At 42.9% G+C, this 144179-nt stretch overlaps 4 protein-coding genes across 5 annotated transcripts; 2 read left to right on the top strand and 2 right to left on the bottom strand.

The window, feature by feature from the left end:
• Positions 1-2841: 2841 nt before the first annotated feature.
• Positions 2842-16874, top strand: TRMT10B (tRNA methyltransferase 10B). Of its 2 annotated transcripts, none has more exons than XM_063457252.1 (8): positions 2842-3142; positions 4141-4255; positions 4734-4861; positions 7326-7410; positions 9575-9610; positions 12999-13066; positions 14763-14886; positions 16699-16874. In XM_063457252.1, the coding sequence occupies exons 1-8, from the start codon at positions 2930-2932 to the stop codon at positions 16803-16805; spliced, it is 876 nt and encodes a 291-aa protein (XP_063313322.1). In that variant the 5' UTR covers positions 2842-2929; the 3' UTR covers positions 16806-16874. The 2 variants fall into 2 exon arrangements, with proteins under 2 accessions (XP_063313322.1, XP_063313320.1); XM_063457250.1 differs by having other exon boundaries at positions 7326-7478; positions 9532-9610.
• Positions 16875-19358: 2484 nt separating this feature from the next.
• On the bottom strand, positions 19359-22946 carry EXOSC3 (exosome component 3). Its single transcript, XM_063457249.1, has 4 exons — positions 22678-22946; positions 21520-21669; positions 20683-20834; positions 19359-19974 (listed from the first exon to the last, which is right to left on the bottom strand). The coding sequence occupies exons 1-4, from the start codon at positions 22918-22920 to the stop codon at positions 19770-19772; spliced, it is 750 nt and encodes a 249-aa protein (XP_063313319.1). The 5' UTR covers positions 22921-22946; the 3' UTR covers positions 19359-19769.
• Positions 22947-33456: 10510 nt separating this feature from the next.
• Positions 33457-93906, top strand: IGFBPL1 (insulin like growth factor binding protein like 1). The gene is made up of 5 exons (XM_063455273.1): positions 33457-34014; positions 84714-84823; positions 86110-86226; positions 87837-87999; positions 93350-93906. Exons 1-4 carry the CDS (start codon positions 33564-33566, stop codon positions 87993-87995), a joined length of 837 nt encoding a protein of 278 aa, XP_063311343.1. The 5' UTR covers positions 33457-33563; the 3' UTR covers positions 87996-87999; positions 93350-93906.
• Positions 93907-97145: 3239 nt separating this feature from the next.
• On the bottom strand, positions 97146-101576 carry ALDH1B1 (aldehyde dehydrogenase 1 family member B1). Its single transcript, XM_063455271.1, has 2 exons — positions 101500-101576; positions 97146-99322 (listed from the first exon to the last, which is right to left on the bottom strand). Exon 2 carries the CDS (start codon positions 99312-99314, stop codon positions 97758-97760), a length of 1557 nt encoding a protein of 518 aa, XP_063311341.1. The 5' UTR covers positions 99315-99322; positions 101500-101576; the 3' UTR covers positions 97146-97757.
• Positions 101577-144179: the final 42603 nt, after the last annotated feature.

Raw genomic sequence — 144179 nt, 5'->3', positions numbered from 1 at the left:
CGCGCATGACTCCCCAATGATGCTGTCCAGCAAAGACTCTTCCAGACATACACTCCACCTTTGAAGACGTCTTAGCAATCTTGTCCAATCCAATGCTTCTCATAGATGAGCTGCACATGAGTGGCTAAGTGCTACACTCCTACATTCAAGGGGCTGGTTTCCACACTCAGCACTATGTGGAAATGGCTCTGAACAAAGTATCCAATGATCTACTAGCTGCAAAATCTTGTGTTCACAAGTCTAATCTAATTCTCCTTGACCTTTCCACTGCTTTTGACACTGTTGATCATCTACAGCTTCTTATCATCCTTCCTAATCTCGGTCTAGGAGATTTAGCTCTCTCCTCTTGCTCCTTTATACTCTCCCAGTGTTTCTTTTACTGGCTCTGCCTCTCCTATTTCTAACTGAATAACTCAACCTGTCCAAAACAGAACTTCTGGTCTTTCCTCCCTCAAGTGTTGCTACTCCCGTTTCTGTCTCCCTCCACGTTAACAATGCTACCATCAGCTCCACCACGCGAGCTTGATGCCTAGGTGGTCTCTTTGACTCCGACCTCTCCTTCACCTCTCATGTCTAGTCAATCATCAAATCCTGCTGCTTACAAATGCAGAACAAATACACTTGTTTAGTTTTTCAGAAAAATGTTTTAAGAAAAAAAAAAAGACATTGGGAGAAAATAGTTGCAGCAAAAAAGAGCTAGAGGAAGTTGGAGAAGGAGAAAAAAAAAGCTAAACAAGCTGAAAATGCAAATGTAGGTATTTGTCACAAAATATTAAACTTTAGTAAAATGTAAATTCAAATTGAATTTGTGTTCACTATTTCTTCAACGATCATTCGGCCATTTCAATTAAAAACTCCAGACACGAGGGGCGTGGCCTACGACTGAACTGAGCGGACGTCTTTCCACGGAGCTCCGCTCCAACACAGAGAAATATACGGAAAATACCGCAAAATCGCGGCAAACCAACCCGAGAGACAGACACCCCCCAAGCAGAGAGAATGGGGAAGAAAAATAAGAGACACCAAGGTCCGACCAAGCCCCAGCAGCCAGATATCAGACTGGCCTTCGAGAGGCCTGCGACCTCACAGAGGCCCAAGATGGCGCCTGAGGCCCGCGAAACACCCGAGGTATCTGAAGCCTCTCAGGAGGAGGAAGACTCAATGCCCTCTCCTCGATCCTACACCACAGAGTCTGAGGAGGACGAAGCACCTGCCACAAAAGGTGACATCAAAAGGCTCCTGACGGAGATGAGACAAATCTGGAGGAGCGACCTGCAGACAGTGCAGACAGAGGTGGAGGAGGTACGGCATAAAATCAATAGCCTGGAAACAAGGGAAGCCTCCAGGGAGGAACAGATCCAGACCTCAAACCGAGACATACAAGACCTTGCCTCACAGGTAAAACAAATTAGACGCACAATCACCACAATGGAGGTCAGACACCGGCGACGAAACTTACGCCTTAGAGGCATCCCAGAAGAGATCAGCACTGCACAGCTCCTACCCTATACTCACACCCTCCTGACAGCCATGGGAATAACAGATGCACAAAACCTACCTTTGATCACCTCGGCGTTTAGGGTGAGGAAGTCCGCTGCAGCGCCCACCGCGGCACCCAGAGACGTTATTGTGCTGACTCGGGATATCTCCGTTAGAACTGCCGTAATGTCTAAGTCCAGAGAACTAGGAACAACATTGATCGAAGGCCACAGGGTAGCCATATACCCAGACACACCATTCTCCGTACTTGTGGAGAAAAGACAACTAGCACCTGTAGCCAAGACACTAAGGGACGCCAATATCAGGTACCGCTGGGGCATAGAGGGGTCCCTCCTCACAGAAGTTGAGGGAGAGAGATACGAGCTCACCTCAGAGGACGACCTGGAAAACTTCCTGCAAAAAGCTGGTTTGACATGCATGCCGCAGCAAAAGACACCACCTCCCACCGTGAATAGAGTGCACCAAGAGAGAACCATCGGAACATGGCACAGCGCACCACCCAGCAGCACCATAAAGAGATTGACTCCACTTCCCAAGGCTGCTAACTCAAGAACCAACAAGTAGCGGAGACCACGCAGAGTCGGACTGAGCACAAAGACCCTTTAAAGGACACTACTACTACTCAATGGTATACGGGACTTGTCTTTATAGTGTAACTAGTTGGCTATCTAAGACTGATCAAGTATGGCCAGAGTTCCCTATTGTTTTACTTGCTTTATTTGTTTTGCTTGCTTTACCTGATGCCTACAATATACCCATTATGACATAAATATGTACACGTTGTACACTTAAACGAATATAATGGAACAGATGTATATGTTATTCTAAATCGAATAAAATACAAATTTAAAAAAAAAAACTCCAGACACCATACCATCTTCAACTAAATTAAGTTGTTATGGTGCCTAAACTGTCCCTTAATAACCCTCTTTCCTTGCTAAAAGGGGACAATAGCTGCATCACACACCACCCTTGGGGAGGATCTGCAGGATGTTCCTGCTGTAGAGCATAATGTAAGCAGCCGGTGTTCTATCAGCAGCGCGCCCCCTACTGGATCGCTTCGGCTTTACAACAACTCAACAGGCAATCCCTCTTTGAAAGTGTACTGTATACGACTTTCATTTGTAAGGGGACCCCTTTCAAACAAAACGTAACAGAAATGCATCCGTCACGTTTTCCATGCACGTATGGTATGACGAAGGCAAAGACCACTCATCAATGCTCGCATACAGTGGGCATCCATTCCAGGGACAAAGATGGCCGCCACTACACTTCGAACGTAGATTTTCTGCTGCGTCCCTAAGAGATGACGTTAAAGGATGAGCTCCTAACATGACATGCTTGCTGCTGTTCTGCATTGAATCCCATTGATGGTGATTGCTGTCAGTGTTTGAAAGCCATACCGGTTTTCTCAGGTGCAGTTATCGCGATGGCACAAATGAACATGACATGCAGAGAACACTATGCTCTTACTGAAGAGAATGTCCAACCAGATAGAGAACAATTGCATGATGAAACTAATAATGCAAACTGTATTCTGGAAAATGGGGAACCATTATTAGAAATCCTTACCACTCTTCAGATTGACTCAGATGGTGACTGCTCTTCTTCATCCACAAAGGAAAATGGCATCTGGTGCTCAGTAAGTACTTATTAAGGATGGGATGAGAGGTCTAAAACATTGCATCCTGGATTACCTATAAGTGGTCTGATTCCCCTGCTGACAGTTCTCTAGTTTGCTATGAACTGATAATCAACTTACTGTGTTCAGTGGTATCTCAAACAAAAGCAAGAGACTATTTAATATGTAAAATAGACCTTTCCACAAAAGCATCATGTGAGATAGAATAGTCTGAAAATGCAGTCCTTTCATACTGTTCTGTTAAAACTTGCCTGTGTTTTCCATACTATTAGGTGGTGGCCTTGTAGTGTCTGTCTTTTTTTTGTCGACAAATTCTAATAAAGCATAATAAAATTCCAGTAAGGTTCAACAAATAAAATGAATAAACTACTCTCACTAATCCCAGCCAGCAGATTGTCTGTACTGTAGATAGAAATTGACTCTGTAGTCCTAATCAAACATATGACCTCTCATATGTAGTTTATATATTCATGTTGTATAGTGAAAGCACCATATGTTGTTTGCCTTTTATAGGACGGGTAGCTAGGTCTGCTATGTTAAAATATATTAACATACCGTCCCCTTCTTTACTTACAATTTCCCTTCAGTTTATCACTTTTCCGACTCTGAGAAACTGATATCTTTTTATCTTTTTTTTTTTTTGTAATATTTTTTTTTTCCCTTTTTATTTATTTTTAATTATTTTAAAATTGTCTATTTTATCTGTATCTTTAAAATATTTCTAATCTGACCATTGTAAAAGCTAAATTTCTTTGAGGGATGGTGGGGGTGGAAATGTATTTTCATGTTTGTCCTCCAGAACTTCACATAATGGTTCAGTATTGCAATTGTATTTATGACTGCTGAAATAACAGCCAGGCTTTACTTATTTACTTCTGCTGATTGAGTAATCTCCTTTACATTACGTTCACTAGTTACAGTTGCATTGTCCGCACTTTTTCAAAAAGTATAATGAAACAAGAAACCTGATTGCAAACACACTTGTTTATTTCTTTCAGAAAAATGCTTTAAGAAAAAAAAGACATTGGGAGAAAATAGTTGCAGCAAAAAAGAGCAAGAGGAAGTTGGAGAAGGAGAAAAAAAAAGCTAAACAAGCTGAAAATTCAAATGCAGGTATTTGAATTTAAGAGGCATTTTTCTTTTTTGCATTTGGTTATTTTTTTTTTTAATTCTCCCTCTCGAATTCCAAAGTGACATGTCCATTACTTGGTATATTCATGGTGCAGGGGAGTAGTAAAAGAAGAATACTCTCTCTCATGTCAGTCAGCTGTTCCTGAGAGCTTCACCTGCCAGGAACATGTGTCACTGCCCACTCGATCTGTCATACATTATCTAATGCTTGCACAGTAAGATGCCTGTTCCCATTGGGCAGTGACACATGTTGAGAAATAGCAGAATGTGAATGCGAAGATTCACCCATAGTTCCTTGTCAAAATCAAATGTTGGCAAAGTTTAGAAAAAAAGTGTAGAATTTATTTCATATATATCTTACTGTGAATGGACTTTTCATTTCATAAAAAAAAGAAAAGTGATGGCTTTAAAACTTTTAGTTGGCTTAGTGATTTTAGTAATGTTTGATTTGTTTTCTCAGGAACCAATCCTCAGCAGCACAGCAAACGGTTTTTGAAAGCCATAACTAAGGAACGTGTCTTGGGAGCCAAGGATTCAGGTCCAAGACTTTGTGTGGACTTGAGCATGACCATGCACATGAGCAGAAAGGTACAACACAAGCCACTGACTGTCGGTGCATACTAATCCATTTCTGCTATGACATTCTATGTGGAAGGTTTTATATGCAAAGTTAATATTTTATGGATAAGTGGCTTTATAACTCTTCTGTTATAAAGATACAGCCTTTTGCTGTTCAGTTATGGACACAAATTTACATTTCATGATAATTGCTGAGCAAGATGTGAGCTTTCTAGTTACTATTGCCAAATATGCAGTTCATTTGTTTGGTTTATTGTATCTAAAGTTTAAACAGTAATTTTATTTTGTATGGTAATGTATAATATATTCAAAACTACATGTGATGGAACTTTAACAGTATCAATACTATCCTGATTAATTTATGAAATCAAACAACACAGAACATAACAATTAAAACCACAAAGAGCAAACTGATCATTTAATCCAGGCTTCCCCAAACTCCGGCCCTCCAGATGTTGCTGAACTAAAACTCCCATGATTCTCAGCCCATCTATTTCATTCATAGAATCATGAGTTGTAGTTTAGTAACATCTGGAGGGCCAGAGTTTAGGGAAGCCTGATTTAATCAATAGCTGATTTGTAATTTGAAGACTACAAGGTATTGTGTGTCTTAGTACACTCTCCACTCAACAATATCTGCAAGACATGTGAATTAATGTTTTATTAAAAATCGTATGCAACCTGATCACCCATTGGTGTATGCCATATATACAGTGTAATCTGTGTATATCTGCTTATTTAAAAGTTGTTTGAGGGATAGGTATATTTTACCATACATATGGGAGACATTGAAGTGTAAATAGTGGCCCATTAAACAGACAGTTTTATATTTTGAATGAATATTACTAATTTTATTTTTATTCATCCTGTGATTTTATTAAGCATAGTGGAATAATCTTTGGGGTGTTCTCTCTGTAGACTGACTGTAAAAGGCTTCTACCATGATACAACTCCATGCTTGATTTTGTTAGCATTTATTTTGGATATATTAAATTAAAATCATCATTGGCATATGTTAGTCCTGCATTTATATACCACCTATAATTAGGCCCAATTATCTGTGGTATCCTAGGTATGTTGACACGCTTCACTGGCTTTCTCCTAAACATACAAGAAGAAGAAATGTCAGTCAACCTTTTTTACTTAAACGTCTGCTCATATATATCTATAAGTCTAGGGAAAGATTTTGCACCAGAATTCCTTTTTAAGGGACACTCTAAGCACCAGAGCCATTGCAGCTTAACCCCTTAAGGACCAAGCTTCTGGAATAAAAGGGAATCATGACATGTCACACATGTCATGTGTCCTTAAGGGGTTAAAGGGACACTCCAGGCACCCAGACCACTTCTGCTCATTGGAGTGGTCTGGGTGCCAACTCCCACTACTCCCAACCCTGCAAGTGTAATTATTGCAGTTTTTTATAAACTGCAATAATTACCTTGCAGGGGTAACTCCACCTCTAGTGTCTGTCTATTAGACAGCCACTAGAGGTCACTTCCTGGTTTGTAGCAAGGATTTTCCTTGCTAGAGCGTCGCTGGACGTCCTCACGCTGTGTGAGGACCTCCAGCGTCGCTCAAATCCCCATAGGAAAGCATTGAAATTCGTTTCCTATGAGGAGCGCTAATGCGCATGCGCGGCATTGCCGCCCATGCGCATTACGTCTCCTCGGCCGGTGGGCGGGATCAGTCTCGCCCACCGGCCGACGGAATCACAGGGAGGAGCGGCGCGGAGGAGGAGGCGGCGACGAGGGACATCGCCGCTGCCTCAGGTAAGTGACTGAAGGGGTTTTCACCCCTTCAGTAACTGGAGATTGGTGGGTGGGAGGGAGAGGGACCCTCCCACGGATTGTTTTCCTGGCACTGGAGTTTCCCTTTAATGAAGTTTTTCTTGGGCAAAAAGATTGACTTTTCTGAGACTCAGGCAGCCACTAGAGGGCCTTTCTTGTTGCTGCCCTGCAAAGTTGGCAGAACCAATGTTCATCTCCACGCTCTGTATGGAGATGTTAAACGCTAGAGATGCATTGATTCAAAGTACATCTATGAGGAGATGCTGATTGCTGAAAATGTGCACTATTCCCCCCCTGCCCACCCTAAAAAATAAATACATTATTCCCTCTGATTAACTCAGCCAGAGGAAGAGTGGCCACATGGATGGTCCAGAGCTTTGGGGGAAATAAGGGAAGTAAAATACTTTATTTCAACTTCTTTGGGTATGTCGATATCTAACTAGCTAGTATAACACTCTAGCGTTAGGAATACAAGTTTGTATTCTGAACGCTAAGGTTTCTTTAATTGTTTGGTTGCCTTAATTGTTTGGTTGCCAGGTCAGTTAAGGATTATACCTGCATTTTACTTAGCAGTCTGTTATGTCTCATTGATTTTTAGAATGAACTATCCATGTGTGATGCTTTGCAGTTTTTTTTTTTTTTTGTTTGTTTTTTTTTTGTAATTTAATTTTCTTCCTGTAATGTAGGAAATAAGTCGACTTGCAGCTCAAATTAGAAGGCTCTACGGGTCAAACAAGAAAGCTGCAAAACCATTTTGGCTTTACCTGACAGGTTTTGTAGAACACAGTCTTTTATATGATGAATGTGTGCGAATGAATGACGGCTTTATCAATTACCTTGTAAGTTGAGCTTCTTACATAGTACATTTGAATCATAATCCCTATGTTTCTTGTGCCTTGACGTGCCATATCCTAATTCACGTATTCTATACTAAGTACCATAACTTGCTTAACTTTTATGGTGCAAAGAGTCTACAGGCCCTGTACACTTTTTAAGCTGTTTAACAAAAATCAGTTCTCTCCTAGTGCCTATATCCCAGCCCCTCATACATAACTCTGCTGAAGTGCAAATACACTTTTCCATAGCAATCAAATTGGGGATAGCAATAAAAGCACTTGGGTAACTTTCCTTCTGACTTATCATTGTTATGTAAAGTTGGCAGAGTTAATGCGCAAGTCCATTTCTACAGCCAAAAAGTTGTCATATCGTAGGCTCCAGAAGAGCCCCGTTTTTTTGTCCTTGTCTTTCCTCCTCCTAATACTGATCCTCCTCTTTCGCTCTCCCTTCAAGTTTGTGGTACCCACATCAGTCCATCCTTGCAAGCGCGCTGTCTTGGCGTCATACTTGATTCTGGCCTCACCTTTGAGCGTCACATCCAGCATGTTGCCAAATCCTGTAGATTCCATCTTAAAAACATAGCCCGCATCCGCCCCTTTCTTGCACCAGATACTACCAAGGAGCTTGTCCATGCTCTAATAATTTCCCGCATGGATTATTGTAACCCTCTCCTGATTGGTCTTCCCAAAAGCCGTACTGCACCGCTACAGTCCGTAATGAACGCTGCTGCCAGACTGATTTTCCTCTCTAGTCGTTTCTCTCACACCTCACCCCTCCGCCAGTCCTTACATTGGCTTCCTGTATGCTATAGGAGTCAATTCAAGGTAATAATTCACACCTATAAAGCACTGAACAACTCTAGCCCCTCTTATATCTCCTCACAGATCCATAGGTATGTCCCTTCTCGGTCTCTCCGCTCTGCCCGTGACCACCTCCTGTCCGTTGTCCGCACCCGTACGGCCAACTCACGCTTGCAGTACTTCTCGAGGGCGGCTCCCTTCCTATGGAATAGTCTGCCTACCGCCATCAGACTCTCCCCTAGTATTGCATCTTTTAAGAAGTGCCTTAAAACCCATCTCTTTAGGAAAGCTTATGGCCTCCAAGACTAACCTCTACCTCACATACCTGTCTCTTGCCCTCTCCTAAAGGGCAGCCCACCTTATTTGACTGCAAATTCCTGTCCTAATGTGTTTTACACCCCACCTCCTATAGAATGCAAGCTCGATTGAGCAGGGTCCTCTTCAACCTATTGTTCCTGTAAGTTTATTTGTAATTGTCCTATTTATAGTTAAATCCCCTCTCATAATAGTGTAAAGCGCTACGGAATCTGTTGGCGCTATATAAATGGCAAGAATAATAATAATAAAGGGTATTGCTCCAAAACTTTGCACCATAAATGCTTCAATGTGCTTAGTGCCCCTATATATTGCACACTAGGTTAGAACACTCTGCTGTTACTTACTGATGCTACATAAATGTGGCAGATGACTAGCACTGTTAAATGCTTAAATCCAGTGGTGTTTTTTAAAAAACAAAACAAAAAAACACTATTTTTGGTTGTAGTGAGCCATACAGGCCTGGTCCCCCACGCCAAGGCCAAATTTTCCCTGCAGCCCAATCCTTCTTCTGGTGATGTCAGTCCTCTTCAATGCAAGGGGAGGGGTGTCCAGAAGGAAGGACTGATCGGTGAATTTGAAGGGGGTATGCTGCTATTGGTTGTCTGTCCCCAGTATGCTGTGTGTGCTGACGACAGACTACCACCGTGCACATAATTAACATTAGCCAGACTCGAACTATGCGATGTTGCCAGAGGCGAAATTACACCTCTGGCATCAAATGGCTTTAACTCTCTATGTGCGGTGCTCCTTACTGAAATGTTGAAAATACAGACTCCAATCACCACTTCAAATCATTGGTATTGTCATGGTAGCTTGGAATTGTGATAACTGCATTAAGGACTTGCTTTGAAACTGCTATTTTCTGCATGACTAAACTGCTTACTTTTGGTAGATTGTATTATACATAGTAATGCATGTGTCCATTCTTTCCCCTAAGATTAATAAAACAGAAAATTGTTTTCTTGACGTATTCCCATTAGAGAAAATAATCTACCTCACGCCAGATTCAGACAATGGTAAGTTCATAATTTATGCATCTTTTTTTCAAGTCTAATATCTAGTAGAAACATAGAAATATAGAATGTGATAGCAGATAAGAACCATTCGGCCAATCTAGTCTGCCCAATTTTTTAAAATACTTTCATTAGTCCCTGGCCTTATCTTATTGCTAGGATAGCCTTATGCATATCCCACACATGTTTAAACTCCTTCACTGTGTTAACCTCTACCACTTCAGCTGGAAGGCTATTCCATGCATCCACTACCCTCTCAGTAAAGTAATACTTCCAGATATTATTTTTAAACCTTTGCACCTCTAATTTAAGACTATGACCTCTTGTGGTAGTTTTTCTTCTTTTAAATATAGTCTCCTCCTTTACTGTGTTGATTCCCTTTATGTATTTAAATGTGTCTATCATATCCCCCCTGTCTTGTCTTTCCTCCAAGCTATAAATGATCCTTTTAACCTTTCCTGGTGAGTTTTATCCTGCAATCCATGAACCAGTTTAGTAGCCCTTCTCTGAACTCTCTCTAAGGTATCAATATCCTTCTGGAGATACGGTCTCCAGTACTGCGTACAATACTCCAAGTAAGGTTTCACCAGTGTTCTGCACAATGGCATGAGCACTTCCCTCTTTATATTGCTAATACCTCTCCCTATACAAGCAAGAATTCTGCTAGCATTTCCTGCTGCTCTATTACATTGTCTGCCTACCTTTAAGTCATCAGAAATAATCACTCCTAAATCCCTTTCTTCAGATGTTGAGGTTAGGACTCTATCAAATATTCTGTACTCTGCCCTTGGATTTTTACATCCAAGATGCATTATCTTGCAATTAGCCACATTAAATGTCAGTTGCCACAACTCTGACCATTTCTCTAGTTTACCTAAATCATTTGCCATTTGGCTTATCCCTCCTGGAACATCAACCCTGTTACATATCTTAGTATAATCAGCAAAAAGACATACCTTACCATCAAGACCTTCTGCAATATCACTAATAAAAACATTAAAGAGAATGGGTCCAAGTACAGATCCCTGAGGTACCCCACTGGTGACAAGCCCATGCTTCGAATATACTACATTGACTACAACCCTCTGTTGCCTGTCACTCAGCCACTGCCTTACCCATTCAACAATATTGGAATCCAAGCTTAAAGATTGCAGTTTATTGATAAGCCTTCTATGTTCAACAGTATCAAAAGCCTTAATGATGTGTGTGCAAATTTCAATCCACTTTATTAGGGATCACAGGATAAACAAATGTTTTAGTCTAATACGCTGACCCTTTTTCAAGCATTAAAGGGACACTATATCACCAGAACAACTACAGCATAATGTAGTTGTTTTGATGAGTATAATAGAGAAAATGCCCTGTAGGCATTTTCATGCAAACACTGCCTTTTCATGGAAAAGGCAGTGTTTACATTGCCCCCTAGTGACACCTCTAAGTGGCCACTCCTCAGATGGCCACACTGTGCAGCACTGCCATTCAGCGTCTCCACGCTCTGCATGGAGAAACTGAATTTTCCTCCTAGATATGCATCTCTATGAGGAGGTGCTGATTGGCCATGCCAGCATTTGGCCCTGCCTCCTTGCTGATTACAGCCAATCCAATGCTTTCCTGATCGAAAAGTGTTGGATTGGCTAAAAATCATAAATTCTGATGTCCGCAAGGAGGCGGATTGTGAGCATTGCCAGCGCTGGTGGACCCGTGCTGCAGTGGAAATAAGGTAAGTTTTAATCCCTTTTAAGGGGGAGGCAAACCACCTAAATGTTAGTTTTAAAACTATAGTGTCAGGAATAAATGTTTGTGTTCCTGATCCTATAGTGTTCCTTTAAATATAAATTAAGGTTATTGTACTGGGCTAAAACATTGCAGTGACGTTGCAAGGTAATGTTGCAAGTTAAAATCACTTTTGGTTAAGTGTACATATTCGGCAAGGGTTGGGGGGCTCAAGTAATTTAGTTTGAAGAGTGTGTCTGTTTTGTTTTTGTTTTCCATTTTATTTTTTTTGTCATTTTATCAAAAGTGCACATTTTAAAAGAAATTAATACTTTTCTAAATGAAACTTGTTCTAACCCCCACTGGCTGTCAGTCAGTTACTTCCTGGCTGTTTAGCTTAGTGTAGCTAAACGTAAGAGGCAGGTAATTGCTAAGAGAACTTGACTTGTAAACAGTGGTGGAACATGTGGAGTCAGAAAGATTGTGAGTGCCCAAGAGACGGCCAGCCATCTTAGGTCAGCACAAGGACAGCCCAGCGCAAGCAGAGTTAGTTCTAGGTCTATATGTACATGGCAAGAGGTGCTGTAGACAAGCAGCAAGGGAGCTCTTCATGCACAGCTCCCTTGCCTGTCCTGTGGTAGTGCCAGGATTTTGCAAGCTGTTTTTAGATACTTCAATGAAATAGTGCATAATTAAATGTATGAATGTTTTATTGGTCATTATATCTACTAACAGTTTTTTGGTGTTTAATTTGGAAAGTGGATTATCCCATTAGATTTGAAATTCACTTTAAAGGGACTCTCCAGTGCCATGAAAACATATGTTTTCCTGGCACTGCAGGACCCTGCAGAGTCCCTCTCCCTTCCACCCTCCATCCCATGTTGCTTAAGGGGTTAAAACCCCTTCAGCCACTTACCTGAATCCACCGCCGATGTCCCTCGGCGTTGGGTCAGGCTCCCCCACATTCCTCCCCCGCTGACTAAGGAGACCTAATGTGCATGCGCGGCAATGGCCGTGCACGTGCATTAGACCTCCCCATAGGAAAGCATTATTCAATGCTTTTACTATGGGGATTCCGGCAATGCTGGAGGTCCTCATGCATAGCATGAGGATGTCCAGTGTTGTTTACAATGCTTTTCCTGTTCTACGAACACAGAAGTCCCTTTAGTGGCTGTCTGATAGACAGCCACTAGAGGAGAACTTAACCCTGCAAAGTAATTATTGCAGTATATAAAAACTGCAATAATTACACTTGCAGGGTTAAGGGTGGTGGGAGTTAGCACCCATACCACACCAATGAAGTGGTCTGGGTGCGTGGAGTGTCCCTTTAAGTTCACGTGTAGTTCCTGAGATTTCTCACTTAAGTAAATAACCCTAATGTTTAGTTGCAGAGTTTTTGTGATCCATAGTGTCAACTCACACTGTAAATGACCGTTGCCATATATTGCAGAGAATATGACCTTTTGGTAAATCTAATTGCTTCAGTGTTCAAACTGTGGCTGTAATAAATTATATTTGAAGACATGCACTTGTCAGACTTGTAAATAGGTCTTAAAGCTGTTTTACTGTAATTGTAAGCAAAATCACAGGTCAGTGTTTCAGTTCTTGTATCAGACTTTTAGTATTTACAGATGATAGGCTGACATGCAAGTCAGTGTTTTCTCCCTTTTTGTCACAGCTCTTAAAGATATTGACCCTCAGAAGGTTTATGTGCTTGGTGGATTGGTGGATGAAAGTATACAGAAGGTGAATATAAAAAATTACATTTTGCACAATGTTACATTACCATTTTTGTTTTTCAGATATATTTCATTTATGGGGTGTTTCTTACTTACATTTAATTGAGGGTAAAATTGATTGCCATACTCCTTTTTTATGTTTAGATAAAGCTTCTCAGCTCAGTTCTAATCTATAACCCAGAGACAGTTTAACAAAGTATAATCCTTCAAAATATGATGATTTTGGAAGATAATCTGGAGCATATTGTGACTCTTATTACCCCATGAGTCACACGTCCTCGGCAGCCTACCTGGACCATTGAGGCTGTTAAACTTGTAAACATTGTGCTAATCCTGTCAATATCTGCAACTTAATTTGTTTCTTTGCTCTTGCGGTTTGATAGACCTCACTGGCAGAGCTCAAAATGTCTTAAATGTTTATTAATCTGCAATTTCATTAAAGGGACACTATAGTCACCTGAACAACTTTAGCTTAATGAAGCAGTTTTGGTGTATAGAACATGCCCCTGCAGCCTCACTGCTCAATCCTCTGCCATTTAGGAGTTAAATCCCTTTGTTTATGAACCCTAGTCACACCTTCCTTCATGTGACTTGCACAGCCTTCCATAAACACTTCCTGTAAAGAGCGCCCTATTTAGGCTTTCTTTATTGCAAGTTCTGTTTCATTAAGATTTTCTTATCCCCTGCTATGCTAATAGCTTGCTAGACCCTGCAAGAGCCTCCTGTATGTGATTAAAGTTCAATTTACAGATTGAGATACAATTATTTAAGGTAAATTACATCTGTTTGAAAGTGAAACCTGTGTTTTGTTTTCATGCAGGCTCTGTCAATCATAGCCAGGGGAGGTGTGGCTAGGGCTGCATAAACAGAAACAAAGTGATTTAACTCCTAAATGACAGGGAATGATCTATACACTAAAACTGCTTTATTTAGCTAAAGTAATTTAGGTGACTATAGTGTTCCTTTAATGGATAGTACTGTATTGTATTGCCAAAAACAAAATGCAGGGAAGAGATTTAAAACCAGACCTAAACCAGGAATTTGTGGATATAGTTTATGCAAAGATAGGCTGATTGAAACAAAAAATCTTTGAGCTATTTTGGCCTAAAATTTGCAGTTCATCTGTGCCCAAATTGTCAACTGGTCAGAGTCTCAGTGCTGTACTTTCAGTAGTCAACCTGTGCTAATGTTGAGTACTATAAAGAGGTTTTGTGTAACCTGTGAAGCTGTTTAGGAAATGTAGTTAGTGGGCAGCCTCCAACTGATTTTCATAATATATACAGATTTCCTTTAAAAGATTATTGTTGTGGTTATGGTGCCAGAAGTGCACTGGGGCCTCCCATCATGAAAGTACTCAAATTACAATTTTGACTTCTTATCTAGGGGTTTGCTGAGTGAGTACTTTTTCCTGCCTCCTCTCAGCCAGAAGTTCCTGCTAGTTGCTTCCATTAGCTCTGAGTCGAGACCTACAGTGCAGGATCTGACCATCAGCTGGTCACTCGCAGCTAAACCCTGCACTTCTGGGATTAACGCCATTATAAAAGCTTCTGACTGAGGAAAGGCAGAGAATGACAGCCCTAGGTAAATAATCAAATCGTTACTAAATGGGGGCACGAGAACACTCTTGGCACCATAACCACAACAGTACTGTTATGTTAGTGTAATGTTTGAACATTTAACAGGTTTTGTTGTTTCTCCTATAGAAATTGACATATCATAAAGCTAGAGAAAATGGCTTGCAGACTGCCCGACTGCCAATACCAGAATATATGGTTAAGAACGTTAATCTGAAAAACTTCCATTCTGAGATACTAGCAATCAATCAAGGTAAAAATTTGTGTTTGCACTCTTTGTAGTAAGTTGCAAAGAGCGTTTAAACTACTTTAGAAATGTTGTGCTTTATTAATAAAGAGCACAGTTATAAACACATGTGTATTTGTGATAATAATCCTGATTTTGAGTAACCAGAGAACGTAAACTGTTAATGGGGTAGCTAAGAGTAGATCTCTATCATCTGCTGAATTCAGTCGTTTAATCCTTAGGTATTAAAAGGACCACTATAGGCACCCAGACCACTTCAGCTTAATGAGGTGGTCTGGGTGCCAGGTCCAGCTAGGGTTAACCCTTTTTTATATAAACATATCAGTTTCAGAGAAACTGCTATGTTTATATTCGGGTTAATCCAGCCTCTAGTGGCTGTCTCATTGACAGCCGCTAGAGGGCTTGCGTGCTTCTCACTGTGAAAATCACAGTGAGAAGACGCCAGTGTCCATAGGAAAGCATTTACAATGCTTTCCTGAGACCAGCTGAATGCGCGCGTGGCTCCTGCCGCGCATGCAGCCGAGGAGGAGAGTCCCCCGCCCGGCGCTGGAAAAAGAGGTAAGTTTAACCCCTTCCCTTCCTCTCCATCCAGCCCGGCGGGAGTGGGACCCTGAGGGTGGGGGCACCCTAAGGGCACTATAGTGCCAGGAAAACGAGTGTTTTCCTGGCACTATAGTGGTCCTTTAACCCCTTAAGGACCAAACTTCTGGAATAAAAGGGAATCATGACATGTCACACATGTCATGTGTCCTTAAGGGGTTAAAGGCTATTGTAGAAGTAGTTAGATGGCCATCTTAAAGGGACACTATAGTAAGCAGAACTACAGCTTAAAAAGCTGTTCTGGTGCGTATAACATGTCCCTGCAGGCATTTTAATGTAAACACTGCCTTTTCAGGGAAAAAGCAGCGTTTACTGCATAGGAACAACTTTAGTGGCTGTCTCTCAAGACAACCATAGAGGTGATTCCTGGGTCAATGCTGCACCTACGTTCATAATCTCCACGCTCTGCATGGAGGCGCTAAATTTTCCTCTATAGAACTGGTTTGATCTAGTGCATATCTGAGAAGATGCCGATTGGCGCAGCATAGTGTTTTGACGTGCATGTGCAATACCATCCCAAATACTTTATTATGGGAAAGCATTGGTTTGGCTGAGATCATCAATTTGACTGGCGTGGGAAAAGGTAAACTTACCTTTTTACTACAAAGAGGGAACCAAGGGACTTGTTATCACAATAGAGTTAGAAATGTATGTTTGTGTTCTTGACACTATAGTGTTCCTTTAAACTAACTTTGCTATGGAAAAAATTTCAATCCGGTTTTATTTAGCTATTTCATGTGTATGTATGCCAGCACGCTCAGGTAAACTATGAAACTTCCACATATGGTTAGTACCTGAATTAACAATTACAGTGTTCTTGAGTCATGTCTAACATGTCTTTAAGCTCCCAGATTGTTTTATCATTCAATTACATCAAAACATTTAACACTTGCCAAGCAACTTATCAAATCATAAACTAATTTCCTAACAAAGATAATCGAGCTGGCCATCAATTCTGGATACCTGTGATCAATAGTTTTGCATTAAAGGACTTCTATAAGCAGAGACACATCTTCCAGCCTATTGCAAGTTACCGCTGGGATGTTAGATGGCTTCTGATTCTTCTACATCTGTATAGGTATATAGATCAGGCAGATTTCATAATGCCCTGTTTGCTATATGCATGCCACTCTGCTAAATGCTACACAATTATGTTTAGGCTGTAAACAGTTCAAATACAACATGCATATTTAAACAAACACATTTTCAATTTCACAGTATTTGATGTGTTGGCCACATATCTAGAGACCCAAAGCTGGCCAGATGCATTGAAAGCGGGAGTTCCACCTGGAAAAGGCTTTTTTCTTCGCGATTCTGTCAAATAGGACAAACATCTAATGTGCTTATTTATTTCTGCTTAGAGTGTGATGTGTTTTTACTTTATCCTTAAGTTATTCAACAACTGTATTAAAACATTCAAAAAGGAAAAAAAATGCATCTGTTTAATTTCTTTCAAATACATAGTGGATAGTGCCTTGCCTTCTTTACTCTCTGCCACTGGTCTATGAGGAAGATTTTAACAGACAACTGGTGGTAGGTTAAGAGCATCACCTGACACTCTTGCCTGATCACTGATCAGCCATTGAGAGAAACATGCAACCCCTGAAGGTAAGATTGCACCAAATACTGCTATAACAAATTCATTGAGCTGAAGTTATAGGGATTGGAGTGTTCCATTAGGGGAATATATTCAGGAACTGGTTTTAAACATCTTTAATAATTAATATGGTTTTATGAAATAGAGCATGTTAAAGGGAAATTCCAGTGCCAGGAAAACGATCCGTTTTCCTGGCACTGAAGGGTCCCTCTCCCTCCCACCCACCAATCCCTGGTTACTCGCCGCTGTCTCCTCCTCCGCGACGCTCCTCCCTGTTCTTCCGTCGGCCGGTGGGCGAGACTGATCCAATTCTATGAAAAGCATTGGATTAAACGATAACCCAACAAAGTAATGCCATCATCTGGCACTTAAAAGGTCGGTCTACCACTACAGCCCGGTTTGTAAATATGTTTACTCTAGATTACAATGTAATGAGAAAATATAATAAACTAATGAAACAAGTTGAAGGATAAAGTGGTGTCAAATAATGTTCCAATCAACATGTGATATAGTCACTCAAACACACACTTAACGGAGCACTATAGTGGCAGGAAAACAAACTTTTTCCTGGCACTATAGGGTCATTAGGCCCCCCTTCCTGCTGAGCTGAAGGGGGTAAAAACCCCTTCAGCCACTTGCCTTTTTCAAGCGCCGGGCTCTCTCTGTGCTGGGAAACTCTTGACCCCCTGCCGACGTCAGATCCGCATGGGTTGCGCACGCGCATTCAAACAGCCCATATGAAAGCATTACTCAATGCTTTCCTATGGACGTCCAGTGTCTTCTCACTGATTTTCACAGTGAGAATCACAGAAGCGCCTCTAGCGGCTGTCAGTGAGACAGCCACTAGAGGCTGGATTAAAATTAACCCTCAGTGAAACAGTTTCTCTGAAACTGCTGTTTTCAGCTGCAGGGTTAAAACTAGAGGGACCTGGCACCCAGACCACTGCATTGAGCTTAAGTGGTCCTTTAAGTGAACAAACCAACACCTTTTTGGTGAGAGAACACACAAAATGGTATTGCCATGCTATTGGATACAATATTGGACAAGTAACGGAACCTCTTCCAGCAGGCTCAGACTTAAAAGGGACACTATAGTCACCTGAACAACTTCAGCTTAATGATGTTGTTCAGGTGAGAACTATAGCTCCCTGCAGCCTCATGTAAACACTATATTTTCTGAGAAAATACAGTGTTTACATTGAAACCTAGGAACACCTCCAGTTGCAGTCACTCAGAGTGAACCAGAGGGACTTATGAGTTGATGGAGGCATAATATGCCTCCATCCACTCAAATCTGCTGTGCACGAGCATCCTGTGATTCAGTATCTCTTCTCACTGCATGCAGACACTGAACTTTCCTCATAGAGATTCATTGATTCAATTCCTCTCTATGAGGAGATGCTGATTGGCCAGGGCTGTGTTTGAATCATGCTGGCTTTGCCCCTGATCTGCCTCTGTCAGTCTCAGCCAATCCTATGGGGAAGCACTGTGATTGGATCAGGCTATCACATGTCAGCAGACTGCTTGTTTTTCCTGAGTCTAACAGCATGCAGATTTACAGCTTCGGGCTTGAATACAGTAAGATTTGTACTATATTTATGGAGGCATGAGGGGCCCAGGGGGGCTAGATGGTCATGTTAACACTATAGTGTCAGGAATACATGTAGTTGCACTGATGACTATAGTGTCCCTTTAAAGCCATCTAAGTAAACACTCCAAAGGATATGTTGCCACTGGTGCCTGACTTTATCAAAAATCCCCTTTAGAACGTATTAAATAAGCATTAAAATGGTAGAGTTAAACACTATTTGCTCAAGAAATAAATAAGATCTAGTAGCTACAAAGTAGTTATAGCACAGTGAACACAAACGCATTTTGACAAGAATGTCTATCAAAGTGTATAATGTACCTCCGTGAAATGTGCTTTTATATCTGCCAGACTTTGCAGACTTTATCTACTGGATTTTATTTCTTAAGCAAATAGTGTTTGTCTTCTCCCATTTTTAATGCTTATTTAATACATTTTAAAGGGGATTTGGTATGTATTTTGCATTAAGACAAAGTCTGGAACCAGTGGCAACATATCCTTTGAAGTGTTTAATTAGAAGTATGATCATGCTGGTAGAGGCTCAGCTACATGTCCAATATTGTATCCAAGAGTTTGGTAATACCATTTTGTGTGTGTGATCTAACCAAACATTTGTTATTGATGATAAAATATACCTCTGTCAATATTGTTGGAGTTGTAATATATATATATATCAGTACCAAGCAATGATAAAAAAAAAAATAGGATTTTATAAAACACTGTTACAATCCATATTTTAAAAGAAACAGAACTGAGCAAATGTAAACACGGTTGTTCTGAATGCAACAAACTGAAATCCAAAGTGCTGAATTTAGAGAAAAATGGCCAAGCAGTAACTTTAGCTAAAATTGAGAATTTTGACATGCAGATTTGAATTCTCTACATTTTGGAGCTTAATGACTAACATTGGTCAAGTTTTTCTAAATGCTTTCTCCAAGAAAAGGTATAATTGTCAGGTGGATAGAACAACAATGAAAATCATATAGGCTGCAAGGATTTTTAAAAGAACAGGCAAAATCAGCTAGTCATTTCCTGGCCGAGAACATGAATAGCACTTTTGTTCTGAATTAAGATTGATAAAATTAGGTCTGTACATAGACTCATTTACATGCCGTCAGCAAATTGTGCAAATACATGCTTCCTCTGTGCAGCTGTTAAGTATTCACAAGCCTCTAGTAAATTAGCAATAATTAATGTCTGTTGGGTGGTTTTCGCCTTTGTCCATATCCTACCATTCATCCCAATAACTATTTCCAATGGGTAAACATTCATTAGCTCCTGAATAATGTCGTTCTGTGGTGTTAGCAACCTGTAAAAAAAAAAAAAAAAAAAAAAAAAAGTTAAATACAATTATTTCATCTTTGCCTTTCACACAAAATTAATTTTTACTCTTACTGGTATTTTCTTTTTCCAAAATCCCAGAAGAGGATAGTTTAGTGGTGGTGTAAGACTATACATTGGAATTTTTTTTTTTTTTAAACTGTTGACTAGTACTTTATATCTTTACCGCAATCCCCGCAATTAAAGTGAAGAGCTACAACAAATTATTGCCTAGCTGTGGACCTGTGTCAATTATTAACCATAAGGACATTCCTGTGTGGATTTTCCACTCATTCTACAATGCGTTTTATTTTCCCTGGCTTTTGTATGGTTTCTTCAAACATGTGGTGGTTTCTTTTTACAATGCTAGTTGCCTGGAGTGTTTTGACTTTTTCCACAATTGATGTCATTTAGCACTGCACAAAGTATACAGATGTATTCAGAATCCCATAGCTCACAGCTAACATTTTCTAACTCCATGATCATAACTTGGCTATTTCATTAGTGTTCGTGAATAAACCTGCATGTAATTTGTGGAGAACTACTACACCACGGTCAATTATTTATCACCATGCCATTAATCACATTTACATATACTCCAGCCACTAGACTGTATGGGGTAATTATGGTCTAATATACACTGTAAGCATTATGTAGATTCCTCTAATACTTAAATGAGAAAAAAAAATGTATTTACTTTCTTACTAGACCCAACGACACTTTAAACATGAATCCATCTTGTCCAAAAACACCCATTCCATTTGCTTTTCCAGAACTGTCTATGCAGGCCAATTCTGGCTCCATGTCTTTATTTGCAACAATGAACTGTCCATAAACAAGATCTCCAACCTACAAAGCAAAATGATAGTATTATAATTAAACTGTATACACTCATTCATGGTTATTTACTAAAGTGAAAGATTAAAGTTAATGTCTAATTTAAGTTGGCTGGGACACAAGCAATGCTGACCTTACCTCAGTAGCAGAGCTACTGGCTGTAGAGGAGGTGGCGGGCGCTCTGTAGTCCCCAGGTACTTTGACAAATCATTCTTAGACTGTTTGACTACAGTAAAACAGGCTATAGTGCTTGGAGTATTCTTTTAAAAGTTCATTTTTATTTTTTTTCCATATCGCATTTAAAGTGAAAGTCAGAACATTCTATTTAAAGTGATACTATAGTGCCAGGAATACAATGTTGCCTGCCTCTCCCTCGCGCCTTGCCCACCCCCCACAAGTCTTTACTTGACACTCTGATGTGTTTCTTGGTGAAAGGCTACTTTGTACCTTGCTGCACTGTCAATGGAGAACAAGGTAATGAGAGAGAGAAAAGTCTACAGCAGATTAAAACTTAAAGGACGAGGACAGGACTAGAGCACAGAGCTAGAAAAGGAAATGAAGGGCCGATGACCGCGAGTGAGAGAAGAACAGAGCATTACTTACTTTGCTGCACCATTTGTTCAATTTTATATGGGGAAAATATTTAACAAGAATTTCAATTTGAAGTATGACTGCAGTCCTCTAAAAATAAACCTACCTTTACGTTTGGTCTGTTTTTTTTAGTTGCACCTTCAAATGCCATGAAAGACAACGAAGCTTGCTCACTAGCTCCAATGTCCAGCTTGAATACATCTCCAGATTTCACAGTTACAATGCCAATGACATGGTCACCCTTCACGGGTACATACTAAAAAAAAAAAAAAGAATTACAAAATTAATTTGATAGAATAAATTCTTAAAATGTTCAGCTCCTAAAGGAACACTATAGTGTTAGGAATACATATTAGTACTCCTAATGTCACAGTGCTCTAGTCACAGTTTAGGTGACAAGGCCAGTGCTGCCATTAAATTAAAAACAAATATACACAGATAAATGTTGATAATCTAAGCCATTTCAATGTTTTGCCATATAAATTCATTGTCTTCTGATACCATCTGACAAATACCAGTTTTTCATTCTACTGGTTTATGGAATTTCCAGCACAAGAGAAGTGTCAAACTGAACAATTTGACAGATTACCTCGGGAGAGTGCCCACAGACTCTAATACCATTATTACTACTGCATGCTATCGTGATTATGGTGCCTAGTGTGTCCTTGTAAGTATTTTTTTTTTTTTTTAATTAAAATAAAACTATTACTCTAACTCTTAAAATGGGTTGTATTCACTCATCGTCCTGGTCAAGTAATATCCTCAATGTCAAAGCATTTCAGGGAGATTGAGAAAGACCCATGACTGTGTATGAAGAGGAAAATCATACCATTAGAGCACTGCTCATTGGCATTTTTCCACTTTAGATTTACATTATATATATATATATAAAAATAACATTGTACTTTCAGGTTAGGATTAGTGTTATTATAAGTATTATGGATTGTAGTGGTTAATTGGTTAGGATTAGTGTAGATAGAGATTGTGTAGTGAGTAAGGGTAATCTATACATTATTGCATAGTGTAGGGATTAACGTTAGTGATGGTGTTGAGGTAATGTAGGTAGTGTGATTAGATTATATAGGTGTTACTATTAAGTGATAAATGAGACACACAAAGTGTAACAAAGTAATCTCTCAGGCTTCTGTCGTTCCTATTACAGAACATGGGTCGGAATGTTAGATTTTGAAACCTGACGGTAGCTGTGCACACACCCAGTACATGCCAGTTCTTCCCGGTATATAATTAGTGGTAGGATATGTACCCTTTTCTGCTGAGAGTCCACCCAGTAGACGGAAGGCTCCTTGTGTCTCAGCAGCCCACACTTGCTGACCTGTAGATCGTCACCCCGCCTCAGGAGTCCGGGGCCACACACCACCTTAACCCTGGCAACTTGGGGGGCCCCGGACAAGGATAGAGGGGCATCCTGAGACTGGCCAGGGAGCAGCAGAACATCTCCAGGCAGCACAACCTGGCCGATAGCCTCCTCCATCCGCATGGCACACATGGTGCTCTCAGGGATGTCTCCAAACAGGAAGTAGACAGCTATAGGACAAACATAAACACCCCGCCCCTCTACCTCCAAAACAGAGCTATACAACTTCCTATTTAATTTGTCGCCTGAACAGGCGCCATTTTTCTGGAGACTAATGCCTTCATTGTCAATGTATCTTGGCTCCAAGTTAAACATTCTTCTGCGGAGACATTTTGTAGTTCACCGCGGCTGCCGTGTGGTCTCTCGTGTATAGTACTCGGCTAGCCTAATCTTTTCAGGATAAAAGCAGCAATAGTGCATGTAACTCGAGTTATTTAAAGGGACACCCCACTGCTTGTTTTTTTTTTTTATATTTAGTAGATACGGTATATCCCCAAGGAAAACATTCATGTTTTTTTCTGCATGTTTTCTGGTGGAAATATGAAAATCGACTTGCATAAGACACATATGTTAGATCTGTCGAAGCAGACACATAATGATACATTACTAAAAGTGTTTTTTTTTTTGCTGTCAATATAATCCCTCCTTAATTGGCCATGGTGTTGGATATTATGTGATACAATATGCCATGCAGTTTGTAAAATGCATATGCTGCAAGATGAGTGTTAAGTAGTGATGTCCCGAACAGTTCGCCAGGAACCGTTCGCCAGCGAACATAGCATGTTCGCGGTCGCGAACACGCGCGATGTTCGGCCCGCCCCCTATTCGTCATGGAGGTGGGAGGGTCTGGGAGGGAGGGTCTGCTGCTGATTGGCTGGAACGTGTCTGCTGACTGTGAGGTACAGGGTCAAAGTTTACTCAATGATGACGAATAGGGGGCTGACCGAACATCGCGCGTGTTCGCTATGTTCGCTGGCGAACGGTTCCCGGCGAACTGTTCGGGACATCACTAGTGTTAAGTAAGCCCTTACCGACCAGACCGGCTTTCAACTTTCCGTTAAGGACCAGGGCTGTTTTTCCATTTCTGCAGTGTTTGTGTTTAGCTGTAATTTTCCTCTTACTCGTTTACTGTACCCACACATATTATATACTGTTTTTCTCGCCATTAAATGGTCTTTCTAAAAATACCATTATTTTCATCATATTATATAATTTACTATAAAAAACATTATAAAATATGATGACATTTTTTTTAAATACACTTTTTCTAACTTTGAACCCCAAAATCTGTTATGCATATACAACCGCCAAAAAACACCCGTGCTAAATAGTTTCTAAATTTTGTCCTGAGTTTAAAAATACCCAATGTTAATATGTTCTTAGCTTTGTTTTGCAAGTTATAGGGCTATAAGTACAAGTAGGGCATTGTGGTTTCTAAATATATATTTTTAAAATTTATCAATAGTGACATTGTAACACTGTTATCTGTCATAAATCTCCGAATCACACCTCACATGTACATATTTTTTTTTAAAGTAGACAACCCAGGGTATTCAATATGGGGTAGTATGTCCAATCTTTTTTAGCAGCCACAAACACTGGCCAAAGTTAGCATTTATATTTGTTTGTGTGTTAGAAATGCAAAACGCTAACTTTGGCCAGTGATTGTGACTAAGTGGCTAGTAAAAAAGACTGAACATACCCCATTTGCAATACCTTGGGTTGTCTTCATTTACAAATGATATGCCATCATGAGAGTAATTCTCATTCCTGGGCTACCATATGCTCTCAAAGGCAACATAACCAATCTGGCAAATTTCAATGTGAAAAAACAGAAAATTAAGCCTTATATTTGACCCTGTAACTTTCAAAAACACCATAAAACCTGTACATGGCGGGTACGGTTATATTCGGGAGACTTTGCTGAACACAAATATTAGTGTTTCAAAACAGCCAGTAGGTGCCCTTTCTGCATGTGTCTGTTCATAAAAGCTACATCTCCCATGTGATTCTACCACACTTGTCCCTGTCTGGTTTGTACGTAATTGGGTGTTTCTTCTTCCTCCATCTTCTAATCTATGCTAAGGCCCCCGGCAGGTTCCTCTGAGTATCTCCTTGATATCATTGTACCCAGACATTCACCCCATTTCTAAACTCTCCTTAACCATTTGTCTACTATCCTACACATTACACTCACTGCACACTCACACTGTCAGTCACTCTCCTAGTCAAGATCACTCCTAATCAAGACAGTCTTTGAGTTATGCTCTTTGAAAATAAAAGATAAATTACAGTTGCAACATGTTCTAATGGGTAAAAAAATAAAATAAACCTTTGCTAATAGCCTGATACTTTAACACCTTTGTTGCTGCGTCTGGCATCCCCATATTTTCCAATCCATTATAAAGAGCTTATGTAAAAAGATTTCAGCTCTTAAAACACTCATATTGTGAGCGTTTTGATTGTATGATGAATTAGAGAGAATTTATCAGAGTAGAGGAAACATGGAGCCATGACGGGTAAGACACACACAATGCCAGGAAGAGCAAGGAGTGTTGAACCCATGTTTAGTGATGTCGCGAACACAACATTTTCGGTTCGCGAACGGGAACTTCCGCAAACGTTCGCGAACCGGCGAACCGGGCGAACCGCCATTGACTTCTATGGGCAGGCGAATTTTAAAACCCACAGGGACTCTTTCTGGCCACAAAAGTGATGGAAAAGTTGTTTCAAGGGGACTAACACCTGGACTGTGGCATGCCGGAGGGGGATCCATGGCAAAACTCCCATGGAAAATTACACAGTTGATGCAGAGTCTGATTTTAATCCATAAAGGGCATAAATCACCTAACATTCCTAAATCACAATGGATATGGATTGACACCTGACATATGACATATTGACACCTTGACATATGGATTGACACCTGTCCTCAGAGACCCTGATATACACTGACACAGAGCAGAATAGGGACTGTTCCCCCTACATAGGGTCACTTGGCAGATATGGATTGACACCTGTCCTCAGGGACCCTGATACACACTGGGGGGGACCTACTGTCCTCCACCCACCCCCACCCCGCGTGGTGGGTGGGGGCCATAAAAATAATGAGGGGGGACCTACTGTCCTCCCCCCGGCCCCCACCCCTGCGTGGTAGGTGGGGGCCATAAATCACAATGGGGGAGGACCTACTGTCCTCCCCCCACCCCCACCCCTGCACGGTGGGTGGGGCCATAAAAATAATGAGGGGGGGACCTACTGTCCTCCCCCCTGGCCCACACCCCTGCGCGGTGGGTGGGGGCCATGAAAATAATGAGGGGGGGGACCTACTGTCCTTCCCCCCGGCCCCCACCCCTACGCGGTGGGTGGGGGCCATAAATCACAATGGAGGGAGGACCTACTGTCCTCCCCCCGACCCCCACCCCTGCGCGGTGGGTGGGGGCCATAAGAATAATGAGGGGGGGACCTACTGTCCTCCCCCTCAGCCCCCACCCCTGCGCTGTGGGTGGGGGCCATAAATCACAATGGGGGAGGACCTACTGTCCTCCACCGCCCCCACCCCTGCGCGGTGGGTGGGGGCCATAAAAATAATGAGGGGGGGACTTACTGTCCTCCCCCACTGGCCCCCACCCCTGAGCGGTGTGTGGAGGCCCTAAAAAAACCAATAAGGGGGGTCCTACTGTCCCCCCCCCTAGCCCCCACCTCTGAGTGGTGGGTGGGGGCCCTAAATAAAAATTTCCCCCCCAATCAAAGGTGACTAGGGGTCCCCAAGCCCCTAGTCACCCACCCCCCACCCCAAAAAAAATGACCCCCTACCTACCCCCCTCACCCTAAAATATAGTGAAGGGGGAATAAAATAACTAACCTGTAAAGAAAAATTCAGCTTACCATTTGACGTCTTCTTTTTTCTAAAATCTTCTTTTTTCAGCCCCAAAAAAGGCCAAATAAAAAGCCATAAGAACCGACGCAAAAAAAAAAAAAAAAACAACACAAAAAAAAATAATCCATCTTCACCCATGGAGGGCTCCGCAGTGTGGGGGAAGGCTTATAAAGCCTTGCCACGCCCTGCAATTAGGCTAAGAACACTCTGATTGGCTGGTTTAAGCCAATTAGAGTGCTCTTTGTCATTTTACACAGCGTGGGAAAATTCCAAAGAACTTTCCCACACTGTGTAAAATGACACAGAACACACTGATTGGTTAGATTCAAAGCCCACCAATCAGAGTTCTCTTTGTCATTTTACACAGTGTGGGAAAGTTCTTTGGAATTTTTCCACGCTGTGTAAAATGACACAGAGCACTCTGATTGGTTAGATTCCAAGCCCACCAATCAGAGTGCTCTTTGTCATTTTACACAGCGTGGGAAAGTTCTTTGGAATTTTCCCACGCTGTGTAAAATGACAAAGAGAACTCTGATTGGTGGGCTTGGAATACAACCAATCAGAGTGTTCTGTGTCATTTTACACAGCGTGGGAAAGTTCTTTGGAATTTTCCAACGCTGTGTAAAAGGACACAGAGCACTTTGATTGGTTAGATTCCAAGCCCACCAATCAGAGTTCTCTTTGTCATTTTACACAGCGTGGGAAAATTCCAAAGAACTTTCCCACGCTGTGTAAATTGACACAGAACACACTGATTGGTTAGATTCAAAGCCCACCAATCAGAGTTCTCTTTGTCATTTTACACAGTGTGGGAAAGTTCTTTGGAATTTTTCCACGCTGTGTAAAATGACACAGAGCACTCTGATTGGTTAGATTCCAAGCCCACCAATCAGAGTGCTCTTTGTCATTTTACACAGCGTGGGAAAATTCCAAAGAACTTTCCCACGCTGTGTAAAATGACACAGAGCACTCTGATTGGTTAGATTCCAAGCCCAACAATCAGAGTGCTCTTTGTCATTTTACACAGCGTGGGAAAATTCCAAATAACTTTCCCACGCTGTGTAAAATGACACAGAGCACTCTGATTGGTTAGATTCCAAGCCCACCAATCAGAGTGCTCTTTGTCATTTTACACAGCGTGGGGAAATTCCAAAGAACTTTCCCACGCTGTGTAAAATGACACAGAGCACTCTGATTGGTTAGATTCCAAGCCCAACAATCAGAGTGCTCTTTGTCATTTTACACAGCGTGGGAAAATTCCAAAGAACTTTCCCACGCTGTGTAAAATGACACAGAGCACTCTGATTGGTTAGATTCCAAGCCCACCAATCAGAGTGCTCTTTGTCATTTTACACAGCGTGGGAAAATTCCAAAGAACTTTCCCACGCTGTGTAAAATGACACAGAGCACTCTGATTGGTTAGATTCCAAGCCCACCAATCAGAGTGCTCTTTGTCATTTTACACAGCGTGGGGAAATTCCAAAGAACTTTCCCACGCTGTGTAAAATGACACAGAGCACTCTGATTGGTTAGATTCCAAGCCCAACAATCAGAGTGCTCTTTGTCATTTTACACAGCGTGGGAAAATTCCAAAGAACTTTCCCACGCTGTGTAAAATGACACAGAGCACTCTGATTGGTTAGATTCCAAGCCCACCAATCAGAGTGCTCTTTGTCATTTTACACAGCGTGGGAAAATTCCAAAGAACTTTCCCACGCTGTGTAAAATGACACAGAGCACTCTGATTGGTTAGATTCCAAGCCCACCAATCAGAGTGCTCTTTGTCATTTTACACAGCGTGGGGAAATTCCAAAGAACTTTCCCACGCTGTGTAAAATGACACAGAACACTCTGATTGGTTAGATTCCAAGCCCACTAATCAGAGTGCACTTTGTCATTTTACACAGCGTGGGAAAATTCCAAAGAACTTTCCCACGCTGTGTAAAATGACACAGAACACTCTGATTGGTTAGATTCCAAGCCCACCAATCAGAGTTCTCTTTGTCATTTTACACAGCGTGGGCAAATTCCAAAGAACTTTCCCACGCTGTGTAAAATGACACAGAACACTCTGATTGGTTAGATTCCAAGCCCACCAATCAGAGTTCTCTTTCTCATTTTACACAGCGTGGGAAAATTCCAAAGAACTTTCCCACGCTGTGTAAAATGACACAAATCACTGTGATTGGTGGGCTTGGAATCTAACCAATCAGAGTGCTCTGTGTAATTTTACACAGCATGGGAAAGTTCTTTGGAATTTTCCCACGCTGTGTAAAATGACAAAGAGCACTCTGATTGGCTTAAACCAGCCAATCAGAGTGTTCTTAGCCTAATTGCAGGGCGTGGCAAGGCTTTGGATTATTTTTTTTGCGCTCGCTTTTTTATTTTTTTAAATTGCGTCGGTTCTTCTGGCTTTTTATTTGGCTTTTTTGGGGGCTGAAAAAAGAAGATTTTAGAAAAAAGAAGACGTCAAATGGTAAGTTGAATTTTTCTTTACAGGTTGGTTATTTTATTCCCCCTTCACTATTTTTTAGGGTGAGGGGGGTAGGTAGGGGGTAACTCTTTTTGGGGTGGGGGGTGGGTGACTAGGGGCTTGGGGACCCCTAGTCACCTTTGATTGGTGGGGGATTTTTATTTAGGGCCCCCACCCACCACTAAGGGGTGGGGGCTGGGGTGGACAGTAGGTCCCCCCTTATTGTTTTTTTTAGGGTCCCCACCCACCGCTCAGGGGTGGGGGCCAGTGGGAAGACAGTAGGTCCCCCCTCATTATTTTTATGGCCCCCACACACCGCGCAGGGGTGGGGACCGGGGGGGGGACAGTAGGTCCTCCCCCCATTGTGATTTATGGCCCCCACCCACAACGCAGGGGTGGGGGTCGGGGAGAAGGACAGTAGGTCCCCCCTCATTATTCTTACGGCCCCCACCCACCGCGCAGGGGTGGTGCGGGGGGAGGACAGTAGGTCCTCCCCCATTTTGATTTATTTCCCCCACCCACTGTGCAGGGGTGGGGGCCGGGGGGAGGACAGTAGTTCCCCCCCCTCATTATCTTTATGGCCCACACCCACCGCGCAGGGGTGGGGGCGGGGGGAGGACAGTAGGTCCCCCCCCAGTGTGTATCAGGGACCCTGAGGACAGGTGTCAATCCATATCTGCCAAGTGACCCTATGTAGGGGGAACAGTCCCTATTCTGCTCTGTGTCAGTGTGTATCAGAGATCCTTTGGATAGGTGTCAATCCATATCTGCCAAGTGACCCTATGTAGGGGGAACAGTCCCTATTCTGCTCTGTGTCAGTGTGTATCAGGGATCCTTAGGATAGGTGTCAATCCATGTCTGCCAAGTGACCCTATGTAGGGGGAACAATCCCTATTCTGCTCTGTGTCAGTGTGTATCAGGGATCCTTAGGATAGGTGTCAATCCATATCTGCCAAGTGACCCTATGTAGGGGGAACAGTCCCTATTCTGCTCTGTGTCAGTGTGTATCAGGGATCCTTAGGATATGTGTCAATCCATATCTGCCAAGTTACCCTATGTTGGAGGAACAGTCCCTATTCTGCTCTGTGTCAGTGTGTATCAGGGATCCTTAGGATATGTGTCAATCCATATCTGCCAAGTGACCCTATGTAGGCGGAACAGTCCCTATTCTGCTCTGTGTCAGTGTGTATCAGGGATCCTTAGGATAGGTGTCAATCCATATCTGCCAAGTGACCCTATGTAGGGGTAACAGTCCCTATTCTGCTCTGTGTCAGTGTCTGGGGGGAGTATCTGCAGTAATACAGAGTGTCTGGAGGGAGTACCTGCAGTAACACAGGGTGTCTGGAGGGAGTATCTGCAGTAACACAGGGTGTCTGGAGGGAGTATCTGCAGTAACACAGGATGTCTGGAGGGAGTATCTGCAGTAACACAGGGTGTCTGGAGGGAGTATCTGCAGTAACACAGAGTGTCTGGAGGGAGTATCTGCAGTAACACAGGGTGTCTGGGGGGAGTATCTGCAGTAACACAGGGTGTCAGGAGGGAGTATCTGCAGTAACACAGAGTGTCTGGAGGCAGTATCTGCAGTAACACCAAGTGTCTGGAGGGAGTATCTGCAGTAATACAGAGTGTCTGGAGGGAGTATCTGCAGTAATACAGAGTATCTGCAGTAATACAGAGTATCTGGCGGGAGTATCTGCAGTAACTCAGGGTGTCTGGAGGTAGTATCTGCAGTAACAAAGAGTGTCTGGAGGGAGTATCTGCAGTAACACCGAGTGTCTGGGGGGAGTATCTGCAGTTATGCAGAGTGTCTGGGGGGAGTATCTGCTTGCAACATTTATATGAACTGAAAAAAATAATAATAATAATACATTGAAAAAATAAAATAAAATGGTTGCAGCTTCCGAATGACTCTAAAATGGATGCTGTCCAGTAGGAGGGGGGCCTGCTAGGGAGGATGTGCTGCTGATTGGCTGGAATGTGTCTGCTGACTGTGAGGTACAGGGTCAAAGTTTACTCAATGATAAAGAATAGGGGGTGGACCGAACATCGCATGTGTTCGCCCGCGGTGGCGAACGCGAACATGCTATGTTTGCCAGGAACTATTCGCCAGTGAACCGTTCGGGACATCACTACCCATGTAGCAAGGGCAAATTTTCAAAATATCTGTATATGTTTTTAGGTTCTTTTTCCACGCCTGACAAACTATTTTTCTTAGCATCAGTTTATCCTCATTACCATGGCGATCAATGCATTAAAGTATCTCAAAACATATTTTAAATAAGTGATTGACATCTTTCAAATAAGTGATTTTGGCGGTCTCTAGATAATACTGTGTCTACGTTATAATATTATTTATTAAATGACTCCATTTCAAAGTACATTTTTGTTTTCATAAGTATCAGATGATCAATTGTGCAGGGTTTCTCTGAAAGCATACATGTTGATTGGGGTGGGAGGGAAGAGTTGATGCCACTGATGTGAGGCTCATTATAGCTCTACAGTTGGAGGAGGGGGTAGGGCTATATTTTTATTTTTACGAAGACCTATGTCTATCCTCTGTCCAAACTCCCACATCTGATGCTCGCCTTCAAGACTTCTCCAGGGCTGCACCTTTTCTGTGGAACTCCCTTCCCTTCTCCATTAGACTTTCACCCAGTCTCCACTCCTTCAAAAAAATCCTTGAAAACGCACTTCTTCAGGAAAGCATATCATTCAAACTGTTAGCAGGGTTTTTATTCCCTGCTAAATTTGAGATATACTTCCAAATGAAATAATTTATTTTCAAATACCCATAAATGTTCTAAATCTGTTTGTGTGAAATCTTAATGTTTCAGTGCATCATATAAAACTCCCACTGTGAACAAACAATGAAGATGGAAGTTCTTTGAAGATTGATGATGACAGAAAAGCTGAGATACGCCATTGCTTTCGAATTACATGTAGACAATACGTTCTATACAAATACAAATTGATGTATTCTTAGGATCACATGCACACACTCCTCAATGTTAGTGTAGTTCCTTTTATGCACTAGATTTAGAATAGATACACATTGCCAATCAATAACCTGTCTGTTTGCTAAATTATAATATCACCTTATCAATATAAAATAATTTGAAATAATTAAGTCTTATTGGAACATTTGTATGCTAGATATGTCTTGTTTTAATAACTGTTCACTTATAATAAGCTTCATATTTCCAATATCTGCTGTAAATATAATCATGTTGATCACATAGTATTTCTTTTAATAAAACAATAACATATGGTTTTGTAATTTAGATGTTATTAAAAAGACTCTTGTCGCAATTCTGTTTAACACTGTTAAATTACCATAAACTGCGACCAATCAAAAAATAGGTCATTGTTTTGCTAATCACAATGAGGACGTCTAAAGACCACATGTCCATAGCAGGATGATGTATGTAAGCCTAAATTAGGTTATTTTAGTGGTCTTTAGTTTTATAAAAAAAATAGTCAAAGTCGAAAAATGCATAAAGGAGTGTTTAATCAAGCTTGAGCTTGATAAAGACCGTAAGGTCGAAACGTTGTGTCACTTTGGGCTTCAATAAATTTACAATTTCTGGATCTTGGAGTGCCTGAACAATTTTTTGCATACTATATTATTGTCACTGGAACCTGGTGCTTGGTCCTGGTTTGGTTGCACCCTGGCTCAGATTGATGGGACTGAGTGCAGTTCCTATTGTCAATTGAAAAGGTTTACTGGTAGCAAGACATCATTTTTATATCCTATCAATTATAAAAGCTAGGGAGATCCAACTCTCACAAATATCCTTTGTATATATATTTATTATATCATTCTTTCTCATACTATTGTTATATCAGTCGTTCTTAATATGCCGCTTCTTTCTCTAAAAATAACAATTGGTGAAAGCAGTGGGGTTTTAGTAATTCATTGTGTGCTTCCCACAGCCAAACTCTGTTTTCCATTGGCGTTGCAAAGTCTATTGTCTGTGTTGCTCTACTTCTCTTCAAAGAAGCTAGTCTCCCCAGAATAATTTTCCCACACAAGATGATTTCAAGGAATTTTTTCTTCTACATTGCTGCATAGCGAGCACGGTAGCTCTGCTCCTTAACAATTGCTGTTAAAGAGTCTCTCTTCCTGAATGGCAATGATATCGGTCATTTATTTATCTATTTGTTTAGCCCATGTGTTCAAAGCCATTGAGGATGTGCACTGCCGCTGAATGAATGATGGGAAGTTCTTTTTTTTTTTTTTTTTTTTTTTACAAACTTCTTTGGCAATTGTCAGTAGGGAGGTGTGGCAATCAAGCTGCAGCTGTCTATGTCTTTACTGACAGAGAGGATTAACAACCTCAGTTTGGTTACAGAGCTAATGACAGTTACTGCTGCTGAAGACTAACTGAACACAAACTCAGCAACTAAAGGTTATAAAAAAAAATGTCTGCTTTATTGTTGCTTCTTCCTATGGTTGTGTGTTTGTGGCGAATACCAGCTGTTGGTGCTAATGATATCAATTCTGCATGTGGACACTGTAATAAAGAAGCGTGCAGCCCCGTAACTTGTGCAGTCCCCGAGTTGGTCACCAAGGACGAATGCAACTGTTGTGAGATATGCCTCAGCATCGAAGGAGAAGAGTGCGGAGGACGAGATGAGTTACGTGCCCGTTGTGCTCCGGGTATGGTCTGCGTGAGCAGGACCAGCACTGGCAGTGGGTCATCTTCATTTCGTGAGGGTACAGGTGTCTGCTTGTGCGAAGAAGATGGTGCTGTGTGTGGCTCAGATGGGAAGACACACGCCAGCGTATGCATCCTGCGTTTACACAGCTTGAAGTCCCAGCACTCTGGCCTGAATTCCATTCATAAGGTGCATGATGGAGAATGCATGTTTGGTGAGTATTCATGATTTTTATGAAAAAATCGTATTTCTGCCATCTTCCTGTTAATGATTATTTTAGAAAGTATTTTGATATGTTTATAACTTTTAAATCTATTGTTTACATGCCTAGGAACTTTCAAACAAATCTGAAGCCTGACACTTTTCAACATATTAACCTTTGAATAGCAACCACATCACTAATTGCAGTCAAAGAACTATAATGATATTTAACTGCGTTGTTGTCAGGACTTTTAGATAGACATGAACAAGTTCCATGTTTTAAAGCAAATACGTGCACAATACGAAGAATTAAACATTGCGGACCATCATCTCGAAGATTATTGAATCAATTTTCTTCTGTCTGTCAAATTAAGTTTTGTTATACTCATTACTTACTGTTCTGCATGACTCTATGTATATAATTCAGTTATACAAATAACTAGTTTGATGTTGCCACGTTCTTCAGCTTCTTCCAATTCACAATGAGACTGATATATAAGCCGTTTGATTCCACACCAAATACTGAAGTATTGGTAGAAAGTTTGTGATTCTCGGAACTTGTTAAACTACAACACCAATGACCCTCAACAAATGATGGTTACTTTGGGAATCATAGGTTTCTTGTCTCTTATCTGACTTTGAGTGTGACTACAGGGCAATGCTGAAATGTACTATAATATTGTTCCAGGAAAATCCCGTTCTCAGATGTTTGACCATCACAATTCAAGGTTTTGTAACATGTAGAGTATTCAGGGCTTTGTTTGATGTGGCTTTGTCTGATGTTAGTAAGCCTGTGCTACTGTTTTGCCAACTCTCCCATGTATCCTAGGGCAGTCGCACTTTTTGGCCCCAAAAGCTCCGTTCTGCAATTGTATTCATGTCTGCCACACAACATGTCCTATTATCTGCACCCAGCTCATATCAATATGGAGAGGGTTGCTATATGACTTTAAATGAGCTGATTTGTCAGGTCGGTGCCACAATGCTGAAGTGTCAGATAGCATGCTCCCTTGACAGCTTCTGTGCACCTGCATAGCAGAGGAGCATTATTTAGAAAAAAGAGCAGATACTGTAAAGGATTTAGTTGCACAGGAGGGTTGACTGGAGCAGAAGAGGGATATAAGTCTGGCCCATAAGGGAGAATTGAATCCGGTGGGGTATGGTTGAGGGAGGTGCAGTAGCATTCTACGTAGCAGTGCTGCACTGTAATGTTGTTTGTGTGTATCATGTATGATGTAATTTTTGTTTGTTTTTTTCTTATAGAGAAAGATTTAGGATTTTTGAAGATAAAGGAATATATGTTTCCCGCAGCTTATTTAAGCAACCTTATCTCAGTTTTGACTGCTCATACAATTCATATAATTTTTTTAAAGAAAAGTGTAGACATAATTAATCAAAAATTGTGTTTGATATATTGTTTGTCTCCTCTTTGAAACATTGTTTTAAAAGAAGATAACAGATTTAATATATGTTGTTGTTTGTGTTTTTTATATGTGTTTTTTTGTTTGTTGTTGAACATTTTAAATAGAATAGCAAATGCACCAGCATTGGGGGGGGGGGGGGAGGATTTTTCCCCTCTGTTCCGAAAAAAGTATCTGAGATAGATATTTTTTTACTGGAGAAAGGGTTAAAATGGATACCATCCCCCTATCACCTTCGATTCCTACACCTATGCTATCAAATAATAAAAAAATAAAATAAAACTCACAGTGAGCTTTGGACATCACTTTGTTTTCTATATGCTATTCCTCCCAAACATTATCTGGCAGTGCCCCTATTTTTGTGCATACTTTGGCTGAGTTGGGAATGTTAGTGTACACTTGGTGCTAGAGGGCTGCAAACTTATAAGGAGCACTATCAGGAGAACAATAAAAAAAAAAAATGCCTTACAATGAAATTGGAAATTATATACACTGTTAAAAAGTATACACATAAAATAAAAAAAACGTTATATAATAACAATTTTATGGAGGGAGGGCCAGAGTATGCAACACAAATTCCAAATAATGTTATATAGCTTATGTTTTCATTATTTACATAGTTACACACATGAAAACAAGTTTAACACCGAGTGAGGATCCATAGACACTTGGACTATCATAGCCACACATGGGGGAGTGTAACTCTGGTACCATACGTCTACTGGGGGCAGAGCTCTGGTGGCCAGGGATCCTCATTTAGTGTTAAACAGTTTGAAAGCAGTTTAAAACAGAAACATAAACCGATTATAGGGGACACCAGGAACCATAACCACTTTACTGATGTGAAATCATTATGTTGACTAGCGTGTGCCTTTAAAGTGCCTTAAAGACAGAGCATCAAAAAATATGGCAACACAAGTTATGGGTGATTTTCAATTTTTATTAACTGGTGTTATTTCCAGAAAAGTAACAGTTCTATTTTAGATATACTAAGGCTTATTGTTTAGTATAGGGAAAATATAAGGCTTGCAGGTCATTAGGGTTACAGTCCATAGTATCTCAATGGTTCAATGAATTAATGGTCCTTGAGAGTTCAGAAGTACTTAGAATTACAGCAGAGGTAAAGTATAATTTGCAAAGACCACTGACAGTGACATCACTGCAGGGGGTCCAGTGGCCGGGGGTATGCAGGTAAAGGTGAGTTAAATTTACCTGAATATATCCCTTGCAGGCACTCTCATCTTCTTCTGGCTGATGCTCTTCTTAAGCACCAGGAGCCAATGTCACTGCTGGACTCTTCCGCAGGCACAGGAGTACAGCATTGATGTCTATGATCCTCCATAGATAGTGCCAATTCCCTGCAACTATCACTGGTGATGGCTGGGACACTGATGTTTCTAGATGGAGTAGGCAAAATAATGTGTAATAGTATTCCCTACTTTGTCACAGTATACCTTTTGACCGGGTTGGAATTTCAATGAAACTCTAATATAGTCAGTACAAGTATTTCATAAAGATTGTATCTATAATTTCAAGGTGCAATATAGAACACTGAAATGTAATAGAGATGCTATTCATCTTGAAGGTCTACCACCTACATGACAGTTCTTGAATTGTAAGCTCATGTACAATGAACAGTTAGAGCTGATTTACTTTGCTTACTGAATAGCAATTTCCCCTTAGACTTCAAGTGAGAAAATGGTATTTAATAAGTAGCGTAAACCCTTGCTCGACTAAGAGATCCCAGCCCTTTTTGTTAAAAAGAAAAACTAAAAAGAAACACAGATCTTATAACAGAATTATAGATGGTATGTTATTTAATGTATGCATTCTAGAAGAAACAACTAATTTTAATGTATTCTAATTTAATGAGTGCAGTCCCATTGGGGGATGCAGAAAAGACTCCATACCCGCAGGATTATTTAGTGTGCCATCTGCCATCTTACTAGTTCTTACAATAGAGGTGACCTCGTTCCCTACATCTCCTGCCTGATTCATGTTTAATAAGTGATCCCAAGTCCCTGGGGCTTGCACATATTAATTATGAAAGATGTTGCCATTTGCAGTTATTGCTGAACATGAACATATATGATTTTATACCAGTGTTTTTATTGATCACTTGTATTTACTTAATATATAAATATATTAAAGGGTTACTCCAAGCATCATAACCACTACAGAACACTTTAGTGCTTATGATGCCAGGAGTACTCTGGCGCCATTCTCCGGTAATATTGATCACTTGTATTTAATAATATGTAGACATATTAGCGATGTACTCCAAGCATCATAACCACTACAGCCCACTGTAGTGGTTATGATGCAGGAGTACCCTAGTAATAAGCCAAACCATTTTGCAACAATTTGCCCTCTTACCTAGATCCCCCCTGTGCTTTCGAGCAGAGTTAACGAGTAGAAAATATAAAAATATGAATAATAGCACAAAGACATTTGAAATCTGATTATTGTGTATAGATACAATATAGTAAGCATAGCAATAATAATACATAAGATCACAAAACTCATACCGGCTACGGCTATATTCTGCTTTATGTTATATTTTTATTCATAGATGCTACATACAGAAAGTTTTTATTATTCCTACAACGGAGTTATGAGGAGTTCATTAGTGATATTCCAATAGCATATTACGTTTTTAAAAGGACACTCTGGGCTCTAAAAGCACTTCAGCTGTATGTCTTTTTTATATTTTACAAAAAGTGCATATTTCACTAGAGGTCAACACTTTTGTAAACTAACCTTGTTACACTCCCCCTTTTATCGAGCCCGTTACAGCATTTTCCCATTGGAAAGCGAAGATACATTGGCTTTCCGCAGCAATTCGGAGGCAAAAGAAGGCATCTTTGAGGTCTAAGACTGTAAAATAGGTAGCCCCGCCCGGAATTAAAGCAAGCAGGTTATACGGATTGGGCACAACTGGGTGTATACTCACAACCGCATCATTGACTGCTCTCAAGTCCTGCACAGGGTGATACTCATCTGTACCGGGCTTTTGAACAGGCAGCAATGGGGTATTCCAGGGGGAAGTACAGAATTTTAGGATACCATACCGTATGAACTTATCCAGATAAGATTGAATATTCTTCTTAGCCTTCTGCGGGATATGATATTGCCGTAGGCTCACTGGATAAACCCCAAGTTTTAGTTCAATTCGAATAGGTGGAATATTGTGGGCCAGTCCTGGTACGTTGTACTATTTAATAGATGTCTAGTCTGTTTAGCCCTCTCCTCTAGTTCTCATTGTGGGCTTTTCCCATTTGTATATTAGATTCAATAAAGGTAGGGCTTTCTTTCTTTATTTTACACTACTTTTTCTGTAATTTACGTTTTAGGGTTATTCCCTTTCTGAGAGCATAGTTTAGGCGACCGCCCTCCAATTTCGGAGGTTGGATGCCATGGCACCCTTTCTCACTATTGTGGAGCAAGTGATAACCACGATATCCTATTGTTTCTTTGATTATACTTTTGCAAATGGTTTGAATAATGGTTTGCCATGGTGGGAATAATTCTCATTCCTGGGCTGCCATATGCTCTCAATGGCAACATGGGCCCAGCAAACCAATCTGGCAAAGTTCAATATATAAACACTGAAATGGGCAAAGTCTTTATTTGACCCTGTAACTTTCCAAAACACCATGAAAAAAAATGTTGTACTTATGGGACATGACAGCATACAAATATGAATATTTTATAGTAGTACCAGCAAACAGTATTATGACATTCACAGTTAAAATGCCATGTAGAACTTGGAAAATAACAGTTTCACGTATAAATATTTGATGTGAAATAAAAACTCTATTTCTCCTGAACAAGATGATATATAATAAGTGTGGGTACACTTAATATGAAAGAGATACATTTTGGTTGAACAGACATATAGCTCAAATTCTAGGTATTGTTTTGGTTCAGAACGTTTTTTTCTTTGTCATTAAGAGGTTAATCAGAGCTTCTGCCTTGCAAAGTCTTCTCATTGATCTGCATTTGGACTTCTGATGGGGCAGTCACAGGAAATCTGGTCTGGAGAAGAAGGGATTGATGGTGTCAGACCCTTCAAAATAGACCACCATGACTCTATTTAGGTATGATAGCTTGCAAAGGCTGCAAACATGAGATCTGCAGTTTTTGCAAGCAACTTGTGTATATAGCCCAATTAAGAAAAAATGCATGATTAAATGCAGCCATGTTTTCATTTTTTTTTTCCATTGAACTGTCCCTTTAAGAAGTCAGTGGTCTTCCAGCTGAGGCAGCCATAGTGTTGAGAGGCAGGTAGTGGTAATGAATTGATAGTGAGGAATTTTCTCTGTCAGGCCTTTTCCCTTGCCATGGCCTTTTGTGTCAAATTGTAACTCTCTGTATTCCTCCTTGTCCCCAAACCATATGGTGAGATGCCCCAATGAACGAGAAAAGACAAAGTAAGATTCAAAGTGACTTCTGAGCATTTAATGAGCCGTGTAACAGGTTTTATACAGCAGGAAACAGGGGTGGTCGTTACAAGCATTATCCAATCTTAATAAAATCATCTATCTTATCTTAACACCTTAACTTATAGCAAGCTTGTAGGTGTATCTTCATGTTCGGACCTTGCACAAAGCTAAATTTCACTATAACCACGTACTCCAAAGTCGTATGCATGCGCACTAAGAACTAAAGATATTTACTACTCAGTTATAAAATCATATCACTATGCAGTTATGATCAAAGGGTGAAAAACAGGAAATAAGGCCGACAGACAGAAGAATACAGGATATAACACCTATTACTTGTTACATGATATTATACAGCTCTTAATTGTCTAGGGGTATATTCACTAAGCGTTGGATAAAATACATTATTGCAAATAGCTGACATGTTAACCAATTTTAAACAGACTGGCCAGCCGGTCATCTGTATCTTAAGCCCTGGGTAAATATAGGCAAAGTGTATTATTCCCAACAGTTCCCTCCTTTGTCCACGAAAGTGAACGCAAATAGTCAAAGTGGGAATAATACCTATCCCCCATCCATGGACCAGGGTCGAGGATTACCAGTCCACCCGATGATCTGGGGCCAGGTCAAAAAACCCAGTGGCAAAAACTCATATGAGGAAAAAGCACATCTGGGGAAACCCTGAATGGGGGCCACATCGTGTAGACATGTCATCCCCTCGCAGTTGACACCACTTGTGATGTATTTTACCCGCACCTGTAAGTACATAGCGCGGGTATCGGGAGGAATTGGGGAACACTTCTTGATTTTTGAAAAGGCCCACATACATATTAAATCATGAGATAAATTAAAATCTAGCCTGCAATTCTGACAATAATCACAACCAGGACCTTGCGTCCTATATCTTTTAACCATTTCCCTATTCCAAAGGTACAGTCAAAACACAGTTCCTCAAAACATGGGAATCCATCCTTGGGCACACTCAACATATATCAAAGACACACATAGTACATCCATCCCTGGGTCAGCTAACACTTCCTCTCTCTCCGGCTAACTCCACATTCCCAGTGTATTATTCCCAACATAAATATTAGCTAATTAAATAAAGTACTACACATAATGCTGTGATCAAAGTCAACTGCATTTCAAAATTCTAGCTTACAAATACAAAACTAGAGACTAAATATCATTGCATATAAATTTAGAATATGTATAGGCTTGGCCAACAAATCTTATTTGTTTGGCAATCAAATTTGACTGTACACATGATCATTTTCTTGGTGAAGTTATTATTGCAAAATAATTCATGGTTGGCATGTGGGTTGTCATGCAGTAGCATTGTACAGTAGAATCATTTACAATGCACTCCACCCATATTTGGACAGTAATATTACTTTTATCATTTTGTTCAATTGCATAAGGGCTTTAAAACGATATATTTACTAAGAAGTCCTGGCTGGCTGCAAACTTTAATCTAAAGGTAAATACATATGTAAACTATAAAGCTTGAAAGTAGTAAGGCCCTAATTTATTTCTTTTTTTGCTTTTTTGAAAATCAAAATGATGTAGGTAAATTAACATAAACCTAGATTATTATTAGCTTTCCTATAAAAGAAAAAGTGGTTTCAAACATACAGTCCATTAGGCAAATGTGTTATTTTTAAAAGGAACAGATTGTTGAAGTGGTTATGGAACAAACAGTCTGATAATGCCAATCTTATGCTTTGTCTCAGGGCGCTTAAATGCAAAAAAAACCAAATGTGACTGTTATAGATATAAATGTAGAATGAGGTAGAGCACTGAAAATTATTTAAGTGCCTCAATTTCTGTATATTCATAACAATTATAAATCCAGGTAGATAGAAAAATGATAGCATTCCCATCTCTTACAGCCCAGCCCATTTGTTCTGCACAGTTAATGTGGAAGTAAATTCTGTATTTGCCAGTTCAACTTTGAGCCAAAACGATAGAATGAGGTTTTTGGTACAGGTTATCTCAGGTTTCTTAGCGTATCATTGCCACCAAAAGCACCGTGTTCCTTGAAAAAAACACTTCAAAACAGATTTTTATTTTATTTAAATTCTTTATTAAAAATTGTATTTTTCTGTAAATATAATACAAACAAAAAAACAAAAGAGAACTAAAGAGACAAGTGATAACATGTATCAAACACCTATAACACGTATATATTCTATTCAGTGATGTTTAATGGACAGTGCCAAATAGCCCAAGTGATACATTTTAAATATAAAGCCTAGTGGTGAGAGGGTAAAAGGCATGACATGCGCACAGTCGATTATTCGGCAGGTGCGCTGTTAACCCCAACCCCCCAATAACTTACAGACACCGTATTTCTGTTGGAATAAAAAAGTCCACAGCTTTATTTATTATTATAAACAAGGTAACAAATTGGGGTCATTGCCACAAAAGTAAATATACCTCCACCCCCCACCGTACATAAATTACCCCCGGCAATGACCCCGCCAATAACAATAAATAACATTATAAATAACAAATAACACATAACACATGGCCTACCAAAGAGGCCCCATATCCATAACTTTTTAAACTGTAGGGGTGTACCGAGACCCCCCTACACCACCTGGTTCGGAGCCACCGATGAGCTCGAACCCACAAACCATTTCACACTCCAGTTTAATCCAGCCTAACCAATTTATACTCCTCCTACCTTCCAATTACCCAAGCCCTATCCCGCCATAGCAAGAGACTTGAACCCTTAATGTCTCGAGCGACCCCCACCACACATAAATAGGGCTTTGGAAATACCCTCCTGGAAACCTAAATTTAAGAGATCGCACCCCACATCAGACAGGTGCACACCATCCCGCCTAAAATAACCGGGCAACCCGCCCTCCAATTCGAAGTGCCTCACTGGGACCCCCCCTATTCTCCTAATAAAGACAGACATGGCCTTATTTACTTTACCACGGCAACGTGCCACAGCCGCCGGGTCCCTGGCATGCCTCCAGTTCAACCGCGGCACCATTTCAGACCACACTATTGTAACTCCTGGGACCAGAGCCCTCACCCTATCCAGGTCCCTCTTCATTCTCCTGACCAACACCTTCTGGGGGACCAAACCTAAGTCATTGCCCCCACCGTGAATCAACAGTATATCTGGGGCAAACCCCCTGGACAACATCCCAAAAATTTCACCACTTATACTCTGCCAGCTGAAACCCCGAAAACCAAACCACCGAAGGTCCACTGTGTCCAGAAGAAAACCCAGTTGTGTGCCTTGTCTCCGAACTGCGGCCCTCTTCTCCGCCCAGTAGACAAACGAGTGACCCACCAGCCAAGCGACCAAGCCTGAAAGGAAACAAATTCAGTTAACCGTCAGAGCACCCTTTTTCCACATCCACAACATTCCATTCACACCAACCTTTCCGGCCTTACATATGCACGGAACCTGATGGATTCCCATCTCCCAATCTGCTTTATCCGCTCCTCCCCCAGCCCGAGACGTGCCGCCTCAGTCGCAGCCCCGATACGGAAGGAGTGTGTACCAAATTGTCCGGGCTGCAAGCCCAATCTCGTCAACCCCATACGGAAGACTCGCAAGAACTGAAAGCGCGACAGCGCCTTCCCATCCTCGTGAATCAGGAAGCAACCACCAACCTTCGGGCGAACCCGTAAAAACACGTCCCCACACGCTACCGGGCACACCGGGGACCCTGGTAGCGAGGACAGGACAACATTCTTACCCTTTCCGAATACGTCCGTCTTCGAGCGCCGGAGCCAAATCACGACCTTGTCCTGTTCGATAACCACATCCTCATACCGGAGGCCCGATGCCCCCGACCTATTGGCGCTCACCAATTCGCCAATACGAAAAGCCCCAAAGAAAGCCCATACGAAAGCCACAGAGAACAAAGTTACCTCAAATGCCGAACTACACACTTCGTTCAACAACCCCACCAACCCTTGAAGGGTGGCAAAGGACACCGGCCTCCTCGTATCCACAGACCTCCTGCCCTTCTTGAAACCCTTCAAAGTTTGCTTCACCAAGAAATGTTTCGTCAAGTCTTCCCACCCGTTAAACTTGAACAGGAAGGCTAACGCAGACATGTAGCGTTCCACCCTAGAAGGGGACGACCCACCTGCCACCAACCTGCAAAGAAGCCACAACAGCGTATCCAACCTACCGGCTGCAGAATCGCCTGCACCCGCCTGGGCCAACATTTCCTCCCATTCACACCAAACCTTAGTATAAGCGGTCCAAGTCCCCGGCGCCAGTGAGCTCCTTATGTATCGCCCAAGCACAACGTCCCGAGCCGCCACATCTCCTCCGGGCACGCCTGCCCTGTCGCTTGCGCGTCCGGCGCTGCTTCCCGGAACCGCACCCACTGCGAACGAGACAGAGCGTCAGCAACCACATTCAGCAGGCCCGGCACGTGCCGTGCCCGGAAGACAATGTTCCAAGACATACACAAGAGCACTAGCTGCTGCAACAACCTAACCACTGGCAGGGACGAAGCCGATAGACTGTTAATTACCTGTACCACTGCCATATTATCAGAGTGGAAGATAACTTTCTTGTCCCTGAGCTCCTCGCCCCATAGTGACACCGCTACCACAACTGGAAAAAGCTCCAAAAAGGCGAGGTTCCGAATCAAGGGGCTCTCGGACCAAGCCTCAGGCCAAACCTCGGCACACCACTTGCCCCCAAGGTACGCCCCAAAGCCAACGCTCCCCGAGGCATCCGTAAACAGCCCGGCGTCGCCAGAAGCCTTCATCGCATCCCTGAAAAACACCCGTCCATTAAACTCAGTGAGGAAGCGGTCCCATATGTCCAAATCCTCTCTCATACCAACCGACACCCTGATGTAATGACTCGGCAGACGGACACCACAGGTAGCCCTAGCCAGCAATCTACAAAAAACTCTACCCATAGGGATCACCTTACAAGCGAAATTAAGGCTGCCGAGCAAGGACTGCAGTCCCCGAAGCGTAACTTTCCTAGCGCCCTTTATCGCGTGCACCTGCTGGCGGAGCACCCTCAACTTCTCCTCCGGCAGCCTACATTCCCCCACGACCGAGTCGATTTCCAGCCCCAAGAAACTCAGACACTCGGTCGGGCCCACAGTCTTGTCCTCAGCCAGAGGAATCCCAAACTGTTGGGCTAACCTCTGGAACACCCGCAGTATTTGGGCACATCTGTCGGACCCAGCCGGGCCCACACACAGAAAGTCGTCCAGGTAATGGACCACCGTACCCCCACCCGATTCCCTGCGCACCACCCACTCCAGGAACGTGCTAAACTTTTCGAAATACGCACATGAAATGGAGCAACCCATGGGTAGGCACAGGTCCACGAAAAACTTACCCTCAAAAAGGCACCCTAACAAATGGTGACAGTTTGGGTGGATAGGAAGGAGCCGGAATGCTGCCTCCACATCCACCTTCGCCATCAAAGCCCCTCGCCCTGCTCTCCGAACCAACTCGACAGCATGGTCGAATGATGCGTACGATACGGAGCACAGGGCCTCATCGATGTCATCATTTACTGACGCCCCTTTCGGGAATGATAAATGATGAATCAACCTAAACTTACCCGCCTCCTTCTTGGGGACTACCCCCAGCGGGGATACCCTCAAGTCAGGCAGCGGCGGAGCCTCGAACGGCCCTGCCATCCTACCCAGTTGCACCTCCTTCAGCAACTTGTCCCTCACAACTCCCGGGTGTTCACCCACCGACTTGAGGTTACTGCATAACCTCCCCACATCCCTACTCCGAAACGGTATTGAAAAACCCTCCGTAAAGCCTCGCCATAAGAATTCAGCGTCCTGACGGTTACCGTACTGATTTAGCCACGGCAGCATCTCGCCTACTTTCACCGGGGTTGCCCCCCGCGGCAGCGGAGGGGGCCGGCGCTCCAACGGCTCCCGCTCCTGGCGCAGACTTACCTCGCTTAAAACACCGGCTGGCTCCATGTGCACCCCCACAACCTGAGCACTCGTGCTTAAACCGGCACGACGTACCCCACTTACATTGGCCCTCGTTAAAGAGCCAACAGAAGCCTTTCTTTTGCCCGGCCGATGCAGGTCCCCCAGGGGCCGCACCGGCCGTCCCTTGAAAGGGCGCAGCCTTTTGCGCCATCATGAGCCGCATCCAGAGGGGAAGGTCCATTTGATCCCACCGCATGCTGGGATTCGCCGCTAACCTCTGGCGAAATTGTTCGTCGTACCGCCACCAGGCGACCCCGCCATAGGTCCGGTACGCTTCCCCAATCCCATCTAGGTAGCAAAACAATTGGGAGCATTTATCCGGCGACTTCTCCCCTATCACGCTGGCCAGGATACAAAAAGCCCGCAGCCAGTTCCCAAACGTTTTAGGAATCTTCCGATACCTACGCTTTTTCTCCTCCTCCTCCTTCTTTGCGTCCTTCTTGTCCTCCTCTTTCATGTCTAAGAACTCCTCCAGCGGGAGCAAGGAAAAAACCTCTACAAACTCACCCTTCCAAATTTTCTCCTTGATGTCCACTTTCAGATGACAACCTAATGGGCCCGAAAAAGACACGTGCACGTTTTGCCGCGCAGCGTCGGTAATTTCGCCCCCAATACCTACCTTTTCCCCGACTCCTTACTAGTTTCGGACACAGATAACCCCACTTCGCTATCCGGTATTGGGCCCACGGCCCTACCTTGTAACCCCTGGCCTTTCTCACACGTCCACACTCTCCCAAACTGAGGTGAAGCCATTTCCCCACCCGCCCATGAATCTAAGAAAGATTTTAAGCAATTCAATAGTGTTCCTGCGTGTGGTGTAACATTTGACTCACCGCCTGAGCCCGAAGCCGCAGAAGGCTGTGGGTTCGTTTCCCGTCCGTCCGCCATGCTTGGCTCCGGAGCATCAAATTGGCGCCGACTCCCGTCAGCCTGGCCCTGCCTCAGGACCGCGGGTGTCGTGCTGCGAGACCTGTAAGGAGAACGACACCTGGGTAGTGTGTCCACATGATCACATACCCGCCCAACCTCCTTATGTTCCTGCCTGTAGTTCCGCACCATATCCCGTCTCCCTGCCTGGCCCTCCCGGCCGTAAGCGCTGCGCCGCTGACCTGGCGAGCTCCTGCCTGATGACCCAGACGCACTGCGCCGCTGCCTCCACCTCCGTTCCCCTGAGGCCGATCTCCTCCTGCTACACCTGCTTGCTGACCTGCTCCTCTCTCTACCCCTCCACCCGTCAGCCTGCCTCCTGTCGTGCCTGGCACTGACGCCGCGCTGCTCCCTGCTGCGATGCGGCCTAGGGCTCCGCAAGAGACCCCTCGGTCCCCGGGAGCCGCCCCTGCGGCCCTCCCGCTCACCCCCAGCCCGTCCTGTCTCCATGCCCTGAGCTGAGTCCTGGGAGCTATCCCGACCCGCTGAACCTGGCCCCTTTTGGGCCGCCTTGCGAACTTGGGATTCCGCCTGTCTGTCCTGGCGTTTCCTGTCTGCTAAAGCCGCGGGCCCTGCCGGCCCCAATGTACCTGGCTGAGCGGACCCGCCGTCTGAGTCCCTTGTGCTGAACCTGGCCCCACTAGAGGCCGCTCCCGATGTGTCCCCTTGCCCAGGGGCTCCCCCTGCCATCAGGGGGACCGCCTGATCACTAGAGGCCTCCGCTCTGCCCCCCGCCCGCTGCCCAGCCCCAGCGCCATTCCCTGACTCACCGGGCCGCAACCGCTCACTGCTTCCACCATCCGATCTGCTCTGGGTCCTGGCTCCAGCCGCAACCGTCCCGCCTGCCGCCTCCCGGCGGGGCGCACACCGCGTGGTAGGCCTCGGCCTAGCTGCTGCCCGCGCCCGGCCAGCACCGCGTCGAACCGACGATGCCGGCCGCGGTACCGCCACTCCGCTGGGGCCCGCTACCTCATCCAAGGCCCCAACAGACTCCGCCGACGGGCTCCTCCGTCTGCCGACTTCGGGCTCCATGCCTGGGCTCAGCCGCTGGGGCGGTCTCGCCCTCCTCATGGAACGCCGTGCTGCCGCCGCAGGGGTTGTAGGGGGGGGACCCTGAGCCCCCAGTTGCTCATGAAGCCAGGCCAGTCCTCTATCGCGCACAGCAGCTCTCACTCCCTCCAGGATTTCTTCCATCGATGCCATGATCTGCAAGACAAAGAAAAAACCAACACAGACCTGCCAAAAACAATTACCAGGTAAGTGTCAGTTTAGTTAAAATGTCCCTTAGTCATAAAATGGCCGCTTAATATACTCCTATAGTCCAACCCCCGTTTACCACTAACCACACCCCTTTAACTGGTTACTCCCCTGCCTACTCCTGGCTCTGTCAAGGCCCACTCCCCTGACTGCGCTGTTCCATGGGCTACAACACTTAAATGGTAAAATACAAAATTGAACAGTGCATTGGCAGAGAGTTATAAATTATATAAAACAAATTATCCTTCCATGTGAGATTGCAGACAGGTGGGTTCTCCTCCCACTAGACATACAATACATCACCAGCAGTGTACACCATCATTTGGATTAAAGGAACACTATAGTCACCTAAATTACTTTAGCTAAATAAAGCAGTTTCAGTGTATAGATCATTCCCCTGCAATTTCACTGCTCAATTCAGTTATTTAGGAGTTAAATCACGTTGTTTCTGTTTATGCAGCCCTAGCCACACCTCCCCTGGCTTTGATTGACAGAGGCTGCATGAAAAAAAAACCTGGTTTCACTTTCAAACAGATGTAATTTACCTTAAATAATTGTATCTCAATCTCTATATTGAACTTTAATCACATACAGGAGGCTCTTGCAGGGTCTAGCAAGCTATTAACATAGCAGGGGATACGAAAATCTTAATTAAACAGAATTTGCAATAAAGAAAGCCTAAATAGGGCTCTCTTTACAGGAAGTGTTTATGGAAGGCTGTGCAAGTCACATGCAGGGAGGTGTGACTAGGGTTCATAAACAAAGGGATTTAACTCCTAAATGGCAGAGGATTAAGCAGTGAGGCTGCAGGGGCATGTTCTATACACCAAAACTGCTTCATTAAGCTAAATTTGTTCAGGTGACTATAGTGTCCCTTTAATGTCTTGCAAGGCACTTCCTTTAGAGATGAAATGGTAATCTTATCAGTTAAAACTGATGAGCTCTTTCTAATTTTCTTTGTCTCACTGATGGTTATTTTATTTATATATATATATATATATATATATATATATATATATATATATATATATATATATTTATATATATATATATACACATATACATAAAATAACCCTCAGTGAGTGAACAGACTAAGAAAATTAGAAACCTAGAATGTGACGGCACATAAAAACACCCTCACACACAGCACCCCTCTTACATACACACACACTGCGCCCCTCACGCATACAATTTGTCCAAATATATATATACACACACACTAAAGCACCCCTCACACTGCACCACTACACACATTACGCTCCAGATACACGCTAGATCCCTTACCCTATATGCACTCTTAATCCTCTACACCAGCGGTTCCCAAAGTGTGGGTCGCGACCCACTGGTGGGTCGCAGGGCGATTCCCAGTGGGTCGCGCTGACCCACACATCCAGGGCCGCCGGCAGTCAGGCAGACTGACACCAGGAGGGAGCCCGGCGGCCTGCCCTGTATGCCGCCGGGCTCCCTCCAATCAATCTGCCCAGCAGCTCCGGTCTGCAGCTCCGCCGGGTGCAGAGCTGCAGACTGTGTGATAGAAGTCTCGCGAGCTCCCAGAGCGTTACCATGGCAACACTCAGGGAGCTCGCGAGATTTTTATTACACTGTCTGCAGCTCTGCACCCGGTGGAGCTGCAGACCGGAGAGTTACCCCACTGGACCACCAGGGAGACACTGGACCACCAGGGAATTAAATTAAGGTAGGACACAGCCCCCAAATCCTGACCCCTAATGTAAATAATTTTCTCCCTACCCCCCCCCCCCGTAACCCCTTCACTCCCTGCCCCTTCCCTTCCCCTCCCCACCCTGTAACCCCTTAACTCCCTGCCCCCCCCAACTGTAACCCCTTCACTCACTGCCCCCCTCCCCACCCTGTAACCCCTTCACTCCCTGCCCCCTCCCCACCCTGTAACCCCTTCACTCACTGCCCCCATCCCCACCCTGTAACCCCTTCACTCCCTGCCCCTTCCCCTCCCCACCCTGTAACCCCTTCACTCCCTGCCCCCTCCCCACCCTGTAACCCCTTCACTCCCTGCCCCCCCCCAACTGTAACCCCTTCACTCACTGCCCCCCTCCCCACCCTGTAACCCCTTCACTCCCTGCCCCCTCCCCACCCTGTAACCCCTTCACTCACTGCCCCCCTCCCCACCCTGTAACCCCTTCACTCCCTGCCCCCCTCCCCACCCTGTAACCCCTTCACTCCCTGCCCCCCCAACTGTAACCCCTTCACTCACTGCCCCCCTCCCCACCCTGTAACCCCTTCACTCCCTGCCCCCTCCCCACCCTGTAACCCCTTCACTCCCTGCCCCTTCCCCTCCCCACCCTGTAACACCTTCACTCCCTGCCCCCTCCCCACCCTGTAACCCCTTCACTCCCTGCCCCCTCCCCACCCTGTAACCCCTTCACTCCCTGCCCCCCCCAACTGTAACCCCTTCACTCCCTGCCCCCTCCCCACCCTGTAACCCCTTCACTCCCTGCCCCTTCCCCTCCCCACCCTGTAACCCCTTCACTCCCTGCCCCTTCCCCACCCTGTAACCCCTTCACTCCCTGCCCCCCTCTCCCCACTGTAACCCCTGCCCCCCACACTGTAACGCCTGCTCTCCCTGCTCCCCCACTGTAACCCATTTTCTTCCTGCCCCCCCCACTGTAGCCTTCTCTCCCCCTGCCCCCCCCCACTGTAGCCCTCTCTCCCCCTGCCCCCCACTGTAGCCCTCTCTCCCCCTGCCCCGCCCTGTAGCCCTCTCTCCCCCTGCCCCGCCCTGTAGCCCTCTCTCCCCCTGCCCCCCCACTGTAGCCCCCTCTGCCCCCACTGTAGCCCTTTCTCCCCCTGCCCCCTACACTGTAGCCCTTTCTCCCCCTGCCCCCTACACTATAGCCCTTTCTCTCCCCTGCCCACCCACTGTAACACTTTCTCCCCCTGCCCGCCGCCCACTGTAACCCTTTTTCACCCTGCCCCCCTACACTGTTACCTGCACACACACTCCCTACCACACGGTCACCCTCACCTGTCTCTGCGTGTATGTGTATGAGTCTCCTTTTGTGTCAGTGTGTATCTGTTTACATGAGTGTATGTGTATCTGTGTGTAGGAAAATAAGTGTCATTGTGTGTGTATCGCTGTGTCAGTATGTGTATGTGTGTGTCTCTGTATGTGTGTATGTGTGTGTCTCTGTATGTGTATACACTGCACACATACTCTATGCAAAAAACATGCTTACATCCAAACACACATTGTGTATATGTATATTTATACACACACTGCATCCACTACACACGCACTGCAATCAAACGCAAACATTACATACAAACACACCCATGTATTAAAACACCAAAATGATATACGAACACCCCTTCATTCAAACACCGACACTACACACAAAAAGCACACCTACATTTAAAGTCCAGCACTACATTCAAACACCCCTGCGTTCAGACGCAAACATTACAAACAAGTACACCACTACATTCCAATGGCAACAGTACATACAAACACTCCCATACATGCACACACATACTTAAAGGACCACTTCAGGACCACTTAATTAAGTGGTCTGGGTGCCAGGTCCATCTAGGATTAACCCTGCCTGCTGTAAACATAGCAGTTTTAGATAAATTGCTATGTTTACAAATGGGTTAATCCGGCCTCTAGTGGCTGACTCATTGACAGCTGCTAGAGGCGCTTCAGCGCTTCTTACTGTGATTTTCACAGTGAGAAGACACCAGCGTCCATAGGAAAGCATTGAAAATGCTTTCCTATGGACTGGCTATATGCGCGCACGGCTCTTGCCGCGCATGCGCATTCAGCCGATGACGGCTAAAGGAGGAGAGTCCCCAGCGCCAAGGGAGCCCGGCGCTGGAGAAAGGTGAGTTTTTAACCCCCTTTCTCTCCCTTCAGCCTGGCGGGAATGGGACCCTGAGGGTGGGGGCACCCTCGGGGCACTTTAGTGCCAGGAAAACAAGGTTGAAGTTCTCCGACAGGTGGAGATCTACCTTTTGGCCACAATTGCACTAGAGGGGGCCCCAGAAAGCATACTTGCACCAGGGCTCTCTCTACATTAGTTCCACCACTGGGATAATCAATGTGAGGGGCCTGGATGAGCAGGACACAACGTCTGATTCTGACTGAGTCTGTGAGTAAGCAGTTGTATGCCTCTAAAACTGATTGCCATGATATGCAAAGTTTCTGCCTCTAAAACTGCCATGATATATCAACATTATGCATCTAAAACTGCCATGATATGCCAAATTATGCCTCTAAAACTGCCACGAGATGCCAATTTTATGCATCTAAAGCTGATTGCCATGGTGTGCCAATTGTATGCTTTTAAAGCTGATTGCCATGGAGTGCCAATTTAATGCATCTGACTGCCAATTGTATGCCTCTGAAGCTGATTGCCATGATGTGCCAAGTTTGTGCATCTAAAAGTGATTGCCATGATATGCCAAGTTTATGCATCTAAAGCTGATTGCCATGGTGTGCCAAGTTTATGTATTTAAAGCTGCCCTGATGTTCCAATTGTATGCCTCTAAACCTGGTTGCCATAGTGTTCCATTTGTAAGCCTCTAAAACTGATTGCACGGGTGTGCCAATTTTATGCACCTAAAGTTGCCATGATGTGCCAAGTTTATACATGTAAAACTGATTGCCATAATGTACCAATTTTATGCATCTAAAGCTGCCATAATGTTCCAATTGTATGCCTGTAAAACTGATTGCCATGGTGTGCCAATTGTAAGCCTCTAAAGCTGATTGCCATGGTATGCCAACTGTATGCCTCTAAAGCGGATTGCTATAGTGTGCCAATTGTATGCCTCTTAAGCTGTTTGCCATGGTGTGCCAGATTTATGCCTCTAAAAGCAATTGCCATGGTGTACATCTAAAGCGGATTGCTATGGTGTGCCAATTGTATGCCTCTAAAGCGGATTGTCTTGGTGTTCACTTTTTAAAATATGCATTAAAAAAAGCAAAAGCAAAATTACCATTTTGAAAAGTGGGTCTCGGGCCATAAAAGTTTGGGAAGCCCTGCTCTACACACACACACACACAATCTTCTATACACACTCTGGGTCCTTTACACAGTAGATCTCCTACACACACACTACATTCCTTGTCAGCAAACACATACAACATTCTCTAAACACACCCTCTCTACAACCCCTACACACACTACGTCACCTATACACACACACTTCAACCCGTATACACACACTCGCTACATCCCCTATAACACTATGCTCCCTATACACACACTCTCTACAGCCCCTAGCCACACATATTACACCACAAACACAAATGAAATTGACCTATTTACACAATACCACACCACACTCTACACACACGCAATCCCTCAAGCAGGCTCCAAACACATGCACCATACACTTTCCTGGCCCTTTTGTCCTCTGGTATCCCACTTGTGGAGACACCAGAGACAATTTAAAAGCAAACACAGCGCAAGCATGTTATTAAATTTGCTTGCGCTGCGCAGAACAAATTCAGGGCCTTTTTCTAATGCCAGAGCTCTTCAGTGGGGCTCTGCGCATTGAACTAACATGCTCACTTTGAGAGGGGGCGTGCTTGTCATTAGTGATGACAAAACACACCCTCTCTGGCCCGCCCCCTTCTTAGGGGGCCGCTCTGATTGAAAAATGCCCGGGCCTAATTTTTTTCCCAGTCCGGCCCTGGTTGGGACCCATGTCCCCATGGTTTTTGAATCATCAGACACCTGCACCCATTATATGATTATAGCTTGTTCTCCCAGTGGAGCTCACACCATTTCACGTAGAGAACAGTCTGATGAACAGGAAGGTGTGTGTGTGTTACTTATTTTGAATCTTGTGTGTCAAAACTGAAGACTGAGTGAATAACCTAATATCTTGTGCATATATTGGATCCCTGTGATAAAAGGTTTAGAACCAAGCATATACAGTTATTCAGTTACAAAGAGCAGAGCTCCTGCATTTAGCTGACAGCTTCATTATACACACCACAGAGCTCAAATCTCAGCTCAAATCTTAGTGGAGGAAAGATTTCCAGTAGCATTTTTAGGGTCCCTTCCACATGAGAAGGAGTTTAGTACATCATTTGATTCAGAATATTTTTTTTCTTGTTTTCCTCCTCTAAAAACTAGGTACGTCTTATGGTCAGGTGCGTCTTATGGAGCGAAAAATACGGTGATATTTTTTTATAAAAAAAATAAACAATTTTTCCATGCCCTTCTTCTTACCTTTGGCCAGTGAGGGGGCATTGAAATCGCTGGTAGTCTAGTAGTGAATTACTCTAGTCTGCATCTCCCAACGCGTGCAGGCTAAGTACACTCTAAGTCACAGCTTTCCAAACTGTGTTGCGCAAGAGTGTGTCGCACTAAGTTGTCCAACAGGAAGGGGAGCACATTCCACAGCGCTCCCCTTCTGACGGTCATTCCATGTAGCGTGCCCGAGCAGGTGGACCGCAGTAGAGGAGCTTCGGTTCCCCTACCTGGTCTGACAGGAAGTGCTCACTGAGAGCACAGAACTGCTTCCTGTCAGACCGGGTAGAGGAACAGAAGCTCTTCTATAGCGTTCCACCTGCTCGACCACGCAGTATGCACTAAGGTGAGGCTGAGCAGGCATAGGGGAGTGACAAAGAATGGCACAGGAATGTAGAGGGGACAGTAGAAGGGCACAGGAAGGGAGGGGGAAAGACAAAGGGCACGGGAGGGTATGGGATTGAAGGAAGGGCACATGGGTGTAAGGGGGACAAAAGAAGGGGACAGGTGGTTAGGGGAGACAAAAGAATGGCACAGGAGGGGAGGGGAACAAAAGAATGGAGCAGGAGAGTGGGAGGACAAAAAAGGGCACAGTTAGGGCAGGGTTGGCAGGAGAAGGGCACCTGAGAGGAGGGGGCACAAAGAGACACCCAGAGGTGCTGGGGGACAAATAAACACAGGGTGGCTGATGGGGGACAAAGAGACACAGAGTGTTTGAGGGGGAGGGGGCAAAGCGACAGAAGGGCTGGTGGGAAGAGACACACAAAGGGGAAGGGAAAAAAGAGACACAAAGAGGTTGAGGGAGAACTAGATGCACAAAGGGCCTGGGGGAAGAAATAGGCCTGCCAGACAACCACACCAGTCTGCCAGCCACAGCAGCCATAAAAACGAGGCTGCAAGACGTAGAAGCCAGCAACAGTAAATAAGGTAAGATGAGCCAACTTGGGATGGGTATGTTATATTGATATATTGTGAATAGGGGCCAGAGTGTTAAAGAGACGGTCAAGGATCATACATATATGCTGATCATGCACAGGATGGGGAATCAGGTTGAAACTGCTGATTCGATCGAAATGATTCATATCTGAAAAGTGTGTCACCAACATAAAAATTTTGAAAGCTCTGCTCTAAGTACTCATTGATACTGTTATGTATCAGAGCATTGCCATGGTAAAAAGAAAAAACCTTCTGAACAGCAGGAGCAATTCTTTTAGTCTGCATCTGGTGGAGGTGCAGACTGAAAGTATCCTGGATCCTCCCCCCTCCTGCTGAAAGGTGCACTGTGCTGGTGAGGGAGATCTTTTTTTATCCCCACGAGCCTGTGATGGCACAGAGCAAGGACAGTGCTTGGCTAGTGCCTGCCCTGCAAGGGCCAGCAGGGAAGAGCATTTTATCGCCCCAGTCACTTCAGCTCCTGATCAATGCAGTCTACCAGGCATTCACCAAATTGGCCAAATTTGGACTCATACGCTGTTGTGGCTACAGTGCTTAGAGTGCCCATTTAAACACAATAAGATCAGCTAGCTTTCTTTGTGTTGTCAGTATGTAGGCTTCCTAATTCTATTTTAAGATTGTTTTGATTTCTTTTGCACTTCTCATGCGGTGATGTGAAGGACCCACAATGTAGCTAATTTAGGCACACTACCAATTATTTTCTTTTTGACATGTCTCCTCTGGGACCATGAGTCTCAGTGATTTAGTGTGCTAATAGACCATGTTTTCTTCATATTGCATTACTCCTTATGAATATTTATGTTCTCCATCCCATACCAGTGATTTTCACACCCATTTTAGTCCTAAAGCTGACTAAGATCATAAGGGGATTAAAGAAAGCTTTGGTCTGGTTTTGCCACTATACAAACCAAGTTCCATTATTCATCAACTGATCCAGCTTTGAATAGCGAGTGTCTGTCTCTTTGATTTGCAATTCAACATGACAGTCCTGGGCACGGTTGCTTTGCAAACACGACACACTTGCACCTGGCTGCATTTTTTTATTGTGAATACTCCCTGTTTAATTTTGTTTTCTGAAAGATTAATTTAACCTAATGAGTTGAATAAATTAAATAAATATGTATATGCTGTAAATCTACACTTTGTTCATCATAGTATAAAATTTTGCTTTGAGATGACAGAGTGTATTTTTGTTTAAGCTTAGCTGAATGAGCAAAATCTACAGTTAGTATTGTATATTGGGTCATCATTCTGCATAAGTAATACAATTTTATGAAGTATCTCAATTTTACCAAGGTGCTCTTTGTTATATATCTTCTTAAGTTTTTGTAGAATTTGGCAGGCAGTCACAATCATCATTTATATTTTAGGAGATGTTGTGGTGTTTTTTTTTGAGTACCGTATATACTCGAGTATAAGCCGAGGCCCCTAATTTTACCCCAAAAAACTGGGAAAACTTATTGACTCGAGTATAAGACTAGGGTGGGAAATGCAGCACCTACTGGTAAATTTCTAAATAAAATTAGATCCTAAATTATATTCATTGAATATTTATTTACAGTGTGTGTGTATATAATGAATGCAGTGTGTGTGTATATGAATGCAGTGTGTGTATATGAGTGCAGTGTGTGTATGAGTGCAGTGTGTGTGTGTATGAGTGCAGTGTGTGTGTGTATGAATGCAGTGTGTATGAGTGCAGTGTATATGAGTGCAGTGTATATGAGTGCAGTGTGTATGAGTGCAGTGTGTATGAGTGCAGTGTGTATGAATGCAGTGTGTGTGTATGAGTGCAGTGTGTGCATGAATGCAGTGTGTGCATGAATGCAGTGTGTGCATGAGTGCAGTGTGTGCATGAATGCAGTGTGTGTGCATGAGTGCAGTGTGTATGAGTGCAGTGTGTGTATGAGTGCAGTGTGTATGAGTGCAGTGTGTGTATGAGTGCAGTGTGTATGAGTGCAGTGTGTATGAGTGCAGTGTGTATGAGTGCAGTGTGTATGAGTGCAGTGTGTGTGTATGAATGCAGTGTGTGTGTATGAGTGCAGTGTGTGTATGAGTGCCGTGTGTGTATGAGTGCCGTGTGTGTATGAGTGCCGTGTGTGCAGTGTGTATGTATGAGTGCAGTGTGTGTGTGTGAGTGCAGTGTGTGTGTGTATGAATGCAGTGTGTGTGTGTATGAGTGCAGTGTGTGTGTATGAATGCAGTGTGTGTATGAGTGCAGTGTGTGTGTGTGAATGCAGTGTGTGTGTGTATGAGTGCAGTGTATGTGTGTGTGATGCAGAGTGTGATGCAGAGCCTTGGTGGGGGGGGGGCATTTTTCATATTTTTTTTATTATTATTATTATTTAATATTTTTTTTATATTATTATTTATTTATTTTTATTATTATTTTATTATTATTATTATTTAATTTTTTTCATCCCCCTTCACTGCTTGATACACGGCAGGGAGGGGGGCTCTCCTGCCCTGGTGGTCCAGTGGCATTGGCAGTTCAGTGGCGGGGGGAGGTGAGGTGGCAGAGAGCACTTACCTCTCCTGCAGCTCCTGTCAGCTCCCTTCTCCTCTGCGCCGGTCCGTGCAGCTCTTCTGTCAGCTCACACTGTAAGTCTCGCGAGAGCCGCACTATGACCCCGCGGCTCTCGCGAGACTTACACTGGGAGCTGACAGAGGTGCTGAACGGACCGCCGCGGAGGAGGAGAGAGCTGACAGGAGCTGCAGGAGAGGTAAGTAACCGCACACAGCCCCATTGTCTGTATTATGGCAATGTAAATTGCCATAATACAGACAGTGACTCAAATATAAGCCGAGTTGGGGGTTTTCAGCACAAAAAATGTGCTAAAAATCTCGGCTTATACTCGAGTATATACGGTAATTGGAAATGTAAGATGCCAATTATAGAAATAAAATATCACAGACCATTAAGTGAAACAGAACAGAATAAAAACTGTATAATACCAGGAGCATATATTTAGGAAGAGAAAGAAAGTAAAAAAAAAATAAAAAAAATAACTAATTAAGCTTTCTTCAAAAAAAATAAATAAAATAAAGATTACAAAGCAATAATATGAAGCAAGACAATAATGTGAAGTAAATGTGACTGCTTAAGTGTAAACAATATAGAGTGTATTCAAATATAAAGATAAAAATAAAATTAAATTAAAAATACACAGTATCACAAAACAAAATAAATGTGCCTAAAATCTTAAAAACACTAAGGAAGTCTCCATACAATTGATAAAAAAGCACAATATCTCTGTTGAAAATAAGAAACAACATAAAACCACAAATGCAGCAGCAGGTAGTTAAAATAGTCCACTAAGTGCACTTTATAATTGTAGTAGTTGTCATAAACAATGTACCGTACTTTTCCATGTATATTTTTTTTAGTCTAAAATTGGGGGTCGTCTTATACACAGAATGTCACTGCATCGGCAAAAAAACACAACACATTTTTTTTATGTATGTGCTTGAGAAAGTGGCTAAGGTGTGTGTGCAAGAATCTGGGAGATCTTGCGCAACTGCATGCTTCCTCGCAGTGGCGTACACACAATCCATGGGCCCCCTCCCCTGACAGAGACACACACAGACACACATACATACATAGAGACACATACATACATAGAGACACACACAGACATACACAGTGGTGTATCCTGGTTTTGTGCTGCCCTAGGCAGGACAAAACTCAGGCGCCCCCCTCCCCCCCACCACCCCCACTCAACCCTCCCCCGCCCCGCCTTCTAAATACACACACACACACACACATTCACTGACAGATACGCATACATTAGCTAACAGAAACACACACACTCACTAACAGACATACACACACACTCACTAACAGACATACACACACACACACACACACTAACAGACAGAAACACTCAGACAGACTGCCGCCCCCTGGAAAATGCCGCCCAAGGCAAATGCCTTGTTTGCCTCGGGGCTAAAACGTCCCTGTACATACATATATACATAGAGACACACACACACAGACACACACACACACATACACATGCACGGACATACATACAGACACATAAATAAAGACACACAAAGACAAACACACACACATATACACAATTTAAGTCACCCTCCTGTTTCCTACCTTTTAGGTGCAGGAGGGTGACTTTCCCTGGGGTCCAGTGGTGGCTCAGGCTGGTGGCAGACAGAGTTCCCACTCTGACTCCCTCTTCTTCCTCCCGCGCGGCTCTGTCTGATAGCTGGGAGGAGTGACCGGGGCAGTCACTTTCTCCCAGTTGTGATGTCATCAGTCGCGCTGTTAAAGCACCGCAGCGGTGACCGGGGCCCCCTGGAAATTCATCTCTTTCAGGTGGCCCTAGCAGCATGTGTGGCCCCAATGGTTTGCTGCGTGGGCCAGGGCCGCAACACATGGCAGAGGGCACCTGATGCGACCCCTGCGACCACGATATGTACGCCACTGCTTCCTTGAATCACGTCAAGACCTCATGGCTCCGGACTACAGATAGATGCTGCAGGGTGAGACCTGCCTGGATATCCCATTTAGGGTACCGTGGAAGTAGAGGAGTGGGCAGATGCCTGAGTCCCCCGCCTGCTTCTTCATACCTGGACGAAAGGTCCACCGGTGTAATTCCCCACAGCTTGTTGTAAAAATCAAAAGTTGTAAAAATCCTTCCTTACAGGGCAACAGTCTCTGTTTAGTACTACAAAAGCAAAGGATAAGAATTCAGTCACTGATAGAAAAGAAGTATAAGCAGCTCAATTTAAAAAAATAAAAAATAAATGGCAGGCAACGCCACTTACTTTGATGTCAGTAGAAGCTGCTTACACCCCTTGCAGATGCCGACTCTCGGGGTTTGGTGTGATCTTAAGGGGCCTCTGATGAAGTGGACCATAGCGCACTGAAACACATAAAGCTGAACTATTTTCAGCTTGTGTGTGAGTCTCCTTGAGTGGTTAGTACACGCCGAGCTGGATAGGAATGGAGTTCCCTCGAAGAGGCACACACAAGGATTCTTTGTTAAGGCACTTTAGCACAGTAAGTTGCCCTGATCCTCTGCATGAAAGCCTGTCTTCCTTTATATGTCATAAAATATAAGCATACACACTAGTGGCTCAGTTCTGTCTCAATGAGCAACGTAACAGCCAAGTATACCTTTTTTAAAAAGTGCATATGCATGAAACACACCAGTTTATATGGTTCCACTCGGTTTATTCTGAAGGTCAATTTTTTAAAGCTGCACTGTCACCCCCTGAATAATGAGTGTTTCATAAAGATAGATAGTTTGAAATACTCATGTTGGCGGTGTTGGAATTTCACTGAAATTCCAACCCAGTCAAGAGATATACTGAGACAAATTAGGGACTACTTTGTCTCTGTATCTCTCCTCTGCCTGAGTTTCTTAACTCAGATTTGAGTCTAATTGTAAGTCCTGACAGCCATCACCAGCCGGCTGCAGAGAATTGGCTGTGTCTATGGAGGTTTCTGTGGTGTGGCAGGATCTTCCATAGACCGAAATGCTATACTCTCATGCATCAGGTAAGTAAATCTCACCCTTACCTGCCCCCTTCCCCTGGCCGCAGTAATGCAAGGCTAACTAATTGGCTGAGATTGTTTGATGAGTCCCAGCCAATGAGCTATGCTCTCCACCACCATTCTCAGCTTAGATAGAGAGCTCCTGGCTCTCAATATGAAGTAGTGGAGGTAGGGTAAAATGGTTTGATTCCTTTCCAATGGGAGGGATAAAGGCAGTCCTAGCACCATAACCACTACAGTGTGCTGAAGCAGTTATGGTGTCTGGAGTGTTTTTTTTTTTTTTTTTAAACATTTTGATCTTGAATTGTTGAATTTATTCTTGCTATGCAGCTCTATAGCTCAGATGGCTAGTTTTCTAATCAACAATATTTTTCAAAGTATGTGTTTTTCTAACTCTAACTATGTCTAATGGATAGAAGAAGAAACCAAAATATCGTGGCAAAAATGAATATGGGATGTAGTGCTGGAAAACCCACTATGAGAGAAACGGGAGATGGCGTTTACAGCTGTCTAAATCCGGTGCTAAGGCTGAAACTGCTGTGCATGACTTGTCTGTCTAGAAATCATTGTTCACCTCCATATGGGTGAATAATTTCTCACAAAACATTAAACCCATGCTGATCCTCTGATAAACTGTACTTTGCAGTTGTCTATTTTGAATGATCCATTTAACTTGCAAGTATGAATAGCATGGGTTTAAAAGGCTGTCTTCTAACAGGCTGAAATAAAAAAGCAGTTTTACATTCCAATCATGAAAAGGGGAAAATCTAATTCTACATAAGAATAAAATAGTACTTTACCGAGGCTGCCACAGGGGATTATAGTCTATAGAAGTATTTACTATGTCAACTGTCAGTGGCTACTGGAGAATCTGAATGTAGACTTGACAAATATTTCCGCTTCAATTGTAATCATGTATAGTTTGTTTTAAAGGAGAGCAAAAACATAAACATCTCTTTTTCATTTGGATGCCTTGGTGACTAAAGATTCATCTTATATCTCCCAAATGTTCCTTGTTATGGTGATCGCTCTCTATTTGGGATCTAAATTCCTCATTCTTTCTATTCTATACTAGTGTGCCTTTTTATTACGCGGCCAGAATGTTTCCTGTGTATGCCACAGAACTCTACAGCAATAACTTGCAGTGTAAAGTATATGTGAATGTATAAATGAGCTACACGGAAATAAAATTCACATTTAGTGTGGTTTGTATGAATCAATCACAAAAAAAGCCTTAAAACTGATTAGAGGTAAACAGATTATAGGTGCTCGCTATGTACTTAAGGAATGGGTAGGGGCTGCAGATTATCACACAAGTTATCCCCAACCTTGTGACAACAAAAAATAGCCAAAAACAGAAAAATTGATAACCCGCGCCTATAACCTATAAATCTTTGAGTGGAATCACACACATAAAAAAGTATATACATACATATTTAAAACAGGGTCTTGTTGGTTAATGAATATCTCAAAATAACAAAAAGGAGAGAACAGACAATATGTAATCCAATGTGGGTTAAAAACACACTTAACGCGTTTCAGCACTTCTGATGAAACCCCATTGTGAAACCCGTTAAGTGTGTTTTTAACCCACATTGGATTACGTTTTATGTTATATTCTTCATGTTTGTTTATTTATTTTGAAATAAAGTTTATCCCTGTAAATTTATATTACTTTGAATGTATTTGAAATTTACTTTGCACCCTTTTGGCTTCCTGATTTTTACTACGCTTCTAGTTCTGCATATCCCAGGTTGGGATTATACCAGCAACACTACACTATACTAGAGCAGGTTCATGCTGTTAAAAATGTGACATATTCCGTTCCTGTTAATGTCTCCACATACTGCACTTTACTAAGAAAAAACATCACCACTGCTGAACATACATCCTTAGACGGGGGCTATATCATCCACGCAGGGGTCAAGTCCTGGGGAAAAAAGTGTGGGAACTCTCCCCCACCAAAAAAAACCCCACTCGTATGCATATATAAACGCGTGCACACACATACACTCACAGACACACACATGCACTCAGACACTCACAGACGCACACACATACTCAGACACTCACACAGTGGTGTATTTTAATTTTGTGCTGCCCTAGGCATGACTATACCGGAGCACCCCCTAATCTAAATTTACCACCCCTTCCTGTCAAGGGCGCACCGCTTCCTGATTAAGAACCCACCCCTTCCTCTTTAGACTCCACCTTTTCCTGCTCCTTTTAAAGAAATACTATAGTGCCAGGAAAACAAAGCTGTTTTCCTGGCACTATAATTCCCTGTAGTGCCCCCCCTCCCTCATTCGACACTGATGGGGTTAAAATCCTATGGGTATTTAGCAGATGCTGGATGTCCTCATGCACAGGGGTGAGGACGTCCAGCATCAGTTAGGCGACTTTTGGTCACCTAACCACCCGAAAGTCCCTCTAGTGTCTGATAGACAGCCACTAGAGGTGGAGTTACCCCTCAAGGTAATTATTGCAGTTTCTGAGAAACCGCAATAATTACACTTGCAGGTTTAAGGGGACTGGGACACTGCACCCAGACCACTTCAATGAGCTGAAATTGTCTGGGTGCCTATAGTGTCCCTCTAAGCACACTCTCTGACAGACACCCACACTGGCAGATACACACTGACAGTAACACACACACTACGTGACAAACACACAGACGTCACTGATTTGACACACACACACATTCACTGACACACACTCATTCATTGACAGAGAGACACACACAAACACACTGACAGACACACACTAATAGTCACACACACACTAAATGACAAACAGACTCTCACTGATTTGACAGACACTTACAAACATACACTAACAGAAGCACATACACGCAAACATGTGCATACACTAACAGAAGCACATACACTCATACGCACACACATGCATACACTAACAGAAGCACATACACGCAAACATGCATACACTAACAGAAGCACATACACTCACACACACGTACATATGATAACAGACGTAAATACACACATACACACACACACACTGACACAAACACACACATACACCAACAGACATGAACTAACATACACACACATAGACTAACAGACATACACACACACACGCACACACTAACAGACATACACACATACACTAACAGACATACACATACACTAACAGACATACACACACACACACATACACTAACAGACATACACGCACACTAACAGACATACACACATACATAGACTAACAGACATACACTAACAGACACACACATACACTAACAGACATACACATACACTAACAGACATACACACAGACATACATACACACACATACACTAACAGACATACACACAGACATACATACACATACACTAACAGACATACACACAGACATACATACACATACACTAACAGACATACACACAGACATACATACACATACACTAACAGACATACATACACATACACTAACAGACATACACACAGACATACATACACATACACTAACAGACATACACACAGACATACATACACATACACTAACAGACATACACACAGACATACATACACATACACACAGACATACATACACTAACAGACATACATACACATACACTAACAGACATACATATATACAAATTATTCAAATAAACATTTCCCACCCACCCAGCCTCCCTACCTTTCAGGAAAGCTGGCATGGATGGGTCCCTGGGGTCCAGTGGGGCTGCAGCGAGGCTGGCATGGGGGGGCCACCTGATTGCCCCCCTCCTCCCCCCCGGCGGGCGGCTCTCTCCCTGTCACACGCGGCGAGGGAGCTGTGTCCTCTCTGCTCCCTCTCGCCGCGCGCCGTTTTCTGATGCAGGGAGCCGGAATATGACGTCATATTCCGGCTCCCGGCATCAGCAGACAACCCACGCGGCGAGAGGGAGCAGAGAGGACACAGCTCCCTCGCCGCGTGTGACAGGGAGAGAGCCGCCCGCCGGGGGTGAGGAGGGGGGGCAATCAGGTGGCCCCCCCATGACAGGGGGAACAGAGGGCATTTGGGGCGGCTTTTTTGCCGCCCCCTGAGTGCCTGCAGGGGGAACGGCGTTCCTGCTGTGAAAAAAGTGCAGGAACGCCGTTCCCACGCGTTCCTGCAGGACTCGAGCCCTGCATCCACGCCTATAACAGCAGAGCTCTAAATAGCTCTCGAAAGTGTGAGTGTGCTTTTGTTACAAAACACTACCCCATATCTCTTAAAAAAACATATTGCACTTATATTGTCTGTTCTCTCCTTTTTGTCTTTTTGAGAGATTCATCAACCAACAAGACCCTGTTTTATATATGTATGTATATACTTTTTTATGTGTGTGATTCCACCTACAGATTTATAAGTTATAGGCGCGGGTTATAACTTTTTCTGATTAGACATTTAAATATGCTTCTACATTTATTGGTGTACATAAAATACATCACCCATAATCTAAATTACTTTTTTAGTTGTGTAAAAGGTTATCAAAGACTAAATAAAAGTTTTCCCCTCTAGATATTTATCCTGATCTTTGGGGTTGCTATAAGAGAATAAATAAAATATTCCCATGGCATATGTAATGAGCTCCTCTATACCTTACAATTCAGTACTCTGGGATCGCCTAGTCTAAAACAGCAGGTAAGGATTTTTTACGTTTAGTATTCTCTTGCAAAATTTTGAACATTCCCAATAGCACTGCTCTTGGAAGTCTAAATTTAGCACCATTAACACCAGTCAATGCAACAGAAACCTCAACTGATGTGTGATTAGTTCAGGAAATAGATGTGACCAATTGGTGTTCATATGGGGAAAGAGTGAAAGAGAAAGACATGATTTTGTCTGCTCTTAATTAGTGATGGTTCATTTAATATTTTTTCATTAGAATAAATGTTTTTTTAGGGCTCTCCCCAGTGCAAAATCTCTGCCTTACACCCTATCGTATATTTACTCACTCTCGCTAAGCAGCAACTACATTCTATTTTCTGCCAATCACCAGCAACTGTCCTTTCACACTCGCTTCACCAACTCAATCCTAAAGTTCTTCTCTTGGGTAGAACATTCTCATGCTTTGTCATTATGTATTCCCCTGTATTTCTGAATTTGAAAAAAAAAACATACAAAACAGCTTCTTTAATTAAGAAGATATGTCAATTAATATTTCTCGTTAGAGCACTCCAACCTGATATCACCTCCCTTTTGTCTTCATTAATCTTAGCCCTTTTTTCTCTCTAACTACATATTTTTTTGTATAATGTTACACTGCACGTTACTTGTAACCTAACAACCAGTCTTTCGCCTGTGTCCATTTCATGATTTATGCCTCAATTTGCTTAGACATGGCATTGTAGTATTTAGATAGCACATATAACTTATGATGGCATGAAATGGAATTGAATGCCAGGTTGTGCCTTGCCAGCTTTGAACATGATGTAATAAAACACACCCAGAGCATTACTAACAGTATTGTGAAATAAATGCATTAACAAGCAAGCAAGCAAACAAACAAACGAACAAAGTAATAAAGCATAACACATACTGATCCATTGGATAACTTTAGGAATGTGAAAAATCTCAGTGTTTTTGATACCGGAGAAACTGACGGAAGCCAAGCACAGAGAGATGGACACAGGTTTCTTCAGGAAGGAAGAGATTCTTTATTGGATCACCGATCGGGACTCAGAGGGACTAGCGTCACCAAAATACAGCAAAGTCTGAGTCCTGAATACATAGAGTACATTCCTTATATAGCACTGTAGCTCCTCCCACAATTAACTACACCCACACATACCCTTAACCTATTTAATGAATAGAGTCTAAACTCATCCATCCGGTCTAACCACGTGGCTCATCTGATACAAAGGAGAGGGACGCGTAATTCCAGTTCTTACATTCCTGCACCTGGTCAGTACAGTGATGACAGTATCTTAGCTACGTGTTATTAACTAACTGATACTACAAACACATATACATACATATGCCTTGTGGCAATCTTAGCCTGCTAAACTTGTATTTTACTGGAATTACATCACATTCCCCCCTTTGATGCCTCTGATATTTCACAATTACTTGAGGCATCACTTAACCTTGGTTTGCATATACCTCAGGTTACCATGAACCAGACCAGACTTATCTTATGATGTGAATCTTCAACATTCATCTTCTTGCATTGGTTCTCCCTGATCTAGAGCCTTATACTTATATATCGCCATTATCTGTGCAGCAGCCTTCCTCTCTGCTATACTTCCTATCAGGCTTTGCACAGACCTAACTACTAAGGGTATAAGACACGGTAGGAGTAGACACAACAGTAAAATCAGTAGGACTCCACCTACCACTGCCTTAAGCCCTCCAAACCACTCATACCAGCTACCAAACCAACTACTTGGATTGTACCCTTTCCATACCTGAGTAGGCACATGCGCTAGTTTAACCATATGGCTAGTAAGCTCAGCTATTGCTTGCCCTTCGTCATCTATTTGAAGACAGCAATTACTTAGGTTAAACTTCCCACATACACCTCCCTCTACTGCCAAAAGGTAATCCAAGGCTAATCTATTTTGGTAGACTGCTGTCCTCATCCTGGTGTTATGCTTCGCTAGAAGATTGAGCGCTTGTGATGTCTCATTTGTGATAATCTCAACCACCGCCTGTAATCTTATAATACGGTTGAGCATATAAATAGGGGTTCTATAACCAAAGGTACCATCCTCAGCCCACGTGGCTGGCCCATAGTAATCTATAATACGCTGGGGAGGCCATTCATCATCTTCCCAGGCGCCTATCTCTATGGGTCCCCTTTTCTTCCTATGATTCACATCATACACTTTAACACCTAAAGTCTCACCTGTTTCAATCGGTAACAAGAAGAAGGATGGTTTGAGCATACCCAACACACATGCCCCTTCCCAGTCCTGTGGCAGCTCCGAATAGGCTTTCTTACCACAGATCCAGTACAAATTTGCTGGGGCTCTCCAAGTAGATGTGATGGATAGATCAAACCACACATCCTTTAAATTGGCATATCTAGCAAACGGGTTAGATGGTTCTGAGACATTTGAAGCCGACCACCAAGTTGTATTCTTTGTATCATCATCATAAGCTTTTTGCCCTAGACAAGTTAATTCTCCTACAGAAGTATTATACATTATTCCTTTCCTTGCTATGCAAACATAACCTATGATGGAGGTCTTTAATCTCCACTCAGATTTACCTCTAACACTCATATGATAATCGGCTTGTGTAGATATTAATTGGTCAACTGCCTCAGAACCGGACATTACCTCCTTTGCTTCCCAAGGCCATTGGTCTCCCATGTTAGTACCTCCACACACATAGCAGTTGGTAACATTAAGACTACCGGCAATACTTTCAGCTAAATCGATGAACAGGTTTTTAGCATTATGGGGGATCTTATTATCTATACTCATCTCTTCGTAAAAGGAATGGTATACTTGATGAGTCTGGGAGGATACCGTATCAGTCTCTATTCCTATAAACAATAATGTCCCAGGATCTAAACCCGTCCCGTATATTTGAAACCCAAATAAATTTCCATACTTATCTAAGAACTTGTCGGGGTTATTAATGAGTATATGGACTGGGTTGCATTCCATAGACTTACAATAAGGGCTAGTCGGCAACTTAGTCACTATCATGTCTTTGTCTACTGTCTGTCCCCAAGTTGCCCACCCCACACAAGACCAATATGGGCAAAAGTTATAATCTCTATTTGGGCATCTAGGACTTACATATTTATTTTTGCTACTGAGACAAATATATTTATCGTTAGACCCATACGTCCTCTCCCATCTAAGATCCCCACATACATTCCACGGCTTTCTACCACTCGATATCGCTTTACACGCATCAAATAGCAGAACACCCGAAGAATGTACGGATTCTAACACCGTTTTATTAATTAGGGTCCCCTGAGGATCTCCATTCCTGAGAGTCAACCAAATTGTACGAGGCTGATACTCCGGACTGAAGCACTTAGGTTCTCCTACTCCTAAATGGCACACACTATAATCTATATTTAAGTATCTACATCTCGATACATCTCCTTTACATTCGTATTGTGAATGCCAAATTAGGGTTTGGGAAATATGGTTACCTGTTCTCGTAGTCTTAATGCATACCTCACAGCTAGGAGTGTCGGTACCTCTACCTTCCTGAATATAAAAACACATATAAATAAACACTATCAAAAGCACATCTTTCGCCGTCATCCTCAGTCTTCGTCCGTGCGATGGCGCCTCAGCTTCCAGGATGTGAGGGGCTGCAGGGAATGGAGTTCTGCTCATCTTCACAGGTGTCCCTTCGAGACTTTCCTGGCTTATACACTATGTGATGGTAAGCGGACAGGCTTTATTATGGCCTTCTCACTCACACCTGTAACAATAAAATTTGTAATCCACAATAATTCCTCGTTACTCCGACTGAGTAGTGCGTTTTAACCGGATCTTGCAGGGATTCTCTGGATCTGCTGTAACTTGCCAAGAATCGACTGCTGCTGGTTTAACCCTGGAGTGATGTATCCACGGAGTCACTTCTGCTACTTTTATCGCTGTAGGGGTAGACAAAAGAACAACATAAGGACCTCTCCACTTGGGCCCTAACGGTACATTATTCCACTCTTTAATCCACACTTGATCTCCTGGATGATAACTATGAACAGGGGGATAAATATTCACAGGTAATCTATCTTGTACCCATTTCTGTACCTCCTCCATAGTCTTACCCAACTCTACAACCTGCTGCCGAGTAATTCCTTCTCCCAACTGACTCAAGTCCCCCCTTAAGTTACCAAGTACGGGAGGTGGTCGCCCATACATGATTTCAAAAGGAGAGAGGCCCATCCTTCTGGTAGGGGTACTGCGGATTCGCAATAAGGCTATAGGTAAGAGAACGTTCCACTTAAGTTGGGTTTCCTGACACATTTTAGCCAACTGGTTCTTTATAGTTCTATTCATTCTCTCTACCTTACCAGAACTCTGGGGTCTATATGCAGTATGAAGCCTCCACTTTATACCAAGCATATGAGTCAGTTGTTGTAGGCACTGGTGAACAAAAGCTGGACCATTGTCCGATCCTATAGAACAGGGTAGTCCATATCGGGGTATTATTTCTCGTAGCAGGAATCTCACAACTTCTCCTGCTTTCTCTGTACGAGTAGGACATGCTTCTACCCAGCCTGAATAGGTGCACACAATTACCAGCAGGTAACGATGTCCACCCGACTTAGGCATCACTGTAAAGTCTATTTGTAGATCGGACATGGGGAGTCCCCCCATAAACTGAACTCCTGGTGGCTTTACTGGTCCTTGTCTTGCATTATTCTTAGCACACGTTACACATCTGCGTACAATGGCCTGAGTCAAGTTGGACAATCTTGGTATGTAGAAATGTTTTCTAAGAGATTCTTCAGTACTGTCTCTCCCAGAATGTGTCCCGTTGTGATAATTTTGGACAATTTCTACCGCTAGCGATGCTGGTATAACTATTCTTCCATCTTCTAGCTGATACCACTTGTTCTCCAGATACTTTCCCGGTTCAGTCTTTAACCACTCCTCTTCTTGAGCTGTATAAACTGGAGTCCATTGGGACAGTGGAGTTGGTATAAGAGCAGCTATATGCCCTACATACTCCTGTCTTCCTGATTCAGCAGCACGCTTAGCTGCACTATCTGCCATCCGATTTCCCTTGGTTACATCACCATCTCCTCTCAGATGCGCTCGACAATGTATGATACCGACTTCTTTCGGCTCCCACACTGCTTCCAATAGTTGTAGGATTTCGGCTGCGTACTTGATTTCTTTGCCTTCTGAATTCAGTAGTCCTCTTTCTTTATACAAAGCTCCGTAGGCATGAGTGGTTAAAAACGCATACTTAGAGTCCGTATAGATATTTACTCTTAAACCTTCAGCCAATTGTAACGCTCGTGTTAGTGCTATTAATTCTGCCTTTTGTGCTGATGTTCCTTTCGCCAGTGGCCGAGCTTCTATCACCTTGTCTATTGTTGTCACTGCATATCCTGCATAGCGGATCCCTTCTTTCACATAACTACTGCCGTCGGTGTAATATTGAACATCGGGGTTCTGGATGGGAAAATCACGAAGATCTGGTCTACTTGAGAATACTTCATCCATTACTTCCAAACAATCATGTTGACTTTCAGTAGGTTGTGGCAAAAGGGTAGCTGGATTTAAGGTGTTTACAGTCTCTAAATGCACTCTTGGGTTTTCACACAACATTGCTTGATACTTGGTCATACGGCTGTTACTAAACCAATGATTTCCTTTGTAATCCAACAACGTCTGTACTGCATGTGGGACTCGTACATAAAGTTCTTGACCCAGAGTGAGTTTATCGGCTTCAGCTACTAGCAGGGCGGCTGCAGCTACGGCTCTTAGACAAGGTGGAAGTCCGCTGGCCACTGCATCCAGTTGCTTAGACATGTAGGCAACAGGTCTTTGCCATGATCCCAAGTACTGTGTCAATACTCCCACAGCCATTCTTCTTTGCTCGTGTACATATAAGTAGAATGGTCGTGTGTGATCAGGTAGACCTAATGCTGGGGCACTCATCAAAGCCTTCTTCACATCTTCAAATGCCGTTTGCTGTTCTTGGGTCCATAAGAAGGGGTCGTGCTCTGTACCTTTGATAGCTGCGTACAGAGGTTTTGCTAGTATCGCATAACTGGGAATCCATATCCTACAGAAGCCTGCTGCCCCCAAGAATTCTCGCACTTGTCTTCTATTCTTGGGTATTGGTATTTGGCAGACAGCTTCTTTTCTCTCTGGCCCCATAATTCTTTGACCTTCAGAGATATGGAATCCTAGATACTTGACAGTTGGCAAACACAACTGAGCCTTCTTTCTAGACACCTTGTATCCTGCCTTCCAGAGAATGTGTAGTAGATCGTGCGTTGCTTGCTGACAGATTTCTTTTGTAACTGCTGCTATCAACAAGTCATCTACATATTGTAACAATACACACTCTCCTGGGATGGACTCGAAATCCAATAGATCTTGACTTAGGGCTGAACCAAATAGGGTAGGTGAATTTTTAAACCCTTGGGGCAGTCTTGTCCAAGTCATTTGGCGTTTTGAGCCCGTTACAGCGTTCTCCCATTGGAAAGCGAAAATACATTGACTTTCTGCGGCAATTCGGAGGCAAAAGAAGGCATCTTTGAGATCTAAGACTGTGAAGTAAGTAGCCCCGCCCGGAATTAAAGCAAGCAGGTTATATGGATTGGGTACAACTGGATGTATGCTAACAACCGCATCATTGACTGCTCTTAAGTCCTGCACAGGTCGATACTCATCTGTGCCGGGCTTTTGAACAGGCAGCAATGGGGTGTTCCAGGGGGAAGTACAGAATTTTAGGATACCATACCGTATGAACTTATCCAGATAGGATTGGATGTTCTTCTTAGCCTTCTGCGGAATGTGATATTGTCTTAGGCTCACTGGATAAACCCCATGTTTCAGTTCAATTTTTATTGGTGGAATATTGCGGGCCAGTCCTGGTGGGTTGTTCTCTGCCCAAACTCCTGGTATGTTAAACAATGTCTCATCACTCCTAGGGTTTTGGCTAGTCAACACTGTATAAAGTCGCCACTCTTCTTCCTTTGGTACGGATAAAGTCATAATACCTGAAGGTCCATTAAACTTTAAAGATGTTGTTCCATCTGGTAGGAACGTAATCTGCGCTTGTAATTTGGATAGCATATCACGTCCCAGCAATTGGACTGGACATTCAGGCATATAAAGGAATTGGTGTTTTACTACGTGGCCTCCCAATGTACAGAGTCGACTTTTAAGAACCGGTCTTTCAGCACTTCTTCCAGTTGCTCCTATCACAGTAATAGTCCTTCCAGATGGAGGAGCAACTAGATTAGTCACCACTGAATGTTCAGCACCAGTGTCGATCATGAACGCACTCCTTTTCCCCCCTATTGATACATCGACCATAGGCTCCGCTCGACCAAGGGGGATGGAGCCCGGTCGGTATCAATAGTCCTCCATGACCGTGTCAGCCAATCCTACGAAGTCCCTACCTTCTCTATCGCGGGACCTTTGCGCTGCTGGAATATACCTATCTTCCCTAACACTTCCTCTGTTCCCATTACTCCCTCTATACCCATTACTCCCTCCGGGGCCTCCTCTACCTCTCGCTCTGCCTCTAAAGTTTCCGTAGCCTGCCCTGGGTTGGTCTCTCTCGTACTGCTCTCTTTGCGGACATTCGTTCCTCCAATGCCCTTCTTCCTTGCAATACGCACACTGATCCCTACTCAAAGGCTCCCTACTCCATCTATTATTGCCTCTATCTGGGCCCCGTTTATCTACGCCTGCGATCGCTACCGCTAGCATATCAGCCTTTTTACGCATCTTGCGCTCCTCCTCTTTCTTGCTTTCTGTTTCCCTATTCATATAGACCTTATTAGCTACCTCCATTAGTTGGGAGATTGACATACCTGCAAACCCTTCTAACTTTTGTAGCTTGCGCTTAATATCTCCGTAAGTTTGGCTGACAAAGGCGGAGTTAACCATTCGGGAATTGTCTGCGTCTTCCGGATTAAAGGGGGTGTACAAGCGGTACGCCTCCAATAATCGGTCATAAAAGACACTGGGCGCTTCATCGCTTTTCTGGATCACCTCAACTGTCTTCGACATGTTAATGGCTTTCTTTCCTCCGGCTTTCATGCCAGCAATTATAGCGTCTCTATAGGCTCTGAGTTGAACCATATCAGCACCATTTACGTTCCAATCGGGATCAGTGTTGGGATAATGTGTTGCGGCCCATGCTGCTGGATTAGCTTGGTTCAAAGCACGGGCTCTATCCTCTAATGCTTTAATGGCTGCTTGATTTATTCTTGTCCTTTCCTCATTGTTAAATAAAGTCATTAATAACTGCTGGCAATCAGCCCATGTCGGATTATGTGTCTGTACTATTGAGGTGAACAGATCAGTCATGGCTTGTGGTTTCTCAGTATACGAGGAATTGTGGGTCTTCCAGTTTAAAAGATCGGTTGTAGTGAAGGGAACATATACGAAGACAGGGTCAGCTTGTGCCATTTGACCTGCGGCATTAATATAGGCTGACCCGGGATTCAGACGAAGAGGCATCTGATAGTGTCTCAATTGTTGGGCACCGGTCAACTGTCGGGTCTGTATGGGGCTACGTGGAGGGGCGTCAGTCATGGGTTCCGGTCGGGGAGAGATAGGGTATGGGGATGTGGGAGGTTGGTTTTGGGAAAAGGTGGTAAATAGAACACTTCGGGCCGAGCTAGATGAAGCTTGACCGGAAGTCTGAAGTGGCGCCAAATCAGGATATTCGTTTCTAATGGGGGTGGGTTCTGGTTCTGGAAGGGGAGATTTAGTACGAGGGGGGTGGATCCTGTACTGGAGGAGGAAGCGGAAGTGGATGAGGGTAATGAGGGAAGGGTTACAGGACTTCCTGTATTTGCGTCACTTCCTCTTACCGGAAAGTAAGGGGGCGGCAAAGGGATCTCGGACTCAGGGGGCGTGTCCAAAATGGGCCTAACACCAGCCCTAGTGGACGAACAAGTCCTAGCTACCATGAGGCGACACTGTTCCTCGTGGCATGTCCGGAGCCATTTTGGCGAGTCATTTACGGCCTGTCTCCAACAATCAATATAAGGAAACTGGCCGTAAAGTTCAGGCCTACCTGATACAGCCACGTGTAAGCGCTGTACCAGAGTTGGATCCAAACTGCCACGTGGCGGCCATGCCGCAACCAAAGTAGGCCACTCCCTAGTGCACAAAGTGACCAAACGTACAGGGGACATCTTAACCCCAAAATCACAAACTTTGAATCCCTTTTTAAAATTCTTAACCATACATCCTAAGGGATCCGGAATCGTTGACTGCGACGCACCCATATTTAACAGTGGAACGTCGTCGACAACGATTACTATACACGCGTACTATTCAACAGTCACACCCGTTTCCTCTGGCAACAGCACCACGTGGTACGGTTACCAAGTGAAACGTACACAATAACAATAAACACTCAGGGAATTCCCGTACACACACAGCTGCTACACCAGTCACTATATAATCAATATTATGCCCTTTGGCGTAACTACACAGTCACCCACGCTATAATTCTCTATATACGAATTACCCGTCTATAACACACCCCAGTAACATCGTCTTTTACAAATAGCGGTTACAGTACGGTTAGCATAGGTCAAAGCACAAGTTAAGGTCACAATACAATTATTAGTGGTTATGGTGTTAAACATGCAATGGACGACAATGATTAGTACTTATTATATAATGTCAGTAAATATACAGGGTTATGGTACCGTGCACTATAATACAGCAACACACTATTAACACTCTCGCTAGACGGCTGAGCTCGCGCTATCTAACAAGATATACACTTTACTAAAACAATCGTTAACACATTTACAATTCCCAACTAAACTATTGGCCAGTACCTTGAATGGACTACCTAAAACTATATACACCCGTTTTGGTTAGCCACACTGCCCAATCACCACATATACATAGCGAGCTAGAGAACCGAATTTACACAGGCGCCTCTTAGTCGCACTATACAACGAGCTAGAGATCCGAATTTACACAGGCGCCTCTTAGTCGTACTATCAAAAGTCTAGTGGGTTCCAAATTTACACGCCTTCCCACTTAGCCCAGATAGGATGAGAACTAGCGAACCAAATTTACACAGGCGCCGCTTAGTCTCCCGGTCCCTCCGACCTAGCGAACGTAATATACACCCTAGAACGCTAGTCTAGACAAGACACCGGTGTCCGGCTAGGGCTATCTTACACCAGGACCCCGCCTGACTAACCAAATCAAACGGTCTGACTAAAGAGCGTTCGATCGAGCGGTGCGCCTTCGCTCCTTCCCTCCGACAGAGGGGGCAGATACAGATTCAAAAACCCCTTTGGGCCTACCGCACAATCGGTATACCCCTAGCGGGTCCTGCCGTCTAAAACAGCAGTTATCTTACCTCCTCGTTCCTGAACCTGAGTTCACACTCATCGACGGGGACACCCCAGCACTTCTCACGTAGAGGCCGATGATCTCCTGGACAACAGACCAGTGGCGCCGAGACGAAGGGAGGTCCACGCAGAAGTTCAGGGGTGCAGCCGTAGAGAACGTGGGCAAAGATAGACCGTCTCACGCCTCTGCCTCTCAGCTACCGTTGAACGATGAGCTTCCCGGCCAATGCACCAAATGATACCGGAGAAACTGACGGAAGCCAAGCACAGAGAGATGGACACAGGTTTCTTCAGGAAGGAAGAGATTCTTTATTGGATCACCGATCGGGACTCAGAGGGACTAGCGTCACCAAAATACAGCAAAGTCTGAGTCCTGAATACATAGAGTACATTCCTTATATAGCACTGTAGCTCCTCCCACAATTAACTACACCCACACATACCCTTAACCTATTTAATGAATAGAGTCTAAACTCATCCATCCGGTCTAACCACGTGGCTCATCTGATACAAAGGAGAGGGACGCGTAATTCCAGTTCTTACATTCCTGCACCTGGTCAGTACAGTGATGACAGTATCTTAGCTACGTGTTATTAACTAACTGATACTACAAACACATATACATACATATGCCTTGTGGCAATCTTAGCCTGCTAAACTTGTATTTTACTGGAATTACATCACATTTTGTTTCTCTGTAAGTACCCTATATATATGCTGGTGATACTATACGATTACAGAGCTGCATTAGGTATTTGTGGATTTGCTACTAATAGTAATAGGGATTATCCTGCTTTCATGCTCAAGAAAGCTTCCTCTGTGAACCTCTTTTATTTATTTATTTTTGTTGGAAATAAATAACATTCAGTCCATGAGGTGCATAACAAAAAGCTAGTTTGTACGGCCAGTAACCCGGGTGACCCTGCTTGTATAATTGCAATTAAAGCTGAACACTAGGGAGTAAAAATGAGCAAGAAATTAGCTACATAAAATGCTAATTGAAATCTAATTCCCACAGTCTGCAAAGAAAAACAAATATTAATTGGAATCCGTTAGTATTTGTTAGGATAAACTCTTACGTGCATTCATGTAATAATTGTTCCTAAGGGAAACACCTCGAGGTGTGATACAGTAAATATAAACAGAAATAGTTTAACAGGCTTTATAAAATAAAGTGAAACTCATGGAGATGTATTTGTGGATGGTAATACCACTGATGATATCAATAGTGGCCTCTAAAGAAGGATAAATAGCAACCTTTGTTCCTTGTCCAATTACTAGATACGAAACCAAAAGGGGAAATGGTGTGAAACAAAAAGGTCAAATCACAGCTTAGTTCAAATAAAACACAACTGCGTAAGTTAGAATGAAACTAAATATTTGAGTAAATAAATAACTCGATGGCATTTAAGCCAGTAAATAATTATAAATTAATTATGATAAAAACTATGAAAGCAACCCAAAAAAAAAAAGCTGGATCATCAGACACCAAACAACTACAAATTAGAGAGAAACTAAAAGACAAGTGGAGATGTTATGCACATTGAAGTGAAACAAGAAGAATCTGTTGAAAACACACTTTTATTATATAGAAAATAAACAATTGATATGTCATATATAGGTGAATATCCAATGCATGGAATTCACTCCCACCCTATTTAATATTTCCTGTCCTAACGTGCCTTATACCCCACCTCCTATAGTCTGCAAGCTCCATTGAGCAGGGTCCTATTCAACCTATTGTTCCTGTAAGTTTTCTTGTAATTGTCCTATTTATAGTTACATGCCCCCTCTCATAATATTGTAAAGCGCTACAGAATCTGTTGGCGCTATATAAATGGCAATAATAATAATAATAATAATAATAATTGCAATTTACATAATAGACAATCCATTAGACATGTAGTTTAGTGTATTGGTGGTAAAGTTCTTACAATGGCTCCTTCTCTATTATATAAAATTGATTTTCTCACCCCTTCTGGGTTGTATATTTTATTCCTAATTCTTGGGTCCTCTACCAGAGTCTGAGGGTTCTGCGCGGTAAGCTAGTGTCACAACTAGAATACATGTGTGTCATATATGTATATATATAGTTAATACATTGTTAAGGCTTGCTTTTCCCACAGGAATCATATATTTGCAGTGATGTTACTACCACAAAGGATTCTGGGTGGGCATATGCAAATGAGTTCAACAAAGAATCATATTTTTGCCTCATTCCATTTTAAACATGGATTCCTTTGAGTATGTGTTTGCTGTATGCAACTCTTATGGCTTAACTGGTGTGCAGATTTTTGTTTAACATTGTATTAACTATTCACAGACTTCAGGTGGAAGGGGTTTTCAATCACAAGTTTTCCCCACCATAACCTGTTTGGATATATACATATATATTTTACATAGGGTGTGGGACAGAGTAAGCCTGATGTATTTCATCCTGGGAGCTCAACTGTCAAAAGGCAAAACCTCGTGTGTCCAACACTAGCAATTCACCTTGCTGTCTTCAGACAGTCTTTGTCTCCGATGAGACCAGGGCCGGACTGGGGATACAAAGCAGCCCTGGAAAAAAAAATCTATGCCAGCCCCATAAGTCATTGCGCCATATATGACTAATATAATATATTGGTCCTTTCAGAGTAAAACATTTAATTATACAGTAAGCATACTCACATGCAGACACAGACAATCTCACTGACACACACAAGCTCATTGATACACAGCCTCATAGACAAACAATTTCACTAATATACATAAGCTCATTGACATAAAAACACAAGCTCACTCACTAGCAGGCACACACATACACATGCAAGCAAGCTCACTAGCAGGCGCACACACACAGCTTAATGTAGTGGTTCTGGTGTCTATAGCCTGTCCCTGCAGGCTTTTGAATGTAAACACTGACTTTGCAGAGAAAAGGCAGTGTTTACATTGCTTCCTAGTGACACCTCTAGTGACAGACACTCAGACGGTCACTAGAGGCGCTTCCTGTGTCAGTGCGGATTGGCTGAGATCATCAAGCTTGATGATCTCAGTCATAGAGGCAGAGACCAGCACGACGTTGGAAAAAAAAAAAAGGTGAGTAAAACACTATTTTTAAAAACACACACAGACACCACGACTGACTGACACACACACACACACACACACACACACCACGACTGACACACACACACCATGACAGACAAAGACACACACACACACACACACCATGACAGACACACACCATGATACAGACACACCGTGACACAGACAGACACACAGCATGACACATACAGACACACACACACAGCGTAACACAGACAGACACACACACAGCGTAACACAGACAGACACACACACAGCGTAACACAGACAGACAGACACACAGCATGACACAGACAGACACACAGCATGACACAGACAGACACACAGCATGACAGACAGACACACACACACAGCATGACACAGACAGACACACACACACTGCATGACACAGACAGACACACTGCATGACACAGACAGACACACAGCATGACACAGACAGACACACACACACTGCATGACACAGACAGATACACAGCATGACACAGACACACACACACCGCATGACACAGACAGACACACACACACACACCGCATGACACAGACACACACACAGCATGACACAGACAGACACACACACACCATGACAGACACACACACACACACCATGACAGACACACACACACACACCATGACAGACACACACCATGATACAGACACAGCATGACACAGACAGACACACAGCATGATACAGACACACACACACCGCATGACACAGACAGATACACAGCATGACACAGACATAAACACAGCATGATACAGACACACACAGCATGACACAGACACACACACACAGCATGACGCAGACACACACACACAGCATGACGCAGACACACACACACAGCATGACGCAGACACACACAGCATGACACAGACACACACACACAGCATGACGCAGACACACACAGCATGACACAGACAGACAGACACACACACACACACACACAGCATGATACAGACACACACACACACAGCATGACACAGGCACATAAACACACACCATGACAGACAGACACAAACACACACAGCATGACACACACACACACTTCCACTGAAATACATATTTTTTAGTACCTGTGGGCAGGGGCGTACCTAGAGCATTTGGCACCCGGGGCGGACCCTGAGTGTGGCAACCCCCCCCATATTAAAAATGTAAGAAAACACCCACATATTTTTTCAATGTTTTCAATAATATTTATTGCACAAATTTGTAAACTGCTTGTAAAATTTGTAAAATGCGCCAGTTTTGTAGAAGGGGGAAGACCAGTGCTTTTGTAGAAAGGGGCTGGTGAGAACCTTCTAGAAAACTCCTGCCCTGCCCCTTTCTACAAAGCCCCTTGTCTCGCCCTTCATATAAAAACCCTGCACCCCGATCGCATAAATTTCATTCACTCCCTACACATAAAAATCCTGCACACCCCCTTAATAAAAAACCCTGCACACCCCCTTAATAAAAAACAAAAACGTGCACAACCCCTCTTAATAACAAAAAACCTGCACACCCCCTTATAAAAACCCTGCACACCCCCTTAACAAAAATCTGCAGTGCACATCCTCCCTTAATAAATAGAATACTGCAACCCCCTTAATCAAAAAAACCCTGCACCCCCATTATGTAAACCTCCCCCTTTAATTCTTTAATCCACAGCCCCCTTTAATTAATCCACACACCCCTTAATTAATACACCCCCCCTTAATAAATCCTCACCCCCCCTTAATTAATACACCCCCCTTAATTAATCCTCACTCCCCCTTAATTAATACACCCCCTTAATTAATCAACACACCCCTTAATTAATACACCCCCCTTAATTAATCAACACACCCCTCAATTATTTCACCCCCTTAATTAATCCTCACTCCCCCTTAATACACCCCCCTTAATTAATCCACACCCCCCTTAATTAATCCACACCCCCTTAATTAATACATCCCCCTTAATTAATCCACTCACCCCTTAATTAATCCACTCACCCCTTAAAGGACCACTCTAGTGCCAGGAAAACATACTCGTTTTCCTGGCACTAGAGTACCCTGAGGGTGCCCCCACCCTCAGGGACCCCCTCCCGCCGGGCTCTGGAGAGAGGAAGGGGTTAAACTTACCTCTTTTTCCAGCGCCGGGCGGGGAGCTTTCCTCCTCCTCTCCATCTTGATCGCGACGTCATCGGCTGAGTGCGCATGCGCGGCAGGAGCCGCGCTCGCATTCAGCCGGTCGCATAGGAAAGCATTTACAATGCTTTCCTATGGACGCTTGCGTGCTCTCACTGTGATTTTCACAGTGAGAAGCACGCAAGCGCCTCTAGCGGCTGTCAATGAGACAGCCACTAGAGGATTTGGAGGCTGGATTAACCCTCATTATAAACATAGCAGTTTCTCTGAAACTGCTATGTTTATAAAAAAAAGGGTTAATCCTATAGGTACCTGGCACCCAGACCACTTCATTAAGCTGAAGTCGTCTGGGTGCCTAGAGTGGTCCTTTAATTAATCCTCACTCCCCCTTAATACACCCCTCTTAATTAATAGACCCCCCTTAATTAACCCACACCCCCATTAATACACCCCCCTTAATTAATACATCCCCCTTAATTAATCCACTCACCCCTTAATTAATCCTCACTCCCCCTTAATACACCACACTTAATTAATACTCACTCCCCCCTTAATTAATACACCCCCCTTAATTAATCCACACACCCCTTAATTAATACACCCCCTTAATACAACCCCCTTAATTAATCCACACCCCCCTTAATTAATACTCACTCCCGCCTTAATTAATCAATACACCCGCCTTAATTAACACACCCCCTTAATTAATACACCCCCCTTAATTAATACTCACTCCCCCCTTAATTAATACACCCCCCTTAATTAATACTCACTCCCCCTTAATTAATACACCCACTTAATGAATACACCCCCCTTAATTAACACACCCTTAATTAATACACCCCCTTAATTAATACTCACTCCCCCCTTAATTAATCCACACCCCCTTAATTAATACACCCCCCTTAATTAATACTCACTCCCCCCTTAATTAATACACCCCCCTTAATTAATCCACACTCCCCTTAATTAATACACCCCCCTTAATTAATACACCCCCCTTAATTAATACACCCCCCTTAATTAATACTCACTCCCCCCTTAATTAATACACCCCCCTTAATTAATACTCACTCCCCCTTAATTAATACACCCACTTAATGAATACACCCCCCTTAATTAACACACCCTTAATTAATACACCCTTAATTAATACTCACTCCCCCCTTAATTAATCCACACCCCCCTTAATTAATACACCCCCCTTAATTAATACACCCCCTTAATTAATACCCCCCTTAATTAATCCACACCCCCCTTAATTAATACAACCCCCTTAATTAACACACCCCCCTTAATTAACACACCCCCCTTAATTAATACACCCCCCTTAATTAATACTCACTCCCCCCTTAATACACCCCCTTAATTAATACTCACTCCCCCCTTAATTAATACACCCCCTTAATTAATACACCCCCTTAATTAATACTCACTCCCCCTTAATTAATACACCCCCCTTAATTAATACTCACTCCCCCCTTAATTAATACACTCCCCTTAATTAATACACCCCCCTTAATTAATACACCCCCCTTAATTAATACACCCCCTTAATTAATACTCACTCCCCCCTTAATTAATACACCCCCTTAATTAATCATTACACCCCCCTTAATTAATACACCCCCTTAATTAATACTCACTCCCCCCTTAATTAATACACCCCCTTAATTAATACACCCCCTTAATTAATACTCACTCCCCCCTTAATTAATACACCCCCCTTAATTAATACTCACCCCCCCCCCTTAATTAAACCTCCCTCCCCTTTAATTCTTTAATTAATCCATTATCCACCCTCCCCCCCCCCCTTTAATTAATTTAGCCCCATCACATAAAATGACTACTTACATTTTATTGAAGTAGTACGCCACTGCCTGTGGGTGGGCAGACTGGTAGCTGTGCTGGCGGCTGCAGGAAGAACTTGAAAGGCGGCCGCAGGGGAAGCTTTTCATGAGGCCGGGAGCAGGCTCTTCTGGGGGAGCAGGCTGTTCTGTCTCTGCTCCCCCTCCCTCGCGCGCAGCTTAATGAGACCGGAGCCGGAATATGACGTCATATTCCGGCCCCGGTCTTTCTAGCGCGCGAGGGAGGGGGAGCAGAGACAGAACAGCCTGCTCCCCCAGAAGAGCCTGCTCCCGGCCTCATGAAAAGCTTCCCCTGCGGCCGCCTTTCAAGTTCTTCCTGCGGCCGCAGGTCACCCCGGCCCCAGTTGCCGACGGCCCACCGGGAAATTTCCCGGTATTCCGGTGGGCCAGTCCGGCCCTGGATGAGACAGAGAGGCAGGTGGACGGTGAGTTCACACGTAATGGCCATTGGAGTGAAACTAAAAAATCCTCCAGTTATTTAAATGTGCAAATGGATTTGGGATAATACACAAGTAACATTTTTCTATGTTTTTTATTGTTGTATTGGGGCTGATGTGTACTATAGTTATTGTTGCCGCCCAGGTGTAGTGACAAGGCTCAGTTTTATATGTTTGTATTTTTTTTTTATATTACACAGCCATGTTAAGGGTTAATAAGCTTGTAAGGGTTTAGGAAATCCCCCTCTCTGTTCCATTAGAGATTTAACCTATTGGCTGAAGACAACAAGGTGTATTGTTAGTGTAGGACTCACCTAAGAGGTTCTGCCTTGACGTGGCAGGTAAGTTTACATTTAAATAGCCATTGGTGTGATATTAAAAAACCTCCAGTTATAAAAATGTGCATAGTGATTTGGGATATATGTATCTGTGTCTGGCTGTCTGTGTCTATCTATCTATCTATCTATCTATCTATCTTCTTTTTGTTCCCTCATTTCTTATTTAGATTTTATTGTTCCTAAGAAGCACATGGCTAGAGGAGTAATTTTAAAACCCATCACTGAGACAACAAAAGGCCACAGACGGCACTTGGCAGCTATTAATGTAAAAGCCCAAAGGGAACAATTTGAGGATTTTGAGTGAGCTGTGTTTATCTTCCAGCACAGTCAATTAGCCAGTTACACATGCAGATATACATGTTCCAATGGTAAATTTACAGAAGGCCTGTCTTCTAACAGATGGCTCCTCTTTACTTCTGATGTATTTAAGGAGATGAAGTGACCTCTGACAGCTGCCGAAGTGTCGGCAGGAGGCCCGAGTCTAGCATAGACTGATTATTGTGCAGAACTCAAAATGAATAATTCTCTCTCATCATTAAATAGCTCATAGTGGGAGACTGTTGGCCATCAAAGTGACAATTGGATTGACTTTAAACACATCTCTAGTGTTTAAATGACGATATCCATATGATTAATTTTATGAGGTGATAGTAAGGAACCTCAGTGCACTGGAAATTTGGTTGTTTTTAATCCTTTTATAGATTTAAGCTATTTGTTAATTTTGAATTCATTTAGAGATTTATTTTATAAATACTACTAGAGATACAGTCAGAATTCACAAAAGGTGGTTGCTAGAAGTAGTGTTGTTAGGGCCACCCGATGAAAAATAAATTTCCAGGGGCCACGGTTAGTGCTGCATTTTAAGAGCGCGACCAGGCCCCCTTTTGATGATGTCAGACGCTGGGAGGAAGTGAGTGTCCCGATCACTTCCTCCCAGCAACCACCGGGCGGCAGGAGGAAGGAGAGGAGTGAGTCAGAGTGTGAACTCTGACTCCCATCAGCCTGAGCCACTGGACCCCTTGAAATGGATCAGTTTTCGCACCGGGGCCCCATGGATCGTGTGTACACCACTGGTTAGTGGTTAGAAGTGATTTTAACTTGTTTGTGAATTATATTTTACATTTGTTCTTTCTGTAACACTGTGCCTTCTCTTTCCTCAGCTCCTGTGATTATTGTCACACCCAGGAAAATTCACAATGTAACAGGAGCCCAGGTGTACCTGTCTTGTGAGGTTAAGGCTGTCCCAACTCCTAGCATATCCTGGAGAAAGGTACAAAAGTGATTTTTTTCTGCAGGGATAAGTTAACTATTTGATTGCATATCTCTATGTAACTCTATAAATGGTTTAAAAAACGTAATTCTGCTTTTTAAAAAACAAAACAAAAAAACAGTTTAAAAATTACTTTAAAGATCATTTGTGGTCTGCAGGTCAGATCTCTCTCCTGAGAACAGAGTGATCTCAGTCAAATTGTGTGTGTGGTGGACAAACTACTAGAACTGAGAGCATCATTGCTATTACAGCCTGCTATAGTAGTGAAGAAGTGAGGAGTACACTGGCATTGTTTTCCTGTAATGTTTTGCAGTGGGTTCCCTCTTACCTTTAATTGTTACCTGGTGCTGAAGCTCCCACAATGGTGGCTTAACGGCATTGGTTTCTGCAGATGCTGATCCTGCCGCTCATTGACTGGCTGATAGCAACAACTAAGTGCTCTTAGCCAATAAATGTGTCCATACAAAAATATCTTATCTTTCATTCATGGCTGATGAATGACTATGCCATACGTTATTACCCATAAGGTAACCTAAATAATTCTGTATATGCAATGTTTCATACTGCAGCACGGCACATACAGACTGTAAGCTCCATGACTACTTCAGAAACACTGATGTAGTCATGGTGCTTGGAGTAATGTTTTAAAGGGGCACACTAAGCTCCAAAATAACTTTAGCTTAATGAAGTTCTTTTGGTGTATGGAAAAAGCACATGCAGTCTCAATGCTCAATTCTCCATAATTTAGAAGTTAAATCACTTTTTTTAATGCAGCCCTATCTACACCTACCCTGCCTGTGACATAAACAGCCTTGCTAAACACTTTATGTAAAGAGAGATCTAATTTTTATTAACTTCCTTTATTGTCCAGTGTACTTAATTTAGAATATCTTATATCCTGCTCTGATGATTGCCTGCTAGAGACAGCAGGGGCATCAGTGTGATTAAAAGTTCAAAAATGAGAGCAGGAGTTAGATACTTCTAGAGAAAACACACTGTGATGACAGATCTGATTAAAATTGAAAACATTTTCTTTCATGTTGACTGTGTCACAGCCAGGGGAGGTGTGGCTAGGGCTGGATAAATAGAAACAAACGTGAATTAACTACAACATGGCAGAACCTGCAGGGCATGAGTTATACAATGCTGTTTAAGCTAAAGTTGTATTGGTGTTTAGAGTGTTAATTTAAGTATACTTCTGGCATAATCGCATAATACATGCGTTAGAAATGTGCAAAACGTGCAGTATTTTTAGCAGTATCCTATGACATTTGTCTCATATAAAGGTCACGGAATCACCAAAAGGAATAAAGATGTCTGAGGAGCTGCCTGGAGACAGAGTCAATGTAGCCGTTCAAGTCCGTGGTGGGCCTGGCCGTCATGAAAGCACTGGCTGGGTGCTGGTGAGTTGACTTAAACCTTACAAATTCCAACAAACATCAATCATACACTACAAACAGTTTTTATTGCATAATTTCCAATGTCTATACATATTTAAAACAGTATCATTTATAACAGCATGACACGTTTTCTGTGAAGAGTAAGCCATATACAATGATAAAATATTTGCATCACTACATAGACACAATGTGCAAATCTACTGATTGTACTAAGCAGAAAAAACACCAAGGAGTTAACTGCACAGTTCTGTGTGGTAAATAAACAACCAAAGTCCCAAAAACAATCCAGGATTGTTTTTAGGACAATTTTAGGATTAGGGATTGGGATAGTGAAGAGTTAAGGTTAGGGCAGGTTTATGGTTAGAGTTAGTGTAAGCATATGGTTAAGGGTAGGTTTCGTATAGTATTGAGAGGATGCATGTATTGGGTTAACATTAACTACTAAGTTAATAATAAAAATCTCAAGCTCCGTTGATATGAGCAATTTCCAATATAACTCATTTGATCTAAATTATTCAACTCTTTTGTGAATTCAGTATATCTGTTGAATAAATCGATATCTCCATCCTTGCTACATATGGTATTGTCATTAGGCTATGTAGCTATATATGCAATTGACAAATGAAGTCACATTTAAGTAACTGTGATTTTGATTTACACTTGATCTGTACGTAACATTTTGAAATCTTGAAACTGACTTACTACAAACAGAATATAGTTGTGCCACTGGATGTGTTATTTTTATTAATCAATAGATGTGGATACTTAGCTATTTATCTTTTTCAGTTGACAACATGCTGTTCAATTTATTATCAAAATCAGAATTGATTGTTCTAAGCTTGAATTTTAATCACAAGTAAACATTTATGTCTGCCAAAAGGAAGATGTTGATAAAATGAATATTGTTATATGAAGTATATATGTATATTTAACGAATGCTGGCATTTCATAAACCCATTCGTTTGTATACTCCCAAAGTGCTAGGGACTTGATTATAGCCCGCAGCCCGGAGCGCTGATTCATACGTTCCAGAAAAATCACAGTGAAGCATAAAAGTAAATCCAGCAGTTCATCAGTCACATACCAAAACATAAATCGAGACTAGATGAAGGGTACAACAGGAATAATTTTATTCAGGCCAGATGGACGTCTTTTATGCAATTCAGGAATACAGGATACACGTCCACAAAAACTCCCACAACACGCCCATGAATTTCTGAGTCACAATGACTCTGCATAAAACACAAAATATAAAAAATATATATAAAATACACATAAAACTTAGAGGAACCCACATAAATATTATATCCCCGGATAAGTTGTCCAAATAGCGCTCAAATCCCACGAATACAGTCGAATCGCCACCAGGGTAAAGTTTTGACCAATTTCGGGAGTTCCAAACTGAACAAAACAACAAATGGTTCCCCTGGCTCATAGGTAGCGTTTGTTCACCTGGTTCTTGTGAACAAACCTACCGAACAGTGCTCCCCGAGCTTGTCTTTGAAAAGAAGCAGGCATTTGTGAAGTTGACCAGTGTTCGCGGGATCGAGTGTCTGACTTGGAGTTCCAGACACTCGATGACCAACTTATTTATTTATTATTATTATTTTCAGATAAACCCTTTGGTAAAAGAAGATGAAGGTACTTACCAATGCTACGCATCTAATATGGTTGGAGAAACATTTGCTGATGGAACAATCAAAGTCATTGAGAACCATAGTCACCGCAGAGCAAAGAAGAGTAATCATGGTAGTTCTGAGAACAAGGGCTGATCAGGTAATAATGTAATGACATATAAAAAAGAACTCCCCCACACACACACGCACCCACACACACAAACATTTTTACATGAAACTCACTTTGTGTATACGAAGAAATTGCTTGTAGGCAAAATTAGACACATTCTGTCTAATTCAGAATAAGGATCTGTTGAATTTAAAAAATGAAGGACAACATAGTTGAAAACACCATTCCTATGCTATTTTGGATTTATTTCTACAAGCCATTGATCCCAGCTCACTAGGGCAGTAGTTCCCAGCCCAGTCCTCAAAGCACACTGCCAGTCCAGGTTTTGTCAGTTTTCTCATTGGCATTTCCTGGAAAGACATAAATCCTGGACTGTGATGGGTTTTATGAACTGAGTTTCGAACCACTGGTCAAGTGAAAAGACAACTTAGCCACAGTTGCATTCAGTTGGCTTGTTTTCTCTGCTAGATAAAAGTGAAAGTAAAATGTAAATTGACTTTACTTAGTAACAAAACAGTGCTCAATCATAAAATCCAAGATGCCGATCATCTTGGACTTTATGATTGAGCAATGTTCTGTTACTAACAAATGTTACAGGGCTTAGATCTACATCTTCTTGCAAAACATCTAGGTAATAACCAGTGGTGTATTCTGGTTTTGTTCTGCCCTAGGCATGACAAAACTCAGGCACCCTCCCACCCCCTTCCACATTTCTCTTCCTGACAGACACACACCCTCACTGATGCATGCAATGACATACACTCACAAATACACAGTCATTGTCACACACATTGTTTAACCAACACACACTTTCACTGAAACATACACATTCACAGACATACACACTCACTCATTCACAGTTACACACACACTCACATTCACTGACAGACACACATATACACTAAAATAAAAATAGCAAAAAGAAAAAAAAATCAGATTGCTGAAACCAGGAGATAGTTACTAACACTTGTAATATTAGAGTGAGTATAATGGAAGTAAACCAAGAAGTTTGCAGGAATGGTAAGTCTGCTAAACAATGTATCACAGTATTTGAATAACAATTACAATATCAACTTCAGTATTCCAAAAACGGATATTTCAATTATATATATATATATCTCAGCAAATGGAGAGGAAAAAAATAACATCAGTCCTTAGTCTGTATAAATGACCAGCATCAAACAGAACAGTCCCAGAAGAGTCTTTTCAACTGTATGCTCCTATCTATAATGGCTGAAATCCTTACTATAGAAGCAGCAGGAAAACTAGCCGATAGGAGCAAATAATATTCTAGTAACACACTGTAAAAATCTATTACTAGTATGGTACAAATAAAAATGTATATAGTCCACTATGTAGTATTGTAGAAATGTGTAATTTGACCTTTCTACATATAGGTCCAATTTGTAACCGGTAATGCTTTCTGTCCAACATCCACCGTTGGTCTTTATGGTATAAAGTGCAGAGGCATATCGATCATAAAAAAAAGGGAATTTTATTGTGAAACATAAATAATAAAATTAATTAATAAAAGAATCAATAAAAGAATCATTCACCAGAGACACAAAAGTGTGGGAACCTTCGTTCGGAGTTTCACCCTCAGCAGCCTGGATACTCTGCTGTTGCTGACTTACAGGAGCCGGCTTGAAGGCAGCTGCAGAGTCCTGTGTGCGCGTGCGTTCCACTTTGCTTCACTTTGCGTTCCAATGCATATCGATGTGTTGGTAGGATGCATCCTTACGCGTTTCATGACGATTCATCTCTCCTCTGATGAAGTGACAGATCTTCTATAGTAGGGATATAGTAGGGATTTAAGCCATTTATAGATAGGAGCATACAGTTGAAAAGACTCTTTTGGGACTGTTCTGTTTGATGCTGGTCATTTATATAGACTAAGGACTGATGTTATCTTTTTCCTCTCCATTTGCTGAGATATATATATTGAAATATCCGTTTTTGGAATACTGAAGTTGATATTGTAATTGTTATTCAAATACTGTGATACATTGTTTAGCAGACTTACCATTCCTGCAAACTTCTTGGTTTACGCAGTGGGGTTTCCATTATACTCACTCTAATATTACAAGTGTTAGTAACTATCTCCTGGTTTCAGCAATCTAATTTTTTTTTTTGTGCTATTTTTATTTTTCTGTTATCTATTTCAGCCTAAGGTGTGGGTTGTTTTATTGGGATTTGAGGAGTTATAAACTTATTTTGGGATTATTATTCACCCCTTCCTATCTAACCGAAAGGAATCATTTCCCTTTTGGTAACTTTTATTTTACACATATACACTAACTGACAGATACGCATTCACCAAGAGACACATACTCACTCACTGACATACACGTATACACTCTCACTGACAAACACATATAGACTCTCAGTGACAGACACACACTCACTAACACATACACACTCTAACAGACACACACTAACACACTCACTAACAGACACAATAACAGTCGCTAACAGACAAACACTAACACACACACTAACAGACACACACTAACACTCACTAACAGACACTCACTAACAGACGCACTCACTAACTAACAGACACACTAACACTCACAGACACACACACACTGACTAATAGAAACACTAACAGACATACACTCACCAACAGACACACACTAACGCTCAAACAGACACACACACTAACACTTACAATTAAAAACAATAACAAAATAAAGTTTCAATCCACCCAGCCTCCTACCTTTGGGAGTGTTAGAGTGGATTATTCCCTGTGGTCCAGTGGGGCTGGCTGCAGCTTGGCGGGCAGGCGGTCGGTCTGGCAGACAGGGGAGCGGTGGAGGCCACTGGCGAGGGAGCTATGATCCTCCTGATCAGCTCCCTCGCGTGCATCTTAGTTATGCCGGGGCCTGAGTGATATCATATTTCGGCTCCGGCATCACTGTGGTGTGTGCGAGGGAGATGAGCATGGAAGAGCTCATGGGAAGAGTGTTCCCTTACCGCCCACCTGAAACATGAGCACATGCCAGCCTTGGGGGAGCTTTAAGGTGACCAGCTGGCCAGCTCCTGGGCCCCCCAGGACAAGAGGCTGGCAAGGCATTTGCCAGGGCGCAAATGCCTTGTCAGCTTCGCTGTGAATACACCGCTGGTAGTAACAAAAAGGGTAGAAATTATAGTGATGCTCAGTGGCAGACAATTTACCCAACCAGCAATATATGCTATTCAAATATATGGTTTATAGTATTAAACAAGGTCTACAACTCCAATATGCAGTCATTTTGGATTTTTTTTACTAAGCAGGGAACTGCGGAGAACCAGGCTTGCCATTAGGGGGCAGCACTCTGGTAAGGGGTGTTTGCTAGCATCCCATAATGCTATGTGGTCCACTTATGGAGATACAAATGTCTTCGCCAATTGGACTGCATTGAAGATCTGCCAATGAGTGAGCCCTTTAACTGACTGCACTGACAGCTCTCCTTGCACTAGTGGGAGAATATTCATCCCAATGAATAGGATGCTCAGAGAGGGATTAAGATCTCACAGGGCCCTAGGCAGGTTACAAGATTGGCGGTTCTTCTTCATTCTTCACATAGCGAATGGTTAATGAGGCCAAGCTAATTCATAGTTCCTGGAGTGTGGCATGTATTTTATACATTTTAATGCACTCGTGTCTGGCAGGTTGTATCTATATGTGTTTGCCTGCATGTATCTGTTTGTATTTGTCTGGCAGGATGTATCTGTGTGCATGTATGCCAGTGTGTGTCTGACAATCTGTAACTGTGTGTTTGGCAGTGTGTATATGTATGTGGCGAGGAATGTGTGTCTGTGCTTTTGTCTGGCAATGTGTATCTGTGCTTGTGTCTGGCAGTATGCATCTGTGTGGGTGCCTAGCAATGTGTTTTTGTGTGGCAGGTTGTATCTGTCAGTGTGCTTGTGTTGGAAAAACATATGTATGTGAACTGGTGTATGCATATCTACATGTGTGGGAATGTGTGTGTCTTTGTGAGTATGTATCTTTGTATACGTGAGTGTACATGTGTCTGGAAGTATAAGGTGATTTTGTAAAGGGGCTCAATATTTCTGATAGATAATCAGATAACATAAGAGCATCTGAATTTAGTAAAAAGCCATGAACATTTAAAATAAAATATGTAATTAAATGGAAAATCACTTTGTGGGTGTAAATTAATTTGTGTCATACTAGTTTAAAACAGCTTGCAGGGACCCTCCCTCATTTATGTTGGCTGTAGTCGTGCAATGCTTTCCAGCCCAGTCCTCTCCAAGTTGTGATTTTTGGATTCTAATCTCACTGATAAAACTCATTCAGTTCTAGTTCATAATCAGAAAACATTATTGGTGGAATACTGATCACATTGTAATGTACCCAAATATTATAAATTCAATTATAATCAACCAAATGTAAGTGGACATTTTTTAATATATTACAGCTACAATAAATGCAAATGGGTGATTGACTAGAACTGCACAAGACAATTTCATGAAGATTAGTTGGTTATAATTAAAGGACCACTATAGGCACCCAGACCACTTCAGCTTAATGAAGTGGTCTGGGTGCCAGGTCCATCTAGGATTAACCCTTTCTGCTGTAAACATCGCAGTTTCAGAGAAACTGCTATGTTTACCTATGGGTTAATCCAGCCTCTAATGGCTGTCTCATTGACTGGCGCATGCGCATTCAGCCGATGACGGCAAAAAAGAGGGGGAGAGTTCCCCGCGCCGAGGGAGCCTGGCGGGGGAAAACAGGTAAGATTTAACCCCTTCTACCCCCTAGAGCCTGGCACGAGGGGGGCCCGGAGGGTGGAGGGGAACCTAGAGACCCTATAGTGTCAGGAAAACGAGTATGTTTTCCTGGCACTATAGTGGTCCTTTAAGTCTTAGTATATTTGTGATGGATTGATTTAGCACCCTTGATATTGCTGGTTACTTTAGGAATGCTAAATTAATTAGTGTAACCATTTTCAGATTTTCTTTCATTGTTTGGGATATTCTTTAAAACTGTGAATTATGAAACATGTACAAGATTGTTGCAAGTAAGAATAATTTCCAACTCCATTATTATTTCATATTTACTAATTTGGCCCAAAATTGCAATTCTTATCAATTTTGCACAATTCAACATATAGTGAGCAAACTACTAAAGAATTTATTCTCAAAATAGTAAACCACCCTTTGACAGCAAATGTGTTACATATGTGACAGAAATATAGAAAAAATAAGAAAATCTAAAAGCTGTGCTGTTGCAACTGAACTGTTTTGCCCTAAACTACCCAACAGTTTTCTCCAGCTTGCTATTTACTGAAGAAATCACGATTACTAAATACAGTTACATAATTCATACTCTAATTCTTCTTCTTCTTCTTCTTCTTTTTTTTTTTTTGTACAGAAATGAAGAGGCTGTCTGGATGCTGAATGCTTTTCATTGCTTTCCTAATTATGTAAAAATTGTAGTAAATACTTTTATATAGCAACAATGATGTTTTTGTACATGCTGTAAACCAGACAAAGCAGAGGCATTATTTGATGATGTTTCTAAGCTGCAGTAGATTATGTAAATAGTGCTAATTTTCAAACAAATAAAATGGTGATGCGTGCGTTTTTTGTTGAAGCTGAGATAATAACAAAACTCTTACTTGCTCTGCTAAATGCCCATTTTACAATAAGTTTAAAAAATTCCTTACTATTTATTGTGAATATTATTTAGCATACACATCTTAAATCTAATTTTTCCTTGCTGGAGTTGAAGGGTTCTGTTGGCCATCCAAAGAGTTGATCTGTGATACTAGTAGTCCAACAGAGTTCAACACAGGATGTGCTCACTACTATGCAATGTGGAGCATGCATAAGTACATTTTAAAGGTTCATTCAAGACTGCAAGTGGCTGCCAACTTTAATTTGTACTTAAAGTTAAAAAATAAATAAAAAAATTAACAATAAAAAAAACTACTCACATGCAATTCTGTAGACATCCGGTTGCAATCTCCTGGCCCAGTGCATATTATCAGGGGTTAATATATTATAGGGATAAGCCCTAATATGCCAGGGTTTTTCCTGCCCCAATACAAATATGTGGGTGCCAGGACACTTGGTATCTCTAGGCTATGTTATCCCATCACTGCCTCACAGACAGCCCGCCGGGTGGAAGAAAATAATAAACTATACACTGGTATTATTACGGTCACAAATCAGGTCACTCCAGATATGTATGTGCTTAAGTGGGTAGAAGGAATAATAAAAATCACCCCTGGTCTGCAATAGTTGATTGCAATAATGCAAATCACCCCAAATAATGATATAATAATCAATTTTAACACCACAATTATAGTATCTTCCCACTAAAACTATTTCAAAATGGGGAGTCCTAGGTTACCCTAACCCAACCAAATTAGATTGAAAGCCAACAAAAACAGTTTTGCAAAAATATCTATGAAACCACAGTACTATTATTTAAGTCTCTTCGAGTAAAATGATTCTTGTACCAGTCAAGAGCAAAATATTTATTATCAACAACAAATAGTCACAGTGCATACAAATACAATTATATTCCAAACAAATTGAGAAAATTAATAGGAAATCCCTAAAACTCAATTTATGAGCGAAGTACCAGTCTCGAGAGAGCTTTTGGTAATGAAATGGCAATCTACTGCAAATTCAATTTGGCTCTCAGAATGGATTACAACGTTTTTTTTAGGTTTCATCAGAGACTGTATACACTTTGTCTGGCTCAGCTCAGAATATAAGATGGCCACCCTATAATTAATGTATTCCAAACCTGGTTGGGATTGTACAATCCAACATACTTAGATACATATACTCCCAGACCCGTTGTTAGATTAGCTCTGTGATACAAGATAATTAATTTGAGACCAAGCCTGAACATTATTTCATACATAATACCCCAAAATAAAATAGCATCTAAATCACTCACCAAACTTTAAGTCAATGACCCTTCATTGAACTTACAATATACATTGCAAGTGTTGTGTTGTTCCTCAATCCCTCTCCAACAAATTAGATAAGGCTTCAGTAATAAAGAATATCCAACCTTAGAACAAGATACCTCCAAACCATTTGATTTACAACCCGGAAAATAAAACGTGCCTCCATTGCTGTCCATATCAGGGGATCTTTCAAATGTCACCAGCAAGATTACGCTGTTATTATTGGTGTACAATAGAAACCAATTTACGTTCTCCTGTTATTAATTATGATGTGCTAAAGTTTTGGCAGTTATTAAACTGCTTATTTGACATATCTTCACTGCAATGCCAATTTCTAATGAGCTAAGCTCAAGTAAATTGATGATTAGAGAGTGCAAAGGTAATGGCTCTCCCAAGCATGCCAAAACAAGGTATCACACAGTTTAAATGAAGAGACAAGCAAATATATCCCTTTATGATATATTTATCTTTTTTTCATATAACTATTGTTCTCCATTTTGTTTGTTCCATTGGCACTTTTCTAAATATATTAACACAAAACTTGTGAATGTATTTAAGCTGGAAAAACAATATTAGATAAATCTATTTATTTTACAGGATAAAAAAGAAGGAGAGGTGAACTATATTCAATGTTAATAAAAAGAGAAACATTACCTCAGGCATATACTGTTATTTTAGTTTGAAAAGGCCCATGGGAGTTTTAGTTTTCTAACAGCTGGTCCAGTATTGGAAACCACTGTTCTAGAAAATTTAAGCTGGAAAGTGCAGTGGCCCTTTAGTTTTAATTATTTGCTGTGCATGCGCACTAGTATACCGATGCTTCCCGATGGGGAAGTTTTGGATAGGCTGAGATAACCTCAAGCAAGGAGGTAGGATCGGCAGCAAGAAGAATAGTGCTGCAAGGGATTAAAGTTTAATAAATATGTTTTTTTTTACTTAACATATTTAAGCAGTAAGTAGGAGTATATAGCATTAGAAATACAAATTTGTATTCCTAACGCTATAGTGTTCGATTAACTATGGTAATACTTTTATAATTTAAAGTTATATACTTTTTCTGAATGATTTAACATTTGTTGATAAACTTTAAAATGATTTAAAATTGTGAAACATATTTTAATTTTGTAATACTTTGACTTTTTTATATATTAAACGTTTTTTATATGTTGAAAACATTATTTAAAAAGTTTATCTAAAAACAAATAATTTGGAAAGCTTATCTAAGAATATTAAATCAGGGCCTTAGCTCTAAATCATGACCATTTGAATAAGATTTCCAAATTATTTAAGATTTTGGATAAACTTTTAAAACATTGTTTTCAATATATCAAAATATTCAAAACGTTATCTTGAAAAAAAACCACATCAATATACAAACAAAATGATATAAAAATTAAATTTTCATAATTTGAAATTATTTTAAATATTTATCCAAAATATTAAATCAATTGGAAAGCTTATCCAACAATATTGAATTGAGGCCTAAGTAAAATCTGATAAGTTTGTTTGAACTTGAATGGAAATACATCTTAGCTACATATTTTTTGAGAAGGGGGTGAGAAAGAGGAACAAGGTATCAAAGTACAAAAGATCTACCAAACTGAATTATGTTTCAGTATAAATTATCATGACAGAATACATGATAATGTATTTGGTACATAAAATAATTTTTTATTTTTTGTAAAATTTGTTTAATATGGTTATTTCTGAATATCAGTCCTGCAGATGTCAAGTATTATTATAATTATGTTATTTGCATAAAATGGCAGTTGGCAATCTAGGACATTGACAGCCCACCAATAAAAGATGTCTCAGTCATTCTCTACAGATTGATCAGAAGAGATTTCTTAAATATTAGGAACATTAGTCATTACTGCACAGTTACATCTGCCAGTAGTCACAATGGTCCATTTCTTGGTTTATTTTAAGAATCCATTTCATTTTAATGCTATTGAATACCTTCTATTATACAACATTTTAAGGGCTATTTATTGAATTGTCCAACTTATTAATGTACAAAGAAGAAAAGATCACAGGCACTCCAAATTTAAGCCGTATGCAGCTTTAATGTAACAAAATGCAACGCAACGTTTCGACCAACAAAGGTCTTTTTCAAAAAAGTTTGAAAAAGACCTTTGTTGGTCGAAACGTTGCGTTGCATTTTGTTACATTAAAGCTGCATACGGCTTAAATTTGGAGTGCCTGTGCTCTTTTCTTCTTTGTATATTGTCCTGGGATTGCTGGTCCTGATCTGGAGCACCCTTGGCCGTTTGGATTGAGTGCGGTTCCCACTATCTACTCTGCTCAACTTATTAATGTAGGCCAAAATACCTAACTTTTCAAACCCAAGTTTGAAGTTTTATCCAACTTGCATAATATAATTTATTTTAAGTTGCTTTCCAAATCCAGAGCCTGATCAGATGTAAACTGTGAAAAAGGACAAAGAAATAAAAACATATGAGTAGAATTTGATCTATGATCTAATTATAGGAAAATGCATATCAACTTAATGACTAAACAGACGTAATTTGCACTTTGCAACAGGTGTCCCTTCAAAATATCAAAACATGCAACTAAATTATTTGATGCGAATGTTGAATGTGTCATTACCCTTTTATATAAAATAATATATGTAATTACACAATCCTCTCACTTTTTCGAAAGTTAGTTGACCTGGCCCCTCCAACTGCCTCCTGTTAACAACTTACCTGTCTAATTGTCTCGTTCCTGCTTTCATTCTCTTTTATTTCTCTCATCACATCATTTTATTTTCCTCTTTGTGCATCTATTTTTTATCTTGTCATAACTCCCTGTTTAAACAAACTCTAATTTGTTAATAAGTTGTAAAACTTATTAAAACACATTTTTATGTGGAATTTTAATAGTAACTGTTTTTACTTCAGTATATGGTTTAATTCCTTCTTCTCCAAGCTCCCGTCCATTTCCAGACTCTTTAAATCCTCCAAAAGGTGTCTGGCTTGATACAATGTTAAATGTATTAACCCATACTGTACCAGCTTGTAATGTTTGTGTACAATACATTGCTTTGTCCAAATCCTTTGTGAACAGTCCTGCAGCCAATCCATATCTAGTATTGTTAGCTCTTTTGATGACTTCTTTTGTGTTTTGGAATTTAAACACAGACTGCACAGGACCAAAGATTTCTTCCCTTGCAATTGTCATGTTATCTTGTACATCAGCAAATATGGTAGGTTTGATGAAAAAGCCATAATCTCCGTAACGTTCTCCTCCACACATAAGTTTAGCACCATCCCTTTTGCCACTTTTGATATAGTTAAAGATCTTGTCAAATTGGTCTTTATCAACTTGGGGACCATGTTTTGTGTCAATCATGAAAGGGTTGCCTATTTTTCTTTCATTAGCCTTCTCAATACTTCTCTCAACAAACGCACTATAGATAGAGTCCTCTACAAAAGTTCTTGATCCTGCAGAACAACACTGCCCCATGTTGAAGAATGCAGCCTCATGACATTGGTCCACCGCAAGTTCTAGATCTGCATCTGCAAATACAATACATGGACTTTTCCCTCCAAGTTCCAGTGTGACTCTTTTAAGATTTGTTTCTCCAGCTGCTTGCTGGATTAAACGGCCAACTTCTGTGGAACCAGTGAATGCTATTTTATCAATGTCTTTGTGCCTTGCTATAGCTGCTCCTGCAGTAGGACCATAGCCAGTTAAAATGTTAACGACACCTGGAGGAAAGCCAGCTTCTTTAATCAAGGATGCTATATATAAGGCAGATAGCGGTGTCTGCTCAGCAACCTTCATGACAACTGTGTTACCAGCAGCTAAGGCAGGCGCCAGCTTCCACCCTTGCATTACCAATGGGAAATTCCATGGAATTATCTGCCCACAAACACCAACTGGCTCATGTCTGGTATAACAAAAATAGTTGCCATCCATTGGAATAGTCTTTCCATGCAATTTGTCTGCAAAACCTGAGTAATATCTGTACACCTTGATGACCTGGTCCAAATCTCCAGCATACGATGCTGCAAAAGGTTTACCATTATCTAGTGTCTCCAAGGAAGCCAGATAGATTCTGTCTCGTTCTATAAGATCTGCAAGGCAGTTAAGAAGCTGACCTCGTTGTGATGCATCCATACAACGCCATGGAGAGCCTAACTGGAATGCTTCTTTTGCAGCTTTTACTGCAAGATCAACATCATCCTTGTTTGCCTTAGCTACATGCGTAATGACACCTCCAGTTGAGGGATCTATTGTAGGAAATATTTTGCCGCTGGTTGCATTTCGCCACTCATTGTTTATAAAAAGCTTGTTGTAAAACACAGCAGGCTTCAATAAAGGCTTAGGGATTGCCGACACAGAGTAAGAGACTGACAGGTAACTTAAAGTTGAACTATAACGTTGGGCTTTACTACACAACATTTTTTCCACTGAAAAAAAAAGGAAAACATAATCTTTATTTGAAGACCTATTAGCTTCCCTTTAGTGTTCATGTGACTATTTCATATGTTATATAATGTCAAAGTGTGAAACAAAACATTATGACCTCAATTTCATATGTTTGGATACACTTTTTAATTTGAAATTTTACTAGTGCTAGGTACAGATACACACAGTTGTGTTGCACATAATGTAGACAATCAATGTACAATTCTGTCACAATGTCACAAACAATGTCACAACAATTTGAGTATGAAACATTGCATGAGAGGATAAACATGGGAATCATATCTTAAGACAGTGCCTGGTGAGGGTAACCCAGGCGATCCCGGTTACAGGTAACATAATAACATTTGGTTGATATAGATTAATTGAAAAGCCTAGAGTGGCTAGATCCAAAGGAGCAATTTGGGAATTTGTACAGCAACAGCGTTTTAGTAAACCTGCAGCAGCTTTTAGGATAACCAGGAGAGGGAAACAAAAAGGAAGAAGAAAGAAAGAACAGGGGAGAAGAAGCGAAGGGGGTGGAGCTATAAGGACCCTGCTTTCCATCTCACATTGAAGATAAAGGCAGATTGAGAAATAAATCGTATTTTTCAACATCATTGTCATTTACAGGTAAAGGTGCAATACATAGTATCAGCAATCATTTGGTTATACCGTTTATACTTCATTGCCAACACATCAGCCCATTGAATGTAGAGCCCTATTCTTTGGCCAGTCATCTAATAATGATTTAGTATTTGGGAATCAGAGTACACCCTGACATTGTTGGACCTGCTGAATGTTAAATGCTGGATGAAGTAAAGAAAACTCCTGGCAGGTTTTTATCCAAAATGGTGATTACTCTGATGACACGCAACAAACGCAGACTAAAACACATTCAAATTCGCCCCAAGGTGTGTTCTTATGCAGACAGATATCAGTATAGAGAAGATATATGGTATAGAATACATACCAGCTAGTGGAGCGCTATAGAAATAGTGCAGGGGTTAACTTACCCCGTCAGTGGAGGGTAACAACAAACTTGACAGTGCAAACATGAAGGTACATATAGAAAAGAAACAAACAAAAATATATAGTTTATATGGTCTTGGGTAATAATTGGTGGTAAATAAATAGCTAGAATGGTCTGGAGCCTATATGGTATTGGCTCCGTAACGTAAACATTTAATAAACTTACCAAATAGACCAATACTATTAGAAAACCTTCTAAATGTTTTATCTATAGATTTTCCCTTTAAGATCTATAGAATTTTTGTAAATGGGCATCCCCTGTATTAAATTGCCTCAAATTGCTGAGTGATGTAAGCTTGTTTGAGCAGGGCCCCGAACAACCTCTGTTCCTGTGCGTCCAGCTCGTTTTGTCGCAAAAAAACATGTCTGTTAGTCCACCTATTGTAGAGTGCTATGGAATGTGTTAGCACTTTATAACTAATAATAACAATAATATTTGAATTCTGTACTTTCTAATAGAATTATATGGTAAAGGTCATTGCCATGGCAGCCATCTTATACATATAAGTACAAGAGGCCCCTGAAATGCACAATTACTTATAATGCTGTTCAAGACGGGAGAACTCTAAAAACGTACATTTGCTTAAAAATTCCAACAGAGTATGTAATTGTATTGTGAATAACCGATAGCTATTTTAGGCTCAATTTTGCACATTTAATTATTAACTCACCATTATTCACTATTTATAGAATAAAGGCATAACTTAAAAAAAACTCACACTTTTAACAACCACGCTTGAAAAATAATATGATATAACAATGCTTTGATATTTAGGATAGTATAACCTCAAAGTAAACAAGCTGTTAAATGCCTAACTGCTTCAGCATTATTGAGCCAGTGAATCAGCTATGAATATAAATATAAAATATATCAATGTTTTTTAGAAGAGATATTTGCTTTGATACCCAGTAAATTACCTTTTATTTATTCCAAGCTTACATGTTTTCTCAAATTGTATATTCTTCCCATCCCCCATACTAATTAAAGGCTAATCCTATTTCCCTCTATAACATAATGTCTTCCTGCATACCCAATTAAGCATGCGTTTACTGCATTTGTGCCTTGTCCATATTAATGTTGTTTTGTCCTTTTTCCTCTGAGGGTTTTGTAGTCAGATAGGCAAAATATGATGAGTATCAGAACACTTACATGATATGCTGATAGGAGCTGATAACAGTTTCAAGAATCAAATGCAGTATTCTCTTTCTACAGCCTTCTCTAGATTTCGCTTTCCTAAACGCTTTATGGGGGAGGGGATTGATTGTTAAAGACGCCCTCTGCCAAGTCAAGCTCAAAATGGGATTTTTTTAGAGTCACTCAACCAAAAATATGGTTTATTCTTTAATCTGTTCCGATGTCAGTTTTCTTTTAAAGATAAAGGTCCCAACACACATTTAATGTTGCATAGCGCATTTTCTGTAGGGATCAAAGGGTGTAAGTTGGCACTTCAGTCAGTGGGGTAATGTAAATCCCCCAATGAATATGCCAGAATAGAGAGGACAGCCAAAGAGGATGTGAATCAACTCTGGCCAAACCGTGTAGTATTTATTTGATTTATTCCTGGCATTTATAAAGCACCAACAGATTCCGCTGTACAATTGGGAAAACGACAATACAGTATAAACAGACCAATACAAAAGGTATAGAGCCCTGCCCGTGAGCTTACAATCTAAAGGTTAAAATAGGGAGATGAGACAAGAAGTAGACGAGGAATTTGAAGGTGATGGCAAAAATTAATCGTATATTTGCAGTAACTTATAACATGTGAATAGAATGAGGAGGTGATAGATTGTGGTTACAAACAACTGGAAGAGAATGCTATAAAGTTGGAAGGAACCAGGGTGGGTAGGGATTGGGCCTTAAAATTGCAGCGTTCAATTGAAGAGGCTTGTTGCAGAGATGGTTTGTAAATTGGACCTTAAAGTTGCAGCATTCAATTGAAGAGGCTTGTGTTATTATTATTATTATTATTATTATTATTATTATTATTGCCATTTATATAGCGCCAACAGATTCCGTAGCGCTTTACAATATTTTGAGAGGGGGGATGTAACAATAAATAGGACAATTATGAGAAAACTTACAGGGACAATAGGTTGAAGAGGACCCTGCTCAAACGAGCTTACAGACTATAGGAGGTGGGGTATTAGAAACATTAGGACAGAAAATATCAAGTAGGAGTGAAGCAGAGCTGGAGGAGAGAGCAAAGCACTGTCCAATAGGAGAGAGCAAGAGACAGGTATGTAAGTTAGAGATTACTCTGGGTGTTAAGTGTTAACCATTATGAGTCATCCATCCAATCATTCTAGTGGCTGGAGACACATTCTACCCACATGGCCGTAGTGGGTGCAGTTGGTAATATAGTATTTAGTAGATACAGGAGGTAATAGGGGTAGACAGTGAACAATATGGGCTATAGTGAATATAGAGGTCATTAGGGCATTAAGGCCTGCAGTTGGTACAGATCCTACTCCCATTCTCCATTCTCTCTAGCAGCATGCCACCACACAGCTATTTACTTGTCACTTTGGGGAGAGTGATATATATAGCCTTGGGAGAGTTCACAAGTGAACAAAATGAAAGCAAATCACATTTCAAGCTATTTTCTCCCATTTCTGATATTAAAGATGTATGTGTCTCTTTTAGGAGAGATGGGTTTTGAGACATTTGGCAGATGCCTCCCTCTCTACTCCATTTGAAAGGGTTACCAAAATGTTACTTGTTTGTTTGTCTCCTTTGTATTGAGTATATTAGTATACTTTTTATTTGTATAGATATTGTATAGATAAGAATATCTTTTTTTATATTTAATACAATTTGTAACAAATAAGCATTAATACTATGATTGGAAGGACTTGCCCGACCAATTAGAGAAGAGTAAGCTGAAGCAAGATGGCATCTGATGATATTCACGTGACTTGTAGAGAAAGCATCACTTACGTAACATCTCATCAGAAGGGGATATCCCAAGGTCAGAGGACCGACAGAGTATTATGGTGCACCACATACAATAATTGGTGGACTTGCTACAGCCCTATTTTATGTGCTGTACAACAACAACAACAACACAAACTAAGAGGTTTTAACTGTATCGCAAGTATTTTTTATCTTACACTATGAGATTTCCTCTGCTCTCTCTCTCTCTCTCTCTCTCTCTCAGGGATTCATTTATTATTTTAGGATTTACCTGCACTACTGTGCATGTTTTTCTGTTACAGGTGTTTGATATAATGTGAGTTTTTGGTTACAGTAAGAATTGCATGATATATTTTGGACATTTATTATTAGATTTAGTGCATCACTTTTCTTGTTTTTTGAATTTGTACTTCACAGTTATTTGTGTAATATTATACATAGCGCATCACTTTACTTAGATTCTAAGGAAAGTTTTAACTGTACTATTCGGTATAAAACGTTAGGCTTATAGACATATTTTTTTATGTATAAGAGAAAAGGTTACATGTTAGCTCTTGGAAGAGGTGATATTAAATTTACTATTAATACACAACGCAGAGTAAATTACTCTCAATGGTGTAGTTATAAATTACACAACAATTTCACAATGTCTATGTGATTACATTAAAGGAACACTATAGTCACCTAAATTACTTTAGCTAAATAAAGCAGTTTTAGTCTATAGATCATTCCCTTGCAATTTCACTGCTCAATTCACTGTCATTTAGGAGTTAAATCACTTTGTTTCTGTTTATGCAGCCCTAGCCACACCTCCCCTGGTTATGATTGACAGATGTAATTTACCTTAAATAATTGTATCTCAATCTCTAAATTGAACTTTAATCACATACAGGAGGCTCTTGCAGGATCTAGCAAGCTATTAACATAGCAGGGGATAAGAACATTTTAATTAAACAGAACTTGCAATAAAGAAAGCCTAAATAGGGCTCTCTTTACAGGAAGTGTTTATGGAAGGCTGTGCAAGTCACATGCAGGGAGGTGTGACTAGGGTTCATAAACAAAGGGATTTAACTCCTAAATGGCAGAGGATTGAGCAGTGAGGCTGCAGGGGCATGTTCTATACACCAAAACTGCTTCATTAAGCTAAAGTTGTTCAGGTGACTATAGTGTCCCTTTACTGAGGGGCAACTATCTCACGGGCTCGTGATATTGAAGATGAGTGAGATACCATTCCTCACTCATGAACGTACAAATTGAAGGTGATTATGTCCTTAACTATTGGAGGGACAGTCGATGGTAATGTCGATGAGTAAGCTCTTACTCTTCACTCACTGATCAAGAGGTAAGAAATCTGAATTGTAAAGCAAACCTATTAAGGGCTGCTTTCAATTAAGGTGTCTAGAGGATCAGTTCAGGACTACTAATAGTGATGTCGCGAACATAATATTTTCGGTTCGTGAACCGCGAACTTCCACAAACGTTCGCGAACCGGGCTAACCGCCATAGACTTCAATAAGCAAGCAAATTTTAAAACCCACAGGGACTCTTTCTGGCCAAAATAGTGATTGAAGGTGGGGGGGAGGAGAAGGGTGGGGGGCGGGTGGGGGCCATAAAGATAAAGAGGGGGGGACCTACTTTCCTCCCCCTCTCTCGCCCCCACCCCTGGGCGGCGGGTGGGGGCCATAATGAAAGTGGGGTGGACCTACTGTCCTCCCCCCCGGCCCTCACCCCTGGGCGGCAGGTGGGGGCCATAAAGATAATGAGGGTGGGACCTACTGTCCTCCTCCCCCGGCCTCCACCCCTGGGCGGCGGGTGGGGGCCATAAAGATAATGAGGGTGGGACCTACTGTCCTCCCCCTCTCCGGCCCCCACCCCTGTGCGGCGGGTGGGGGCCCTAAAAAAAACAATAAAGGGGGACCTACTGTTCCTCCCCAGCCCCCACCCCTGAGCGGTTGGTGGGGCCCTAAAAATAACAATAAGGGGGGGACCTACTGTCCCCCCTGGCCCCCACCCCTGAGCGGTGGGTGGGGGCCCTAAAAATAAAAATAAGGGGGGACCTACTGTCCCCCCCAGCCCCCACCCCTGAGCGGTGGGTGGGGGCCCTAAAAATAACAATAAGGGTGGTACCTATTGTCCCCTCCAACCCCCACCCCTGAGCGGTGGGTGGGGGCCCTAAATACAAAGGGGGGGACCCTAGTCACCCCCTCCCCCCCAAAACAAATGATCCCCCTACCTACCCCCCTCACCCTAAAAATAATGAGGGGGGGACCTTTAACTAAAAACCTGTAAAAAAAAAATTAGATAAAAACAACTTACCATTCGATGTTTTCTTTCTTCTAAAATCTTCTTTTTTCAGCCCAAAAAAAGGCCAAATAATAACTTCACCCATGGAGGGCTCTGCGCAGACTGAGCTCTGCAGGGCGGGGGAAGGCTTATAAAGCCTTGCCACGCCCTGCAATTAGACTAAGAACACTCTGATTGGCTGGTTTAAGCCAATCAGAGTGCTCTTTGTCATTTTACACAGCGTGGGAAAATTCCAAAGAACTTTCCCACGCTGTGTAAAATGACACAGGGCACTGTGATTGGATGGATTGAAAATACAGCATACATTTTTGGCGTCTAGGAACAAGTCTGACTACTGGAGTACTGAGGACAACGATCACCTGAACTTTTGATTGAAACTTTCAATGTGGTGAGATCCAACCATACTGATACCATATATATATAGTGAACTCTCAAAGGACTTAAAACATATATTTTTTCTTTTTTTCTTTTTTTTTACTTTTTTCTCATTTTCTTTTTTCACTTTTTTACTTTTTTCATTTTTTTCATTTTTTTCTTTTTTTTGTGTATACATCCTTTTTCTTTAAGAAAGATTACTCAGGAATGGATCTATCTGAACATTGGTCAATGTAGATTACTATACATAGCCTAGGATGTGTGGATATATATTTGTATCATAGATGAATTTTATGAAGGAGATCATCAGAATGCTATGGTGTACATATTTTGTAGATATATGAATTTAGACATTTAGTGTATAATCCATTAAATTTCACTTTTTTGCATATCGAATAGAGACTTACTCATTACTTTTCTTACATGTAATAGTACATATGAGTGCGGTATCTAATTATTGTTTTGTATATATTGTTGAGGTTACTTATGGGGAATACCTCTAAATACCTGCACCGTTTAGTAATTGAGTGCAAACACGAGCAACAATTTTGTATAAAAGAAAACATGATTCATCAGATCAAGCAACTTTTTTTCCATTGCTCTTTGATTTGGTTCTGATGCTCATGTCAGCATTGAAGGCGCTTTCAGGAGTGGACAGGGGTCATCATGGGCACTCTGACTGGTCTGTGGCTTTGCAGCCCAGTATGCAGCAAACTGTGATGCACTGCATGTTCTGACACATTTCTATCATGGCCAGCATTAAGCTTTTCAGCAATTTGAGCTACAGTAGCTCTATGTGATCAGGTTAGACGGGCTAGCCTTTGCTTCCCATATGCATTAATGAGCCTTGGGCACACATGAAAGCCGATTCACTGTTGCCAGTTTACCTTTTGTCCTTGCTTGCATCACTTTTGGTAGGTACTAACTATTGCATACCGGGAACAACCCACAAGATTTGCCATTTTGGAAATGCTCTGAACAGGTTGTCTAGCTATCACTATTTGGGCCTTGTCAAAGGCTCTCAGATCTTTTTTCTTCCCCATTTTTCCTGCTCTCAACACACAAAATTAAATTCTCTGTGACTTTGACAACTTCAGCAAGGGGGGACATGTCTGCTGTGAGAAGTTTGTTTCATTGCTAAGTAAGTTTAACTGCAATGTTTTTCGTTTATTAAATAAAATGAGGGGCTATATCTCCTAATAGACTGAATAAGTAGCAGACTATTAATTCTTCACAAGTCAGTTAGGCTCTTAGTTCTGCTACTCTGCTTAAATTTGAAATTCACTTTACATTCCACTTTAGTGAATAATTTTGTGCTCTGAATTAAAGCAGGATTTTTGAAAGTATTTCATAAGACGACCCCAATAATATCTCATTAAATATAGCTAAATATGCCAGAGCGTTAAAAATTTAGTGGCCTTAACTTTACTTATTTTTTCAATGTATTAATAAAAGTTAAGTGTTTGTGCTTTTCTCTTAAGAGTGTTGCTGTGCTATCATACCCAAGAAGATTCAGTTTTGTACTACCCTCTAGTGGAGATTCAGGTTAATACATAGTAACCCATAGATTTCTATTTTTTTTTTTTATTATTTAATCCTGACATTACGGCACGCCTTAACTCTATTAGGGCAGAATAGCACACCATATTTTTTATCAGCCCCCCTGCAGCCAAACCATGATCACATGACTCGGATCGGCTAGATTGGCAGCAGGGGGGCTCCCTCAGCTCTTAGGCAGGTCCTCTAATATACAAACAATAAAATGATTTAATTAATTATTTATTAGCAATAAAACAAACTCAGAATGCTCTCTCTCTCTCTCTCTCTCTCTCTCTCTCTATATATATATATATATATAGAGAGAGAGAGAGAGAGAGAGAGAGAGAACATTCTGAGTTTGTTTTATTGCTCAGAGCATTCTGAGTTTGTTTTATTACTTAATTCATATATATATATATATATAAATATAAATATATATATATATATATATATATATATATATATATATATATATATATATATATATATATAAATTAAGTAGTGACAATATATGCAACAAACCCCTGTGCCTTTGATCACCCACTAGGGTACAAGTTAGGAGAAATAACACAAACTTGTAAAGTATCACAATACAAGGAGAAATAGGGGAAGTGCAATCAAACCACCATATATATTGCACAGTTATACTTATTGTAAGTTATTGTAGATCCAACTGGTTTCATATGTATCTTTACAGAAAACATAATAAACAAACTCATAGAGCAATATTATATGCTGACAATCTGGAAATTATACTTTTTCATAGATTCACTCCAGTGTCGGATCCAGAGCCTGATCTCGGGAGGGGCACTTGCTCGGGAGGGGCTGAGATATGGGGCTATAGTAGGGCACAGGAGCAGTGGTGTGTATGAGTGGTGCAATGTGTGAGGGGTGCAGTGTGTGTGTGAAAGGTTCAGTGTGTGTGAATGTGTAAAAGGTTCAGTGTGTGTGAAAGGTGGTGTAGTGTGTGAATGTGTAGGGTGTGTGGGGCAGTGTATGTGTGTGTGGGGCAATGTGTGTATGGGGGGCAATGTGTGAATGTGCATGGTGTGTGTGGGGGCAGTGTGTGTATGGGGGGAGTGTATGTGTGATAGGGGCAGTGTGTGTATGGGGGCTGTGTATGTGTGTGTGGGGCAATGTTTGTATGGGGGGCTGTGTATGTGAAGTGTGTGTATAAGGGGGCAGTGTATGTGTGTGTGGGGGGCAGTGTTTGTATGGGGGCAGTGTATGTGTGTGTGGGGAACATGTGTGTATGTGGGGGAAGTGTGTGTATGGGGGCAGTGTATGTGTGTGTGGGGGCAGTGTGTGTGGGGGGCAGTGTATGCATGTGTGAGGGCAGTGTGTGTATGGGGGCAGTGTATGTGTGTGTGGGGGCAGTGTGTGTATGGGGAGCAGTGTATGTGGGGGCAGTGTGTGTATGGAGGGGGCAACGTGTTGGGGGCAGTGTATGAATGTGTGGTGAGGAGAGTAGGGGGGCTTTTAAAAAAATTTTTTAAATAAAAATTAATACATTTATGTCCATCCCTTCTTACCTTTACTGAGGGGGGAGGAGAGGGAACATTTCTCGATCCCTGGTGGTCGGGTGGGGAATCCCTAGTGGTCCCAGTGGTGAGAGTGAACTCTAGCCCGTAGCTCCAGGGCTACAGTTCACTCTCGCGAAATCAGGAGCGTTGCCGTGGTAACCACAGAAACACTCCGTGCTCGCATGAGTAGGATCCGGAGGAGCTGCAGGCTGAGTTCCCGGATCCTCTCTTCCTCTCCTGCCAGCTGCCCACACATTGCCTGCGGACCGGGCAGGGAGATCTCTGATCCCCCTCCAGTCCGTGAAGGCACATTGCAGGGCTGGCACTTGGACAGCACCAGCCCTGCATTATCCGGAAGGGGAGAGCCTTGGGGGGGCAATTGCCCTGTTGCCCCTCCATAAATCCGCCAGTGATGGAAAAGAGGATAAGATTCCCGAAGTAACATACTATATTCGGGTGACCCCAACAAAAACCAACAACCTAATGACATATCTAGGGTCACCTAAATATATGCCAAAAAAGAAGAAAAAATGCAGAGGGTCTTTGGATATAAAACAATCCTTAGACCATCTGCATTGCCTGGAAATAATATTTAGCAAAGTAGTGTGAATAATAGACTGGCTATCATCTACAAAATAGCGGAGGAATAGCGGAGGAAAAAGTATTATTATAATATAAAGTTGGTATATACTAAATACAAATATTCCTCATGCCATCTGCAAGAAAGGATGTATAGGAGATATAATCTTGAAAAAAATGATTGAAAAAAAATTATATATATAGTATATAAACCAGTCCTATATAACAGCTTTATTAAAAATTATTATATACTAAATAGGATTGGATCAATTATAATATATACTCCAATACTTAACATCTTATATGCAGTGTCACACAAAAGTCCTGTATAGAGATTATATAAAGATAATAGTAGGGGTGTCAGCTGTAAGGCTAGGCATACATAGAGAACAAAATCTACATACATGAATGCATCTTAAGATAAATACCTCTCACAGCAAAGCACATTCCATATATACAAGAGGTTTAAGACAGGATATCGCTCCTTAAAGGGAGCCTCAGGAAGAGAAGAGAAATTATTGAGATCAAAAGGTCAGTCTAAAATAGGCTGACAGTATAAATTATAAAGCCTCTCTCCCTGGTAAGCTAACTAGACAGGCATATGAATACAGAGAAAAAATAAAAATAAAATAGACAGATTAAGTTACATATAATAAGTGAAAGTCATGGTGCTAGGGTGACCATTCAGTGTCCAGTGCTCATGTGAGATAAATGTGAACGCCCAACGCGCGTTTCGGTGCTTAGAGAGGGCACCTTCGTCAGGGGCCAACTTATAACTAGTGATCAAGTCTCTTAAATACCAATATGCCAGTACCCTACACGTACCTACAGCCAATCGGATCTGGGGGAGTGTTCCGCATGTGTATCTGATGATGAGCCGGCACTTCCGTGTTACGTGTCGGCCCACGTGGTATACGTAGGGGCGGAGCCATCTCACGAACTGCAATGCTCGATCTGCCACACACGTAATACCACTAAGGAACGCCCATGATCGTAACATGGGCGTGTATATACTAATGAGACAACCAATATGCAAAACACCGTCCATCGAAATGTGGGCGTGCTTGGATATAACGGGCTGACATTCTTCAGCTCCAAAAATATATATGTTCTACCATGCATGTACATAAATCATCCAAAATGCATATTAGAGAACAGATTTAAAATCATAGGTAGATCTATAACTAACAGGCAATTTAATTGTCCATATGTAACATAATGCTACCTATATGAATTGTGATTACCATACTCCATACAAGTAAAGGTATATCAACCTAGTATTAATGTATAGGTCCAAGTTATAAGGATCACTTATATATAAAAAGATATGGAAGGGCTGCGCCAAATAAGGGTAGATAGTCCAGTAAAGTATTGCTAGGGTGCCAATAGATGGTCTGGTGTGTCTGGTGCGTCTGGTGTAGACCGTTCCGTATATGTAAATACAAGAGAGGTAGAGGTGACTAATGGTATAGTAGGAAAGTTCAGGGTGTGATAGGTAACAAAATGTAGAGAACTCACATTCAAGAGAGCTATGGCCAGCTCTGGTGTGGTTTGCATACAGCGGTATAATCCCCGCTTATGGGATATGTAGGGAGGGTGTCTCCGTCAACACCGTCTGGTAGTCCAGAACTCGGAAAAGAAAGACAGAAAGCGACAATAGGGCTCTCAATTTTGATGTGGTTCAGTGTGCAGATAAGTAGAGGTAAAAAACTCACATTTGAGGGAGCTATGGCCAGCTCTGGTGTGGATAGCGTACAGCGGTATAATCCCCGCTTATAGGATATGTAGCGGCGATACGTCCGTCAGCACTGTCTGGTGATCTAAGGCTCCAATATAGAAGAATAAAAAGCAGCAATAGTGCTCTCAATTGTGATAGGTTAAGAGAGTAGTAAAGGAAATAAAATAATACTCACAAAGATAGAGCAGAGGTACTGCTCTATGGATAGGCGCTGGTGGTATGATCCCCACCTAGGATTTCTTGGAGTACTGGAACTTTAAAATTGCCAGTGGAAGTAAAAGTAACCAGGAGAGGTTAAAATGCCAGGAATAGGTAAAAAAAAAAGTTTAAAGTGCATAGAGAGTGCAATAAAAAGAGGATTGGTACAATAAAGTAGCCAAAAAACTTTTATTGATCTAAAATACACAATAAAATACAGAATTAATAACTTATATAGTATAGGTGGAAATTATGCATATGTCGACCATTGTGTACGCACATTTACTCATTGCTCCTTATAAAAAAAACAGATTTTTATCCATATCCTACTGACTGTAGGTAAGGTAAGAATTAAAAAAAGTCTTAATCAAAACTAATAACACAATAAACACACAACTACATATACTATTTACAAAGATTTACAAGTGCATCTGGCATGATATGCAAGTTTACAGCGTATATAAAATATATACAAATATTTACACATAATATGTGATGTCATATAGAGATAAATGGAAGATGGACACAGACCAATATGACATGTCAAATCTAATCTGGTATGAAGGATGCATATGAGAATCCCTCATTCAGACCAAGGGGAGAGAGGGTTTTCAATTTATAGATCCAAAAGCTCTCCCTTTGTAGTAGCCTTTTATCCAAATCCCCTCCCCTTGGTCCAAGTGTGACTCTTTCAATGCCACAAAATCTAATGCCCTCTGGTGAACCACCATGGTTTAATTTTAAATGTTTAGAGACTGGGGTATCAATCAATCTTCTAGGATTGACTGAGTTTACATGTTCCCTGATCCTAAATTAAAATTTCCGTGAAGTTTTACCCACGTATAATTTATTACAGGAACATGTCAGTAAATAGACTAGTCCAATAGTTTGACAGTTAAAAAAGTTTTTAACTCGAAATTCCTGTTTCCCTGATGAATCTTGAAACTTTTTGGATGGTCTGCGAATAAACTTACACGCCTTGCATTTACCACATTGGTATGTACCTATGACCGAAGATTTCAGCCATGTGGTTTTTTGAGATGTATTTTTATTTTTAAGGTGACTGGGAACCAATATATCCTTAATGTTACGTCCCCTTCTTGCTGTCACTGATGCTCTTGGGGTGATCACTCTCTGTAGGTGTGGGTCTTGTTGTAGGAGGGGCCAGAATCTGTCTAGGATCTTCATGATTTAAATCCAACCTGCGTCAAAATTCCCTATACATCTAATTGTCTCTTGTGTCAGTTTAGGATGAATTTTATCATTTAAAAGGTCTGACCGTTCTACACATAATGAACGTTTGTATGCATTTTTTAAACATCTATTTGGGTAACCCTTCTGTTTAAATTGGTGTTGTAGAGCTTTAGCCTTAAGTTTGAAATCATCAATGGTAGAACAGTTGTGTCGAAGACGCAAATATTGACCAATTGGAATCCCTCTTTTAAGTGAGGGGGGGTGGTAACTTGTCCAATTTAAAAGGTTATTGGTTGCTGTAGGTTTACGAAATAGTGTAGATGTAAGATCTCCTTAATCTGTCAGTGTAATGGTGATGTCTAGGAAATTGATTTTCTTCCCCCCAATTTCGCTGGTCAGTCTCAAATTGATGTTGTTGAGATTTAGGAGACCAACAAACTCAAGGAAGAGATCAGGTGTATCCATCCAGATAATTAATACATCGTCGATGTACCTTTTCCATAATTTAATATGTCTCGTGTATTTGTCCATATTGTCATTGAACACTATGGTGCTTTCCCACCACCCCAGGTGTAGGTTAGCATATGAGGGGGCACAAGCCGTCCCCATAGCTGTCCCTCTCACCTGGTGGTAGTATTTTCCTTGGAAAATAAAGTGGTTATGAGTTAAAATAAACTGCATTAAATCATGAATGAATTCATTATGTCTCATAGAAACCACTGGTGTTCTATCCGTGAGTGCTCTAACGTGTTGTAATCCCACATCATGTGGTATAGAGCTATACAGACTTTCAACATCAAGACTGCATAAAATGGCATCACCATTGATTTTGATTCTTTCAATTATATTCAGTGTATGTTTAGTATCTTTTAAATGTGAAGGGAGCTCGAAAACCAATTTCCTCAAGATCTGGTCAACATATAGACTAGCATTTTGGGTCAAGTTACCTCTGCCCAACACTATTGGTCTCCCATTAAGTGTGGATATCTGTTTATGCACTTTTGGAAGTGCATAAAATGTCGCAGTGATAGGTTTTTTAACAAATATAAAGTTGTATTCTTCCTTTGAAATCAAGGAAATGGAGAATGCAGTATCTAAGATTGTTTTTAGTTCTGCTAAATATTTTTTAGTCGGATCCCCCTTGAGTAGTTCATATGTATCGCCATCCTCGATTAGTCTGTGCACCATTGAGACATAGTCTGATTTGTCTAAGATGACCGTATTACCTCCTTTGTCAGAGGGCTTAAAGATCACCTCATCCAGTTCTTTAAGATGTTTAAGGGAAGTATTTTCTTGTGGAGAGATGTTGCTATTTGGTTGGGTCAAAAGATCTCTGTGGTTAATTTTGTCAATTTCACTGCAAGTTAACTCCACAAAAAGATCTATATATTTGAACTCAAAATTGTGGGGTAAACAGACTTTTTTTCTTTAGATGTGTAAATGGTGGTTGTGGATTTAGGCAATTATCACTACAGATAAGTAGATCCACTAAATTGTCCAATACACCAATATCTGCAACTTGTAAGCCTAGATTCTTTGCTCTTTTTTCGTCTCGGATTCAATGGACTTTGTGCAAAGCCAATTTTCTTGCAAATAGATGTATGTCCTTTGTCCAACTAAACTTTTCAAAGTTAGAGACTGGGACAAAGGACATACCTCTCTGCAATATTTGTAATTCTGTTTCAGTTGGAGTACATGAAGATAAATTAATGATTTGATTAGAATCAGTGTTCTTAGCTAATATCGTCTCCTTCTGAACTGTTGGGGGGGTCTGCCTCTGTTCTGTGTCCGTGGGGCTAGATTCTCTTCCATATTGGGTTGCCCTAAAAAAGGTACCCCTCTTTTTAGTATGCTTCTAGTGCTACGTTCAGATGCAATGGAAGTACTTCCCTTTGATGAGTCTGTGTCTGAACCACTAGTCTCATATTCGGACGTAGAAATTGGTTCAGGGAAACTTTTTCTGAAGTTATTTTTCTTCCTATAAACATTCCCACTTTTAAAATCATTATTATCCCTAATAAACTTAGAGTGTTTCCAAATGTTTATGTTCTGTTGAAATTTATCAAGGTTGTTCTTAAGTTTAATTTCTAATGATTCAAAATTGGGTTCGTCTTTAAACACTTCAATCTTATTAATTTGCTCATCCACTTCCTTATTAACTCTTTCTAATCTCTTTGTTTCAAATTTACACAGAATTTCCATGAATCTTTTAGAGCATGTGCCCGCTGCTTCCTCCCACTCACATAGTGTCTTATCAGACTTTTGCCTTCACCTAAATATATATGCACACACATACATGTTTTAAAGCTGCCCTCCACTTTTGTTCCCGGCCCACCATGTGCTCCTCCTAAATATAAATATGAATCCTAGAGATGCCACTGACTACAGTCCCTATCCCCGCTGCACTCACTACAGCCTCTAACCTTTCCCTGCACCCATTACAGCCCCAATCTCCCATATTAAAATTTGCGTACACTACATTCCCTATGCCCTTTGCACCTATTAAAGCCCATATTACCACCTGCATCTACTACATCCCCTATCCTACTGCACCTTCTACAGTTCCTTTACCCTCAACACCCATCACAGCTCTTATTACCCCCTGCACTAACTACAGCCCCTACCTGCCTTGAACCCACTGCAGCCTCTAACTCTCCCCTACACCCTCTACAGCCCCTATTACTGCTGCACCCACTATTACCCACTACAGCCCTCTATTAATACTGCCTTATTTGCCTCGTGTCCTAGGGGGGCCCAAGAGCTGGCTGGCTGGCGACATTAGGGCTTCCCTGAGGTGTTAAACTACTAGTATTCTAGCTGTCCTCAGCTCTTCTTGCTCCCTCACAGTCAGTGAGTGTGTCCAGGGCCGGACTGGGAAAAAAATTAGGCCCGGGCATTTTTCAATCAGAGCGGCCCCCTAAGAAGGGGGCGGGGCCAGAGAGGGTGTGTTTTGTCATCACTAATGACAAGCACACCCCCTCTCAAAGTGAGCAAGTTGGTTCAATGCGCAGAGCCGCGCTGAAGAGCTCTGGCATTAGAAAAAGGCTTGCGCTGTGTTTGCTTTTAAATTGTCTCTGGTGTCTCCACAAGTGGGATACCAGAGGACAATTGGGCCAGGAAAGTGTATGGTGCATGTGTTTGGAGCCTGCTTGTGAAATTGCGTGTGTGTTGAGTGTGGTGTGGTATTGTGTAAATAGGTCAATTTCATTTGTGTTTGTGGTGAAATATGTGTGGCTAGGGGCTGTAGATAGTGTGTGTATAGGGGGCATAGTGTTATAGGGGATGTAGCGAGTGTGTGCATACAGGCTGTAGTGTGTGTGTGTGTATAGGTGATGTAACGGACCGTTTCACTTACAAGAGGATAAAACCCAGTTTAGGCGATAATCCCCTTTCCAAATGCACAGGCAGCTACTGCAAACACCATTCTCCCGACTGGAACCACACGAACACTGGAACAGCTGAACAAGAAAAGCAGACATCGGCTTACACTCTTTGCAGTCAGCATACAATCCCATTCCCCCAAAGACCGAGACTACACATCGCTTTGAGGGTTAAGCAAGAACTCTGGACTGGGACACCCAGTCTGGCTTTTATTACAAACAAGTACATACAGGACACTCCCAGGGGGAGGATGAATTTAACCAATCACATGGATGTACCTCCCACACATTTCCTCCCCTTAGATTAGCACTTAACATAATTATACCGTACACCCTTTTCCCCAATTCCTGGATGTACCCCAAATACATATGCTACACCTCCAAAACAGGTATCCCCTGATAGCCCTTATTCAGGGGGACAACATATCCAAGAATCAGGTCATTCGGATGAATGGTTCGGGAGATATGAGGTTCCAAAGATTTGACCGACCGCATGGGTAAAGTATCCGAAAACAGTTCCATGCATTTTGGCCCTGCGGTCGGTCACAAACAAGTGAATGAAACAGACGAATTACTTGGGTTATAGAGACTAAGGGGGATTTGCATGAATCCCCTAGTTCGTATGTTTCTTTCTACCGAACGACGGGTCATTCGGTAGTTTCTATACGAATTTCTGGGAGTATGGAGGTCTCAGCGGTGTTTGCCTAGTCAAGTGTCCGATTTCAGTTCCAGACACTCGACGGCAAAACACCGCTGTTCGGTAGTTTAAGATGGCCGCCGCCACGTGTTTGTTTCCCGAATGGCGGCCACCCAGAGGACAAAGAATACATTACATGGATTGCCAATTACCTGTTTGCAACATTGTTGCAAACTGTAATTGGAGGCACACTTATTCCTGGGTGGTCTGGTTGTTCGGTAGTTTCACTCAATATAATGAATGGAGTGATTCTAGCGAACAATCAGATGAATGCTGCATACATATCACCCAGGTTAAACTTAACACATGAATACATATACAATATACAGGCAGTACAATAGAATATGCTTCACAGTCTTAAAGGGACAGTAGTCCCGAAATGTCCATCGCTGATTTTAAAGGGCCAGTAGCAGCAATATAAATTATTACATGCCCAAATATAGTTTTTAAAGTGCAGCATGTCCAGGGGCCATAGTCAGCGGGCAGGAGGCTAGCAGCCAGGCCTCTCCAGTTCACAGTGGCGAAGCTGGTTTCGCCACATTTCTCCCCTTTGCCAATTAGACTAACAGGGTACCTGACTTTCTGCCGGTCAGTGCCCTGGTTAGTCCAGCAACCCACCCACAAAACAGAAATAACAGAGCAGCCCACCCACACTAACCGGTTACTACATCTGGGTGAGGAAGAATTTTGTCCAGGTTCTGGTGTTTCACCACTGCTGGGTGGGAGACTGGTAGGCTGCCTTGGTGGGTTGCTGAGGGGGCAGAGACCAGCGGTACTCTGTCTGGTTGCCAGCACTACCACGGGAGTAGTCTGGTGGGCGCCTGGTTGCTGGAGACTGACTGTCTCCCCTTTAGGTGCACAGCTCGACTGCCGGAGGGGGAGACCGACTGTCTCCCCTTTGGATCCATCACCCTGAGGCTGGGGAACAGGACCGACCGTCCCTATCCCTTGTGCTGTAAGTGCAGAGACTACGGTCCCATCTGCACAGTTGTGGGGCTTAACATCTCCCCTTGGTGGGTTAGGCTGCCGTGGGAGAGAGGGTATAACAAGCTCCTCTCTCTGGCCGGTGAACTGCTGCTGGGGAGAGGGGTTAGCAGGCTCCTCTCCCTGCCACTCCTTCTGCTGGGGAAAAGGGAGACCAGCTGTTTCCCCTTTCATTCCCTTGTCCTGCGGTTGGGGTGCGAGACTGACTGTCTCTGCTCCCTGCAGGACACACTGCCGCTGGGGAGGAAGGACGGCACCTTCAGCTCCCTGGGGTACACACTGCCGCTGGGGAGGGAGGACGCTGCTCTCCTCTCCCCTCACTTCACCCTGCCTTCCTGGCACATCACTTTGCTGCTGGGGGGCAGGAACAACAACCTCTGCCCCCTGTAACTCAGCCTGCCGCTGGGGAGGATGGACGACACCATCAGCTCCCGGAGACACACACTGCCGCTGGGGAGGGAGGACGCTGCTCTCCTCTCCCTTTACTTCACACTGCCTTCCTGGCATATCACTTTTCTGCTGGGGGGCAGGAACAACAACCTCTGCCCCCTGTAACTCAGCCTGCCACTGGGGAGGAAGGACGACACCTTCATCTCCCTGGGACACACACTGCCGCTGGGGAGGAAGGACGGCACCTTCAGCTCCCTGAGATACAATCTGCCGCTGGGGAGGAAGGACGACACCTTCAGCTCCCTGTGATACAATCTGCCGCTGGGGAGGATGGACGACACCATCAGCTCCCGGAGACACACACTGCCGCTGGGGAGGGAGGACGCTGCTCTCCTCTCCCTTTACTTCACACTGCCTTCCTGGCATATCACTTTTCTGCTGGGGGGCAGGAACAACAACCTCTGCCCCCTGTAACTCAGCCTGCCGCTGGGGAGGAAGGACGACACCTTCATCCCCCTGGGACACACACTGCCGCTGGGGAGGAAGGACGGCACCTTCAGCTCCCTGAGATACAATCTGCCGCTGGGGAGGAAGGACGACACCTTTAGCTCCCTGGGACTTACTCTGCCGCTGGGGAGGATGGACGACACCATCAGCTCCCTGGGTTACACACTGCCGCTGGGGATCTGGGCCGACTGCCCAGCATCCCTGTAGGGCTGGTAGAGAGACCTCGGTCCCATCTCCACCTGCCTGTTGTGGTTCCTCACAGGACCAATCTATGAGGACCCCTACTTCGGGTTCTTCCTGCCGCTTCAGGGGGGGGCGGCTAACCTCCTCGGATGCAGCCTCTACTCTGCTGCTGTACCACTCTTCCTGCTCATCATACTCTTCGTCCATCTTTGAGTTTTGCTCAGCCATGACCTGGTTCCAGATCCCCTGGAATGTGTCCATGGATATATAACCCCCATACTGGGCCACTTGCTGCCTCACCTTGGCCATAAAATCATCTTCAGCGTCAGAGCCTTCCATACTTGTCTGCTCCAAGTCGCTGGATACCTCTGCTGCCAGGGGCGCTGCACGAATGCTAACGTTGCCCTCAATTTGTAACTCCAAGGAATTGGTGTTCTGTAGCTGTCCTTCTGGCTGTAGGAACAATCCCGCAGCTTGTTGGTTCCTCTGCGTCGTTCGCAGCATAAGGTACGCCTGTACATCGTTGTAGACCCGGTCTGCCATCTGCTCCGCTCGGGCTGGTGAGAATAGAGCCATCCTGCTCCTATATTCCCTGGCAAACTCGGATTCCTCCTCCTCCCTCGGAGGTGCTGCAGCAGCTGCGACTCTGTCTCCTTCCATTTTCCTGATTTCCTTTGTAGATAGGGTCGCTGTACGGATACTAGCATTGCCCTCAATTTGTAATCCAGAAATGGTGTTGTCTGTAGCTGTCCCTCTGGTTGTAGGAACGATCCCACCGCTGCCACCAATTGTAACGGACCGTTTCACTTACAAGAGGATAAAACCCAGTTTAGGCGATAATCCCCTTTCCAAATGCACAGGCAGCTACTGCAAACACCATTCTCCCGACTGGAACCACACGAACACTGGAACAGCTGAACAAGAAAAGCAGACATCGGCTTACACTCTTGGCAGTCAGCATACAATCCCATTCCCCCAAAGACCGAGACTACACATCGCTTTGAGGGTTAAGTAAGAACTCTGGACTGGGACACCCAGTCTGGCTTTTATTACAAACAAGTACATACAGGACACTCCCAGGGGGAGGATGAATTTAACCAATCACATGGATGTACCTCCCACACATTTCCTCCCCTTAGATTAGCACTTAACATAATTATACCGTACACCCTTTTCCCCAATTCCTGGATGTACCCCAAATACATATGCTACACCTCCAAAACATTCAGGGGGACAACATATCCAAGAATCAGGTCATTCGGATGAATGGTTCGGGAGATATGAGGTTCCAAAGATTTGACCGACCGCATGGGTAAAGTATCCGAAAACAGTTCCATGCATTTTGGCCCTGCGGTCGGTCACAAACAAGTGAATGAAACAGACGAATTACTTGGGTTATAGAGACTAAGGGGGATTTGCATGAATCCCCTAGTTCGTATGTTTCTTTCTACCGAACGACGGGTCATTCGGTAGTTTCTATACGAATTTCTGGGAGTATGGAGGTCTCAGCGGTGTTTGCCTAGTCAAGTGTCCGATTTCAGTTCCAGACACTCGACGGCAAAACACCGCTGTTCGGTAGTTTAAGATGGCCGCCGCCACGTGTTTGTTTCCCGAATGGCGGCCACCCAGAGGACAAAGAATACATTACATGGATTGCCAATTACCTGTTTGCAACATTGTTGCAAACTGTAATTGGAGGCACACTTATTCCTGGGTGGTCTGGTTGTTCGGTAGTTTCACTCAATATAATGAATGGAGTGATTCTAGCGAACAATCAGATGAATGCTGCATACATATCACCCAGGTTAAACTTAACACATGAATACATATACAATATACAGGCAGTACAATAGAATATGCTTCACAGTCTTAAAGGGACAGTAGTCCCGAAATGTCCATCGCTGATTTTAAAGGGCCAGTAGCAGCAATATAAATTATTACATGCCCAAATATAGTTTTTAAAGTGCAGCATGTCCAGGGGCCATAGTCAGCGGGCAGGAGGCTAGCAGCCAGGCCTCTCCAGTTCACAGTGGCGAAGCTGGTTTCGCCACAGGTGACGTAGTGTGTGTAGGGGTTGTAGAGAGGGTGTGTAGGAGATCTAGTGTGTAAAGGACCCAGAGTGTGTATAGGAGATTGTGTGTGTGTGTGTGTGTATATATATATATAGAGGATTAAGAGTGCATATAGGGTAAGGGATCTAGCGTGTATCTGGAGCGTAATGTGTGTGGTGGTGCAGTGTGAGGGGTGCTGTAGTGTGTGTGTTTGTGTATATATATATATATATATATATATATTTGGACGTATTGTATGTGTGAGGGGCGCAGTGTGTGTGTATTTAAGAGGGGTGCTGTGTGTGAGGGTGTTTTTATCTGCCGTCACATTCTAGGTTTCTAATTTTCTTTGTCTGTTAACTCACTGAGGGTTATTTTATATATGTGTATGTGTGTGAGCGAGGGTGCGGTCTGTCTGAGGGTGCTGTCTGTCTGAGGGTGCTGTCTGTTTGAGGGTGCTGTCTGTCTGAGGGTGCTGTCTGTCTGAGGGTGCTGTCTGTCTGAGGGTGCTGTCTGTCTGAGGGTGCTGTCTGTGAGTGAGGGTGCTGTGTGCTGAGTGTCTGAAGGTGATGTGTGCTGAGTGTCTGAGGGCGCTGTGTGTCTGGGTGCGCTGTGTGTCTGGGTGCGCTGTGTGTCTGGGTGCGCTGTGTGTCTGGGTGCGCTGTGTGTCTGGGTGCGCTGTGTGTCTGCGTGCGCTGTGTGTCTGCGTGCGCTGTGTGTCTGCGTGCGCTGTGTGTCTGCAGGTGCTGTGTGTGTCTGGGGGTGCTGTGTGTGTCTGGGGGTGCTGTGTGTGTCTGGGGGGGCTGTGTGTGTCTGGGGGGGCTGTGTGTGTCTGGGGGTGCTGTGTGTGTCTGGGGGTGCTGTGTGTGTCTGGGGTGCTGTATGTGTTTGGGTGCTGTGTGTGTCTGGGGGGGCTGTGTGTGTCTGGGGGTGCTGTATGTGTTTGGGTGCTGTGTGTGTTTGGGGGTGCTGTGTGTGTTTGGGTGCTGTGTGTGTTTGGGTGCTGTGTGTGTCTGGGGGGGGCTGTGTGTGTCGGGGGGGGGCTGTGTGTGTCTGGGGGGGGGCTGTGTGTGTCTGGGGTGGGCTGTGTGTGTCTGGGGGGGCTGTGTGTGTATGGGGGGGCTGTGTGTGTCTGGGGGTGCTGTGTGTGTCTGGGGGGGGCTGTGTGTGTCTGGGGGGGGGCTGTGTGTGTCTGGGGGGGGCTGTGTGTGTCTGGGGGGGCTGTGTGTGTCTGGGGGTGCTGTGTGTGTCTGGGGGGGCTGTGTGTGTCGGGGGGGGCTGTGTGTGTCGGGGGGGGGGCTGTGTGTGTCTGGGGGGGGGCTGTGTGTTCTGGGGGTGATGTGTGTGTGTGAGGGGGCTGTTGGTGTGATTTTTTTAATTTAAATATTTTAATTTAAATATATTATTAATAATTAATTTTTTTTTAATTTAAATATATTATTAATAATTAAAAAAAAAAGTTAGATCCCCCCCTCCCTTCTTACCTTTAGCATGGGAGGGGGGAGCCGTTCTGCCTGCGAGGAGCCGAGGAGCAGCTTCCTTCCCTGGTGGTCCAGTGGTGAGAGTGAACTCTAACCTGCCGGCTAGAGTTCACTCTCGCGAGATCTGAGCGTTGCCGCGGTAACCGCGGCAACGCTCAGACCTCGCGAGAGGACCCGGCAGAGCTGCTGGATTGAGCTCCGCTGGTCCTCTCTGCTGCCTCCCTCACACCCCACAGCCGGCGGCCGCCTGTCAGTGTCTCTGGGCCGGTGAGGGAGATCTTTGATCTCCCCACCGGCCCATGGAGGCTCAGAGCAGGGCCGGCGCTCGGATAGCGCGCTGGCCCTGCTGGGGCTGGCAGGGGAGATCCTGTGATCTCCCCTGCCGGCCTCGGCCCCACGGCCATCGCGGCCCACCGGGCATTTGCCCGGTATGCCCGATGGCCAGTCCGGGCCTGAGTGTGTCTGTCAGTGAGTGTGTCTGTCAGTAAGTGAGTGTGTCTGTCAGTGAGTGGGTGTGTCAGTGTGTGTCTGTCAGTAAATGTATGTGTTAGTGAAACATTGTGTGTCTGTCTGAGGGTGCTGTCTGTCTGAGGGTGCTGTCTGTCTGAGGGTGCTGTCTGTCTGAGGGTGCTGTCTGTCTGAGGGTGCTGTCTGTCTGAGGGTGCTGTCTGTCTGAGGGTGCTGTCTGTGAGTGAGGGTGCTGTGTGCTGAGTGTCTGAAGGTGATGTGTGCTGAGTGTCTGAGGGCGCTGTGTGTCTGGGTGCGCTGTGTGTCTGGGTGCGCTGTGTGTCTGGGTGCGCTGTGTGTCTGGGTGCGCTGTGTGTCTGCGTGCGCTGTGTGTCTGCGTGCGCTGTTTGTCTGCGTGCGCTGTGTGTCTGCGGGTGCTGTGTGTGTCTGGGGGTGCTGTGTGTGTCTGGGGGTGCTGTGTGTGTCTGGGGGGGCTGTGTGTGTCTGGGGGTGCTGTGTGTGTCTGGGGGTGCTGTGTGTGTCTGGGGGTGCTGTATGTGTTTGGGTGCTGTGTGTGTCTGGGGGGGCTGTGTGTGTCTGGGGGTGCTGTATGTGTTTGGGTGCTGTGTGTGTTTGGGGGTGCTGTGTGTGTTTGGGTGCTGTGTGTGTTTGGGTGCTGTGTATGTCTGGGGGGGGCTGTGTGTATCGGGGGGGGGCTGTGTGTGTCTGGGGGGGGCTGTGTGTGTCTGGGGGGGCTGTGTGTGTCTGGAGGGGCTGTGTGTGTCTGGGGGGGCTGTGTGTGTCTGGGGGTGCTGTGTGTGTTTGGGTGCTGTGTGTGTCTGGGGGGCTGTGTGTGTCTGGGGGTGCTGTATGTGTTTGGGGGTGCTGTATGTGTTTGGGGGTGCTGTATGTGTTTGGGGGTGCTGTATGTGTTTGGGGGTGTTGTGTGTGTTTGGGTGCTGTGTGTGTCTGGGGGGGGCTGTGTGTGTCTGGGGGGGGGGCTGTGTGTGTCTGGGGGGGGGCTGTGTGTGTCTGGGGGGGCTGTGTGTGTCTGGGGGTGCTGTGTGTGTCTGGGGGGGCTGTGTGTGTCTGGGGGGGCTGTGTGTGTTGGGGGGGCTGTGTGTGTCTGGGGGGGGGCTGTGTGTTCTGGGGGTGATGTGTGTGTGTGAGGGGGCTGTTGGTGTGATTTTTTTTATTTAAATATTTTAATTTAAATATATTATTAATAATTAATTTTTTTTAAAATTTAAATATATTATTAATAATTAAAAAAAAAAAAAAAAGTTAGATCCCCCCCTCCCTTCTTACCTTTAGCATGGGAGGGGGGAGCCGTTCTGCCTGCGAGGAGCCGAGGAGCAGCTTCCTTACCTGGTGGTCCAGTGGTGAGAGTGAACTCTAACCTGCCGGCTAGAGTTCACTCTCGCGAGATCTGAGCGTTGCCGCGGTAACCGCGGCAACGCTCAGACCTCGCGAGAGGACCCGGCAGAGCTGCTGGATTGAGCTCCGCCGGTCCTCTCTGCTGCCTCCCTCACACCCCACAGCCGGCGGCCGCCTGTCAGTGTCTCTGGGCCGGGCCGGCGCTCGGATAGCGCGCTGGCCCTGCTGGGGCTGGCAGGGGAGATCCTGTGATCTCCCCTGCCGGCCTCGGCCCCACGGCCATCGCGGCCCACCGGGCATTTGCCCGGTATGCCCGATGGCCAGTCCGGGCCTGAGTGTGTCTGTCAGTGAGTGTGTCTGTCAGTAAGTGAGTGTGTCTGTCAGTGAGTGGGTGTGTCAGTGTGTGTCTGTCAGTAAATGTATGTGTTAGTGAAACATTGTGTGTGCCAATTACTGTGTATCTGTCAGTGAGTGTATGTCAGTGCATATATCAATGAGGGCGTGTATGTCTCTTAGTCAAAATAGTGGCCTTGACACGTATTTGTGGGGCAAATTTAGATTAGGGGGTGCCCAAATTTAGTAGTGCCTAGGGCAGTACACATCCAAAATACACAACTGACTACAGCGCCTAATACCATCTATACAGCTTCTATTTACTTCTGCACCCACACAGTCTGTAACCCTACCCTGTACTAACTACAGCCCACATTACCACCTGCATTTAGCACAGTCTCTTTCCCCCTGCACCTACTACAGCCCCTATCCCCCAACACCCACCACATCCCTTATTACCCTCTGCACCCACCACAGCCCCATGACCCCTGAACCTACTACAGCCCCTATGCCCTCTGAATTCACTACAGCCCATCCTCCCCCTATCTGTCCTCTTCACCCACTTCAGCCCCTATCCCTCCTCTGCACCTACAACAGCCCCTAATACCCCTCTACATTTGCCACAGCCCCTATTAATCTAATCACCCACCACAGTCACTATTACCCTCTGTTTCCCTGCACGCACTACAGCCCCTATTACGTACTACAGCCCCAACCCCCCAGCACCCACTACAGAATGTATGCCTCCTGCACCCACTACAGCCTCTATGATGACTGCACACAACGCCTCTACAGCCTCTATTACCCCAGCACCCACACAGTCCGTAATCCTACCCTGCACAGCCTCTATACCTCTCTTGCACCCACTACAGCCCCTGCCCCTGCATCTACTAAAGTCCCTTTCCACCTGGACCCACTACAGTGCCTTTCCCACTGCACCCACCACAGCCCCTTATACCCCCTACACACCCAGCACCCATATGCCCACTGCACCAACTACCTTTCATATCCCCCCTACACCAACTACAACCTCAAATTCTACCATGCACACACTACTGCCTCTAAACCCTCCCCTGCACTACTACATAAACTACTGCTCCTACACCCCCTGCACCCACCAAAGCCTTTATTACCTCTTGTATGCACCACAGCCCCTATACCCCCTGCACCAACTGCAGGCTCTAACCCTCCCCTGCACCCACTACAGTCCTATGTTCCACTACAGCTCCTATTCTCCTGCACTCATTACAACTACCATGCACCCTACATCCACTACAGTCCCTATGCCATCTGCAACTACAGCTTCTATTTTTCCTCTGCACCCACTACAGCCCCTAATACAGCCCCTAAACATGACCTACTTTAGAATTCTTGTGTAACCATTCTACCTAACATCAGGGGTCAAGTCCTGGGTAAAAAAGTGCAGGAACTCACCCAAGATCCACTCCCCGCCCCCCCCTCACCCACCAAAAAATGATACGCTTGTATGCAGGGGCTGAGTAAGGGCACGGGGCTGAAGAGGGGGACAGGAGCTGAGGAAGAGGGACAGGAGCTTAGGAGGGGGGAGGGGGGCATGGGCTGAGGAGAGGGACAGGGGCTGAGGAAGTGGGACAGGGGCTGAGGAAGGGGGACAGGGGCTGAGGAAGAGGGACAGGGGCTGAGGAAGAGGGACAGGGGCTGAGGAAGAGGGACAGGGACAGGGGCTGAGGAAGAGGGACAGGGGCTGAGGAAGAGGGACAGGGGCTGAGGAAGAGGGACAGGGGCTGAGGAAGAGGGACAGGGGCTGAGGAAGAGGGGCAGGGGCTGAGGAAGAGGGGCAGGGGCTGAGGAAGAGGGGCAGGGACTGAGGAGGGGGACAGGGGCTGATGCTCGTATGCAGGGACTGAGTAAGAGCACGGGGCTGAGTAAGGTGGACAGGGGCTGAGTAAGGTGGACAGGGGCTGAGTAAGGTGGACAGGGGCTGAGTAAGGTGGACAGGGGCTGAGGAGGGGGACAGGGGCTGAGGAGGGGGACAGGGGCTAAGTAAGGTGACAGTGCTGTGGAAAAAGGGACAGGAGCTTAGGAGGAGGGGGGGGGGGGCATGGGTTGAGGAAGGGGCCATGGGCTGAGTAAGGTGGCAGGGCTGAGGAAGAGGGACAGGAGCTTAGGAGGAGGGGGAGGGGGGGGCATAGGCTGAGGAAGGGGCCATGGGCTGAGGAAGGGGCCATGGGCTGAGGAAGGGGCCATGGGCTGAGGAAGGGGCCATGGGCTGAGGAAGGGGCCATGGGCTGAGGAAAGGGACAGGGGCTGAGGAAAGGGACAGGGGCTGAGGAGGGGGACAGAGGCTGAGGAGGGGGACAGAGGCTGAGGAGGGGGGCAGGGGCTGATGAAGGGAGCAGGGGCTGGAGGAGGGAGACAGGGACTGAGGAGGGGGGGCAGGGCCTTAAATAGGGGGACAGGGACTGAGGAGGGAGACAGGGACTGAGGAGGGGGGACAGGACCTTAAATAGGGGGACAGGGACTGAGGAGGGGGACAGGGACTGAGTAAGGGGATAGGGCTTGAGGAGGGGGACAGGGACTGGGGAAAGGGACTAAGGAGGGAGACAGGGACTGGGGAGGGGGGACAGGGCCTTAAATAGGGGGACAGGGACTGAGGTGGGAGACAGGGACTGAGGTGGGAGACAGGGACTGAGGAGGGAGGACAGGGACTGAGGAGGGGGGACAGGGACTGAGGAGGGGGGACAGGGCCTTAAATAGGGGGACAGGGACTGAGTAAGGGGATAGGGCTTGAGGAGGGGGACAGGGACTGGGGAAAGGGACTAAGGAGGGAGACATGGACTGAGGAGGGGGGACAGGGCCTTAAATAGGGGGACAGGGACTGAGGTGGGAGACAGGGACTGAGGAGGGGGGACAGGGACTGAGGAGGGGGACAGGGACTGAGGAGGGGGACAGGGAAAGAGGAGGGGGGCAGGGACTGAGGAGGGGGACAGGGACTGAGGAGGGGGGACAGGGACTGAGGAGGGGGGACAGGGACTGAGGTGGGAGACAGGGACTGAGGTGGGAGACAGGGCCTGAGGAGGGAGACAGGGCCTGAGGAGGGGGACAGGGCCTGAGGAGGGGGACAGGGACAGAGAAGGGGGACAGGGACTGAGGAGGGGGGACAGGGACTGAGGAGGGGGGACAGGGACAGAGGAGGGGGACAGGGACTGAGGTGGGAGACAGGGACTGAGGTGGGAGACAGGGACTGAGGAGGGAGACAGGGCCTGAGGAGGGAGACAGGGCCTGAGGAGGGGGACAGGGCCTGAGGAGGGGGACAGGGACTGAGGAGGGGGACATGGACTGAGGAAAGGGACAAAAAAAAAAAACCTTCCCCCCTCCCTGAGGCTTACCTTGGGCCAGGAGGGGTGGGACAGGATCTGGAACCTGCAGCCTGCAGTCAGTGGAGTAAGCCGGCCTCTCCTGATGATGTCAGGAGGAGGGGGCGTGGCTTCCTCTGCTCCCCAGCGGTCCTGTGAGAAGAGCAGAGAAAGTCACGCCCCCTCCTACTGACATTATCAGGAGAGGCCGGACGACTCCACTGACTGCAGGGGGAGAGGTGAGTTAAAAATCCGAGTCCCCAGTCAGAGGCAGGGGATTCGGATTTGTGCTCCCCCTGCTCTGGCAGCCGCTTGTGCCAGCCCTGTGTCCTGCAGGACTAGTAATGGGAACGGCGTTCCTGCTGTGGGAAAAGTGCAGGAACGCCGTTCCCACGCGTTCCTGCAGGACTCGAGCCCTGCCTAACATAGATACCAATGTGTGCAAATTAAAATCAAACCACAGAGATAAGCAATTGCCCAGGAAGACAATCCCAGAAACAACGGAAATGATAAACGAAATGACAACGAAAATGATAAAAGGTTTCCACCCTTTGATGCAAATTAAGAACACATCATTGCTTTTGATGTTTAACTCAACTTAAGTTACCTTAGCGTTAAATAACCAAGCAGTCAATTGTATTGGAGCTTCCAAATTGTTCCAGGAAATCCTGTTGGTATCTCTATGAATTTATGACATCTTTTTTTAAAATTATATTATAATAACTTTTGTTTCATCAGATATATTATTTACACGTATACATTTTCTCCTGTAATTGAAAGCAATTTTTTATGAAGAAATTTCTATACTGAATCTCAGTCACGTAGGATTAATGATGACTACGGGAGAAGGTTTGTAGACACAGCATCTTTGTTAATATTTAAAGCGGCACTGTCATGCCGAATCCCGTTTTTTTTTTAACCCCCCTCCCGCCTCCACTACATCCAGTTGACCCCCTAGTCACCCCCAAATGCCCCTACGCCCCGCACATTACCTATTTTTTATTCTTTATCTTCTGCCCCGATCTATATTCAGGGCACCGCCATCTTTGTGTGGGTAGGTGAAGTCCCTCTGGGACACGTCATCTACCCACACTACACAGACTGTAAGATTCCCGCACATGCCCAGTGAAACACCTGGACATGCCAACGGGAATTTCATCTATTCATTCACTCATCAGACAGACGAATGAATGAATAGAAAAAATCAGATGAACAAACTAACACTGTGTATCAGTGTCGTTTGTTCGTTCAGTTTATTACAAGGAGGGATTGAACTTGAAATTGAACTTTCCCACGCTGTGTAAAATTACACAGAGCACTGTGATTGGATGGTTTGAAATCCATCCAATCACAGTGCTCTGTGTCATTTTACAAGCGTGGGAAAGTTCTTTGGAATTTTCCCACGCTTGTAAAATGACACAGAGCACTGTGATTGGATGGCTTGAAAACCATCCAATCACAGTGATCTGTCATTTTACACAGCGTGGGAAAGTTCTTTTGAATTTTCCCACGCTGTGTAAAATGACACAGAGCACTCTGATTGTCTTAAACCAACCAATCAGTGTGTTCTAAGCCTAATTGCAGGGCGGGGCAAGGCTTTATAAGCCTTGACCCGCCCTGCGGAGCTCAGTACGCGGCGTGCCCGCCATGGGTGAACATGGATGAATTTTTGTTTGCGCTCGTTTTTTTTTGTTTTTTTTAAAGTGCGACGGGTATGATGGATTTTTATTTGGCCTTTTGGGGGGCTGAAGAAAGAAGAATTTAGAAAAAAGAAGACGTCAAATGGTAAGTTTAATTTTATTTTTACAGGTTAGTTATTTTATTCCCCCCTCACTATTTTTAGGGTGAGGGGGGTAGGTAGGGGATAGAATGTTTTGGGTGGGGGGGATGACTAGGGGCTTGGGACCCCTAGTCACCTTGATGGGGGGGTTCATTTAGGGCCCCCTCCCACCGCGCAGGGGTGGGGGCCAGGGGGGGAGGAGAGTAGGTCCCCCACATATTGTTTTATTAGGGCCCCCACCCACCGCTCAGGGGTGGGGGCCAGGGGGGAGGACAATAGGTCCCCCCCTTATTGTTTTATTAGGGCCCCCACTCACTGCGCAGGGGTGGGGGCCGGGGGGAGGACAATAGGTCCCCCTTATTGTTTTATTAGGGCCCCCACCCACAGCTCAGGGGTGGGGGCCGGGGGGGAGGACAGTAGGTCCCCCCCCTTATTGTTTTATTAGGGCCCCCACCCACCGCTCAGGGGTGGGGGCCAGGGGGGAGGACAGTAGGTCCCCTCCCTAATTGTTTTATTAGGGCCCCCACCCACCGCGCAGGGGTGGGGGCTGGGGGGGAGGACAATAGGTCCCGCCTCCCCTTATTGTTTTATTAGGGCCCCCACCCACCACGCAGGGGTGGGGGCCTGGGGGGGAGGACAATAGGTCCCCCCTTATTGTTTTATTGGGGCCCCCACCCACCGCTCAGGGGTGGGGTCCGGGGGGAGGACAGTAGGTCCCCCCCCTATTGTTTTATTAGGGCCCCCACCCACTGCGCAGGGGTGGGGGCCAGGGGGGGAGGACAGTAGGTCCAACCCCCCTTATTGTTTTATTAGGGCCCCCACCCACCGCGCAGGGGTGGGGGCCAGGGGGGAGGACAGTAGGTCCCCCCCATCTAATAAACACTCGCAGGGGGGAGTGTTTATTAGGTTGTTTTTTTTTTTACAGTGAGCAGCCACAGGCTGCTCACTGCTTACTAGACATGCCCCTACTCGCGGTATAGCGAGTAGGGGCATATTATTTACTAATACTAAGTAATCTTTACTTAGTATTAGTAAATTTGGCTGAAAGACCAATTTAGGTCTTTCAGCCTTTTAGTAGATAGCTCCATGATACCGTGGGAATTAGGGAGTTATCTACTAAGCGGCTGCAAGATGCAGCCGCGGCAATGAATAGGATCGGAGTTTCATTCATTAGAATGAAATTCCGATACGATCAAAGTACCGAATTGCATCCGAACACCAATGGAGAAACAGTGCTCATTCTGTTAGGGTGCAATTCGGCAGTTTTGCCGGCGTTCTGTCTAAGTGATAGGACGTTCGGCAATACTGACAGGAAGCATTGTGGGAACAGGGAGGAAAGCTAGGGATCATGGGAAAATTGCTCTGACCAGCGGAAATGAAGCACACTTTGCTCCTCCGCTAGTCTGAGCTGGTCAAGCGGAGAAATCCTCCATAAGACAAAGAGTCCCTACTTTGTCTTGTGATTTTAAAGAAAACTAAAGAAGACAGGAAGAAAAGAAGAACAGATCTTGAGAGAGGGGGGGAAGAGGAAGAGATTGAGGAAAGGTAAGTTCGGCATGACAGTGCCGCTTTAATATTTTATCTTGTTCAGCTAACGCTATCTGTAAATCATTAAGAAAACATTATTCCATAAAGGTTAGGATGGCATAATCTTATAAATTAGAATTTGTCACAGCTGGATTTAAATTAATATCATCATTTGTAGAAGTGCCATCCAGGAATTTTCTCCAAGTTGGTCCTAAATCTAACTCACACTATTAAAAAAATTGAATGACAAAATCATGAGAATTCATAAGGCTATAGAGAGAAACTTTAGTTGTCTCTAACTCAATTCAAACTTTGACAAATTAATAACGCTTTAATATTGTATTTCTTGTTCTTCTCCCTGTCGATCTTGTCCTGGAATATAAATCATGTATTAAGATATAATTTTAAGTTACATTGTATTATTCTTCTTCTTAATTTTCATACAACCTTTGGCTTCAAATTTGGCAAATCCTTCTCTAACATACTGGCACACCAAGCTGACCCGATAACTTCAAAAATGTTACAGAACTGCTGAACGCTACTGGAGATAGACAACTCTGCGTCTTACTTTCTCCACTATAAATTTATGCTTCGCTCCCACAGTCTGGCTCTTTCCTCTCTAAAAGAAAACTACTTAAATACACTCCTAACCACACTCTCCCGTGAACCCAAATGCCTATTTCATGCTTTTAACTCTCTTCTTTGCCATGTTGCTCTTCCTCCTGCTACCAACTTGAGTGCCACAAACTTTGCAACTCACTTCACTGAGAAGATTTCTACATTCAGGGAGAGATCTCTCCTCTCTCTCCATCCCCTACCAATTTTCCCCCCAACCTTACTCCTTCTGCTATTTCCTACTGGATGGCTGCTTATAACCTTAAACTTAACCTGTGCAAAACTTCTGGCCTTCCATCCCTCAAGCGTTGCTACTCCCTTTTCTGTTTCCTTCCAAGTCAATGGTGCTACCATCAGCTCTACATCGCAGGCTCGCTGCCTTGGTGTTCTGCTTGACTCCAACCTCTCCTTCACCCCTGATGTCCAGTCAATCACCAAATCCTGCCGCTTCCATCTCAAAAACATAGAGCGCATCCCGTCCCTATTTAACGCCTGATGCGGCTGAGGTGCTTGTCCATGCTGCTGTACTCTCTTGTCTTGACTACTGCAATCCACTTCTCAGTGTTCTTACTTGTTCCCGACTTACCCCATTACAGTCTAGAAAGAATGCGGCTGCAAGACTCATCTTCCTGTCCACTGACTTCTCCCATGCCTCCCCCTCTGTCAATTCTTACATTGGTTTCCCATAAGATATAGGGTTTATCCAAGTACTTGCTTACAAATCTCTACAAAATGCTGCTCCAACCTACCTATATTCACTAATACACAAATATGTCCCGTCTAGGCCGCTACACTCTGCCGAAGACCTACGTCTATCCTCTGTCCGTACTCCTATCTATGATGCTCACCTTAAAGACTTCTCTAGGGCTACATAATTCTTATGGAACACCCTTGCCCTCTTTGTTAGACTTTCACCCAGTCTCCATTCCTCCAACATTTTTTTGAAAACTCAAGTCTTCAGGAAAGCATATTAATTAAACTGTCAACAAATACCCTGATTCATTCCCTGCAACTGTCATCAAAACAAAACACTAATCCCTCAGTGATTACTATCCTAACAACCTACTTTTCTACCCTTACCTTTTGTGTCACTCCCACTAGCATGTAAACTCATTGAGCAGGGCCCTCAACCCTTCTGTTCCTGTGTGTACAACTACAACTACAAATCCACCCATTGTACAGCACTCCGGAATATGTTGGCACATTAATAATAATAATAATAATAATAATAATAATAACTAAGAGCAAAGATAGATGAGGAGGCACTCTACATATGTAGTTTCAGGATTAAATGCCCTGTTTTTATTTTTACTTTATCCATACAGATGTGAAAAACATTTGCAGTCTAGTTAATATACATTATAGCAGGGATAGGCAACCTTTGGCACTGCAGATGTTGTGGACTGCATCCTCCATAATGCTCTTACACCTATAATGCTGGCAAAGAATCATGGGAGGTGTAGTCCAAAACATCTGAAGTGTCGAAGTTTGCCTATGCCTGCACTATAGGGACAAAAGTATTGGGACACACCTTTTAATTATTTAATTCAGATGTTTCAATCACAGCCATTGCCACAGGTGTATAAAAACAAGCACCTAACCCTGCAGTCTGCATTTAGAAACAAATTGGTCGTTTTGAAGAGCTCAGTAAAAAAACAAAAACAACTAAGCAACACAAAATATACTTGGATAAAATATAGCAGGCAAAATGAAGTACAAATGACTGTTTTCTAAAATAGAATTACATAGAATTAGGGCCAGGTCTCTAAAGAAGTGCTTCTGACTTCCATGTCTCTTTTCTGGCTCAAATTTTTTTGAAAAATTTATTATATACTGTGCATTATTTACATATTTTTTATGTCTAAACTGGATGCACTGCAAGCCTGGTGTTCCCATTACAAACCAAAAATCATGCTTAACGACTAAAATACCAGACACCGCCATTGCAATACTGGGGTATTCATGTTTTAGAAATGACAGCGCAAAGAGAGGAGGAGGCATTGTTATTTATGTTTACAATTCCATAATATTTACCCCTTTACAAAACCTTAGTCCTCCTGCCACCTTTGATTTCCTTTCTGGCACAATTGAGATCCCATGCAGTAAATCAATCATTGTTGCAGGAATCTACCGCCCACCTAGCTCCCTTGTGCATTCCATTCTGATATAGCCCATCTGCGTAGTGAAACCATAGCTCAAAACCCAAAAAGTGAACTGTTGGTCTTTGGAGATTTTAATATTGATTGGCTGAATCTTAAACATAATAGTTCTTGCACACTGTTTAAGACTTTGCAGCTAACGCAATTAATCTCCTCCCCAACTTGCATAAACATTAAAAGCCATAACCATACCCTGCTAGATTGGATTCTCTCCACTTCTCCTGATAGAAACCAGGAGGCCGGTGTTCTCCCAAACACTTTCAGTGATTACTGTTTAGTGTACTGCCTGTGCAAAATAAAGGCTATTAAATCCTCTCCCAAGGTTAAAATAACTAGGTCCTTCAAAACATTAAATCTTGAATCCTTTCTAAATGACATGACAAGAACCTCCCATGGCACAGATTAAACATTATCCCAGATCTAGACTGTGCTGTTGAATTCTTTCAGTCTGAACTCCTACAAATTTGGAATTTGCATGCCCCGCTGCGTAAGGTGAGGGTAAAAGGAGCACATATGAACTGGATCACAGCTGACCTCATCCAAATGTACCAGTTTCGGGATTAATGTGGCCAAAGTTTAAGCGTACTGGCTCTATGAATGATCACTGTGCATATAGACAATGGCGAAATATATGCACAAAACAGACAAAATTGGCCAAGGCCCAATATTTCTATGAAAATCTGAAAAATAACATCTCAAACCCTAGAAACATTTGGAAAGTCATAAATAAACTACAAACTCCCCCAATCTACTCCCAACCCTCCACTGTCAAAGTGGATAACCAAACCCTACAACTTCCCTTAGATGTAGCAAATGCCTTTACCAATTATTTTATCAGACGCTCTACTGCCCTGATTGCCAAGCTAAAAAATGGCACGCATCCTGAAACTACAAATGTGGATCAGGCCCCACTAAATATGCAAAGGCCAATATAGACAAGTTCATTTTTAGACCTGTACCTGTTAGTGTCATTAAAAAACATCTTAATAATCTAAAAATGAAAAACCAGTCCGGACCTGATCAAATCCCAGCAATGCTGTTGAAGCTCAGTGCGCCGGGAATTGCTCAACCCGTCGCAACTCTAATTAACAAATCCTTGGTGTCTGGATACATACCCAAACTTTGGAAGACTGCAAGAGTAGTGCCTATCCATAAAAGTGGTGACACTACTTTGGTTTCTAACTATCGCCCAATATCATTGCTCCCAGTATTGTCAAAAATATTAGAAAAATGTGTCCATACGCAACTATGTGAGTACTACCAACAATCAAACTATCTGACCCCTGATCAATCGGGCTTTCGCCAGAATCACTCCACTACAACTTCCCTCTTAAAAGTCTGCAATGACATCCAAACTGGCATGGAACAAGGAGACCTAACTGGGGCTATTTTCCTTGGTTTTGCTAAGGCCTTTGACACAGTTGACCACGACATTCTACTGCACAAACTCAAAAACTCAGGTATTGGTGATCATTCGCTAACCTGGTTTCGATCGTATGTATCGGATCGCTCGCAATATGTGTCCATTTCTGACAGCGACTCCCTCCCTCTCCCAGTTACGTGTGGTGTTCCCCAAGGTGGTTCCATTATTGGAACCCTACTATTTACATTATTTATACATGATACGCCTAATGTCTGCAAATCCTCAAATGTACACATGTACGCAGATGACACAGTAATCTATGCGACAAATCCAATCTACCGCAGCTTGAGGCTGTGCTCCAAGACCAGTTTAGAGAGGTAGAAAAGTGGATCGCAAAAATCAAACTCTTCCTGAACACTGACAAAACTGTCACAATGATCTTTGGAACAGTACCTAAATTACACAATTGCCACCTATCCATCAAAACAAATTCAAATGGCACACTGACCGCAGTCCACTCTTTCAAATACTTGGGTATGATATTAGACCCCAATCTATCTTTTGGCCTGCACATAGAAAAGCTTGCATCTAAACTTTATCCAAAACTAGGTGCCCTGTACAGAAACAAATCCTGCCTAAGCCCTACAGTAAAGGAAAAGATTGTACAGCAAATGCTGATGCCAATCATTGATTATGGGGATGTAGTATATTCATCTGCATCGCAATCCCACATTAATAAACTCAACACATTGTATAACTCGTTATGCCGATTTGTGGCTACAATGTAATTACAGGACTCACCATTGAGACTTGCTAAAAGAACTAAACTGGCTGTCGCTGGAATCCAGACACACCCTTCATCTTTCCAGCCTTGTGTTTAAGAGCTTTTCTGGGAAACTCCCACCCTACCTGAACAAAATGCTTTCCCCAGCTGTTCCCACTTCCTATAACCTGCGATCCAGTACCAACACTTTACTTAGTCTACCTCAATTCAAAAAGAAAGCAGCCTGATCCTCCTTCTCCTACAGAGTGCCGCAATTGTGGAACGACCTCCCGCAAAATTTTAAATGTTCCCTAAGCCTAAAGTCCTTTAAGAGTTTTTGTATTTGTGTGTACCCTAATGTAACAATGCAATGATTTGTGGACCCAGGACATACTTGAAAACGAGAGAAATCTACTGGTAAAATATTTTATAAATAAATAATGTCTTATATATTGGTTTATGCTAATTATGTTTTTTTGTGAAACCAATGAAATATAAACAATAAAAAAAATAGAAAAAAAAAATATGCCCCAAATAATACAATAATATATTAATTTTGGCACACAATAAATGCATTATTCTTTCTAATTACTTTAGTTTTTCTATAGAAACATTTTAAACATTTGGTACAGCCTGTTAATACATTCAGTGATCACTAGAGGGTGCAGCACCTCCAAAGATAAAATATATCACCTTTTAGGAATAGTAAAGTAACCTATTCACAGGGGTTTTTTTTTTTGTAAACTGCCAAGGCAAATTCAAACAAATATATTCAGGACATATGGCAATATTATAACCAGGTTTACTAACCTCTGAAATTTACTAAACTGCTACTTAACTGATACAGATCCTGAGTCCTGAATTGTAATTGACTGTTACAATCATGAGGAGTATAAATAAAAACTAGTGCAAATTCAGGAGTTAGCTCAATTGCATATTTCACACAATGGGACCAATGATGAGCAATAATGCTATGAAGCTTGTATAGATATAACAATGAAAGCATTAGCATATAAACATCCTATATATTAACAGTCAATTTTCTAGTAGAAGAAATGCAGTCCAGGACACCTGCTGTCATCTGTTCTGGTTGTCACAATAACTCAAGTCCCAACATATATAACTTACCAAGTTAAGGTAGAAAATAGATATGGACAGAGGTGTGTTACGGTCCTTAGAGTAGACTGGGCTTAAAGCTAAGATAGAAAAAAAAGTAATGTGTATTATAGGTAATAACTAAAACAAGAACTAGCCAGTGTCTGGGATCACAGAAAGTAACAAAAATGTTAAAACTAAACAGAGTATTATATACATGACAATAGTGAAGATTAAGCTAAAGATAGAATATCAGGAATCATAACAATGCCCTCTCGGATCACCACAAGGGTAACCACAAGAGGGCCAAGTTGAATATGTAAAGATGGTTCAATTATTCTTAGGAGGAATGTGGTTGGCCTGCGTTACTCCTGTGACGCCAATGGAACAAGAGCAATTTTGCTGAAATGGTATAGGTAGATTTGCAGTAGACATGTGCAATTGGTTTTGTTCCAAATGTACATTTAGATGAACTTTGTGCAATTCAGACTTCCGGATGCTGATGAATGTCCGAAGCTTGAATTGCCGAATTTCTGAATTGCCGAAGTTCAGAATTGCAGAATTTCCAAAGTGCTTTGGATTTCTGAAAAGTGGCAAAATAAGTGGTTAGGGGCTAGAGTTAGGGATTAGGGTTAAGATTTAGGGTTAGGCATTGGGGTTTAGGGTTAGGGTTTAAATTGCTGAAGTTCCGAATTGCTGAAGTTCCGAATTGCCGAAGTGTTGAATTGCCAAAGTGCCGAACCGAACCGAATACCATTGATCCGAATTGCCGAAGCCTACACATTATTTTACTCACCCGAATTTCCGAACCAAACCAAATCTTTTGCCCATGCACATCCCTAATTTACAGTGAAATGATGCAAGGTGTGCAAGTGTGATGACATGACACAAGTGCAATAGTCATATGTCAAATGACGCAGGTTAGGAGCGACCAGGATCCAAGCTGATGCCAAAATAGCATGGGTTGCTGGAATGCATGGCAAAATGATGCACAGATTGAACAGATACCATTACACTGGTGTCAGGCCTTGCAAGTGAAAATACTAGAGGAACTGTTGATGATGGAGAAACTGGTTATGAACGAGGTGTTGGGGAATTTTTGCTATTCGTGCACTTACTGTCTTATAAGTACTGTCACTTACAGAGTAAGAGTGTTGCAGGGGTAATCTATGGCAATGCTCTGATTGGCCAGAGCTTAGGACACAGCTAATCATGGTCGGCATTCAGCAGAGGTGCACACCCAATCACAAACAGGGCAAGCCACCAGGTCCCCCGCTGGTGTTAGGTAATAAGTCTATAACCAAGTGTCTACAAGTCAGTCTGACTCAGGTTCAATTTTTATTAGAACAAGTGTAACACATGTCACATGTAACAAGTGTCACATGAAATTAACCATTATTGACTTTCATAATCCAATAGTCATTTTTTGCAGTATATTTTACTGAACACATGGTCTATGTCAGATAGACTGCCATGTGATTGATTGCATTCTGACTACATGACTTCTCAATTCCTAAAACTCAACTTATCTAAGACCAAACTCCTTGTTTTTCCTCATCCTAAAGCTACATATGTGCTTGTTTTCCTTAAGGTCAATAGAGCTATTATAACCTCTACCCTGCAGACATGGTGCTCTAGCCTCTCATTCACCCCTTAGTTTAAATCTATCACTAAATCCTGTTGCTATCACCTTGCGGGGACCTTAGAGTAGCCAGACTTAATGTATTAAACAGAGAGAGAGAGACAAGGTCAAATACTAGCCAAGGTCAGGAGTATATATAAATAGCATACGAATAATAATCCAGTTCAGGATTCCAGAGGTACCCAATAATCTTATAAACTTGCTGAGGTCAAAACCAGAAAATACAAACAGACTTAAGGAATGCACTAATTGGCACTGACTATGGGCCAGAACAGGATATATATAGGTTTACCTATGTTCTGATTTGTCCATGTCACCCTGAACATTCGCTATCTAAGGACGCACCTTTCTATGGGCATCAAATTGCTATGAGGAAGCAAGCCAGTTGACCGAATGATGCATTCTGCATGAGTGACCGGCGAAGAGGACTGAATCAGCAGTGTTGATCAAGTAAGTATCGTGACAAGGATGCAAATAAGACACTAGTCCATGTACTTGTTATTTCCTTCCTTGACTATTGCTTGTCGACCTGAGAAGAGCACAGATTGTCACTTTACAGTCTGTAATGAACACCATTTAGGATGCTGTTCAAAATTCTTGTGCTTACTTACAAAGATCTCCATATAACCGCACCCTTGCTTGCATCTCCTCACTCATTAGCAGATATTCTCCAGCATGGCCTCTCTTCGCTCCACCGCTGACCTGTTGCTGTCCTGTTCTTGCACTTGTATCTCAGACTCATACCTGCAGGACTTCTCTTTATGGAATGCCCTCCCCCGCCCTCCCTCCTCCCATAGCAATTTGACTGTCCCAGTTTTTACAAATCCTTAAATAAACATTGATTTAGAGAACCCTAACAGCTCTCCTAATCTCTTATTTCCTTCCTCTGCTTTTCCCACAAACTGTGCTACTTCCTACCAAACATGCCAACATCCATCAGATACATACTAATGACCTAATTCCCTTTTTGTATTTCTCCCGCATCCTTTTAGATTATATGCTTGTTTGCCTTCACATATGTTTCCAGTAATCATGCTCTGTTGGAATTCTGTGTTTGTTTTGTTCAACTATTGTACAGTGCTGCAGAAAAAGTTGGTACTTCATAATAATTGTAATTATACCTTAGAAAGGTGTTTCATTGATCACATGTGACTCTGAGGGATAACCCAAAGACAAATACAATAAAAATAAAAACTCACATTACATTTAGTTCATGCAAACTCAAAAATATTGCAGTGGTCACCTACACTTACACTACTTCCAAGGTAGTTAGGAGGATAGGAACCAGGTTTATATTAAGGTGAGTGGAAATACATTCGTTCTCTAGCTTCTGACTGCTCAAGTGTGAAGGTTAGGTCCCCAGTGGCAGTCGGATGACTTTACAAGATATATATCATATTTAAGAAAGGATTCATTATCATATGTTGGAGAATACAGGGCAAGCATAATTTATCCATGACCTGAAATATATAGAAGCATATCCTTTATTGTTGTAGAACATTGGTAAGAAGGTGGCTACATTTCCAACCATAGTGATACCAATTTTTTAAATTCAAATATTAGGAAGAAAACTTAAATTACCCCTGAGGGCTAATAGTTTAAGCTATATGTCATTCTGCAAGCCTGTTTACAAGACAAGATCCAGATATAGATTTGATCTTGGCCCGAGATAAAGTTGTGCTCTTCCAACTCCCTCAGCCTCAAGAATAGTAAACAGCTATGTAAGCTGTTTTCTGTAAGGGAAATAACTAGACACAAGTGTAAGTATGCAAAAAAATCATGGCTGACAAAGCCCCAGGAGGAGAGGCAAAACATGTTGCATGCCAAACCTGGAAACAAAACTTTGAGGTTAGAGCGTCAGAGTGAGCTAAACATGTAACATGCTATCAGTGTAAAATAAGAACTGCTTAATATCAGTGGATCCGAGAGGACTCCTGAGAGGACAGAGGACTGAGCTGTATATTCCAAACTGTACTACCAAGTGGATTTTTAAGTTTGAATAAAGTTTTGGAAATGTGGTTATCAGCTGATGATGAGCGATTTGGATCCCACGCACACTAGGGACTGGTTCCCCCAGAGCCTTATAGTTTGGGGTGGTACTATAACCACTCTATGTTTGTGAGTTGCAGTTTTTAAAACTCTTTTATTATCTTTTAGTGTATGACAATATTGCACCATGTTCTCTGTATATTTATCTGTTGCAGATTTATGAAAGAGCAATATATTTTGTTTGTGCAAGCATATCTATAGGTTTTATTTGCTAATTACCACGTTGGTGATTGTGCTACACCTGTGTGGATCACTGATTCTTTTTTTTAATCAGGGTATTTTAGTGATCACTTATACACATTGTTTCTATTTTTATGATACGTTATAGATTGTGATACGTGTATAGAATATGTCAATAGTTTTCACACCCATTTATCAAGTAGGATCTTTTTACCAAGGTTTATTTGGTTTGCTGCATGACTAATAGTGACACTATTTAATTATTTCTTTATGAGCACTTGCACTTGAATTAGACTATAGCGCCACCTTGTTCTATTTCTGCTGATTTGAATGCAAATATATTATGCCCTCCACAAAACATAACAACACACTACATCAGTGCCAGTATTTTGCTTCGCGATTGGGAGATATTTGGCGAGTCAGTTGTAGTCTCTGCTGAGATGCTCATCTAGGTGGACTGCCTCTGATTATCTGCATGGTTCCTTAATACATTTCCAGAGATGGATTGATGAAGGGCTTGCATGGCTGATAAAATCTTCTTTAGATAGGACCACTGTGCACTACTTTGCTGCATCTAGATCCAAGCAACAAGAGAAGGCATCCACTGCGGTATGGCCATCTTCTCTGATGGAGTGCAGGAGACATTGCTGCATTGTCTGGGTAAGCAGTTGCCATTTGTGGTTGTCATCATCAGCAGTAGAAGCCCCTATGTTAGTGTTTATACCAAGGTATATCAGATGAGAAATATCCAGTAGTTTATTTGGTTTAGGGAAAGATATTTAAGATCTTCCTCTGCGAACAAGTCACACCCCAGGAGGTTCATTTTTAAAAAGAAAATTAACTCAGAATATACATAGTAGCATTCATTTTTTTTTTAAAACATTTGTACAAAAATATCACATTGCATGAGAGAAGTTAAAAAAAAAACACAAATTAAACTTCTCAAATAATTAGGATAACAGTTCATGAATAAGACATAATTTTATTGTTTCAAGTCAAGTAATAAAAAATGAACTTGTGCTTGAGGCAACAGTAATTGAATTTGATCTGTCTATTGCAGATGAATCACCAGTGTGAAGCCTGTAGGCCTTAAGCCTTTAATGAGTCTAATGAAGAATAAACAGATTATCACTAAGAAAGGGAAATAAATCTATATCTTGCTTCAACAGAATGTGTCAACGGACCAGGAATGTGAACTGTCAATCCTTAAACTGGGGTTTAAAGTACTACAATAATCACCTCGCCTATTGTATAGGTTCCATCTATCTTTCTGTCTTGCCCAAACACAAAACATCCCTGGATAAGGTGAACAAGTACATTTCTCTGTAGACACATAGATTAGTATCCTATTTGCATTAAATAAAAAACAAGTTTTAGTTAATGATAATCTCAAGTAGACACTATAATGACAATACCAAGAATCCCAGCTGTGCCAAATTTAAAGGAACACTATAGTCACCTAAATTACTTTAGCTAAATAAAGCAGTTTTAGTGTATAGATCATTCCCCTGCAATTTCACTGCTCAATTCACTGTCATTTAGGAGTTAAATCACTTTGTTTCTGTTTATGCAGCTCTAGCCACACCTCCCCTGGCTATGATTGACAGAGCCTGCATGAGAAAAAACTGGTTTCACTTTCATACAGATGTAATTCACCTTAAATAATTGTATCTCAATCTCTAAATTGAACTTTAATCACATACAGGAGGCTATTGCAGGGTCTAGCAAGCTATTAACATAGCAGGGGATAAGAAAATCTTAATGAAACAGAACTTGCAATAAAGAAAGCCTAAATAGGGCTCTCTTTACAGGAAGTGTTTATGGAAGGCTATGCAAGTCACATGCAGGGAGGTGTGACTAGAGTTCATAAACAAAGGGATTTAACTCCTAAATGGCAGAGGATTGAGCAGTGAGGCTGCAGAGGCATGTTCTATACACCAAAACTGCTTCATTAAGCTAAAGTTGTTCAGGTGACTATAGTGTCCCTTTAACCCCTTAATGACACAACTTCTGGAATAAAAGGGAATCATGACGGAATATATCCGTCGTCTGTCCTTAAGGGGTTAACAGTCTATATAAATAATAACAATAATAATAACAAAGCTGTGTGATACAAAAGCAAATACAAATACACACACATAAACCCTGCTCTCAAACTCGCACTACTCCTGGGCGGCTGCAATGAACATAGTACACATAAGCCCCAATAAATACAATAAAACCAAAGAAAAAAGTTACTTGTGCTCTATTCCAAATCCCTGTGCATATTTATAGAAATGGAGGTTTTTAGTAACACTCCAATGTCCATTAAATGTAAGCCCACCTGCCACACTCAAATACTTGCACAAAATATTATTATAGGGGATTATAGGGCTGCCCGCTATCACCACTGCTCTTCGCATTGATGTGGACAAGATGGCCACCACCTCGTGGTTGCTTATAGGAAGTGCAGCCACCCAGACGAACAATTAGAACACTGCGGTGAGAAACGTTCCAAGTTGTTAATAGGTGTTAACAAGCTCCAGGGTGTTCTCTGTTCATGCGGTTGTTCGGTAAACGAACCATATAATCCCAATTGCATGAACAGAGACTTTTTACATTATTTTTCACAGGGTCCATAGTCTGTGGGCAGGAGACTGGCAAGCAGGTTCCTCCAGGAGCTTGTGGCAGACTCAGGTAAAAAGGGGATTTTGCCATAGTGGATTCTAGTGATTCTTCTGATTAAGAATTTTCCTTTCCAGAGGAATCTATTGGAAAACTGGTAAAGGAAGTTCAGTGTCTGATGGGTGATAAGGAACAGTTAAGGAGCAAAGGAAAGAAATCCAAGGTTTTTCCTTTTCATCCACAGTTAAAGGCTTTGATTCTAAGGGAATGGAAATTCCCAGGAAGTAAGCCTTTTAATTCTAAAAACTTTAAAGTTCTCCTATTCATCCGTGAGGATCCCGAGTGCCTCTTAGATCCTTTACCATCAGTAGACGTCCCTATAGCTCAGCTGGGAAAGAAGACCACTTTACCTATAGGGGATTCGAGTGGCTTGAAAGATGCTATGGAAAAACGTATCGATTCTTCTTTAAAAAAACAGTTTGTCTCCTCAGCATCTCAATCCAAAGCACTGATTGCAGGTA

Source organism: Pelobates fuscus, chromosome 5, assembly GCF_036172605.1.
Source record: "Pelobates fuscus isolate aPelFus1 chromosome 5, aPelFus1.pri, whole genome shotgun sequence".
In the NCBI taxonomy this organism is placed as follows: Eukaryota; Metazoa; Chordata; class Amphibia; order Anura; family Pelobatidae; genus Pelobates; species Pelobates fuscus.
Note: the sequence above shows the minus strand (reverse complement) of the source record. Positions and strands in the feature narration are given on the sequence as shown.

Bases quoted from the DNA above. Each gene is read 5' to 3' on its own strand.
- TRMT10B (XM_063457250.1), top strand. From the start codon at position 2,930: ATGGCACAAATGAACATGACATGCAGAGAACACTATGCTCTTACTGAA. The intron at 3,143-4,140 runs GTAAGTACTTAT...TATTTCTTTCAG, and splicing joins AAAATGGCATCTGGTGCTCA to AAAAATGCTTTAAGAAAAAA. The intron at 9,611-12,998 runs GTAAGTTCATAA...TTTTTGTCACAG, and splicing joins CACGCCAGATTCAGACAATG to CTCTTAAAGATATTGACCCT.
- EXOSC3 (XM_063457249.1), bottom strand. From the start codon at position 22,920: ATGTGTGCCATGCGGATGGAGGAGGCTATCGGCCAGGTTGTGCTGCCT. The intron at 21,670-22,677 runs GTACATATCCTA...TTTTTTTTTTAG, and splicing joins TGGACTCTCAGCAGAAAAGG to TATGTACCCGTGAAGGGTGA. The intron at 20,835-21,519 runs GTAGGTTTATTT...TTTGCTTTGTAG, and splicing joins AAAACAGACCAAACGTAAAG to GTTGGAGATCTTGTTTATGG.
- IGFBPL1 (XM_063455273.1), top strand. From the start codon at position 33,564: ATGTCTGCTTTATTGTTGCTTCTTCCTATGGTTGTGTGTTTGTGGCGA. The intron at 34,015-84,713 runs GTGAGTATTCAT...CTCTTTCCTCAG, and splicing joins TGATGGAGAATGCATGTTTG to CTCCTGTGATTATTGTCACA. The intron at 86,227-87,836 runs GTGAGTTGACTT...TATTATTTTCAG, and splicing joins AAAGCACTGGCTGGGTGCTG to ATAAACCCTTTGGTAAAAGA.
- ALDH1B1 (XM_063455271.1), bottom strand. From the start codon at position 99,314: ATGTTGTGTAGTAAAGCCCAACGTTATAGTTCAACTTTAAGTTACCTG.